Here is a 118,380-nt window from a genome sequence, read left to right as displayed (position 1 = left end):
AAAGGTAATAAAATTGAACTTATTTGGAATAATATTTCATTAAGTGTTTACTTAAGTAATGAAATTAAGTATATATTGGGGATATAGCAGTAAATATGTCAGATGAGGTCCTTATTCCTTTAGAAATGACAGTCTAAGTAGGAAAAGGCAAAAAATAAAAAAGTAAAAAAAATAATAATTTTAGATAGAGATATCTTGTAAAAAAAAAAAAATAAGGCAGTGTGATAGGATACTGCCTGGGAAGTAGGGAGGGTCATCTGAAGGGTGACTTTTTAAAAAAATTTAATATTTATTTATTTATTTATTTATTTATTTATTATTTTTTAATTTACATCCAAGTTAGCTAGCATATAGTGCCGCAATGATTTTAGGAGTAGATTCCTTAATGCCCCTTACCCATTCAGCCCATCCCCCCTCCCACAACCCCTCCAGGAACCCTCTGTTTGTTCTCCATATTTAAGAGTCTCTTATGTTTAGTCCCCCTCCCTGTTTTTATATTATTTTTGCTTCTGAAGGGTGACTTTTGAGTGGAGACCTGAATGGTAAGGCAAAGATCTGGGACAAGGGATTTCCAGGCAGCAGGACTGCAAGTGCTAGGGTCCTCTGATGGATTTGCAGTGGGCATGCTGGAGCCGTAGCAGGAGACCAGGGAGGCTGAAGAGATTCAAGGAAGAGGGTTGGGGAGGCAGGCAGGGGCCAGATCCCACAAGGCCTTTTAGGCCTTGATTAGAAGTTTGGATTTAATTCTTAGTACAATGGGAAGGCATTGGAGGATTTAAAGAAAGGTGAGTGGTAAAATCTCATTAAAACTTTTCCTAAAAATTGCAGTTTAACATGTTCAGAAAAACACCTAGGTCGGGAGTGAATTTTTATATATGTATGCACCCTTTTAACCTTATATCATCAAGATGTTGGCACATTTCCAGCACCCGGAGGGCTCCCTTGTGCCCCTTCACAGTCAATTTCCACTTCCTGGTGGTAGCCTTTCTTTTCTTCATCACTGTAGATAAGTTTGCTTTTCCTTTGCACTGTATACAAATGGGTTCATAGAGTATGTACTCCTTTTGGTCCAGCTTCTTATACTCAATATTTTGTTTGTGAGATCTTTTTATCTTGTTGTATACAGTAGTTCGGTCTCTTAAAAATTTGTCAAATAGTATTCCTTATATGAATATACCACGATTTGTTTATCTAAATGTAACCATTCTTTGGCTGATAGGCATTTGAAGTTTTTGAATCTCATGAATGAAGCTGCTATGAAAATACTTGTACCTGTCTTTTTAAAAAATGTTTATTGGGGCGCCTGGGTGGCTCAGTCGGTTAAGCCACCGACTTCGGCTCAGGTCATGATCTCGCAGTCCGTGAGTTCAAGCCCCGCGTCGGGCTCTGTGCTGACAGCTCAGAGCCTGGAGCCTGTTTCAGATTCTGTGTCTCCCTCTCTCTGACCCTCCCCCGTTCATGCTCTGTCTCTCTGTCTCAAAAATAAATAAATGTTAAAAAAAATTAAAAAAAAATGTTTATTTATTTTTGAGGGAGAGAGAGAGTGGGAGCTGGGGAGGGGCAGAGAGAGAGGTGGGGACAGAGGACCCCAATAGGGCTCTATGCTGACAGCAGTGAGCCTGATGCAGGGCTTGAACTCATGAACTGCACATTCATGACCTGAGCCAAAGTTGGACGCTCAACTGACTGAGCCACCGAGGCGCCCCTGTACCTTTTTTTTTTTTGCCTGTACCTGTCTTTTTTTTTTTTTTTTTTTTTTTTTTTTTGTGGTACATATGCACTAATTTCTCTAGGGAGAGAGTATCTGCTAAATCAGGTTTGATTTAGAGGATCCTCCTGATGACTGAGAATAATGGGCAGAGCAAGATTGGAAGTAGGGAAATCAATTAAGAGGCTATTGTGGCAAAGGACAGAGATGATGGTGGCTTAGACTAGGGGACAGTGGTAGAGAAGTGGTAGATTTAGAACATGTTTTGAAGTAGGGCTGACAAGGCTTGATAAGAGCAAGAAAGGAAACAGGGCAACTGCAAGGTTTCTGGCCTGAACACCTTGATGAAGAGTTGAGAAAGACCTCAGTCTGAAGTTTATTTCTGGGTGTTACATTAGAGATGCTGATGAGATATCCATGTGGTGATACTGAGTTGACAGGTGGAGATTTTGAGTTTGGGCTTGGTAGAAAGGTCTGCACTGGAGACATAAATGTGGGAATCGTCACCACATAGACAGTACGAAAGGCATGGGATTACCTGAGGTGACAAGGGAGAATAGAGTAGGTGGAAGGGGGAAAGGGGCCAGGACTGATCCCCTAGGAACTCTTATGTTAATGGACCCAGCAAAGGGGACAGTGAAGCAGCTGGTGAGCTGCATGGGTCTGTGGTTCCTGGAAAAAATGATGAAGTCTTTCCTCAGCATTGGAAAAACATATACAACCTTTCTCTCTAAGATTACAAGATTTCTATTTTAGCAAGTAAGGGATAAGTGGAGAATATGCAAAGTCACCTTAAAGAGAAAAACCGGCTCCCTGCCAGCAAGGCTTGGCTGTAACCTAATTGAAAATATTAACATATTTAGATAAAGAATGTATCAACCTGAAGAGGGGTCAGCAATGGAAATCTAGTGAAGGGAGAGTCGCTGAGGCTCACACAGGCATAGCCTTTCCAAGTACCATCCTGGAAAGAGTGCTTTAGCCAACAGAATGAGAGTAGTCCAGGAGGATTGGCAAGGCTGCCCATACATAGAGAGGGGAGTGGAGAACTGTAGCCAAGAAGAGTTTTCTGAACCCATTGGCACAGCTCCTTCCTGGGGATGGCCAGATGCCATTAAAGATAAAAATATTCCTGTTCGGTTATGTCATTGTGCATCTATATGTTGACATTCTGATTTGGCTTAAAGAAGAGAATGTGCTGGACGTGAGTCTGAGCAACGGAAGATTTCTCATGGTAAATGAATACGTATGTATTATGGCTTTATGTTTCAGTAAATTGTAAACTTCGTTGGCACAAACAGGTATTTCCAAGATGTAGTTTTGAAGTCTGTGAAACCCAGGCCCACATCTCTATGAGAAATGACGTAAGTATAGCCATTTTTTTTTTTTTTTAATAATTAAGTCAGAACAGCCATTTCAGAGGAAATTCCTTGCACATCTTGTTTTCTAAACGTTTGAACCTGGGCTGAATTGCCAATATTCCAAGATGTCCACGAGAATGAGAAAATCTTTGAAAAAACTGAAAAAAGTGAACTTTTGCCTGGTCACCACTTCTCCCGACCAGTCAAGGAAGTACAAATCTAGCCCAGCTCATCAACACCGATGAACCTCTTTTTAAAAAACTTACCTAATCTTCCTCTTTTTCCTCAATAAAAACCCTGAGCCCACTTCCTGTAATTGGGACACTATTTGGGTTTCAACCTAAACTATGTGCCCTGAATTGCAATTCTGTGATATGAAATAAACACTTTGCCTTTTGAACTGGTTTCTTGTTTTTAGACTGAAACAAGTCTAAAAGTTAGTGGTAAATTCAACACTGCAAACGCTACCTGTGAGCTCTCTTGGGACACGGCCCGCCAGGCCTCTTCATGTAACATATTCCAGCATTCTGAAGCCTACATTTTTATCAAAGTAGAATCACACACTATTAAATCCGAAAGGGAGCTGATACAGCCTCTAGTGCAAGCCTGGCATTTTCCAGATGAGAAAACTGAGGCTCAGAGAGGCAGCGAACTTGACCCAAAGCTTATGGAAGTGAGAACCCAGGTCAGTGCACTGTCCAGAGTACCCTAAGCCCTTACCTAGAATAGGGAGACACATTCAGTATGTATATCCCCAAACCACCCAGCTCCCCTCACCTCTGAAGCAGGGTCAATCACCTAGCAGGACGTCTTGGATCTCTAAGCCCAGGTTGTTGGCACAGGGGCAAAGCAAAGAACTGAAACTAGTTCAATCCTTCCTGCCCCAGAAGCAGGTGTGTGTGTGTGTGTAGTAAAAGGAATTGGATAGAGCATTGAGGGAGGGAGTCCCTCTTTGAGTCATTGGAGCAAATTAATAGAAGGAGAAGGTAAGGTCTGTAAATCCCGCTCAGCTTCGTCCCCCACTCACCTCTGCTGCTACCAACTGAATGGAGGATGGGAGGTCTGCACTGGCAGTAAATAACCAGGACTGTTTCTGGTTCTGGAAAAAGATGGCAGGGATCCAGGAGTCTCACCTCTTGACAGTTCAGGATTAAAAACTTTGTTATTCCGGCGTTCTCTAAAATGGCCAGGTAAACTCGGATTCTGAGCACTCTGGATCCGGAAGAGGGCTGTGGGAAAGAGGTTTGGCTGGGAGTAGAGGAGAAAGGGAAAAAGGAGGGTGCTTTGGAGGCAGAGAACCCCTCAAATTTGTGAGTCCTGCCCTACTAGGAATGGGGCGCTGAGAAAGGGTCTGCCTCGTTCCCCACCTCCCTTTCTGCCTTCCCACTTGTCTCCCTGACAGTATTCTTCCCTTAGTTCCTTTCATCTTTTATTCGGAACGGGCTGGGAAGGGCTGTGTGTGTTATCTCCAGCTGTGCCTGTGACAGTCCCCTCTGCTGCTTCATCGTTGCTCCCCGGTGCCCTGAGGCCCTCCCCATCCTCTTTTCTTCTGCCGCTCCCCACCACCCCCAACAATGGTCTCTCCCGGTGCTCGGTGGCGCTGGGGGGTTGGGGGGAGGGAGGAGGCGGGCGGAGGCGGGGCCGGAGCGTGGGGAGTGTGGGGGGGGGGGCAGGTCTGCATTGCCGCTTCCCCTGGTACCCGGAGCAGTCGACGCTGCCGCCAGCCCGGCGGCCGGGACCCCCGCCCTCACCCGGGACTGCCTTACCCGGGGGCACCCAGCCCAGGTGAGACCCCTCTCTCAAGTCTCTTACCTCCACCCCGCCCGGGGCAGAAGCATCCTTGCCTTGCCTTGCAGCCATTTTATCCTCCGATGCTTTGCTTGTGGGGAGGGTGACAGTCCCTGCTGTAGGGGTAAGGGGGCCGGTGGTGGTTTGAAAGGACATTTAATTAAGTTGCTGTGCTGATCAGAATATATATATGGAATAAGGGTGTTTTTCTCTACCTTAGCCAAGTCCCTAGTACGCTCTCAGATATTGACAGGTTTGGGGGGGAGGAGGATTTAGGTGAGGTAGGGTTCCCTCGAAGTCCAATGCCCTCCTCACCTTGCACGCCCCCCACCCCCGCCGTAAGTGACCTTGGCTAGGGCCAGAGAATGGATGCTGCCTCAGTCTGCTCCCCTGCACTTGGGCGGGGGTGGGGGGCAGTGGAGGAAGGGCAGGTGAAGGAGGGAGGGAAGGTAAAGGAAGAATGGAAATGCTGGGTAGAGAGATGGTAAACGACCAAGGTCGGGGGCACGCGTAGCGGGGCGGGGGGGGGGGCACTTGGGCAGTTGCTCCTGGGTGGGGGGAAGGGGTGTTGAGTGATGATGGGCACCTGCCCAGAGGCAGGACTAAGCGGGGGAAGACACTCCGAGAATGGATTCAGTCAATTCTAGGGGCTCCTCTGTTATGCCAGAGCAGAGGCGAGACGGGGTGGGGGATGCTGGGGGCTGTCGCGGCAAATGCTGGTAGGGGCGGTCTCTTGCCTTTGCTTGTGGAGGTCTCTCCCTGTCTCCCTGCCCCTGTGTTCCTCTGTTGTGTGCATTTTCAGCTGACACCTTTTTCCCCCTCCGAACTGTGAATGCTCCATCTTCCTAACCCTTGCGGTAGGATGTAGGGAGGGGAGGTGCAGCCTTGGGCGTCCTGGGTGGGGGGCTGAGGCTCAGTCACCCAGCTGTCACAGGGAGCGGTGCTCCAGCACACCCCGCTTCCTTGTACCCTCCCCCCTCTCCGTGGTTGTTTTGAGAAGTGACTGCTTCTTAATGACCTTGCCACCTGAGCTAGGGAGGGTTGGGGAATCCGGGTGACCCCCAAAGTCAGGGACTTTGATTGGGGGTGGGGGCTTCTGGACCCTCCTATAATCCAGGGCAGAGTGAGTCCTCCTGAAGGGAAGCATCTGCTCGGGAGCCCCTCCCCCCTTTCTGCAGGAAAATCTCCCGGGCACATTTTTCCGGTCAGGTGGAGCCGGCCAACCTTAAAGGGCCGTGTAACCCGGAGTCTTGTCTCCTATAACCTCCACCTCTCCAAGCCCCATCTCTCTCCCACAGGCTTAGCCACCCTGTGCTGCTTTGGGGGCTAAAAATAGCACCACTTCCTCACCAACTCAAAGAATTTGTCTTCTTTCCCTTCTGACCTCCTGGCTCATTGGCCCTGGGGGAGCTGGCTGTTGAGACATCCTATCCTGCTGTGGCTCTGGGAGCCTTATCTACCCTCCATGCACCTCTCAGGGGTAAACAGTGTTGATAAACACAGGATGTGTTTCCTGATGGGTCTGTCTCCTTCAGGGTTTGGGGAGCCGGTGGGGGGGGGGGGAGGGGGGGGATCCTAGATGGGAAGGAAAGGAGAGGAAAGCAAATGGCCATGCAATGGGGGGATTCCACTTTCCTCTCTTGCATGGGGGTGGGTTTGGGCCTTGAACCATAAAAGAAGGTGACACAGGGGTCACTGGTTTTGGTCATTGTGGTCCACTGCTTACATCTGGCCTGAGGGGCTAAGGCTATGCTTGCCAGTGCTTCTCTCTGAGCCATGTAGCATTACTTATCCCCTTCTACCAGGGCTACCGTGTGTGCGTGTGACATTTAATGAAGGCCCTGGATGGGTGGGAACAGGAGGCAGGATATTTTTAGGGGAATGATCTCTGATCAGAATCTAGTCCTACTTCTTCTGCTTCTCTGAATGAAGGCAGTGGTGTGGGGGGGTGTTCTCCTATGTTTCCCTCTGGAGGATGTCTTTTTTGGGGGGGAGGCCCAAGGCCCCCTTCATTCTATACTGGCCTCCTACGCAGTGCGGTATTTGTGGACTCCTTTTTCCTTGACTCCTGGAGGAGGAGCAGAAAGGATTAAGGGGGATTAGGAAGGAAGGCCCTGGAGAAAGGAGGTGTAGCTATAGACCTTAGCCCCCAATGCTGAAAAAGTATGTATTTGATCAGCCATTTCTGTTCCTGCCCCCACCAGGGAAGGGGCTCACGGATGATGTCCTGAAGGAAGGTGGCAGGAGCCAGACATCACCTCTTCTCCATGACCTCAGGTTCCAGGTTTCCCTTTTTTTTGAGTCTTCCCTTCTTTGTCTGGAGGGAGATAATGTGGGCCCATCTGCTGGAACTAATTTGAACAGAGAGGTCTTGGGACTCTGTTTTGGGAGGATACTGGACAACAGCATCCAAGTATGACCCCTACTCTTCCCTTGCTGCTTCCTGTTTCTTTCACATTTTTTTCAGTCTAATAGGAAGGAAGGAAACTAATTTATAGAATATCTACTGTGAGGTTGGATTCTCTTGTGGACTCAGAAAACTAAAGATTATTACCCCCAGTTTAAATATAAGGACACTGAGGTTGAGGGAAATTAAATAATTTGCCCAAGAGCAGTTAGCAAGTAAGTGACAGAGCTGGGATTTTAACTTAGGTCACCTAACTGTCATGTGCTTTGCACTGAACCAGCTTTCCCTTGCCAGTATCCCTTTCTGCTCCTTATCCTCATAAGCATCCAGACGTGGCTTTTGTTCTGGGGTCTTGTGAGGGAGTAGAGGGGATCACACTGTATTATTATCATCACAAAGAGCAATAACCAACATTTCTTAATCGCTTTTTATGTGCTAGGTACTATGGTAAGGAGTTATACACATTATGTCATTTAATCCTTACTTTCCCCTTCTTAAATAAGAGGAAACTGAGGCCTGGCTGTATGGGGAGATGGCCGAGGTCACTTAGCTAGTAAGTGCTGAAGCAAGAAGCCAAACCCAAGTCTGTCTGACCCTGGAAGGGAATTTTCACCCACTGAGAAAACCCTTCCTTGTGGGAACCTGAGGGGAGGACCCCAAGAGCCCCATTTGAGATGCGATCAGTGGATTGAAGTCACAGGCTGGAGGACTTGATTCTCCTTTTACACATTCTCCCCCCAGCTCTTCCCCCAGTAAGCAAGCCAGACCAGACTAAAACAGAGAATTATGGTTTCTCATATTTCCTGTTTTGTTCTTTGCAGTTTGGTGGTAAAGCAAGGGGTCTGATCTTGATGTGGGGCAGGGGATCAGAAGGAGGGCTCTAGATAGGTGACCGTGACTCTGGAGCATATCTCATAGGCCTGATCTCCAAGGTCAAAGTGGGGGAATTTATACTGAATGATCCACAGCTGGCCCAGGTAGGCATCCCTTTTTAACTGTGTGCAGGCTTGAAGCAAGGAGACCATCCGTATCACATGGTCTTGGTTGGGGCTCTGTATTGGCTTTCTTTACCATTTTAGGCCTCACCACCTCCTTTTTTCCCCCCCTCTTATATTTTCTAGATCTCAAGAGGCTTCTTGAAGAGAAGTAGGCGGCCTTTCCTGTGTTATCCTGGCTCCCCATCTTAGCTTGCACAACCTAGCTCCCCCTCCCCTTCCCATTCTGCTGTTCCCCTTTTCCCTTCCCCATGTATCCAACTGAACTGGCCAGAACTCCTCTCCCTCCTTTCCCTTCCTACACACTCACTGGCCAGGTCCTATTTGCTCCTATTCTGTGCCCAGAGATACTTGAATCCACTTCATCTGAGTAACTGGGGGAAGGAGTCTTTCTGACTTCACAAGTCCTTGAGCAGGGAGTGGAGGAGTCTAGTGAAGCATTCCCAAAGACCCATCATGGAAGAAGGCTTCAGAGACCGGGCAGCTTTCATCCGTGGGGCCAAAGACATTGCCAAGGAAGTCAAGAAGCATGCGGCCAAGAAGGTGGTAAAGGGCCTGGACAGAGTCCAGGACGAATATTCCCGCAGATCCTACTCTCGCTTTGAGGAGGAGGAGGATGATGATGACTACCCTGCCCCTGCTGATGGCTATTACCGTGGGGAAGGGGCCCAGGATGAGGAAGAAGGTGGTGCATCTAGTGATGCTACTGAAGGCCACGACGAGGATGACGAGATCTACGAGGGGGAATATCAGGGCATCCCCAGGGCAGAGTCTGGGGGAAAAGGCGAGCGGATGGCTGATGGGGCTCCCCTGGCTGGAGTAAGGGGGGGCTTGGGCGATGGGGAGGGCCCCCCTGGTGGCCGGGGGGAGGCACAGCGGCGGAAAGAACGGGAAGAACTGGCTCAGCAGTATGAAGCCATCCTACGGGAGTGTGGCCATGGCCGCTTCCAGTGGACACTCTATTTTGTGCTTGGTCTGGCACTGATGGCTGATGGTGTCGAGGTCTTTGTGGTGGGCTTTGTGCTGCCTAGCGCCGAGAAAGACATGTGCCTGTCGGACTCCAACAAAGGCATGCTAGGTAAGACACACTGGGGGGCCCTCCAGCCCTGTCCTGCCCCAAACTCTAGAAAAACCTCTGCTCCTGAGAACCCCTGTCCTTACCGCTCCCTAGGACCCCGATCCCAAGATGTCCCCAGAGAGCGTGGAGTTCCTCTGCATGCTCATCCCTCACAAACCCTCCTCTTGGGGTTGGGTCACAGTGAGGTTGTTTGTGCAAGAGAGGCTTGGGGAAGGGCAGCTGGGCTGGGGCTTGGGGCAGTGGCTGGGTGGTGGTCTGCTTAGTTAGTTCTGCAGGAGGTGGCCATGGTGGGATGGGCCCCTGTTGGGTGTTTCTTCAGAGACTTCCCTTCTGTCATCTTGCTCCTTTTCCCTGATCAGGGAAACAAGAAGTCAGTGTCCAAACTCCCTAGTTTAAATGAGGAGTCAGTTTAGTAGGGTGGGGATCGGGGAGGAAGCCCAGGTCTGCCTTCAGCCAGAGAAATTGGCCATGCTTGCTCTTGGCAAGCCTTGGGAGTGTTCAAGGGCCAGTGAGTGGTCTCTAATGGCTCTTCCTGATGTGGACCCTGGGGGAGGAAACCGCCTGGACTCACCCACAAAAGGTCTCTTGGTCTTGCACTGCTCCCAAGTTGCCATGAGATGTTGGGGAGATCCCCACTCCTTGGGGCTTGGCTGAAGCATGGGTAAAATGCAGAGTTTGGAGTAGATTGATTTTTAGAGTCATTCCAACTCTGAATGTAGGAAGGAAATAAGGAACAGGAGAGTTTTAGGAACAGAAGCATTGGAGCTGGGGGAGTAAAGCACGGGTTCTGTGGGGGGGATTTTGTAGGGGGGACTGAAGAAATGGAGGTGCTTTCCTAGGGACACAGGAGATCTCTCCTGCTGCTTTCAGGACGTCAAGGCAGGGAGGGAGAGGGGACCCTGGGAAGGTCTGGGAATTTGGGTAGATCCATTACTCCTTCTAGGCAAGCCAGAGATGGGGGTGTGTTGTGTGTGTGTGTGAGAGAGAGACAGAGACAGAGAGACAGAGACACAGTGAGAGATGAGAGCAAGCAAGAGAGAGCAGGAGGGAGAGAAAGAATTCTGGGGGTCTCCCATGTCTGCATTCCTGCCTTTGAATCTCTGGTCTACAGAGATGACATTCCGTGAGTAAAGACAGAACTCTCACTTGCTCTCATCTCTGGGTAGACTTACCTATCCTAGAAGTCTTCCAGCTCCTCAATCCATTCTGCTGCAGCTCTAGCTCATTTAATGCTCAAAAAGTGAGCGAACTGAGGCATGTCTGCTCATACCTCTGCTGTCTCTGTTTCCCTCCCTGCAGGCCTTATAGTCTACCTGGGCATGATGGTGGGAGCCTTTCTCTGGGGAGGTCTGGCTGATCGGCTGGGTCGGAGGCAATGTCTGCTCATCTCGCTCTCAGTCAACAGCGTCTTCGCCTTTTTCTCATCTTTCGTCCAGGGTTATGGCACTTTCCTCTTCTGCCGCCTCCTTTCTGGGGTTGGGTGAGTGGCCACCTCCTAAGCCCCTGGAGGCAGTCCTGAGGGAGGACTGTGCCTTTGTCGCTGTTATGTTTCTAGAACCCAGCACAGTGCCAGGCACACCAGATGCATCTCAAATATGTATGAATTGAATGAACTCCTTTCTCCTACCGTCTTTAGGCCAGCTTCCCCCTGTCCTGGACCCACCTACCGCCTGCCCAGAGCACCATTCCATGTCTCGTCCACTCCTGAGTCCTCCACCCCACCCTCCAGTTCCATTCTGAGCCTGGCTCCATGACGAGAGGCCTGGTGGGTCTCAGCTGTACCCCTGGGTGCCTGTGAACCCCGGAGTTATCCCCTTCCGAGTCTCCATCTTTCCTGCATTTGACAGCAGACCTTTCTGTTAACACCCACAGCTGCCAGAAATGTGACACGTTGACCCACCACACTCCCACACTCCCTGAGCCGTCTGTGTGCATTCTTTGCCCTGTCTGCAAGCTCTTTTCTGGCCTGCTCCCGCATCCCTGCCCTCGGACTCCTCTTTGCCTAGCTTTTTCCTGTGGGGATTTTCCCTCTTTTCTGTAATCATCTTCTGTCTCTTGCAACTCAGTAGCCATCTTCAAGGTTCAATATTTGTTCCTTCCCTTCCCCTCAGACCTCCCTGCCTGTTCCCCAGGGTCTTGAGGATGGGTGCATAACAGCTGGTGGTGAGGGAGTGTATAGGGCACTGTGTGAGAAGTCTCTTTAACAAGGTGTGGAAGATGAAAGGCACTTGGGGATCCAGAGCACTGGGGCAGGGGATCGGAAATAGGGCCCTTTTCTAATGCTGAATTCTCACAATGCTCCCCAGGATTGGAGGGTCCATCCCCATTGTCTTCTCTTATTTCTCGGAGTTTCTGGCCCAGGAGAAACGTGGGGAGCATTTGAGCTGGCTCTGCATGTTTTGGATGATTGGTGGAGTGTATGCAGCTGCTATGGCCTGGGCCATCATCCCCCACTACGGTAGGCAGTCCCCAGGGAATGCACCCCAGCCTCTCTCCCTCTTCTCCTGTGTGCCCTGTGGTGGGAGCCCCCAGCCTCTGGCCTTTCTGCTGATGCTGTGACTGTCCCTGCCAGGGTGGAGCTTTCAGATGGGGTCCGCTTACCAGTTCCACAGCTGGAGGGTTTTTGTCCTCGTCTGCGCCTTCCCTTCTGTGTTTGCCATCGGAGCTCTGACCACACAGCCTGAGAGCCCCCGCTTCTTCCTGGAGGTGAACGGGGCCAGGGCTAGGCTGGGGGAGGGGCAGCAGGGGGCTCTGTGCTCAAACACTCACGGTGGGTTTGGTTTGTGGGACCCTCACAGGGCCCATACTCCTGGGGACTTTATCTTGCTTCCTTTTTCTTACATTGTATCTCCAGAGGGGCTCTGTGGGTGGAAAAACCAGGGTACCTGCCCAACCATGGGTGGTTTAAGATGTTGCAGGTGGGCGCTCTGCCCCTGACTTTATCACTCAAGAGAAGTTCCTACCCTGTGCTTCTTCCCCCTCCAAGTAGATCTTGGTCCAGAAGCTTAGGATGCTGCCCCTCCTCTGACAACCTCCCTGCCCCTTGCCAGCAATTCCCTTGTCTTCAGTTTTCTCTTTCCATTGTTCCAGGGGATCCCTAGGACCTGTAGTTGTAGCTGTCTCCTGGACTCCCCCTAGGCTTGCTCAAGTCTTACTCCATTTTGCTGTACCCCTGCTTGGGGCTCTTTAATTGTGGGTGATGTACACACCCACAAGTCAGAGGTAGGGGTGGGAGACTTTTTGTGTCCTGTGACTACAGAAGCCACACTGGAGGAAGGGGGTCTATTACCCTGGGTCAGGGAGGAGCTAACCTGGAGGTGGGAATTATGTCTGTGGCTCCAGAACGGGAAGCATGATGAGGCCTGGATGGTGCTGAAGCAGGTTCATGACACCAACATGCGAGCCAAGGGACATCCTGAGCGAGTCTTCTCAGTAAGCCAAAGCCCCTCCCCTCAACCTCCAAGGCCCTCAAGCCCCAGCCCCACCCAGCCCCTCTCTGGATACCACCCCCTGCTTCCCTAGACATCTCCCACCACATTCTCCCTCAATGTCCTCTCTCAGAGTATCACATCCACCCCCTGCCGCCACTTTGCTACTGTTTTGAAACTGAAGCCCCTGGATGGGGTTGGGAAATAGACTATGTGACTGCTAACCGCTTCTGTTGACCCCAGGTAACTCACATTAAGACAATTCATCAGGAGGATGAGTTGATTGAAATCCAGTCAGACACAGGGACCTGGTACCAGCGCTGGGGGGTCCGGGCCCTGAGCCTGGGAGGGCAGGTAATGAAGGACGGTGTGGTGAAGAGAGGGAAGGGAGTGGGAGAGGTGGAGACAAAGGCCTGTTTGTCGGGTGAACTGAAGGGAAGGGGGACGGGAGAAAGTGGGGGACCTGGGGTGGGAGTGTTAGAAGTCAGTACAGCTGCTATCTGACTTTGTTTTGTTCCACCTAGGTTTGGGGGAATTTCCTCTCCTGTTTTGGTCCAGAATATCGACGCATCACTCTGATGATGATGGGTGTGTGGTTCACCATGTCATTCAGGTGAGGAGGTGTGTGGGGGCAGTGGGGATCTAAGTCCTGAGGGATGAACGGAGGTTAGACAGTCTGGGGTGGGGTGGTGGCAGGGAGACTGTTAGGCCAATGGAGGAGCAAATGGCTGGGAGATGAGAGTACAGTGGGTGGGCAGAAGAACCTGAAGTCCCTGAGACCAACAGCAATGAAGGGAGGAGTGCTGAGGGATGAGACTGGAGAGGCAAGCAAGGTCCTGACTCTCCACCCCCTCATTCTGGACCCTCTGGTTCTAATCGTGAGCCCATCTGATTCCATCACCCTTGACTCTTCAGCTACTATGGCCTGACTGTCTGGTTTCCCGACATGATCCGCCACCTCCAGGCGGTGGACTACGAAGCCCGCACCAAACTGTTCTCTGGGGAGCATGTAGAGCATGTGACCTTTAACTTCACTCTGGAGAATCAGATCCACAGAGGAGGACAGTACTTCAATGACAAGTACGTGGGGACGTTTACATTTCACTTCTTCCCTGTTCCTTCTACCCCTTGTCTCTTGCGTGGGTCTGGGAGTTTGGAGACAGGGTCTTTGGGAGTAAATACCTGTGGTTTCTCCTCAATTCCAAGGGAGTGAGTCTTGGAGGAGGGTATGAGGGTAAGGGGGAAGTGTTTCTCATCATCCTGGCCTTACAGGTTCATTGGGCTACGTCTGAAGTCAGTGTCCTTTGAGGATTCCCTATTTGAGGAGTGTTATTTCGAGGATGTCACTTCGAGCAACACATTTTTCCGCAACTGCACATTCATCAACACTGTGTTCTATAATACTGGTAAGATGCCTTGGCTGGTGCCTGTCGGACCAAAGGGTTGAGTGGACCTTGAAGAGGGGAGAAGAAACGTTCCTCACTCCCTAGTTCAGGGTTCACAAACTGAGCTCTCTGGGGCCCTGTAGGAAGGTGGTGTGAGGGCCTATTATCTACCACCAATAATTCCAAAAATTGAACGGACACTGAACATTTTTCTGTAATACTTTTAAGAATATCTGGCAAAAACATCAAGTTTCTTTACCTTTGAGCTGGAATTAAAGCAAATCTGCATTATTATCAGCATACTTCTGAAGTGGGCAAAACTCATTCAAACAGGGCCTTCAGGGGAAAAACAACAACAACAAAAAAAAGGAGTATTTTCTGGGTAAAAGGTTGCGAATCATTACATTAGTCCGGTTTTTTAAAACAGTGATTCTCAAACTACATGCACATGAAATGCTACTTTGCCAGCTAGACTGAGGTTCCCACCCCTAATGGAGCACTGGGTGAGTTTTTCCCAACTTGCAGGGAAAAATAATGGAAAGGGCTTTTAATGATTTTTAATATTTTGCTTGGTAATTTTTCCTAAACCCATGGCACTGCTACTGCTTATAGTCAGCTAGGGCAGACCAAAAGAATGAATAAGAAGCAAAGATTATTAATGAGAAAACTTGGAAACAGCCAGTCCCACTGTTTCATTTCATAGACTATGGTCATTTTCTGCTGTAAAGATTTCTAGTTCCTATGGTGATATTATTTGACGTTTTACAATGAAGGCCCTGAGCAGTTTTGAGAGCCCCTTCCCCCCCCCCCCCCCGCTCAAAGGCAGAGTCCTGAGCCATAAGCAGTAGCAGCTTCCCCCTCCTTCTCACATTTGCCGTGACTGCCTTCCTGTCTTGGTTTTTGCCCGCAGACCTGTTTGAGTACAAATTCGTGAACAGCCGTCTGGTGAACAGCACGTTCCTGCACAACAAGGAGGGCTGCCCACTAGACGTGACAGGGACTGGTGAAGGCGCCTACATGGTGTACTTTGTCAGTTTCCTGGGGACGCTGGCTGTACTTCCTGGGAATATCGTGTCTGCCCTGCTCATGGACAAGATTGGCAGGCTCCGAATGCTTGGTAAGGGGGTGGGTGGGTGGTGGTGTGTCAGAACTGATAAGGGGGCTGGGGAGCAGGGTGAGGCTGTCAACAGGCTTCTTACCTTATTCTGAAGGAACAGCTTAGCTAGAGAAGGTTCTCGCTCTCGTGTCTTCTGCTTAGGTCTTGGCTGCAAGATGGGGTGGGGCCAGACCTGGAAGTTTCTCTGAGGGAAAAAGGAGGTAGACAGATTAACAAGTGCACCGGCTTTGAGGTTATGGGTGTTGGATCTCAGCTCCACCACTTAACCTTGGCCAAGTTACTTTATGAGCCCAGCTGTGTCATCTGCAAAACGGGGGTGATGACAGTACCTACCCCATTGGGTTGATGTATTAGATGAATGCATATAAAGCATCAAGCTGCTTGACCCATAGCTGTCATTGAAGAGATGGTTGTTACTGATATTATCAATAAAAATATAATTATAAGGAAGGATGGGGATGGGTGAAGTGCCTTCCTTTTGAGTACTCTGGGAAAAAGATCTCATCTTGGGCTTCCCTCAAACCTAGTTTGAGGGCACAGGGTGGGTTGTGGATGAGCATCACTTGGCCAGGTTCATGCCACTCCCTCATTTCCTGGCTCTAGCTGGCTCCAGCGTGATGTCCTGTGTCTCCTGCTTCTTCCTGTCTTTTGGGAACAGCGAGTCAGCCATGATCGCTCTGCTCTGCCTTTTTGGGGGGGTCAGCATTGCATCCTGGAACGCGCTGGACGTGTTGACTGTTGAACTCTACCCCTCGGACAAGAGGTAGTTGGAGTGTCGTGGGGGCAGGGCAGCCGGTTTAGGGTCTACACGGCGGTGGCGGGAAAGTGGGGTGAGGAGGCAGCTGAATGGGAAATCATCTGTAGGGTTAACAGGATATACTTTCCCATTGAGTTTCTGCTCTAAGAGCTGGTAGCTTTTGTATTCACTCCTTGCAGCCTGAACTATTAACCTAATTTTTTGGTCTTCTTTTCCCTTTGCCTCCCAATCTGTATTCCCTGATGTACATGCCTCACCTCTCTGATCTTTCCATCCTTCATCTCCCTTTTGCACACTGCCTGCCATCTCTCCTTCACTTTCCCACCTACTCACCTGTCCCCCGCAAACCCTCCTATGCCTCTTCCTTTGTCTCCCCTTTGCACCGCACTGGGGGTCTCCTGAGCAGGACCACGGCCTTCGGCTTCCTGAATGCCCTCTGTAAGCTGGCAGCTGTGCTGGGGATCAGCATCTTCACATCCTTTGTGGGAATCACCAAGGCTGCCCCCATCCTGTTTGCCTCAGCTGCCCTTGCCCTTGGTAGTTCTCTGGCCCTGAAGCTGCCCGAGACCCGGGGGCAGGTGCTGCAGTGAGAGGGTCTCAGGGCCTTTGAGGGTGGCAGGCACACTGTGAGACCAACAGCTCCTCCTTTTCCCTCCCTGCCCTGCCATCCTGGCCCCAGAGCCCCCACTCCCCACACCCCTGTGTTCAGTGTCTTAGCCATGTGCGTGTGCGTATGCATGTGTGTGACCCCGTGGGCAGGGATACAGGGAAGGCTCCTTCATCCCAGTTTTGGGATGTAGCTCTACTCCCCACCCCTTGACGTGCACACCCTTCTCCCCCAGTGTTAGTGAGGGGCCCTAGCTCTTCCTGGCTCCAGGGGCTCCAGCACAGGCTTCCTGCCCTCCCCTTCATTCCCTCTGCCTAGGCCCTGGTGAAACCGTGGGCATGTGGTTATGCTGGGAGCTGGGGCTTGGTGTAGTCCATGGACCAAAAGAACTTCTTAAGAGTCAGAAAGGCCGCAGGTGCCCTCTCACACCTGTTTGATGCTGGGGGAGTAGCAATAAACCTCAGCCCCCTGGCCTCCACTTTCCCCTCAATTTGGGCTATAAGTAAGAAGCCTGAATTTTATCAAATTAGCTTTCTGATTCTTATTTATTTATATATTAAGTTCTGAGGCAGCTCAGCAGGACTGTGTGTGTGAACGCATGTGTAACACTTACGTACGTGTGTGTATGTGCCGTGGGGCGGGGTGTCACCATACTGTCCTAAGATACAGCCAAGAATAATCTCAGTGGACACACACACTACTCTGCCTCCCACAGTACCTCCCCTAATCTTATTTTTGTGCCAGGCCTGGGAGGGAGGTGCCCCAGGCCAGGCTAGGATAAGAGTCCCACAGTCTAGAGAGACCTGAGGGCACCTGACAAGGTCCAAATCCTCCCCTCCCTCAAGAAGCACAGTCCTCTGGAGTGAGAGGCTCCACCCACTATAGCACAGACAGGGACAGCACAGCTGCCCTCCCACCCCCAACCTGTCCCCTCACACGCAGGTTAGCAGGGGAGGGAAAGAAACCAGGCATATGGTCAAACCAGCAGATCAAAAAGCACAAGGAGCTGGGGCAGGAGGCAGGGGCCCTCCCAGGGACTCCTCTGAAGGGGGAAGAAGGTTAGACAATAAGCCAGGGACCCCTAATGTGGGACCAGAAGCCTCAGTTTCCCTGTCTCACCCTTTCTACAAGATACCCCCTGTAGGTTAAGCTGCCCTTGCCCCACCCCACTCTGTGTGGCTGCTTTCTTTGGTGCCCTCCTGCCCTCCACTGTAGCTGTGATGTGTTGTAGTTTTTAGCTGTTTGTAAAACGTTAAAAAAAAAAAAGTGAAAAGGAAAAAAAGTGAAAACAACGAAAAATCCAAATTCATCTTCCTCATGCTGCGTCTGGTGCCCCCACCCTATAGTCACTCCCCCACATTTTGTAACACTGACCCAGGTGGGGACTGTTTAACTCTTTGGTATCTGTGCTCAAAGGACTGCCTTCTCCAGTGCCCAGTGTATGAGTGTGTACCCCCTTCCCTCACCCTTCATTTGCTGGACGCAGCCTTCTCCCTTCTACCCCCTGGAGGGACCCATCCATCTCTCCTGCTCTCCTGGGACACCCTAAACCCAACTCTGTTGATGTGAAAAATGAAATGAAAAATATTGATGAAAAATAAAAAGGAAATAAATCCTTAAGATCCAAAATGGCTACATCTCCTTCTTTGCCACTCCACCTACATCCTCTGCCTGCTTGGAAGGAAAGGTGGTAAGATGGAAATGCCATTCCTCTCTCCCCAAACTGAAAGCCAGAATAATATGATGCACCATATTTATTTCCTCAATTGGCCACTTTATCCTGACCTTTTCACTTCTACAGATGGAGGGTCCTCTCAGTCTCTTGGATTTGAAAACTTGGAGTAATGTCCTGCAACTCGATAGCAAAAACAACTAATAACCTGATTTTAAAAGGGGGCTAAAGACTTGAGTAGACATTTCTCCAAAGAAGAACACAAGTAGCCAACAGGTATATGGAAAAATGCTCAACACCACTAACCATCAGGGAAACGCAAATCAAAACCACAATGAGACACTTCACACCTGTCAGGATGGCTATTACCAAAAACTATCCCCCCCCCCCCGCCAAAAAAAACCCAAACACAACAAAATACTAAAGATGTTAGTGAAGATGTGGAGAAACTGGAACACTAGTACACAGGGGGAACGCAACATGATGCAGCTGCTATGCGAAAGAATATGGAGGTTACTCAAAAAATTAAAAATAGAACTACCATATGATCCAGCAATCCCACTTCTGGGTATTTATCAAAAGAACTAAAATCAGGGGTGCCTGGGTGGCTCAGTCGGTTAAGCGTCAGACTTCGGCTCAGGTCATGATCTCACGGTTTTGAGTTTGAGCCCTGCGTCAGGCTCTGAGCAATCAGCACAGAGAATGCTTTGGATTCTATGTCTCCCTCTCTCTCTCCCCCTCCCCTGCTCGCGTTCTCTCTTTCTCCCTCTCTCTCTCAAAAATAAACATAAAAAAAAAAAAAAACCTGAAATCAGGATCTTGGCAACATTAGTACTCCCACGTTCACTGCAGCAGTATTCACAATAGCTAAGACATGGAAATAACCTAAATGTTCATCGGCAGATGAACTGATAATGAAAATGTGGTATATATACACAATGGAAAGCCATTCAGCTTTTAAAAAGGAAATTCTGCAATATGTGATAATATGAACCAATCATGAGGATATTAAGTCACATAAGCCAGTCGCAGAAAGTCAAATACCAAATAATTCTATTAGTTAGCTGAAAATAGTCAAATTCATAGAATCAAAGAGTAGAATGATGGTTGCCAGGAGCAGGGAAGAGAAGGAAATGGGGAGTTACTAATCAAAGAGCATGAAGTTTCAGTTAAGCAAGATGAATAAGCCCTATAGATGTGTATGACTGTACCTAGTCAATGATAATGAATTGTATTCTTAAAAATCTGTTGAGAGTAGACCTTATGTTAAGTGTTACCACCATAATAAAACAATTTACAAAAATAAAATTAAAAAAACCCTAAATCAAAACAAAAATTTATGAGCGTTTCTTGAGGATAGAGCCAGTTTGCCTCCAAATCTTCGTGTGTCTTTTAAAGATAGATTCCAGATTCCATTCTTGTGGAATCAGAATTCCCCCTCCCCTTTTTTTTAAAGAGAGGGGACCTAGAATCCACATTTGAAACAAGCTCCCATGGGAATTCTTATGTTAGGCTATCTGGAAATCAATGCCTGGGTGTTACCCCTGACTCTCCCTTTTTTTTTTCTTTAATGTTTATTTATTTTTGAGAGACAGACGTGAGCAGGCAAGGGGCAGAGAGAGAGGGAGACACAGAATCTGAAGCAGGCTCCAGGCTCTGAGCTGTCAGCACAGAGCCCTATGTGGGGCTCAAACTCACAAACCGCGAGATCATGACCTTAGCTGAAGTTGGACACTCAACTGACTGAGCCACCCAGGAGCCCCTCATATTTCTGTTCTAATCAAGACATTTTCTGACTTTTTATGGTAGCTCTCAAAACTTTTTCCTTTCCATTCCTACAGCTGACCTTGAAGTCAGGGTCCCATCTTCACTCTTGGTTGCTCTCTATGCCTCCAATCTCCTATGCCAACCTCCTTACACATCACTGCCAGAAGGATTTGCCCCAGAATGCTCTTTGGCATGTCCTTCCTCAAAACTCTTCAATGACTTCCTATTGTCCAACCAGATGCAGTTGAAACTTTAGCTCAAAATGGTCATGATGTATGTTAATCTTTTTCTTTAGTATCTAAATTCTCTTGCCACATTAAGGTCATCAAGGTGCTTATCTAGACATCACTTGAGCTCCCCTCAGAAATAGGACTTTAGAAGGCTTGTAAGAAAAAGGGCTATATAAAGTTTTCTCCATCTTCTATACTCATATTCCATGTTATCTTTTCACTGCCTTAATGTGTTTTCATTTGTCTTGTAAGGATTTTTCTGTTTTCTTTTTTAAAGTTTATTTATTTTGAGATAGAGCACAACCAGGTGAGGGGCAGAGAGGAGAGACAGAATCCCAAGCAGGCTCTGCACCATTAGCACGGAGGCCTACGCAGGGCTCGAACCCACAAACCGTGAGATCACGACCTGAGCCAAGATCAAGAGTCAGGTGCTTAACCAACTGAGCACCCAGGCACGCCTCATAAAGGATATTTCTGAGAAACAAATGCAAATCCTTTTGGAAATGGGTAGGCTGACAGAAAACCAAACATTCTCCCAGTAGGAAATTCAAATATACTTATAACTCCTGCCTCGTCCAATCGGTGGCTGCAGTTTCTATGCTTTTGCTTGAGCTCTTCCCCCTCCTTATAACATCCTTCCTCTCTTTTCTGGTTTAATTCTGTGCTTTCCTTTAAAGATCCAATTAGGTCACTCCCCACAATGAAGCCCTTCTTGCCTACTCTAGGCTACAGGTATCTTTTCCCAAGAACATCTGTAGCACTCATTCAACAGGCCATTATCAACACAAAGCAGTGTATCTCCTATGATAATTTATCTTTTAATGTACAGGATAATTTCCAACTCATCAGGTCTGGTGATTCCTTAGTCACAATTTAACATAAAACGACTACGCAGCTTTTCCTAAATAGTCCAGGGCAAGGGCAGTGGTGAGTGATTCTCTTTCCTTGGATAAGCTTTGATCTGAAATGAGTTGCTATCTCCAGAGGACATGTACGTGCTGGCTGAATGGGGCCCAAGGATCCTTGTCCCTTACAAACACCAGACCGTATTGAAGGGAAGAAAGCCCGTAGTTTATTCCCAAACCATTAGGATCCTAGTCTTCCCTCTCTGGGGGCTCAGGGGGTTCCGCGAGTTTTCTTGCTCCCACCCAGGCAAGGGGGGCTTGCGTCCAGTTGAGGGTTCTCCTTCCACTGGGCGGGGGTCCGTGCCTGTATGGCCAATGCGTGGACCGGCCCAGCCAGCTCCTCAGACAGCGCAGCGTGGACCAGCCGGTGCCGTTGCAAGGGGCTCAGTCCCTCAAAGCGAGAGCTCACCACCGCCACGCGGAAATGTGTCTCGCTGCCCGGTGGGACCGCATGGCCGCCGCTCTCGTTGCGCAGCTCCAGCACCTCAGGGTTCAGGGCCTGCTCTAACTTCGTGCGAATGGCTGCCTCGACGGGACCGACAGTCCCCAACCCGGCGCTGCTCCGGGACGGACAGACACGACCGGCCATCGAGAACAGGCGCCCGACCAGCTGCACACTCAGCATCCGCTAACGCAGAGACAAGGCCCAGAGCAGTGAGGGTCTGGGCCTTCCACCTGGTGAGAGCCCCGTCTCCCACCTCCAGCCGCCCACGTCCACACCCGGCTCCCGCAGGGTGCCCGCCTCTACTCCAGACACCGCCCCTTCCCTCTGGGTGACGCGGGGGGGGCAGGGTTGGCCTCCAGCCGCGGACAGCAGAGGAGCGACGGGGAGCAAGGGTTGGAAAAGGCCTCCGAGAGGCACGTTTAGCAGGAGTGGGCTGGAGGTTGCAAAGGTAGGGTATGTGCAACTCCGGGTGGTGGTTGAGCCACTGTCCCCTTTGAACCCCAGGCTGGGCCTTTTCTACCTTCCACTCAGCCTTGGCTACCGCAGTCGTCACTCAGAAACCCGACTCCTGAAGTTCTCGGCGAAATGCGGACCCCGCGTCTTGAGGCACGCTGGGAAATGGAGTTCTGACTACGCGATAGTAGCCTGGGCAGACGCCACGTGATGCCCCGAGGTCTCACGGGAATTGTAGTCTATGATTTTATTTTTTCCCCCCAACTCGTGGTTTTAGGTTTTGAAGCAGAATGATGCAAAAAACAAACAAAACAAAACAAAACAAAACAAAACAAAACAAAACAAAACAAAACAAAACAAAACAAAACACCACCTACGGGAATTCCTGCGCAGTTGGGACTGCTGTTATTTGTTGCATTTTATTGTCATCTAGCTGAATTCCTTTATTTTATATACGAGAAAATGGAAGCCCATTTCATTTACTGAATACATAATTACTGAGCGCAGACCAGTCCTGAATAAAGCAGGCCCTGTCTCAAGGAGTGTACAGAACCCTGAAGATGAGCAAGTAAGCAGGCAATTACAATACCGTGTGCTAAGTGCTATGATGGGACTGGGAGAACAGGATTCCAAGGAGTCATGTCTCCCAGATTTGGGGGTGCAGAGAAAACTTCAGAGGAGATTTTAGGGTAACAGTCTAGAAGAGAGAGCACGAAAGCCTATCTCAGCTCCTCTCAGTCAGGCTGTGGTAGTTGCACGTGCAAAGGCCAGAAGAGGGAACTTTGGGGGAGTGGTTACTTTAGGTGTAGTTAGGTGTAGTTGGAGCCCACGGGGCAGAGATGATGGCGATGGGAAGTAAGTAGGAAGGCCTGCCTGGGAGAAGGCAGGGGCTAGACCATACTGGGCCTTGTGGGCCAGTCTTTTTCCTGGGAGCGATGGGAAGCTAATGAAGATTTTAAGCAGGGCTGTAACAGGATGAGATTTTTTTTTCCCCAAGATGATATATAAGCTTTTAATTTGTATTTTATTTTGTATCTTTAATATTTTATCGATTATATCTCCATATATTCCTAAGTATTTTCCCCAACTTCTAATTCGGGAAAAATGTCAAAGCTGCAGAAAATCCAAAGCAACGTCTTCTACCTTTCACTATTTTTTACATTTATATATAATATACATATATACTTATATATTTAAGTACTTTGTATATATCTATATACTTTAAAAATATATTTATATACTTTTTTTGGTTGAACCACTTGAAAATAAGTTGCAGATAGCAGACATTTCACCATTAAGTACTCCAACATATATCTCCTAAAAACAAGAATATTCCCCTATATAACCACAATAAACTTATCACACTCAAGAAATTTAACATGCCATGTATTTTCCCTAGCCTTAAAAATTTTTTTTAAAACTTTCAGAAAAGCTGCAAGATTAGTACAATGAGCACCGTTTACCCTTCATCCAGATTCACTGACATTTTACCTGACTTGCTTTGTCTGTCTTTGAATTTGTATGTATATAATAACAATAATGAAATAATTATTATTTTTGCTGAATCATTTGGGAATTAGTTGCAAAAATGTTTACATTGCACCACTATCTACTTCAGCATGTATCTTCTGAGAACAAGGACATTTCCCTACATAATCACAATACCGTTACCACACTCAAGACATTTAACCTTCATATAATACTATTATCTATAGTTGATAGTTGATAGTCAGATTTCTCCAGTTGTCTCATTAGTGATCTTTATAGTTTTTTATTTTTGGAAAGCCAGTCAAGGATCATGCATTGCATTAAACCATCTTTAAATTTGTGTTTTTGCAAAGATCACTGGCTGCAGTGTGAATTGTCAGAGAGGTTAGAGAGCAAGCAGGGAGAGCAGCTGGGAGGTTACTTGTAGCAGTCTAGGTGAGAGATGATGATGGCTTGGATCAAGGTGGCAGCAGTAGAGGCAGAGGTGGAGAGAAACTGTGCTTACAAGATATATATTAGGAGGGAATTCACAGGATGTGGTGATAGGTTAGTTATGGGAGGGGAAGTGTCAAGGATGAGTATCAGGTTTGTGCATCTGGATGGATGGCATTAGTTCCATAAGATATGGACTACTGGGGGGGCACCTTGGTGGCTCAGTCAGCTGAGTGCCCGACTCAAGTCATGATCTCACGGTTTGCATCTGACTCAGTTTGCATCTCTCAGTTAAGCATCTGACTCTTGATTTTGGTTTGGTGATCTCACGGTTGGTGAGTTAGAGCCCTGTGTGGAGCCCCGTGCTGACAGTGCAGACCCTGCTTGGGATTCTCTCTCCCCCCCACCCTCCTCTCTGCCTAGCCTCTGCTCATGTCCCTGTGGGCACACATGTGTGTGCTCTCTCTCTCTTTCAAAATTAAACCTTAAATTTTCTTTTTTTAAAAAGAAGCTTGGAATTTTCAGTTATGCCCTCATTCTCTTGAGAAGGGAGAGGGGCTGAAAATGAAGTTAATGATCGATCATGCCTACATGATGAAGTTTCCGTCAAGTCCCAAAAGTATGGAGTTTGGAGAGCTTCTGGGTTGGTGAACATGTGGAGGTGCCGGGAGAGTGGCATGCTGGAGAGCCCCTTCCCATATACCTTGCTTTATCTCTTCTATATGGATGCTCAGCTGTATCCTTTATCATATCCTTTTATAATAAACTGGTAAATGTAAGTAAAATATTACCTTAAGTTCTGTGAGCTGCTCTAGCAAATTTATAGAGCCCAAGGAAGGGTCAGTGGAACCTCAATTTATAATCAGTTGGTCAGAAGCACAGGTGACAGACAACTTGGGCTTGTGGCTGGCATCTTAAGCGTGTGTGTGTGTGTGTGTGTGTGTGTGTGTGTTGGGGTGGGTGGGGCACAGTGTTATAGGACCGAGCCCTTTAACCTGTGGGATCTGATGCTATCTCTGGGTAGAGAGTGTCAGAACTGAATTAAATTGTAGGCCAGGGTGGGGGGGTGCCTGGGTGGCTAAGTCATTTAAGCACCCAACTTCAGCTCAGGTCGTGATCTCATGGTTTGTGAGTTCAAGCCCTGCATGGTGTGAGGTCCAGCCCGACTTTGGGGCTTCGAGCTGACAGTGCAGAGCCTGTGTGGGATTCTCTTTCTCTCTCTCTCTCTCTCCCCTTCCTCACATGCATGCTCTCTCTCTCTCTCAAAAATAAATAAAAATAAACTCATAAAAAAAATTGCAGACCACCCAGCTGGTGTTGCAGAAAATTGCTTGGTGTGGGGAAAAAGCACACATTTGGAAGTGAAGTGTTTTATGTGACTAGTGAAGGAGATTCACAGGGAAGAAACACATAGGAGATAGACTGAAGTAAGGTTTTCCCTGACACAAGTGGAAAATTAAGTTTTTCCAATATATGATCCCTCATTCTGATACACAGATTATCCAAATGTTAACATTTCATCAGGTTTGCTTTATTTCTATGTATCTATCTACACACATATAATTTTTTTGCTGAACCATTTGAGCGTAAGTTTCAGAGATAAAGCCCCATTTACCTCTAAGTACTTGGGATGGTTAATTTTATGTGTCAACTTGACTGAGCTATTGGGTGCCCAGATATGGGGTCAAACATTATTCTGGGTCTTTTTGTAAGTGTGTTTTGGGATGAGGTTAACATTTAAATTGGCAAATCAGATTGCCCTTCCTAATGTGGGTGGGCCTCGTCAGTCAGAGGCCTGAATAGAACAAAATGGCTGACCATCTTTGAGAAAGAGAGTTCTTTCCTGCCTGAGTGCCTCTGATTTGGGACATTGGCTTTTTTCCTGCCTTTGGACTCAAACTGAAACATTGACTCTTCCTGGGTCTCCAGGCTGCTGGCCTGCAGACTGGAATTGCAGCATTGGTTCTCTTTGTTCTCAGGCCTTTGGACTTGGACTGGAACTACACCGTCAGCTCTCCCGGTTTCCAGCTTGCTGACTCACCTGGCAGATCTTGGGACTTGTTAGCCTACATATTCGTGTGAGCCAATTCCTTATAATAAATCCTTCTCTATCTCTCTCTCCGTATATTTCCTATGTGTCTGTTTCTCTGGAGAACTCTGATATTTACTAATGAGTATTTAGTTAAAAAAAAACATTTTCTCACATAACCACAATGTAATTGTCACACTTGGGAAATTGACATTGATATAGTACTATTATCTAATATACAGATCTTACTCAAAATTTGTTAATTTTCCCACTAGTGTCTTTTGTATAAAATGAAAAAAAAAATGTTCTGGTTCAGGATCCAATCTGGGATCACATGTTGTATTTAGTTGTTAGATCTCTTTGGTCTCCATTAATCAGGAATAGTTCTTTAGTCTTTGTCTTTCATGACTTTGACATTGTTGGAGAGTACAGAACATTTATTTTGTAACGTCCCTCAATTTGGGTTTGTCTGCAGATTTAGGATATGCATTTTTGGCAAGAATACTGCCAAATGATATTGAGTCCTTCTCAGTGAACCATACCAGTGGGCATTAGCTTGATTTGTCTTATTGCTGATGATAATTCTGATCATTTGTTAAAGGGATATCTTTCAGTTTCTCCACTGTAAAATTCTTTTTCCATTTGTAATTGTGGGTGATATTTTGAGTCTATGTACTATCTTGTTTCTCATTAAGCTTTTGTCTACTAATTTTAGCATCTGAGAAGTGTATATGAAGCAGGAGTTATTGAAGATGGAATGAGATCATCATGGATGGGTGGGTGAGGAAGTGGGTAAGGGTGAGAGAGCATATGGTGAAAAAGAATCCAATTTTCTATTAAATCACTTTGGCTAGCATGTGAAGATGGTATTAGAGGAACAGGAAGAATAGAAAAGCTGTTCACAGTAGTATGGTGAAAGATAATCTGAGTGAAGGCAGGAGATGGGCTAGAGAGAAATAAATTGATCAGAATGCTGCTAAAAAAGATAGAATCTATAGGACTTGCTTTTGGTCAGGGCTTTGCAACTTGCTAATCCAGCAACTGATAGGGAATGTTGGGAGGCTGTGGTTGGAGAAGGCCTTGCTAGGGAGGTGATTTAATCAGAGATCTGAATGATTAGGGGGTAACTAACCATGAGGAAAGAGAGATCTGGGCAGAGGGAATGTATTCATTATGTTCTGGATGTGTTATGTTAAGCTCAGTGTTGGCATACTTGTTGTTCTTAAATGTATTGGATGGATGTGTGAACTAATGTGCAAATAGAGAGGGCTGATGTCATTGTTATTTCTGTTGCAAAAATAAATGGAAGCTTTGTAAATTGCAAACTTCACGGGGCAAGTTATAGTGTCTTTGTTTTTAATAAAAACATAGTAAGAATAATATCTCCTATTTAGTGAAGGTTTGTCTTGGCCAGATTGAAACTTTTAGAGGCTTTGAATATTAAAAGATTATGGTGGCCACCTCAGGTGTAATTAAACAAAACAAAACAAAAAACCAATAAACACTAATCTGTGACATGAGGATGGGGTGTCTAACAAATACTCATTTCCCCCCATGATGATTACTTCAATATTTGATCATGAAAAACTTAATTTGTGCTTATTGATGTATAATTTACACATAAGGAATTTACAAATCTTAAGTGTACAGTCTAATTCTATATATGAATACACGCATATCAAGATACAGAAAATTTCCAGAACCTTGGAAGGCTCCAGGGAAATCAATACCACCTCCCCACAGGTAATCATTATTCTAACTTCTATCACCATAGATTAGTGTTGCCCATTTTAAAACTTCATATAAAAAGAATCACATAGCATGAATTCATTTGTGTTTGTCTTCTTTTGTTCCACATTGTCTGTGAGATTCATCCAAGTGCATTGCATTTCTGTTTGCTGTATATCCAGGAGTGGAATTGCTAGGTCATATGATAAACCTAATGTTTATTTTTATGTATGTATGTATGTATGTATGTATGTATGTATTTAAGCTTATTTATTTATTATTGAGAGAAACAGAGAGAGCACAAGCAGGGAGAGGGGTTAGAAAGAGAGGGAGAAAGAGAACCCCAAGCAGACTCCGTGCTCAGCACAGAGCCTGGTGCGGGGCTCAGTCCCACAACCACGAGATCATGACCTCAGCCAAAATCAAGAGTCAGACACCTAGCAGACTGAGTCACTCAGGGGTCCCCCTAATGTTTATTTTTGAAATGAAAAATTGGTTCAGGGGCACCTGGGTGGCTCAGTAGGTTGAGCATCCGACTTCGGCTCAGGTCACGATCTCACGGTTTGTGAGTTCAAGCCCTGCGTCGAGCTCTGTGTGGACAGCTCAGAGCCTAGAGCCTGCCTCGGATTCTGTATCTCCTTCTCTCTCTGTCCCTCCTCCACTTGCACTCTGTCCCTCTCTCTCTCAAACATAAATAAACATAAAAAAAAATTTTTTTAAAGAATAATTGGTTCAAATAATTTTGGGGATGCCCCTGCTCTGTTGGTGCTAGGTACTTTTCTAAATGTTTTACATTTATGAACTCTCTTAATTTTTACAACAGCCCCATGAAGTACCTAATATTACTTTTTTTTTTATGTTTGTTAGTTTTGAGAGAGAGTGAGCAGGGGAGGGGCAGAGAGCGAGGGAGACAGAGGATCCAAAGAAGACTCTGCTGCTGTCAGTGCAGAGCCTGATGTGGGGCTCGAACCCATGAACTGCAAGATCCTGACCTGAGCTGAAGTATGACACTTAACTAACTGAGCCACCCAGGTGCTCCATCTACTGTTATTACTTTTGATTTACCAGTGAGGAAGCAGAGACGCTTAGAGGTTAGGTAACTTGCCCATGATCACATATCTGGTAAACAATGCAGAGTCAGGCTGTAGAATTTGGGCTCTTAAACATTAAGCTATTTGGCCTCCTAATACAGCTTTGGGACCTCTCAGGTTCCGGGCTCTGTATTAGGTTCTTTACATTTATCATCATTTATTCTAACAAGTCTGTTATGGTTGGATATATATATATATGTTTAGTTGTTTAATTGACGAGCTTCCAGTATATCTTCCATCACTCTGGCTATCACAGTCTACTATTTATAGGTGGCATTTGGAGAATGGTTCTCGAGTAAAGAGAAATATTTTTGAAAAGAAGACACTAATTCCTTAAGAGTGTTATTTCATGTATTCATGCCGAAAACATTTAATTACCTTTTTAAGAGCCAGGTAGAAGGAATTAAGGACTCAGATTCAAAGATGAAGAAGACATGGTCTCTCCCTTGAGGTGGTTACAGAAAGGAAGTGAGACCAAAGCCAAAGCAGAGTGGTAAGCACTATCACCAGGATTTGAACACAGAAGTGGGTACACTGAGGCTGTGTGCGTATGGGAGTAGGGAAGGCCTCATGAAGGAGGAGGTGATGTCTGGGCTGAAACTCAAAGGATGAGGAGGGTTTTGCCAGGTCAAGAGGAAGATGAAGCCTTCTAATCAAAGGCAAGTGTACATGCAACGTTAGGGACCTATGGAAAGGTCCTAACTGAATGGTGTGCAGCTCAGTATGGAGGAGGCTGGAGGTGGTGGTTGTGGTGACAGAGGTGGAGGGAGAGGGGAAGAGAGAGGACTATGGAATGGGGCTAGAAGGCAAAATAACGGTTTGATTAACTGGATTCCTTGGGAAGGAACTCAGTTGCCTTTGGTTAAAAATCCCGGTTGCCTTTTTGTTAAAGGAGGTAAGATCCAGTCTGTTTGTCTGTGATGGTGTACTACTTTTACGGATGGCCTGCTCTACTTCACGTTTTAATAGCTCTGGTAAGAATGCTGGGAAAAGAGCTCTGGGGAGCAATAGATAGTAATTGAGCCTGGTATAATTTGTGGGAGATTGGCCTATCTAAATTGATCTAATAAGGTTTTATAGCTGGATGGAATCTAAAATATTAAATCTAATTTTCTCTCATTCTCTTTCTCTCTTTACCAGAGGAAGAAGGGGAGGCTGTGTAAGTTAAGTGGCTCGTGAAGCCCAACATCTAGTGAGTGAAGTAGTGTAAAGAGCACAATTTTTGAGTCAGGCAGACCTGAGTTCTAATCATGTCTTAGTAAATGGCCATGTCACCTTCAGCAAGTGCCCTAACTTCTCTGAACCTTACTTTCCTTTTCTGCGAAACAGTTACATCTACTTCATAGGTAGCCCCCATCATAGGGCTTATCACATAAGGTTCCATATATTCTCTTTGCCCTTCATCTTTCCTAACAGCACAGAGTCATTGTGATAGAGGTAAAAAAGAGATAAAAAGTGGAAGAGTTGGGGAGGTCAGTGCCCCCTCAAGCAGGGTCTCTCAAGCTACCAGAGTTATAGTAGCCCCCCCTCCCCCCCCCCCATTTGGACTGTCTGGGTTCAGACCCTGTAGGTCTGAAAAGTTGACACTGTCAGAACTTCCAGCGTTGATTGGCTCATTGGGGAGAGACTCACACTAACAAAACAGACAAGAAATTTATGAATAGTCTAGGGTGCAAATTCATTAACTTCTAGTGATGTATCTTATAACTAGCTCATGCATTCTCAGTCTCATATTTTTATCTTGAAGTAGAATAATCAGAAAGTTGTCGAGCCCAGTATCTGAGCTAAGGGAGTTGGGCAGTCTTCAGAAATATTTCATCCAGGTTGTAAGAAAGGCTGATGATTTCACAACCAAGGACCCTTGGTTGTGTGTGTGTGTGTGTGTGTGTGTGTGTATTCACAGTGCTGGAGAAACAACACATTCCTATTGTAATTGCCTCATTTACACTCTGTGTGGACTACATCTTTCTATTAACACATGCATCTTCTGAAATTATATAATTGATGGAGTTAGAATTACCTTCAGGTACATTCTGCTATTGAAAAAGCACTCTCCCATCACCTTTGATTGGATCTGGGTGTTTCACATGTTTATACCAACATTCTTACCAGCTATAGATAGCTGATATTAACTTGCAGACTTGAGATTTCCTCTATTTTCTAGAAGCATCTCATGACAGCTCTTTGCACTAGTCTCACTTATCTGTATACCCATTGTGTGGTAGGTAGCATGTACTTGATAAATGTCAGTTCAATAAAGGTGAGGATAAAAGAGAGGACATCAGAAATGGGCTCGATGAATAGGATTTAAGTCCTCCAGTCCTCATGGAACACTCAGGAGAGGGTGCAAATGGTGTGAGGGATGTAGAACCACCCAGGATGGGAGGCTGAGGAGGAAGAAACAACTTTCCAGAAAGTTTCTTTAGAAGGCAGTTGGAAGATTAGGAAAACAAGTGTTACAGGGCTGTTGCTGAAATCTAAGAGAGCAGTGAGGAAGCAGACAGGAACATGGATTAAAAACTGAAGAGATGCTAAGTAAGTAGCCAGATACGCTGTTGAGATGCAGGTGAGTGGATTCTAAGTGTAATTTGCCCATAAAGAGCAAACAGAGGAGGTAGGCGGTTGTTTGGGTAAGTTTGCATCTGGATTGGACGAGTTGTTGGGACAAATGAGTTGAGGTACCCACTAAGCAGTTTGGTGTAAGGGTCTGAGCTTCTAGAACAAATCTGGGATAGTTGAAAGCATGGAAGTGGGAAGACTCTTCGGGAAGAGCGAAGAATGGAGGGGGGTTTTGTGTAGGGGGCAGAGTCCAGACAGACACGGGAATTTAGGGCCAGGTAGAGGAAAATGAGCAGGATGGGGAAAGTCGGGGGACATTTTGAAAGCCAAAGGAGCAAGTTTCAAGGCGGTAATCGGATGCCTCCTGGAGGTCCAGAGGAGGAAGACAGATCTTTTTCAGTCCTTGGTTACAGTGTATTCCGAGGAGCGGGGAAGGCTGGGGGTGGGGCTAAGCCACACCGAAGGCCACGACTAAATTGCATTGAAAGCAGACGGCCTTAGTAATTTTTCTGGGAGTTTGGCTGTGAAGAGACAGAAAAGGCGGGACTTGGAGAGTAATTTAAGGCTCAAGGGGATAACTGGCTTCAGAATCCCTACCCTTGAGTGGGAACAACTCTGCATCTGCTGGAGGCCCCTCTGCAGGCCTTTTGGGTCCTTTTTAGGATTTCCCTTCTAGCTCTAAACTGGAAAAAAAAGAACCAATTCTCTCCCCCCTCTCCCCACCCCCCACCTACCTCCGCCTCGCCTTCTCTAAACTGAAAACAAAAATTGCCACTCAGTAAAACGCAAAACCAGCGTTTTGTCCGAAAGCTTTCTTTCTTTAAAAATCCTCTCATGCAAATTAGGAGCTTTAATGTGGCTCCCAGCGATTGGTAGGTACGTACGAAATCCGTCATTTCCTTGTAGTGCAGGATGCAAACGAAGAGTCCGCTTTCTGCCTTCCGATTGGCTGTTTGATTGGTCTACTTCCCTTTACCCCTCCCGGTAGCTCTTATAAATTACACCAAATTGGTTATCCTTTCCACTTCCTTCTCCTTGAATAAGAAGCTGTAACTGCAGTTTTGGCCGTAATGTCTGGACGCGGAAAGCAGGGAGGTAAAGCTCGCGCCAAGGCCAAGTCGCGCTCGTCCCGCGCCGGCCTGCAGTTCCCGGTGGGCCGAGTGCACCGCCTGCTGCGCAAGGGCAACTACGCCGAGCGGGTGGGGGCCGGCGCGCCGGTGTACCTGGCGGCAGTGCTGGAGTACCTGACGGCGGAAATCCTGGAGCTGGCGGGGAACGCGGCCCGCGACAACAAGAAGACGCGCATCATCCCTCGCCATTTGCAGCTAGCCGTGAGAAATGACGAAGAGCTCAACAAGTTACTCGGGGGTGTCACCATTGCCCAGGGCGGCGTCTTGCCCAATATACAGGCGGTCTTGTTGCCCAAGAAAACGGAGAGTCACAAGCCTGGCAAGAACAAGTAATTAGGAAGCTTGAGACCATCCCCACTAACCCCAAAGGCTCTTTTAAGAGCCACCAAAGTGTCAAATGAGGGGCTGATCACGAAATAGCGCATTAGCTCTTTTTTTGAAAATTTGGGTGGCTCTAAAAAGAGCCTTTGGTCTTTGGCTTGTCATGGTTTATTTGCTTTTGGCTTTGTGGCTTTCGGTTTTCTTTGGTAAGAGAACGGCCTGGATGTTAGGCAGCACGCCGCCCTGGGCGATGGTGACTTTGCCCAACAGCTTGTTCAGTTCCTCGTCGTTGCGGATGGCCAGCTGCAGGTGGCGGGGGATGATGCGCGTCTTCTTGTTGTCGCGGGCCGCGTTCCCCGCCAGCTCCAGAATTTCCGCCGTCAGATACTCCAGCACCGCCGCCATGTAGACCGGCGCGCCGGCCCCCACCCGCTCGGCGTAGTTGCCCTTGCGCAGCAGGCGGTGCACTCGGCCCACCGGGAATTGCAGGCCGGCGCGGGACGAGCGCGACTTAGCCTTAGCACGGGCCTTGCCTCCCTGCTTTCCGCGACCCGACATGACTGAAGGTGAGGCTACAACACCTAAAGCTCTGAACCTCACAACAAAACAGGATTGAAAGATCAGCGATTGAAAAGCCTTTATAAGCTTTGCTAGGGGTGGGGTCAGGAACGAGTTTTTCATTGGTCCTAAATTGGCTCCAGAACTAGCCAATAAGGCCAAGAGTAGGTGCTGTTACGTAGTTATTACTGATAACGCAAGGTCCCTGCAAGGCCCAATGGAAATGAAGGACTTTTGGAGCCCTAATTTGCATACGGTGGTTATAAAAGGATCAGGCCCGCCCATTCTCGCACTTCTTTTCTTTGCTAACGCGTGTGGTGTTGTACAATGCCTGAGCCGGCAAAATCCGCTCCCGCGCCCAAGAAGGGCTCGAAAAAGGCTGTCACCAAAGCCCAGAAGAAGGATGGCAAGAAGCGCAAGCGCAGCCGCAAGGAGAGTTACTCCATCTACGTGTACAAGGTGCTCAAGCAGGTGCACCCCGACACTGGCATCTCGTCCAAGGCCATGGGCATCATGAACTCGTTCGTCAATGACATCTTTGAGCGCATCGCCGGCGAGGCCTCCCGCCTGGCGCATTACAACAAGCGCTCGACCATCACGTCCCGGGAGATCCAGACGGCTGTGCGCCTGCTGCTGCCCGGCGAGCTGGCCAAGCACGCCGTGTCCGAGGGCACCAAGGCCGTCACCAAGTACACCAGCTCCAAGTGAGTCCCTGCCGGGACATGGCGCTCGCACGGGTCGCCGGCCGCTTGACTCCAAAGGCTCTTTTCAGAGCCACCCACCTAATCACCAGAAAAGAGCTTTGTTCACTTATTTTCCCCTCACTTCTTTCTCACAAAGTAAGTTGTTTTACTTGCGAAAGGTCATGGAAGATGGCACACGTAGTATCTAAGCCTTTCTTAAACTTGAGACTCCTGGCGCGTGACTGGCTTTGCTTTTCAATCTAGAGCGCGTCTTAAAAACTTTTAACTGTCTTAGTTTTTCTAGAAATCCTTTCGAATTAAGATATTGGAGAATCTGTTCCTTCTCACCTTCCGTCCCTAGATTATTGTGTCCTGGTCGTTCTGTTGGGTGTATGTTTCATCGGTGTTCTAAAACGAAATGAGTGATTTCGGTCATCCTCACTTAAGAAAGAGTCCCAGGACAACTAAGCCCCGGGGGCCGCGGATATTGCGTCAGAGCGCTGAAGAATTCTTCCGAGCGTTTGGCATCTGCCTGGGTGCCCAGTCACCAGTTCTGCCCTGCGGTGTGGCCTCCTGTGGATCCCAGCGGTCTGGGCGTTAAGGGTGGAGCCTGTGCTGCCGGGTCCTAGCCTTTCCCTGATTGGACGACATGAATATTTAAAATCACCCGCCGGCTCCGGAATTTGTAGATTCTGGTTTCCGCTGCTTACTTTGGGTCTTTGAAATCCCTGTTATTTCTCGGTTTGTGGATCGTTTTTGCATTTAATTCTTCTCGGAACGCTCCGGCTTTAGGTCACTGCACGGCGCTGGTCATTGAGGTCTGGGCTCAAAAGCCACCTCTCGGAGGCCTTCCCAAGTCCCACTCAGGAATTTGCGCCTCTTGTTCCTGCCTGTCATCCGGTCTCATGGTTTTCTCTTCCTCCTAGCAGCCGTCAGAAATTGGTTCGTTTCTTAGGTATGGTCTTTGTTCTCAAGCCCTTAACAGAGACTTTGCTGGTCTGTTTTTCTGTATTGTCCATGCCAATCAGTGCCTGACACAAAGCGGACACTTAAATACTTACTGAATTATTAAGATCTGTCGAATTAATTTTCCCACCCCATCCTTTTCTTAATCGCTCCCGTGGATGGATGGGTGCCGTTCATTTCCATTAGATACATGTGAAGACATGAAAATGGAAATGTTTTTGGAGCTCTTTGCCCAAGTCCGTCCGTGGTCACCTCAGGGCAAGATCTCTGAGGAGGCCCGTGTTAAGATTCTTTTTGCGCCAAATAGGTGACAATGGTTGGTTCTCCCTTTACGCTCCTTAGTGTAGCGTAACCTCTTTTGGATTTTCGTTAAATTCAGAGCATTGAATCCTTTTCCAGTCTCCTTTTCTGAAACCCATCACTTCCACCCTGATCCTCTGTTCCCCATGGAGATGAGCATTTAATTTACACTCACCTTCTCATTTATCAGGAAGCCCTGAAAAGATAGACCCTGTAAGACAGGCAAGGTTAATAACCCTTTTGCAAAGGAGGTTGAGAAAAGCAATGGGATTGGTTCACTGGTCATGCAGCCAACTTTTCCACCTTTGTATCCTCAAATGCGTGGACAATTGCATTTTAGTTTTATTTTGTGTGATTACAGAATGTTCACAGTCTTTCTGTCCAAGCCTTGATTTTGCTGATGAAGACACTGATCAGTTATTCAACTCTGCTTTTGGCTAAGGGGTTCTGGGCTTGATCCTAAGAGTTTTGTGAATTCAGATGGACTCCAGACATCATGAACTGAATAAGTCTTCTGTTTCCCACATGTGTGTTTTCAAGTGTGTGTAGATGCTATTGTATTAATAAAATTACCGATTAATTTGAAAGCTTGGCTGCTTTCTTTTTATCTGCAATATATTTTCTCATTAAATGAAGTAAACAGATACAACCACTGCTGGGTCTGTGGAAAAGGATAAATATTTATAAACCATTGGCCAAAATTACTTCTACCCAAGAGGTGCACTGGGGTTGAAGTAGCTTGTTATGAGGACACTGTTAATGTTTAGTCATTTAAAAAGACATGACCACAAATAACAAGCATTATAAACAAGGTAGAAGAAATAAAGTCCTTAAGAAAGTTTAGCTAACACCTATAGAGCACTTAGTATGTGCCAGACAATGTTCTCCAGGCCCTTTATACATATTGACTCATTTAATCCTCACAAGAACCTCATGAAATAGTTATCATTCTTATCTCCCATTTTATAGTTGAGGAAACTGAGGCATAGAAAGACTTCTCAGAAACTCTCCAGAGAATAAACTGCTAGTTCAGGATTTAAGGGATTTGAGAGAGTAAGATCAATCTCTGAAAACCTGGATCCCTCCTTGGATTTTGGGAAGAAATTATCTATGCTTTACAATTAAAAGGAATATCACCTGCTTTATTCTTTTCAGGATGTGCCCCGTATATAAATCTATGGTGGTGGTGGTGGCTGAAATCCTTGGGGAGGGGACTGAGGGGGTTCTGGTTCTCCATCGCAGAGGCCATATCTCAACTTGCTTATCAGTTGGAATCCCTTCACTAATATGAGAGAGTCTTGGTTACTGGTTTCAGGCTCCTCCTGGGCATGGTGTTCACTAGCAAGGAAACTGCAGAGTGGGGAAGGGGAAGAGGTGATAGAATTTGAAATTTTAACTCCAGAGGGGAGCTAATTAGTGATAGTGAGTTTAATCTTCCTAAAGAACCTTTTTCATCACTTCTTTCTCCTGCTCAGACATCTGTTGTCTATTTGCTTATGTTGGGGTTAACAATGATTGTTATAATAATTGCCTCTACTTATTGAGCACTTAACTACTTCATGGTTCTCTGCATTGCATCATTCGATCTATAACTGGCACCACTGAAGTAGATTCCATTATCATCATCCTTATTTTCTAGATAAAGGAAACAGCCTCAGAGAAGTTAAATAACTTGTCCAGGATTGTTTAGGAAGTAAGTGGTGGAGCTATAATCCAACACACATTTTTAAAAAGCTTGATATTCAAAGCTTTCCAAAATCTGCCTCTTCCTCCTTTTATAGCTGTGTCTTCTACTGCTCTCCTCTAGGGTTAGGTGGGTTTTCTGCTCTGCTTCAAATGGTCTGTTCACCTTCCACTAAACCCATTTGCTCCTTCCCACGTCTGGATTGGATTGCTCCTTCCTTCTGGCTTGGCCAGAGTTTTCTTTCAAGCCAAAGTCATACCTTCCAGCTCAAATGACATCTCTTCCTTTATTTCTCTATCATACCCACTTGCACGCACTTGTTCTATTCAAGTGGGAGAAAGTGTTAGGGTTGCACCTCACCTCTTCTAGGCTCAAACCTCTCGGATATTCCATGTTCTCCTGCTAGAGTAATCTTCCAAGCACAGGTCTGACCTCATCACCTACCTGCTGATAAACCTCCAGTGGCCTGTATCACTGCCTCAGTTTGGCCTTCAAGAGAAAAAAAATAAAATAAAACAGAAAACGTAAAAATTTATCAGTAATTCTTACCATATTTGGTTTCACAATGTGGCCTGGGGAGGGGACCTTTCTTTAAGAGGGAGGTTAACATAGCTCATAGTACGGGTAATCAGTAATTCTGACACAGAGAGTAGTAAGCCTGAAGGGCAGCTCTGTTTGGGTTTCAGCAAGTGACCCTTAACTGCAAGACTGTCCCTGTGCCTAGGGAGACTAGGTTTCATCATTTCATATGGGCAATGGAAAATCTGTGTCTACTAATTTTGTAAATCTATTAAGTATCTATTGATATTAAGTTCTATAAGAAAGGCTCTCTAGGATCATTCCTCTTCTCTGACTCCTAAGCATTGCTAGATATGATATCATTGATTCATTTTTTCATTCAAAAATTGGTTGAGTGTGTTAGATATCAGGCAATCTGCTGGGCAGTGAGCATACAAGATTCAACAGAACAGAGTGGCTTCTGCCTCCCTGGACTTTTAGTGCCTAGGAGAGAAGTTGGATATTAAACCAGTGACTATAATAAAGTATGATGAGTGTTAAGTGGGATAAGTGCCCGCACAGATAGTGCGATGGAGGGAGGCCTAACTTGACATTGGTGGGGGCGAGGAAGGCCTCTGGGAGGAGGGGACTTTAGGATGAGGCCTGAGGTGGATGGGAAGGAAGAGTGTTCCAGGCCATGGGTGGCATGGGCAAAGGCCTGGGGGAGAGCAAAAGCCAGCTGGCTCAGAGAAGTAGGAGGACCTGCAAGAAGCAGTTTAGAGGACAAGTTTAGGTAGCGTTTGGAGGGCAAGGAGGAGAGCACAGTAAAACGAGTTTACACCGGAAGGCAGAGCCCAGACCTTGCCAGATTAGACCAGACATATGGAAACAGACTTTAGAGAACCCCATTAACTTCTAAGCTAATGTGACTATGGAGACAGGAAGGAGCCAAATAGCAGTGAAAACACAAATGGCAGTGAAAACACAGTCTCAGAGGCCACAGGGTCTGTGTCCATTAAAGCACTTTCTGGGGCAGATGGCACCCTGGCCCTCAAATGGGTATCCATTCATTGCAATGGGGTATCCCTTAACATAGAAATGGCTGCATCAGGCCATCCAGGCTGATACCAGCCACCATGGCGCTCTGAGGAACCATGAGATTTCGAGGGGTCTGTGAGATTCATAATAGGTCAAATGTAAAGGTTTGCTAATGTCCAGTGCTGGTTAAGGTTAGAGAAATGGGGTAGTCTTATACACTATTAGTGGGAGAAGAATGTGGTGCAAACTTTTTAGTGGGTAATGTAACAATATCACAATTCCCTTTTCATATACGAAACAAAACAAAAATGTCTACACAAAATCCTCCAAGATACTTATGCAGGGAGGGTAAATAGCAGCTTTTTATTTCTATTTTCTATTTTTTCCTACTTTTTTATTATTAAAAAATTGTTTTTAAAGTTTATTTTGAGAGAGCGCGCGCACGCGCACAAGCGGGGGAGGGGCAGAGAGGAGAGACCGAATTCTCCCAGGCAAGCTCTGTGCCATCAGCGCACAGCCAGATTCGGAGCTGGTACTCACCAACCAACCGCGAGATCATGACCTGAGCCGAAATGGGAGTCAGACACTTAATTGACTGAGCCACCCAGGCACCCCTCTACTTTTTAAAAAGTTTATTTATTAAAAATTTTTTTAACGTTTTATTTATTTTTGAGACAGGAAGAGACAGAGTATGAACAGGGGAGGGTCAGAGAGAGGGAGACACAGAATCTGAAACAGGCTCCAGGCTCTGAGCTGTCAGCACAGAGCCCGGCGCGGGGCTCAAACTCACTGAGGGCTAGATCATGACCTGAGCCGAAGTTGGCCGCTTAACCGACTGAGCTACTCAGGCGCCCCTATTTATTTACTTTTGAAAGAGAGAGAGAGAGTGTGTGGGTGCGGGAGCCAGGGAGGAGCAGAGACAGAGGAACAGAATTCCAAGCGCAAAGTTTGGAAGTCACAAACTGAGATCATGACCTGAACCTAAATCAAAAGACGGCCGCTTAACCGACTGAGCCACCCAGGTGTCCCAACAGCAGCTTTTTATTAAAAGCATATTTTTAATTCTTGATAATTGAGAAATTAAAACATATACACAGAGGGGAAGATACCCATTACCCAACTTCATCAATTACCAACTTAAGACTGTCTGTCCTGTATCATTTTGAAGCAGATCACAGACAGCATATTATTTCATCCATAAATATTTCCTTATGTATCTCTAAAAGATAAGGACCACAATACCAAGTCACATCTAAACAAATTAACAATAGTTCCTTAATTCATCAAATACCCAGTTGGTGTTAAACTTAATCTACATGTCACAGCTTTAAAAAAAAATGCTTGGTTTAAATCTGAATCCAAATAAGTTCTGAACATAATGGTTGGTTGACACGTCTTTCAACTCTAATATATGTTTCCCATCCATCTCTATTTTTTTCTTTTTTTAATTATTTAAAAAAAATTTTTTTAATGTTTATTCATTTTTGAGAGACAGAGAGAGCATGAGCAGGGAAGGGGCATAGAGAGAGGGAGACACAGACTCTGAAGCAGGCTCCAGGCTCTGAGCTGTCAGCACAGACCCTGATGCGGGCTTGAACTCACAAACTGCGAGATCATAACCTGAGCCAGAGTCAGACGCTCAACCGACTGAGCCACCCAGGTGCCCCCTTTTTTTCTTTTTTAAATGTTTGTTTATTTTTGAGAGTGAGAGAGAGTGCGTGAGTAGGGGAGGGGTAGAGAGAGAAGGAGACACACAATCAGAAGCAGGCTCCAGGCTCCAAGCTGTCAGCCCAGAGCCCGACACGGGGCTCGAACCCACGAACTGAGAGATGATGCCCTGAGCCGGAGTCAGACGCTTAATCGCTTAATCGCTTGACCGACTGAGCCTCCCCAGGTGCTGCCATCCCTATTTTCGTGTAATTTCTTTGTTAAAGAGACATGGTTGTTTTTCCTGTAGAGTTTTCCAGTTGGGATTTTGCCTATGGCTTCCCTGTGATGTAGTTTGTTGTGATTCTTTGTCCCTTTATGTTTCCTGTAGAAACAGAATAAATGGAGCAGAAGGTGATTAGATTTAGATTCATTTTTGTACTTTCTGGCAAGACTGCTGCACAGGTGGTGCTATTTTTTTTTTTTTTTCTCTATCAGGAGACACACAATGTGTAGTTGCTCCCCTTTTTGTGACAATAGCTGTTGATGCTTAATGCTTGGATCCTTTAATTCATTAGTGGCTGCAAAATGATATTCTAGCACTCCCCCTTAATTTTTTAGCTGGCAAGCTTCAATAAAGAGAAAGCAGTATTATTTTTAATATTAAACACTCAGAAAGTACTTAACTATCTAATAGGTGAAAAGAGAGTGACAGGATCCCTTTTGATATACATAAAAAAGTGTATGTATGTATTGGTATGTATACATGCATATATGAAGGAAATATTTTTCTGGAATTTCATATGATAAAACTCATAATAGTGGCTAGTCATAAGGAGAAGAGTGTGGGTAGCCCAGAAGGAGGATTTTACTTTTTCTTTATATCTTTCAATATTATTTGAATTTTTCATGAATGTATGCTTGAAATCATTGTCAGCAGAGGTTATTTGGACAGTGGGGTTATTGGCCTTAAGGAAAAACAAAAACAAAAACCAAAACCCGGTGCTGTGAGAATATTTTTGGTGAAAATAATGCTTCAAATAACTATCCTAATGCTTGGCATCTAGTAGACCCTCAATTCATCTTCATTAATTCTGAAAAACAGTTTAAAAAATCTTCAAGAGGGGTGCCTGGGTGGCTAGTCGGTTAAGCACCTGACTTAAGCTCAGGTCAAGATCTGTTTGTGGATTCGAGCCCTGTGTTGGGCTCTGTGCTGACAGCTCAGAGCCTGGAGCTGCTTCAGATTCTGCGTCTCCTTCTCTCTCTGCCCCTCCTCTGCTTGCGATCTGTCCTCTCTCTGTCTCAAAAATAAATAAACGTTAAAAATTTTAAATAAAAAAAATAAATAAAACATCTTCAACAATATAACCAGCACTCAAACTAGACAGCAACAATGGACTCCAAGTGTTCCTGGGACTTGTGTATGGACCTACAGGTCTAGGATTGGGATTCTGCTAGTACAATCACTTAAAAAATCGTGAACATCAACTTTAAAAGAGTTATGCTCTGAAGTGATTTTCCTAACTAGTCAATTTTGCTGCTGAGGCCTCTGTCATAGATTAGGTCCTCAGCCAGGTCAGGAGAGCCAGTCAGGCTCTTCAAGGAGGACTGACTGGGTCATGGAGGGGTGTGAAATCAGGTGATGAGAGTACAGAGGATTGGCCCTGGACAGTTGGCATGGGTTACTGAGCAAGTCAAGAGCAGTATTTGGGGAAGGTTATTCTGACCCTCTTAATCTTTACTCTGACTGAGCCATGCAGGATAAATTGGTGCTCCTAAATGTTACTCTTATTTTTCTGAAATTTGCAAATCACACATAATCTGAGGATCTTTTACTGTATTTGCTGTATATATTTAGTAGAGCCACTGCCCTTTTTTCTTATTTATTATTCCTTTGTATGTTTATTTTTTACTCCCTTGCAGACAATCATTCTAATTTTGCTTCTATGTGTTTGTGCAAAAGGTGTATTGCTTTCTATGCATTAAAAATAATTATTCTTGGGGTGCCTGGGTGGCTCAGTGGGTTAGGCATCCAACTTTAGCTCAGGTCACAATCTCGCACTCCGTGAGTTCGAGCCCCGTGTCTGGCTGTGTGCTGACAGCTCAGAGCCTGAAGCCTGCTTCAGATGTTGTATCTCCTTCTCTCTCTGCCCCTCCCCGCTAGCATGCCCTCTCTTTCTCTCTCTCTCTCTCTCTCTTTCTCTCAAAAATAAACATTAAAAAATTAAAAAAAATTATCCTTGCATACTATATATTGCATTTATATGGTATTTTTGAAATAATAAGTTACAGAGATAAATAGATTAATGGTTTCCAGGGAATGGGGGTGAGATGGGAGGTGGTTGGGAAGAAACTGGGAAATTCTTTTGAGATGACTGAATGGGACGGTATCTTGATTGTGGTGGTGGTTACACGAATTTACACATGGAATAAAATTGCATAGAATTACATGCACACACGCATATGAACTCAGGTTAAAAAAACATGTGAGAAGTCATTAAGGTCTGCATATTAGTTAACAGTAATGTACCAATGTCAATTTTCTGGTTTTTGCTATTGCATTGCAGGTATTTAACACATCACCATGGGAAGAGGCTTAGTGAGGGGCACATGGAACTCTTTGTACTGTTTTTGCAACTTCCTGTGAGTCTATTACCATTTCAAAATAAAAACTAAAAAGCTACAGAACATACTTTACTAGTAATTAAATAGATGCAAAGGTAAAATAGAATGTCATATATATTGTTTTCAATAGAAAAATTCTTCTTTGGTGCCAGACAATGTTTTAAACACTTTACACGGATTACCTCATTTAAAAAAAATTTTTTTTAACATTTATTCATTTTTTGAGAGACAGAGAGAGAGCACAAGCAGGGGAGAGGCAGAGAGAGGGGGAGACACAGAATCCGAAGCAGGCTCCAGGCTCTGCGCTGTCAGCACAGAGCCCAGTGCAGGCTTGAACCCATGAAACACAAGATCATGACCTGAGCCGAAGTCGGATGCTTAAACGACTGAGCCACCCAGGCGCCCCTGGATTACCTCATTTTATTCCCCTAATAATCTATCTAATAACCTAATAACCCTATCAGCAGGTAGCATCATTATTTCCATTGTACAGATGTGGAGACAGAACCACTGAGGGGTTAAGTCACATGTCAGTAAGTGGCCAAGCCAAGATTAAAAGTCAGAGTCTCTTTTCAGTCATTATGCTATACTACTAATGTCAAAGAAGCAAGATATTGAGGCAGCATTTACAACAGTTAACAATATTGTAAATAACCAAAAATGTAGGAATGCTGAAATAAATATAGGAAAAAAAAATCATCCTATCTCAATCAACCTGCAACCACCACTTAGCTATTTATTGATATCAAGCCATATTTACTGACTAGTTTTCAAAGAGGAAGAACATATGCCAGAGAAACAGTGAAGTGTCTCACCAAACAAGGAAAAACCAGAGTTAATAGGTTGTGGGGAAGCATGGACTGTAGAGTTTTGATGGGCTTAAAGCAAAGCAGGCCTGTGTGAAAGGATGGACATCAGAATTAGGCTTTGAAGTGTATCCAGGTTCCTGTTTCCTTGGAAACCACAAAGTTAAGATAAAGATGAATGTTGTGTTTAGAAACATCTTATTGAAGTTTTGTACTTGGGTTGAAAATCAAGGTCTGTGTCAAAGTGATTTAGGTCCTCCTGGCGGGAGGGGGATGTTTCATTCTAGTTGATGTGATTTCAAACTGAAAAGGTTCTGGTAGTCTGTGACTTTTAGAACAGATTTCTCAGTGAATAAGAAAGCAGTAGTCATTCAAAGAAGGGGATTGTGACAATATAGCTGCAGCATGTCCTTGAGACCTATGTTTCCTGCTATTTCTTTGGCTAGCTGTATCTATTATCCCAGCCTGATGAATAGCAGAACACATTTTTACTTTCTCAGTTCTAGTTAATTTCTACTCTCTGAGAATATATGTAAGTGGGATCGTGTTTTATATCTTATTCTATGTTTTGCTTTTTCCCTTCTCTAATCCTATTTTAAAAATTGGCCTTTCCTGCTCATTCATCTCCCACAGAATGCAACCTGTGTCTGTGCTATCCCTGTTGTGATGTGAACATTCAATCTGTTGATTGAACTGCTGCATTAAACTGCATGATGGGCAAAACCACATTTCATCTCCTCACTCTCAGTGACAAACATCCAGGTTTGCTCTAACTCCCCATCACAAAAAGTGCTACAATGAACATTGTTGTACATTTCCCTTATGGACCTAGGTAAGAATATCTTTTAGGTAAAAACCCAGGAACAGAACTGCTTATTGGGATCCGTATATTCTTTTTTTTTTTTTTTTTAATTTTTAATGTGTATTTTTGAGAGAGACAGAGATAGAGACAGTGTGAGCAGGGGCGGCAGAGGGGCAGGAAGAGAGGGAGACACAGAACTCCAAGCAGGCTCCAGGTTCTGCACTGTCAGCACAGAGCCAGATGCAGGGTTCGAACTTACGAACTGTGAGATCATGACCCCAGCCAAAGCCTAGCTTAACTGACTGAGCCACCAGGCAAGCCCAGAATCTGTTTATTCTTAACTGAACAAAGAGTACCAAGCTCCCCTCCAGAATGGTTGCCCCAGACTTCCAACACCATGGTATCAGTGCTCCTCTGAGCCTACTTCCAGACCAACCCTTGGGTCATCCAACTTTATGAGTTTTTCTACACTTGCTGGTATAAAGTGATATCTCATTATTCTTTTCATTTTTGTTTCTTTGATTATTAATCAGTTCAAGCATCTCTACATGAGTTCGATAGCTTTTGTGTTTGTTCTCTTGTGTATTGCCTGTTCATATCCTTTGCTCCAACATTGTTTCTAGAATAAAACCTAGCCTCTCCCTAGTTTGGCATGGAGTCCCTGGTACTAAAAGCTCACTTTTTTTTTTAAGATTTTTTTTTTTTTAAGTAATCTCTACACCTACATGGGGCTCAAACTCACAACCCTGAGATCAAGAGTTGCATGCTCTATTGACTGAGCCAGAGGCACCCCTAAAGCTCACTTCTCGTCACTGCCCTTTGCCCATGCTACATGTGGCCCCATAAAAGTTCTTCTTTGTTTTCATTGTCTGTTCTGCCTGGATTACACCACCTTCTCCTAGCCCCCAATGTAAACATGCCTCAAAACCTAAATATTCTTTAGAACCCAGCTCAAAATATCACCACCATATTTGCTCAGCTGGAATGGACCTTTTCCTCTCAGCTCCCACAGAGCTCAACCTACATTTCCTTTAGTCATCTACCACGATAAGGCTTCTACTCTAGCTACTGAGGTGGGTATTACCTCCCTACAAAGACAGGCATAGGTTTGTGCAAGCATAGAGAGATTCAGAAGGCATATTCAGAGAAATATTAAGATTTATTAAACATGAGTAAGATGATTTTTACTTTGTTCTTTGTAGTTTCCTGTAGCCAGTGGTTTTTTCCTAACTATAGATTGTAAACCATTAGTGGGTTATGAAATTGATTTACTTGATAGAGGTCATCTTTTTACTTTTCCCTTTTTTTAAGAAGAAGATAGAGTATATCACAAATAGTATCATTTTGTGAAACTTGTTGCAATTTATATATATATATATATTTTTAATGTTTATTTTATTTTTGAGAGAGAGAGAGAGAGAGACAGAGTGCGAGCAGGGGAGGGGCAGAGAGAGAGGGAGACACAGAATCTGAAGCAGGCTCCACGCTCTGAGCTGTCAGCACAGAGCCTGAAGCGGGGCTCGAACCCATGAAGCTTGAGATCATGACCTGAGCTGAAGTTGGACGCTTAACCGACTAAGCCACCCAGGTGCCCCTTCAATTTATATTCTTGTGTAAAGGCAATGTAAAATGAATTTCTTACTGTGAGTTGAGGTCAAGAGGTTTGTTCTACTGTGCGGAAGGGTCACAGAACATATTCCCCCAATATATGCTACTTTGGCATATTGATATTTTGAGCTGTAGGCTCAAACAACAATGTAAGGACAGATTTTCTCTGACCCTCCCCTCACTTACCTGCTTCAAGATACATCCTCCAGAAGGAACTCAGTTGTCATAAGTCCCTTTCCTGGGAGTTTCATCAAGCAGGGAATATTACCCCTTATCACAGGAGAACTCGACTCCACAGCCAGACAAACTTTGTCACAAACTCTCATATCTCCCGTGTATTCTTCTAAGGGCCCATTCATCTTTTAAAAAGGCATTTACTGTCTCCTAAGAGGCCTCCAGTTCCCCTCCTCTTTCACTATTAAGATGGTATTTATGTCTGAATTCTAAGCCACCTTGGGGAGTTAATTATTTTTCCCTGGGTGTCTCCCATGTATACATAAGGTATGCATGTTAATAAACTTCTGTTTACAGGTACCTGGGTGGCTCTGTTGGTTGAGTGTCCAACTTTGGCTCAGGTCACTTTCTCACTGTCTGTGAGTTTCAGCCCCGCGCCAGGCTCTGTTGCTGACAGCTCAGAGCCTGGAGCCTGCTTCGGATTCTGTGTCTCCCTCTCTCTCTGCCCCTCCCCTACTCGCATTCTGTCTTTCTCTCTCAAAAATAAAATAAACATTAAAAAATATATTAAAATAAATAAATACATAAATTTCTGTTTGATTTTCTCTTGTTAATCTGTCTTTTATTATGGGAGTCTCAGCTAGGAATGCAGAAGGACAGAGGGAAAATTATTTTCTCTTCTCTATAGTACAAATATATACATATTCAATGTTTATTTATTTTTGAGAGAGAGACAGAGTGTGAGTGGGGGAGGGTCAGAGAGAGAGGGAGACACAGAATCGGAAGCAGGCTCCAGGCTCCGAGCTGTCAGCACAGAGCCTGGTGCGGGGCTTGAACCCACGAACTGCAAGATCATGACCTCAGCCGAAGTTGGATGCTTACCGACTGAGCCACCCAGTTAACCCCCCTACAGTACAAATACTGATATTATTTGTATCTATGTGTAATCACTTTCCCTGGAAACCTTGAACCTAATACAAAAGAAAAGTAAAACACAAAGCGTAGGCTCAAATTCCATCCTGGTCACTTTTTAGCTGGGTGACCCATATCCCCAGGGGGCTCATCTTCACCAGAAATTTCCCTATCTGTAAAACAGGAATAAAAAGACCTACTTCCTTTCCAGGGTTATTGTAGAATCAAATGAGAAGACATAAGGGGAAGGCTTTTGTGAGTCACAAAACATCCAGGAACCCAAATATTCTTATTGTCTGGGTCACAGTCTAGAAGAATCTCTAGATGCTACTCCTCTAGATTATATAATGTACCCATTGTTTCCTGTGAGTCTTTCCACATCCTGATTGTGAGGTTCCCAAGGTAAAGATCTAGGACTTGTACTAGTTAGTGTTTATCAGAATGTTAATGAAATGACTAATAATTATTACTTTATTGCCATGTTGAGATTCTGCCCTAAGTACTTTGCATGGACTGTGTTTATCTCATTTCATCCCTATGGTAATCCTATGAGGTATGTACCTTTCTTGTCACTATTTTACAGATATTCAAACTGCAACATCAAGCCCCTGTTGTAGTAGCTCTGTCTTTTCTCTTCCAGTTTTTCCCAGACAAGTGAATCTGGGGAACAGTTTCCTAGTTGTCCAGTTTGGGCCTTCCCCAGGTCACCAGAGGTATCTAGCCAAGGGCCACAGACGTCTCTGTGTATTGCTCTGAAGGCTGGAGTTTTCTAAGTGGAGACAGCCTCCCCTCTGGCCCCCACACTGTCGGACACAGGGGGTGTGAGTAAAAATGCAAATCTGTTCCTCGTGGTTTATACTCAGGTGTAACTGACAGACAGAAGGGCCTTTTGGAGATGGAAAGTGCAGGGGCACCTAAAAAGAGAAAATTAGGGGAAGTCTGGTTCTGCTTTGAGAAGGCCCTCTAAGAGGCTCTGAGCTCAGAATCTGCAGTGGGTTGAATAGTGTCCTCCCAAAAGTCATGTCCACCTGGAAGCTCAAAATGTGACCCTATTTAGAAATGTCTTTGCAGATGTAATTAAGGATGTTTAGATGAAATTCTCCTGGATGTAGGATGGAATAAGAGAAAGGAGTAGGAAAAGAAGACATCCAGATGGCCAACAGACAAATGAAAAAATGAAATGAAAAATGAAAAACTGTTCAACATCCCTCATCGTCAGGGAAATACAAATTAAAACCAGATGTTGGTGAGGATGCAGAGAAGGAGGATCTCTTTTGCACTGCTGGTGGGAATGCAAACTGGTGCAGCCACTCTGGAAAACAGTATGGAGCTTCCTCAAAAAGTTAAAAATAGAATGACCCTATGACCCAGCAATTGCACTGCTCGGTATTTATCCATGGGATACAGGTGTGCTGTTTCGAAGGGACACATGCACCCCCATGTTTATAGCAGCACTATCAACAATAGCCAAAGTATGGAAAGAGCCCAAATGTCCATCGATGGATGAATGGATAAAGATGTGATATATATATATATATATATATATATATATATATATATATACACACACACAATGGAGTATTACTCTGCAATCAAAAAGAATGAAATCTTGCCTGTGCAACTACATGGATGAAACTGGAGGGTATTATGCTAAGAGAAATTAGTCAGAGAAAGACAAATATCATATGACTTCACTCATATGAGGGCTTTAAGATACAAAACAGATGAACATAAGGGAAGGGAAGCAAAAATAATATAAAAACAGGGAGGGAGACAAAACATAAGAGACTCTTAAATGCAAAGAACAAGCTGAGGGTTTCTGGAGGGGTTGTGGGTAGGGGGACCGGCTAAATGGGTAAGGGGCATTAAGGAGGACACTTGTTGGGATGAGCACTATGGGTGTTACACATAGGGGATGAATCACTGGAATCTACTCCTGAAATCATTATTGCACTCTATGCTAACTGACGTAGATGTAAATTAAAAAAATAAATAAATAAAATTAAAAATAAATAAATAAGTAAATAAAAAGAAACAGACAGACATGGGGACTCAGGAAAAAAAAGAGAGCGAGAGCGAGAGTGAGAACGAGAGCGAGAGCAAGGAGCGGGAAAGACACAGGGGAGAAGGCCATATGAAGACTCAGGCAGAGATTGGAGATTTTGCTGCCGGAAGCCAAGGAAAGCCAGGAGCCACTTGAAGTTGAAAACGGTGAGGAAGCCCCGCCCTTCTGAGGAGGTCTGAGGAGGAGGAGCAGGGGTGGTGGGGTGGGGGGCACATGAGGAGAGCATCACAGGGCTGAATTTTACAGACTAAACAGTAAGCCTGCAAAGTGGGGGACATACGTGGACGGAAGAAAGGGTTATGCCCAGTCATGGGAGTAGCTGTGAATTGCAGACATTGGGTAGGGCGAGAACAAACTTGTGTAAACAGGGGAATGGCTAATGAGCATCTAATTAAAAGCCAGGGAAGGTTTGCAATTTGGGAATTGTAAGGGTATTTACCTTCATAATTTTGTTTCAACTTTTCTAAATAGCTAATGATAGTCTTACATATTTTCCCTATTGTTTATTTTGGATCAGACTTGGGCTTGTCACTTCATGGGAATTGTTTTCTTTAAACGTCTCCAGACACCACCACTGGGCAGGTACTGTTATCTCCATTTTACAGTTGAGGAACTGAGGCCTGGTGAGATGAAGCATCTTGCCAAAGCCTCATAGGTAATAAGAGGCAGAGCCAGGACTCCAACTCGAGTCTGTGGCCTTGCACTTAGCCTCTGCTTCTCTGTACTGATCATGACACATGGGCATGTGTTTCATTGCTGAAGGTAACAGGGTGGAGGAGATGGAGAGTGTAAAGCTCAACTCTGGCACAGGGTAGACGTTTTTCTCCACTTGATAGTGGTGGTGACAGGTGGACTGTGGGTAAGCAGGTATCAAAGGGTCTGTTGAAGCAGCAAGGCCCTCAACCCTGTACATCATGAACCTCCCGTCACGTCCCCTCTCAGCTGCCAGGATGTCCTCTTCACTTGATGTTTTCTGCTTAGGAATTTGAACTTTGGAGTCCTAGCATTTCAGGCGGAATCCTGGGTCATGGCACTCACTAGCTGTGGGAGCTTAGGCAAGATACTTTAAGCTTCCTAGCCTGTGAAACGATGAGAAAACACCCACCTGCCTTGCAGGGTTGTCGTGATGATTAAAAGAGAGATGCAGTAGAAAGCATAGTTAGAAGTGACTGAGCCACGGGGCGACTGGGTGGCTCAGTCGGTTAAGCGTCTGACTTCAGCTCAGGTCATGATATCGTGGTTCCTGGGTTCGGACCCCGTGTCAGGCTCTTTGCTGACAGCTCAGAACCAGAAGCCTGTTTCATATTCTGTGTCTTCATTTCTCTCTCTCACAAGAGGGGATTCTGTGTCTCTCCTCCCCCACTCAGGCTCTCTCTCTCAAAAATAAAATAAACATAAAAAAAGTGACTGAGCTTGATGAACATGAGTGGTTATCATCATTTCTGAACGGTGTGCATAATACAGTGCTGTTGCTACCGCCTATGCCTCCTTGGGACATACGCTGTCCTGGTGGTCCTCATCTGTCTCCAGCTATCCTCTGTCTCCTGACGTTCCCTTCCTCTACCAGGCCCCTCACTGCTCCTGCTTGCCCAGGGTGCTGCCTCAGCCCTCTTCTCTTCTCCTGGACTCCTGGCTACATCTCATCCAATTCCCCGCCTTCTGTTAGCCCTTATTCCCTTATCCTTCTGCTAAGGGCTTCTCCCCAAAGTATTTCCAGGTGAGCCCCTTTACTGAATAGATTAATATTCAGAATTCCTGGTGAATGCGTCCTTCTAGATGGTTAACAGGATTCTCAACATCAATGTCAGAAGGGCCTTTAAGCATCTTCTTGGTTCCAAAAGCAGTTTGTTCTCCCTGAATTCTTCACCTTAGTGAAATCTTCTATCATCTCCTAGTTCCTTGGGTCAAGGAGAATCTCCTTTTTCTCTTGCATTCTCCAAATGCCTAAATCACCACATCTTATCAACTTTACCCCCTACAATTCCCTCAAATCCATCACTTCATCTCTGTCCACTCCTAGTTGCTGCTATAGCTGAGGCCACCATCAGCTCTGATTAAAGGATGCAAAGTCCAATGAACAATACCAGCTCCTTGGCTGACAGATTTTCCAACCAGGTTGGACATGAGAAGACTTTTGAAGAGAACATGAATTGCTTTTTGCCTGACTTTTTTTTTCTTTCTGACTGATCTGAAAGTGGGAAATTACTTAAGTACCTAAAACAATTAGATTTTGATGCTGACTTAAAAATTTTTGGTACTAGTTTTTGGTACTAATTTTCACCCTAGTTTCTCAAACCCACAAAGACATTCCAAAAGTTTCCTATTAGGCCTAGGAAGTTTGGATTTCACAGGATAATAGCAGGGATGTCAACTTTGTCCTATTGCCAAACAGGTGTCCAAGTTGTCACTAGAATGCCTGTGGCAATTTGTGAAGCCCTTGAAGGCACTGGGAAATTCCTCATAGTCCTCCCAGAATATGTTCACAGTGAGAATCAGATTCTGTTGCCCTAGCCCCTTGAGGCAAATCACCAATATGGCAGCTGATAGGTAAGGCAGCAGTGTCCTGCCAAGGCCTGACCCTCTGCTGGGTGAGAAAGACTGGGTCAATAGGCTCCAAATCCTCAGAAAGTGAGTGTGCATACACCTGCTTCCACGCCTGTGGTTTGCTGGCCCTATTTGAAGACAGGGGGCTCAGTCAGGCTGAATAGAGAACACTTCCATTGTCAAGACCCAGACCTGCTGTTGTGTAGGAGAGCTGAAAGATTTTTAAAAAAATCTTTTGTACACTCTGAGGAATACAGTTTTAATGATCTATACACAATGCATGAAAAGTGCCCTTATGAAAAAGTGCCCTTTTTCCCTGTACAAGGAGCGTCCTCCAAGTACCCTCACATTTGCCCCAGCAGACTATTTGGGGTAATCAGAAGAGACCCCACCTCCTTCTGGGTGTCTCTTCCCTTACCCTTAGGCCTAGAATTTTGTTCCCCATCCTCAACCAGGCTAGTTCCTGCTCCTGAGCTTCCCTGAGATGCTCAATAAATAAAAATTCATTTGTTTTATTCAACAAAGAAATGAATATTTATTTGCCACTCTTACAAAATCTCATTTTTGACTGGACTCAGACGAGAGGTAGAACCTCTCAGAGAAGACAGCCTCTGTCTCTTGGCAGTCCGTTCCTATGGCCTCCTTCATTCTCTTGGCCAAAAGGTTAGCATTTTCTGCAGGCTCTTCCTTATTTGTCTTCATGCACTGCTTGTTCAAAGCAGTACCCTGACATCTGTGTTGGAGGACACATGGAGTGAGAAGACGTCAATCTTGGCCGCTGAGGTACGAGGTTTCCTACTTTGTTTGTTTAGGGACTTTCTCACAACATCCTGGCGGACATCATCTTCCTTATAGAGATTGAAAACTTTGCGGATTCTGCTAGGTCTTTGGGGCCCGCAGGCGACAAGGCACAGTAGGATCAGTGAGTCCAGGAGTATCCTTCTCCCCGTTTTTTACAATGACCAAGTTGAGAACATGGAGATTGGCATCCGCAATGCAAGCCTGAACAGATCTGTGCTTTCTTTCCCCAGAGTCCTTCTGGGTCAGTGGCAGGAAGGCTCTGTATTCGGCAGCAGGTGGACACAGCCATGGGTCAAGACACCCTGCTTCGTGGGGAGGCCTTGTTTGTCATTGCCACCACTGATTTGGAACACGTAACCCTTACACTCTTCACCTAGAGCATCAGCAGCAACTTCTGTGACTGTTCGCTTCTCATAAAAGGCATGAAGTTCACGTTCGTCATCCACTTCAATGAGTTTCTGGCAGCCAGTAGCCGGGAAAGAGTTGTTCAGCTAAGGATGATAAAGGGGTGGGGTGGGGAGGGAAAAGTCTTAAGAAAACTGCAGAACCACCTACAAAGGTAATTCCATTGCAAAAAGCCTTTTATGGAACCCTCAGAAAATGAGCAGAGATCCTGAAATATTGGTTTTACTAGCTAAACGTGTGTACACAGTAACGCACAAGCACTGCACTAAAAACCAAGCTAATTTTTCCTCCAGCATTGCGGAATGACCCCAGAGCAAAGAGCCCTCCATGGCTCTATAGCCTATCAGAGCAGGAAGCCCAGTTAGGGGCCGCCAACTAGGCAGCAAGGCCATATCTCTGAAAGGCAGATTAGTGATGCAGACGAGGTCCATCCTCTGAGGGGCTCACCTTTGACAGGAAACCAGTTAAGACCACCCAGGGAAGGCCACCACTGTCCCGCACCAGTGAGGGGCCAGGTCCTAACTCCCCCGTGCTCTTCCTCCTCTGCTTTCCTATTTTCCTTCCACACCCTGCAATCGTGGATTTGGGGAGCGAGCGCTCCACTTGTTGTGGTGGGAGGAGCACACGTGGGTAGAAACGCGAGGAGAGGGGTGAAGGCAGATCATAGCCATTCCCACTAAGCCAGGAACCCCTGAACTGCCTTAGCCACGGCAGATGCCCGCAGGCTGTTCTCAAATCTCAGGGCCACGGGCAGGTCTTGGGCATCTTTGGTATTTTAGGTTGGTTGAAGCTGATGTAGTATCAGTTTGAGGCATGGGATCCTGAGGAGGAAGGGCTCCGGCATGGAAATCAGGGGTCTGCTGAGCCACTAAGGGCTCTGCCACTCTGGAACGTAATTCTCCCTTTGAAGACTTCAGGCTGCACTTTTGGGAACAAATTTCAACGGACAAGAGACGCGGGCTGCAAAGGGGTCATCCCTGCAGAGCTCCAAGTCACTGCTACTTCTGCTTGTAACTAAGTCACAGGGGATCCCATCACGTACTGTTGGTCTGAGCAGGGAATGAGGCCCCGGGCAGAGACCATGGGGCCTGTATTGATTTCCTAGGGCTGCCCTCACAAGATACCAGACTGCCTGGCTTAAACAACAGAAATTTACCCAGCTCCCAGCTCTAGAGGCTAGAAGTCCAAGATCAAGGGGCACCTGGGTGGCTCAGTTGGTTAAGTGCCAGACTTTGGCTCAGGTCATAATCTCACCGTTTGTGGGTTGGAGACCCGCGTTGGACTCTGCGCTGTATGGAGCCTGCTAGGGATTCTCTCTCTGTACCCCCGCCCCTGGTGCTCTCTCTCTCTCTCAAAATAAATAAATAAAAACTTACAAAAAAAATTTTTTTTTTTGTTAAGAAGTCCAAGATCAAGATGTCATCAGGTTTGGTTTCCTCTGAGGCCTCTCCTTAGCCTGCAGGTGGCTGCCTTCTCACTGTGTCCTCTTATGGTCGTCCCTCTGTGCTAACTGTGTCCTGATCTCTTATAAAAAAGACACTACTCATATAGGATGAGAGCACATCCTAATGACATTTTAACTTAAATGCCTCTTCAAAGGCCCTATCTCCAAATACAGTCACCTTCTGAGGTACTAGGAGTTAGAGCTTCAACACAGGAATTGCTGGGGGGGGGGGGGGGGGGGGGGGGGGGGAGGAGAGACACAATTCAGCCGGTCACAGGGCCTATTCTGAAAATCTCTGAGTCTGGGGCTGAAAACTGGGGACCCTCTGGCAGGAGCAGAAAAAGTTTTCTTCCTTCCTTCCTTCCTCTCTCTCTTTCTTTCCTCCCCACACTCCTTGCAAAGGGCAAAAGTTTTCAGAAGTTATCTCTGCCTGTTTCTGTTCCCCTCAGTGAATTTTCACCAATCTCTGTGTGAACGAAACCACCAACTCTGGTCTCTTCCGGGTGTACATAAACGACGATCAAGGATAAGAGGTGTCATCTGAGACGCACATAGCTGCTAGTGTTTGAGTTCTTGCTCGTGTAATGCCAGCTTCCCAAGGTTCTGCCCCACTCTTCTAGGTAAACAGACTCATTTCTAAGACTCCGAGAGGCGTGAAGACTTCCATTTCATCTGGTGTAATAAGAGTGGCCCCTCGGAGAGAAACTCAAGCCTCCGCCCGCACAGATGCTGGGGCAGACAGACGTGGGCAAGGAGGGGAAGGGAGCAGGGCGTGCTCTGCCTTCCCTTGGTTCCAGCCGCCCGAGAGCTTGAACTACTGAGCGCCCCCGCGCTGGATAACTCAAGTACCTGCACAAAACTCCTCAAATGTCTCTGCATGTGAGGTTGTCCTCCTGGAAGAATCGCGAGTCTCCTGCTGTGGACGTGAGCAGGGAAGGATACCGACCAGGCGTAGCTCCCGGGGAGTGGTGTCGTGTTGAGGAGGCCTTTGAATCCCGGTCCATCTTCCCACCGCCGCTGTTTTAGCGAAACCCATAGGACTGTCAGAGCTGAATGCTGGGCCACACAAGCCAGACCCTCTTTGTCCTGTGTGTTCCTGCCCGGAGCTGCCCAATCCTACCTTCTTCCTTAAGGTTCCTTGGCATTCAAAACAAAGGGCGGGGCGGGGCGGGGGGAGAAAGGCGGGGTGAGAAAGTGCAGAGCGCGAGACCTCTGAAGGGGATGAATGGCACCCGCTAAGTGTCCCGCTGCCCGGGGCAACCTGGGCGTTACCGACACCCGACGTGCAGGCGGGGTTTGGGAATCCCGACAACGACCTAGCAGAAACCTGGCGGTACCAAGGTGACGGGTGGCGGATTTGCCCCCTCCCACCAGCCGGAGCGCCGCGCCTCTGGGGGCCACTTCCGGCGGGGGTGTGGAGGCCGCGGGAGCACGGCTCCCGCTGGGGAAGAAGCCCGGCCAGCCGAGTCCGGACCGCTCCCTAGGGACTCTTCGTCGTCTCGGCCGGTCCTGGAGCCCAAGGCCCCTCGTCTCCTGTCCCGACAGCTTACAACCCGGGATCACCGTGGGGCACGTAAGGACACCCCAGGAAGAGAGCACGCATGCCCGCCCCACAGAAGCCGAAGTGGGGGTCCTGGCCGCACCCGAAAAGGGAGCCAACAAACAGGACGGGACGCCCCTGGACTCGGCGCGTGGCCCCACGAGCTACCTGCCAGGAGACCCTCAGCTTTACCCGGCTCTGGTGCCTCATCCGCGCGCGGGGTGGGGTGGGGGGGGTGTCTGCTTTGTACAGGGGAGGTGGTAGAGTATGAGAGCGTCGGCCGGGAGAGAGCGAAGACGAGTGGCACAGCTTCTTTCAGGTGCCGTCGTGGGTGGCTCTGAAAAGAGCCTTTGGATGGGATGGAACCTCGAGCCGAGCGCGCGCTTTAAGCCCGCTCCCCGCGGATGCGGCGAGCCAGCTGGATGTCCTTGGGCATGATGGTGACGCGCTTGGCGTGGATGGCGCACAGGTTCGTGTCCTCGAACAGCCCCACCAGGTAGGCCTCGCTCGCCTCCTGCAGCGCCATCACGGCCGAGCTCTGGAAGCGCAGGTCCGTCTTGAAGTCCTGCGCGATCTCGCGCACCAGCCGCTGGAACGGCAGCTTGCGGATCAGCAGCTCGGTGGACTTCTGGTAGCGCCGGATCTCCCGCAGGGCCACGGTGCCCGGCCGGTAGCGGTGCGGCTTCTTCACGCCGCCCGTGGCGGGCGCGCTCTTGCGGGCCGCCTTGGTGGCCAGCTGCTTCCGCGGGGCCTTGCCGCCGGTCGACTTGCGGGCGGTCTGCTTTGTACGGGCCATAGCGAACCAAAACACCAACTCACCAGCGCAGCGGCAGCGAGAGTAACGGGACCTCGGCCCGCCGCCTCACTCTTTATAGGCACCGTCTTCTTCCGATCGGGCGGGGCGATAATTGAAAGTCCCGCGCTGGCTGTCCATTGGCTGTGACGTCACCCGCCCTGGCATCACTCATTGGCCTGGGCAGAATCCTCCCTACCCCGCCCACCCGCCTCGCTTTCTACTTTCCAGTTCGCCAAGTCTTTCTCCTACCTTGTTTTTCCCCTTTTCGGCGGGCGGGGAGGGAGGAGGGAGGAGGGCGGGGGGCTCATTTTTGAGCTCAACTCTGTCCGAATCTTCCTCCCTGACCCTTTTACCCCTTTGCCGCGCAGTACCCTCTTCCTTCCCTCGCGGGCTCCCCAACTCCACCTCACTCTTCCGTTTGCTCCCCGCCCCCCAAAGCGCCTTGTCCCTTTCTAAGAGACCCCTCGTTGGTGTGATGGATCTTCTTTTCCCGCCTTGTCAGTACTTCTCGGATGGGAAAGTTGTCGGTCTCACCCCACCCCCTCGCCTCCCGAGCGCAAGATCCCGCCTCCGGGAACCCAAGCGGGGACCTGTCCCTCCGCTGCGAAGGCGGCCCCCTCACTTTTACTTGAGACAGCCGGATCAGCTAAGCCAAGGTCAGGGCCGCCACACTCCCGCAAGCTGCCAGCTCCCCTGCCGACTGGGGGGTGCACGTGTGTTGGGTAAAGGCCTCGCGAGCCCGGGAGTCGCGTACTTGGCACCCACTCCCGAGGGAGGAGCCCGGGGGCCACCCAACAGTACTACTTCTAGCGCAGTCGACCGTGGCTGCGCCCAACGGGCTCTGGCTCCTCTCGCTGCCTTCAAGTTCTAAGTAAGATCTACGAGAGATGGTTGAGGCGCAGGGTTTGAGAGGCCAGGAGCGGCTCGGCGACTACCGGCCAATAGTGGAACGGAGAAGAATCGCTACTGTGAACAACTCTTTATTTGAAAGGGTGGGTGGCTCTTAAAAGAGCCTTTGATTTCACAGGTACCCCTTCGCCACCAGGGCTAGCTGAGCTTCCAGGACGCCGGCCTCACTTGCCCTTTGCCTTGTGGTGGCTCTCCGTCTTCTTGGGGAGCAACACGGCCTGGATGTTGGGCAGCACGCCGCCCTGGGCGATGGTGACTTTGCCCAACAGCTTGTTCAGTTCCTCGTCGTTGCGGATGGCCAGCTGCAGGTGGCGGGGGATGATGCGCGTCTTCTTGTTGTCGCGGGCCGCGTTCCCCGCCAGCTCCAGGATTTCCGCCGTCAGATACTCCAGCACCGCCGCCATGTAGACCGGCGCGCCAGCCCCCACCCGCTCGGCGTAGTTGCCCTTACGCAGCAGGCGGTGCACTCGTCCCACCGGGAACTGCAGGCCGGCGCGGGACGAACGCGACTTAGCCTTGGCGCGGGCCTTGCCTCCTTGCTTGCCACGGCCAGACATGACGGCGACGCTCACCGCGACCACCTCCCGCTTGACGACCGAGAAAGTCGCCGCAAACGCGGCCGCTTCAGCCTTTTATAGGCAGAACCCGGATTGTCTACGGAGCACTTTGATTGGCTAAGGCAGATCTTTGTTCTGACGACCAATAGGCCGGCTCGGCCAGAATCCGCTCATTTACATAATCTCGTCCCCCTCGCAGGAGCGCGGCCGAAAACTCGCGAATCACGACGCAGCGTAACCAGGACCTTAATTTGCGTGGGGCCTCTTTAAGTACCGAGTCGCTTCCGGTAGCCTCGGCCCTACGGTGGGGTTTGCGTTCCCGGTGGTCGGCGTCCGTGCCTCGTGCTCGCCGCTATGCCCGAGCCGGCAAAGTCCGCCCCCGCGCCCAAGAAGGGCTCGAAGAAGGCGGTCACCAAAGCCCAGAAGAAGGACGGCAAGAAGCGCAAGCGCAGCCGCAAGGAGAGTTACTCCATCTACGTGTACAAGGTGCTCAAGCAGGTGCACCCCGACACCGGCATCTCGTCCAAGGCCATGGGCATCATGAACTCGTTCGTCAACGACATCTTCGAGCGCATCGCCGGCGAGGCCTCCCGCCTGGCGCACTACAACAAGCGCTCGACCATCACGTCCCGGGAGATCCAGACGGCCGTGCGCCTGCTGCTGCCCGGCGAGCTGGCCAAGCACGCCGTGTCCGAGGGCACCAAGGCCGTCACCAAGTACACCAGCTCCAAGTGAGTCCCTGCCGGGACACGGCGCTCGCACGGGTCGCCGGCCGCTTGACTCCAAAGGCTCTTTTCAGAGCCACCCACCTTCTCGGGGAAAGAAGCTGTTCGTTTTCTCTATTATGGTTCCTAGTTTGCCTTTGTGGTTTTTCTTCTAGTACACTGAATTCTTTTGTGAAGCACAAATGACCGTTCCTTTTCCTTTTTAGTTAGGTGATAGAATAGTTCCTGTGTACTTGGGTAGAAGAACATAATGGGAAGTGGTATTATGTGGTTTGTAGAGGACTGCCCTTGAAACTGGCTTTGGCTTTGCTGCGTAGAGTTGAACGTGTGCGTTGCTAAGTCGTTAACGTTGAGAAATGCTGTGTTTGTTTTCATTAACTTAATTATTCCGGATAAGGAAGTTGTCAGGTTAACAAAGGTGCAACCATCTGGTTGGTGTTCCCGATTGGTGAAACGGTGGTGGTACTTCAGTCTTTCCATCATGTGCTTTAGAGTTGTGAACTAAAAAGGATAACTTTTAGTTTTGGTTCCGACAAATTCGTTGACTCGGTATCCCTGATTCACGAGCACCTGCTCTTTTTTTTTCATTCATGAGAAGATTGAAGCGGATTTTGATACCTAGTAATTAACCGTTAATGCTGGTGCAAATCCTCAAAATCTGCGATATGGTCATGATGAGAATTATTAGAAAAGCTTGTCCAATTTGAAGGCTATTTCCACAGAATGGGTACAACATATGCGTAATTTCTGAAGCAGGAGAGTGTAAAATGCTAGCCGAGTAGAAAGCCCCAATATGGCTGGGAAAGTGAAAAGGAGTTTGATTGGCTTGAGAGTTTGTTCTGGGTGTTTTGGGAACTCTTGGGATTGTTTTAGGCAAGGATCTGCACACATGACCTCATTAGCCTTAACGATTACTCTGGGGGCATTGTAATTGCCCCCTCTCTGTAAAGAAAGGCTTCATACTATTCATACTTTCTGATCTGTAATAAACTTCTGCCTGCTGCTCCTTACCAAAAAAAAAAAAAAAAAAAAAAAAAAAAATTACTCTGGTTGCTTAGTGGATCTAGATTCTAGGTTGTCCATAGTAGAAGCAAGAAAACCAACTACTAGGCTATATAGCAGTGTTGTGAAGTAGAGCAGTGATTACTAAAGTCTGGTCTCAGATGAGCAGCGTCAGTATTACCTGAGAATCAATCAAAAATGAAAATTCCAGGCCCCACTAATCAGTGTTAACAGGTCATCTGGCTGATTCTGATGGTTGCTAAAGTGTGAGAACCACTGGTAGTCTAGACCTGTTGGATTGGAGTACAATGATAATGGTGATGGTTAAATATGTTGGAATTAGGATTAGATTTTGGAGGTAAAAGTGATAGATTTTGGTGAGGAATAAGATTTAGTTAAAAGCAAAACCCCTAAGTTTTTTATTTGAACATCTGGTGCTATTAATTAGGATGACTATTGGGAGGAGGTATGGGTTTTGGGGCACTGAAAAGTGATCTAGAGTTCTGAGTCAAATTTGAGAAGCTTTTAATATTCAGGTGGATATATGGCGTTGGCAATTTGAGAGTGCATGTAGTACTCAGGGAAAAGAACACGAACACAGAGGAATGGGGACGAAGGACTATCACCTTAAAGTATTCCTCCAGACTATTTCTCCTTGTCTCCTTAATGTATTCTTTAAAAAAAAAAAAAAAAAGTTTATTTATTTTTGAGAAAAAGAGAGAAAGAATGTGAGCAGGGGAGGGGCAGAGAGAAAGGGAGACACAGAATCTGAAGCAGGCTCCAGGCTCTGAGCTGTCAGCACAGAGCTGCATGGGGGGCTCGAAATCACCAGCTGTGAGATCATGACCTGAGCTGAAGTTGGCCGCCCAACCAACTGAGCCACGGAGGTGCCCAGCTTTAATGTGTTCTTGAAAATGTTATTTCTTCTTATGTGCTTGTCATAAAATACAACTTAGTAGTTGATAGTCCTATAATAATATTACTGTTGCATTTATTTTTCTTATTCTGTTTTTCTAATAGCGTTCTGATTTTCATTAAGGAATCCACCTAATCCCTTGTTTCTCAGATTGGACTGTCTATTGTAATCACCTGGAGAACTTTAAAAAATACTGATGCTTGGATGACATCCCCAGAAATTCCGATCTAAGTGGTTTGGGATCTAACAGTCTGCACTTGGGTGATTTTTAAAAAGCTCTCCAGGGGTCACCTGGGTGGCTCAGTTGGTTAAGCGGCCGACTTCAGCTCAGGTCATGATCTCGCGGTCCATGAGTTCAAGTCCCGCATCAGGCTCTGTGCTGACAGCTCAGAGCCTGGAGCCTGTTTAAGATTCTGTGTCTCCCTCTCTCTGACCCTCCCCCATTCATGCTCTGTCTCTCTCTGTCTCAAAAATAAATAAACGTTAAAAATAAATAAATAAATAAATAAAAAGCTCTCCAGGTGACTTTAACGGGCAGGGAAATTTGAGAACCACTGCCACATGTGTTTCCCAGAAAACAAATCTTACAGGGTTGGCCTGATTGGTTGGAGTGTAATTCCAGCCCCCTTTGCTTGTTGATTAGTTCAGAAATCTAGACCAATCTGATTAGCACAAACATTTCAGAAATTGAAGTAACTGAGTAAGGGAATGTAGATTGCTTTTATCTTTTGGGAAAGAAGTTTCTTTGAAGGGCAAAGGAGGATGGAGTGCTCTGGGGTGTGAAGGCAAAGAAGAATATTAGACAACACTAGAAGAAGGAACATCTTCAGGGGAGAATCAGTGTTCTGAGCCACTCCTGGAATTCAGCCAACCTTGGAGCCCTGCTGTACCTTCGGATATCTGGTTAAGCCTGTTTGTCTGACATATTTTTATTTCAACTACTTTGACTCTTGAAATATTTGAGAAATAATAGCACATAATTTCCCAGCATAAAAAATGATAGGCCTTTTGTCCTGAAAGGTCTCAGAGGATAAATAGGGTAGATAAGAAAAAATAGAGGGGCTCCAACTGCATGTTTGGAGTAAGTCTCCAAGTGTTAAAATCAGTATGTGACCAGGGCCAGAGGTTAATATTACCATCAAGAAGGAATGTCTGAGATTTAAACAAATCACAGATGTGATTTAAAAACTTAAACAATATAATTCTATTATTTAAAATTGTAGTATTTCTATTAGTTTTTTAGGGCTGACATAACAAAGTACCATGAACTGAGTGACGTAAAACAACAGAGATTTATTCTGCCATAGCTCTGGAGGCTAGAAACCTCAAGGTGCTGCTAGGGTCCTGTCCCTCTGAAGGCTCTCAAGGAGAATCCTTGCTTATTTTTCACCTTGGGTAGCCTCAGCTATTTTTTGACACGTGACAGCATAACTCTGACTTCTGGCTCAGTTTTCTTCCTGTGTTTCTACATCTTCATAGGGACACTAGTCACATTGGATTAGGGTCCACCCCGACGACCTCATTTTAAATTGATTACAGGCATATGTCATTTTATTGTGCTTTGTAGATACTGCATTTTTTACAAATTGAAGGCTTGCAGCAACACTATATGGAGGAAGTCTGCGCCATTTTTCCAACACCATTTATTCACTTAGTGTCTCTGTCACGTTTTGGTAATTTCACAGTATTTCAGACTTTCATTATTATATTTGTTATGGTGATTGCGATCAGTGATTACAACTTGCTGAAAGCTCATGTGATAGCATTTTTTGGAAATAAAATGTTGTAATTAAGGTGTATATATATCAGGTTTTTTTTTTTTTTGACATAATGCTATCACACACTTAATAAAATACAGTATAGTGTTAACATAACTTTTATATGCACTGGGAAACCAAAAATGTCACTGGACTCGCTTGCGGTAGTCTGGAACCAAACCCACAGGATCTCAGAGACATGCCTGTACATCTCTGCAAAGACCCTATTTCCAAATAAGGCCACTTTCTAAGGCACTGGGGAGTCAGATTTCAACATCTTTTCAGGGGACACAATTCAACCCATAACAGCAGTCAACAGCTTTGGTAAGCTGAATATGGCCCTCAAATATGTCCACATCTAAATCCCTAGAGTCTGTGAATATTACATGGCAAAGGGGATTTTACTGATATGATTTGGAAATAGGAAGATATCCTCAATTATTTGCGGGAACCCCAAATGTAATCACCAGGGTCCTTATCAGAGTAAAGGAGAAAGGCCAAGAAGAGAAAGAAGGTGATAAAAGCAGAGAGAGATTTGAAGATGATGTGATGCTGGCTTTGAAGAGGAAAGAAGGGACCAGGAACAAAAAAAGCCCCTGCTAGAAGCTTTTTGAAAATGTTTGGAAATGGATTCTCCCCCTAGAGCTTTTGGAGAGAGCAGTCTTGGTTTCCACTTGGTGAAACTGATTTTGTACTTCTGATCTCCAGAAATGTAAGAGCATACATATGTGTGTTTTAAGCTACAAAGTTTTTAATACAGTTAGGTGACCTTAAACAACACACTTTAACTGTACAGTTCCGTTTGTACACATATTTTTCGATAAATACAGCACAGGGCTCAAAATATATTTTCTCTTCCTTATGATTTTCTTAACATTTTTTTCTTTAGCCTAATTTATTATAAGACAATAGTATATAATACATATAGCATACAAAATATGTGTTAATGACTAATGTTATTGGAGAGGATTCCTTCCAGCCAACAGTAGGCTTGGAGGAAATCAAAATTCATATGCAGATTTTTGACTGCTCAGGGGTCAGTGTCCCAAGACCCTTGTTGTTCAAGGGTCAATTGCAAGTTGTTACATCTGCAAAGACTTTGTAATTAAGCCATAGGAAGTTAATACAACAACTATATTATAGGATATTTTTTGACAATTGGAGAAATTTGAATATGGATTGTGTATTATTTAATATTAAGTCATTATTAAATGTGTTGTATGTAATAATAGTATGTAATTGTATAGGAGAATGTCTTTATTTTTAAGGGAGACATGCTGACGTATTTAAGGAGAAGTGTCAAGCTGCTTACAATTTTCAAATTGTTTAGAAAACATGTGTTCATGGAAAGTGATGAAGCAGGGCACCTGGCTGGCTCAGTCCATAGAACATGCAACTCTTGATCTCAGGGTTGTAAGTTTGAGACCCATGTTAGGTGTAGAGATTAATTAAAAATAAAATCTTTTAAAAAAAGGTGATAAAGCAAATGCAGCAAATAGTAACAATTGGTGAATCTAGATGAAGAAATGGTTGAACATCCACAAACTTTTCTATAGGTTTGAATTCCCCCCTCCTTCAGAAATTTTTTAAGTTACAATTAAAGACTTTAAATACTACAGAAACAGCTTTCATAGACATCCCATTTTGTTTGTGCAGTAAATCTGTTAACTGATACAATTTCTTTAAAAAATTTTTTTTTAAATGTTTATTTACTTTTGAAAGAGAGAGAGAGGTATGAGCAGGGGAGAGGCAGAGAGAGGGAGACACATAATCCGAAGCAGGCTCCAGGCTCTGAGCTGTCTGCACAGAGCCTGGCACGGGGCTCGAACCCACAGACTGCAAGATCATGACCTGAGCTTAAGTCGGACACTTAACCGACTGAGCTACCCAGGTGCACCCTGATACAATTTCATCATGAATGTGTAAGATTTTTCACCTCATCAAAAGGCTTATGAATGTTTGACGGTGATCATATACTAACCAGAACTTTGAATGTTATCCTGTTTATCATACTTGCTATAGTCATTAGTGGTAACGGTGACTTAAGTGATAGCACCTGTCCAAGGATGCTCAAATGACATGGGCTTAGACATTGGGTTATTCTGTCTTCTAAAATCTGAGGTTGAAAGTGGAGTTGGATAGGGGAATTTAGTCACATCCTGAGACCACAGCTAAGTCACTTCCAGGGAGAAAATGTATCTTGATGTGTTATAGTGATTCTAAGTGCTTTCAAAAAGAAAGGGTAGATCATCTACAACAGAGCAAGAGCCAGATTTTATACACCTAACCCCTTTCTCTTCCCTGAACTCCAGATTCTCATATATCATATTCCTGTTTGGGAATTTAGTATTTCCTTTTCGATATTTCCACTTGGATAGCTACCGGGAGTCTCACAATTTTTGTCCAAAACAGTACTCTTGGATTTCTCCCTCCAAATCTCTCGTCTCTCATGTCAGTAAATAGCAGCTCTTTCCAAGTGCTCTCGCCAAAAACCTGCAATTAATCTTTTATTCTTCTCCTGTCATAACATTCAGCTCATCAATTTAAAAATATGTCCAAGATTATCAAATACATTTGAATATATTATCAAATATATTCAAAATGTACCAAAATATATCTTAACTACTTCTCAGATCTCCACTGGTACCACCTCTCTCTTTCCTGAACTACTACTGTAGCCTCTTTGAAATTCTCCCTGCTTCTACTCTTGTTCTCCTATAGTCTATTTTTTAACATAGCATCCTGGATGAGCTTAAAAAAAAAAACATCAAATAATGTCATTACTCTGATCAAACTCTCCAAAGGCACTCCAACTCCTTTATGACAAAATCTTTGCCATGGCCTATGAAGCCCCCATGATCTGTCAACTACCTCTGTGATCTTTTCTCCTTGCAGATATTTCCTTTGTGGACTGTGCTTCAGCCACACTATTGCTTATTGCTTATTCCTTAAACTCTCTAACCTTGTATCTGCCTCAGGGGCTTTGCACTGGATTTTAGAATACACAGTTCTTAGAATACTCTTCTCTAAGATAGCCTATGGCTATCTTACTTTCTTCAGGCCTCTGCTCAAATATTAACAGATCAGACCTATTGTCCACACTCCTTTCCATATTCTGTGGTACTTCATAACACATATATTCCCCTGAATATGTTATTATGCATTTCTTTCATTTTTTTGTTTTCAGCATCCATTAACTAAAATATAGCTTTATGTGGATAGCGACTTTTCCTTCTCTGTTTACTGCTGCACCCCCAGCATGTTTTATTTATCTGAGGGTGAAAAATGTGTTTTTTCCCCCCTCTCCCTTATTGCAGGAAATTGTGTGCAAACATACTCCTAGTGGAGCCTGCACAGGATATTTGTTTTGCTTTCACACCTGTAAGTGTAAATTTTGGTGCTAAAGGGAACTATTGATAGGTAATACAGTTATAATGAGTCACCTCCACCTTTAAGAATTTGCTGTTTTCAGGGGCGCCTGGGTGGCGCAGTCGGTTAAGCGTCCGACTTCAGCCAGGTCACGATCTCGCGGTCCGTGAGTTCGAGCCCCGCGTCAGGCTCTGGGCTGATGGCTCGGAGCCTGGAGCCTGTTTCCGATTCTGTGTCTCCCTCTCTCTCTCTGCCCCTCCCCCGTTCATGCTCTGTCTCTCTCTGTCCCAAAAATAAAATAAAAAATGTTGAAAAAAAAAAATTAAAAAAAAAAAAAAAAAAAAGAATTTGCTGTTTTCTGCTTTCCTACCCATATCTGGAGAATCTTCAGAACCAGAGGTGACCACACCCTCCCCCACATGTAATTACAGTATTTGCCCAACATCCTGTGTGCCTCTTAATATGTTTTCATTATATTCCTACCCTGTAAATGCAAACCTTCCCCTATTTTCTTTTCCCTTCCCCATCTCCATAATTTACCTGAACTTTTCAAGCTTTGGCCTTCTTTTTAATCTCTTAGTAGATCCAAGCAAGGACCAAGCAAGACATGTGCAAAAGTAGGGAAATGTTTCCTGAGACCTAAGCATTGGAAAGAAGGGATGGCTTTAGCACAATACTAGGAAATAAGTTACCGTTTTTTAATTGGGCAGGGCAGATAGGACGGTCTCCCAATAATATCGGAGATTTTATGTAGGTATATAAAAAAAGTATATAAGCAAGGGGATGAGCTAGGACACTTGCAGTGTGCTTAATTTTTTTCCAGAAAGTTTCATTTTTGTGCCTTTTAGTACTTTATTTTCTGTTCTCATTTGACCTCTTTAAAATGTGTTTCCAAACCTTAATAAAAGTAGAAAGGCAAAGTCTTAGGCTGTATTTGGTGCCCTGGATTAATGAGAGAAAAAATGAAGCTAGTTTTGTATGTAATATTATGAATAATTCTGGGAAAAGACAATTTAGGAAAAAGGAAATGTCTGGATGGTAACTGAAAACTGCAGATTGTTACCAAATAACATGGCAACTACATAGCCAGTATGTCCGTTATGAAACATGAATCACCTGGTGTGTCCCAGAGGTTCTCACCCCACCAATCACAGTGCCCCAGTGATTTGGGTTCAGTGGAAGTATGTGGGGGTTAAGGGATAAACCCACTGATTGATTCAGGCTCTAATGGCCTTTGAACTGTTTTAGGAAACACTGCTTTTAAACATCTAACTCAGAAATGGAGAAGACCTTTTTTATTCTCTAATATTTAGTGCCCCTGTTTTCAGAGAAGAAGAAAATGAACTGCTCTAAGCAAACGGTATTTTTAAATATTTATTTATTATTGAGAGACAGAGCATGAGCATGGGAGGAGCAGAGAGGGGGGGAGACACAGAATCTGAAGCAGGCTCCAGACTGAGTGGTCAGACAGAGCCCGAGGCTGAACTCGAACTCACACATCAGGAGATCATGACCTGAGTCGCAGTCAGAGGCTTAATGACTGAGCCACCCAGGTGCCCCTAAGCACACGATATTTTTAAGACTTAAGTAGTTTTAACAATGTTTCTGGACATTTTATGATTAACAGGCCCAGGTTCTGGATTCATAAACCCTCTTTCCTCCTCCCTTATCCAGGTTGGAAAACAGCAAAACTACAACTATGGAGAATGTAGGTTATCAACCTGAGCAAAAAGGGTTTATTATAAATGACTGGCTTTTGCATTATCTTATTCTGACAGTTTAACGTCTCCAATTTAAGCGGTGAGTACGTACCGATTCAGTGTACCTGAAAGAAACACCGAATTGGGGCAAAAAGTGTGTAAATTAGAAATTACTTCAATCACAGAATCAAGATATCGAGGTACCGAGAAAAATTTATTTATGGGTGCTGGGCGTGGTTTCAGAAGTACTGCTTTCCATGTTTACAAACACATTAACTTTCCAGAGTAAGAAAAATGCAATTACAATAAACAGATTCAAGCTAATTACCTTACAGCAAACACTCCTTAGCACTAATTTCTATAATCATGAATATATTTACACGTTGACTGCCATGCATTGCTGACCGCTTCACTGTTAAAGCTGAGTTACTTTTCAAAACATATACACGTACTCTAGCTCTCCACAATGTTAGAAGAATCAGGTCCAATTTTAGAGTCCTTTCTTGTCATCCAAAGGAAAAAGCTGACATTAAAAAGAATAAATAGCATGAAAAAATAATATTTTGAAATAAGGGAAAACTTTCCCGAGAAGGTGGGTGGCTCTGAAAAGAGCCTTTGGAGTCAAGCGGCCGGCGACCCGTGCGAGCGCCGTGTCCCGGCAGGGACTCACTTGGAGCTGGTGTACTTGGTGACGGCCTTGGTGCCCTCGGACACGGCGTGCTTGGCCAGCTCGCCGGGCAGCAGCAGGCGCACGGCCGTCTGGATCTCCCGGGACGTGATGGTCGAGCGCTTGTTGTAGTGCGCCAGGCGGGAGGCCTCGCCGGCGATGCGCTCGAAGATGTCGTTGACGAACGAGTTCATGATGCCCATGGCCTTGGACGAGATGCCGGTGTCGGGGTGCACCTGCTTGAGCACCTTGTACACGTAGATGGAGTAACTCTCCTTGCGGCTGCGCTTGCGCTTCTTGCCGTCCTTCTTCTGGGCTTTGGTGACCGCCTTCTTCGAGCCCTTCTTGGGCGCGGGGGCGGACTTTGCCGGCTCGGGCATAGCGGCGAGCACGAGGCACGGACGCCGACCACCGGGAACGCAAACCCCACCGTAGGGCCGAGGCTACCGGAAGCGACTCGGTACTTAAAGAGGCCCCACGCAAATTAAGGTCCTGGTTACGCTGCGTCGTGATTCGCGAGTTTTCGGCCGCGCTCCTGCGAGGGGGACGAGATTATGTAAATGAGCGGATTCTGGCCGAGCCGGCCTATTGGTCGTCAGAACAAAGATCTGCCTTAGCCAATCAAAGTGCTCCGTAGACAATCCGGGTTCTGCCTATAAAAGGCTGAAGCGGCCGCGTTTGCGGCGACTTTCTCGGTCGTCAAGCGGGAGGTGGTCGCGGTGAGCGTCGCCGTCATGTCTGGCCGTGGCAAGCAAGGAGGCAAGGCCCGCGCCAAGGCTAAGTCGCGTTCGTCCCGCGCCGGCCTGCAGTTCCCGGTGGGACGAGTGCACCGCCTGCTGCGTAAGGGCAACTACGCCGAGCGGGTGGGGGCTGGCGCGCCGGTCTACATGGCGGCGGTGCTGGAGTATCTGACGGCGGAAATCCTGGAGCTGGCGGGGAACGCGGCCCGCGACAACAAGAAGACGCGCATCATCCCCCGCCACCTGCAGCTGGCCATCCGCAACGACGAGGAACTGAACAAGCTGTTGGGCAAAGTCACCATCGCCCAGGGCGGCGTGCTGCCCAACATCCAGGCCGTGTTGCTCCCCAAGAAGACGGAGAGCCACCACAAGGCAAAGGGCAAGTGAGGCCGGCGTCCTGGAAGCTCAGCTAGCCCTGGTGGCGAAGGGGTACCTGTGAAATCAAAGGCTCTTTTAAGAGCCACCCACCCTTTCAAATAAAGAGTTGTTCACAGTAGCGATTCTTCTCCGTTCCACTATTGGCCGGTAGTCGCCGAGCCGCTCCTGGCCTCTCAAACCCTGCGCCTCAACCATCTCTCGTAGATCTTACTTAGAACTTGAAGGCAGCGAGAGGAGCCAGAGCCCGTTGGGCGCAGCCACGGTCGACTGCGCTAGAAGTAGTACTGTTGGGTGGCCCCCGGGCTCCTCCCTCGGGAGTGGGTGCCAAGTACGCGACTCCCGGGCTCGCGAGGCCTTTACCCAACACACGTGCACCCCCCAGTCGGCAGGGGAGCTGGCAGCTTGCGGGAGTGTGGCGGCCCTGACCTTGGCTTAGCTGATCCGGCTGTCTCAAGTAAAAGTGAGGGGGCCGCCTTCGCAGCGGAGGGACAGGTCCCCGCTTGGGTTCCCGGAGGCGGGATCTTGCGCTCGGGAGGCGAGGGGGTGGGGTGAGACCGACAACTTTCCCATCCGAGAAGTACTGACAAGGCGGGAAAAGAAGATCCATCACACCAACGAGGGGTCTCTTAGAAAGGGACAAGGCGCTTTGGGGGGCGGGGAGCAAACGGAAGAGTGAGGTGGAGTTGGGGAGCCCGCGAGGGAAGGAAGAGGGTACTGCGCGGCAAAGGGGTAAAAGGGTCAGGGAGGAAGATTCGGACAGAGTTGAGCTCAAAAATGAGCCCCCCGCCCTCCTCCCTCCTCCCTCCCCGCCCGCCGAAAAGGGGAAAAACAAGGTAGGAGAAAGACTTGGCGAACTGGAAAGTAGAAAGCGAGGCGGGTGGGCGGGGTAGGGAGGATTCTGCCCAGGCCAATGAGTGATGCCAGGGCGGGTGACGTCACAGCCAATGGACAGCCAGCGCGGGACTTTCAATTATCGCCCCGCCCGATCGGAAGAAGACGGTGCCTATAAAGAGTGAGGCGGCGGGCCGAGGTCCCGTTACTCTCGCTGCCGCTGCGCTGGTGAGTTGGTGTTTTGGTTCGCTATGGCCCGTACAAAGCAGACCGCCCGCAAGTCGACCGGCGGCAAGGCCCCGCGGAAGCAGCTGGCCACCAAGGCGGCCCGCAAGAGCGCGCCCGCCACGGGCGGCGTGAAGAAGCCGCACCGCTACCGGCCGGGCACCGTGGCCCTGCGGGAGATCCGGCGCTACCAGAAGTCCACCGAGCTGCTGATCCGCAAGCTGCCGTTCCAGCGGCTGGTGCGCGAGATCGCGCAGGACTTCAAGACGGACCTGCGCTTCCAGAGCTCGGCCGTGATGGCGCTGCAGGAGGCGAGCGAGGCCTACCTGGTGGGGCTGTTCGAGGACACGAACCTGTGCGCCATCCACGCCAAGCGCGTCACCATCATGCCCAAGGACATCCAGCTGGCTCGCCGCATCCGCGGGGAGCGGGCTTAAAGCGCGCGCTCGGCTCGAGGTTCCATCCCATCCAAAGGCTCTTTTCAGAGCCACCCACGACGGCACCTGAAAGAAGCTGTGCCACTCGTCTTCGCTCTCTCCCGGCCGACGCTCTCATACTCTACCACCTCCCCTGTACAAAGCAGACACCCCCCCCACCCCACCCCGCGCGCGGATGAGGCACCAGAGCCGGGTAAAGCTGAGGGTCTCCTGGCAGGTAGCTCGTGGGGCCACGCGCCGAGTCCAGGGGCGTCCCGTCCTGTTTGTTGGCTCCCTTTTCGGGTGCGGCCAGGACCCCCACTTCGGCTTCTGTGGGGCGGGCATGCGTGCTCTCTTCCTGGGGTGTCCTTACGTGCCCCACGGTGATCCCGGGTTGTAAGCTGTCGGGACAGGAGACGAGGGGCCTTGGGCTCCAGGACCGGCCGAGACGACGAAGAGTCCCTAGGGAGCGGTCCGGACTCGGCTGGCCGGGCTTCTTCCCCAGCGGGAGCCGTGCTCCCGCGGCCTCCACACCCCCGCCGGAAGTGGCCCCCAGAGGCGCGGCGCTCCGGCTGGTGGGAGGGGGCAAATCCGCCACCCGTCACCTTGGTACCGCCAGGTTTCTGCTAGGTCGTTGTCGGGATTCCCAAACCCCGCCTGCACGTCGGGTGTCGGTAACGCCCAGGTTGCCCCGGGCAGCGGGACACTTAGCGGGTGCCATTCATCCCCTTCAGAGGTCTCGCGCTCTGCACTTTCTCACCCCGCCTTTCTCCCCCCGCCCCGCCCCGCCCTTTGTTTTGAATGCCAAGGAACCTTAAGGAAGAAGGTAGGATTGGGCAGCTCCGGGCAGGAACACACAGGACAAAGAGGGTCTGGCTTGTGTGGCCCAGCATTCAGCTCTGACAGTCCTATGGGTTTCGCTAAAACAGCGGCGGTGGGAAGATGGACCGGGATTCAAAGGCCTCCTCAACACGACACCACTCCCCGGGAGCTACGCCTGGTCGGTATCCTTCCCTGCTCACGTCCACAGCAGGAGACTCGCGATTCTTCCAGGAGGACAACCTCACATGCAGAGACATTTGAGGAGTTTTGTGCAGGTACTTGAGTTATCCAGCGCGGGGGCGCTCAGTAGTTCAAGCTCTCGGGCGGCTGGAACCAAGGGAAGGCAGAGCACGCCCTGCTCCCTTCCCCTCCTTGCCCACGTCTGTCTGCCCCAGCATCTGTGCGGGCGGAGGCTTGAGTTTCTCTCCGAGGGGCCACTCTTATTACACCAGATGAAATGGAAGTCTTCACGCCTCTCGGAGTCTTAGAAATGAGTCTGTTTACCTAGAAGAGTGGGGCAGAACCTTGGGAAGCTGGCATTACACGAGCAAGAACTCAAACACTAGCAGCTATGTGCGTCTCAGATGACACCTCTTATCCTTGATCGTCGTTTATGTACACCCGGAAGAGACCAGAGTTGGTGGTTTCGTTCACACAGAGATTGGTGAAAATTCACTGAGGGGAACAGAAACAGGCAGAGATAACTTCTGAAAACTTTTGCCCTTTGCAAGGAGTGTGGGGAGGAAAGAAAGAGAGAGAGGAAGGAAGGAAGGAAGAAAACTTTTTCTGCTCCTGCCAGAGGGTCCCCAGTTTTCAGCCCCAGACTCAGAGATTTTCAGAATAGGCCCTGTGACCGGCTGAATTGTGTCTCTCCCCCCCCCCCCCCCCCCCCCCCCCCCCCCCCCCCCCCCCAGCAATTCCTGTGTTGAAGCTCTAACTCCTAGTACCTCAGAAGGTGACTGTATTTGGAGATAGGGCCTTTGAAGAGGCATTTAAGTTAAAATGTCATTAGGATGTGCTCTCATCCTATATGAGTAGTGTCTTTTTTATAAGAGATCAGGACACAGTTAGCACAGAGGGACGACCATAAGAGGACACAGTGAGAAGGCAGCCACCTGCAGGCTAAGGAGAGGCCTCAGAGGAAACCAAACCTGATGACATCTTGATCTTGGACTTCTTAACAAAAAAAAAAATTTTTTTTGTAAGTTTTTATTTATTTATTTTGAGAGAGAGAGAGAGCACCAGGGGCGGGGGTACAGAGAGAGAATCCCTAGCAGGCTCCATACAGCGCAGAGTCCAACGCGGGTCTCCAACCCACAAACGGTGAGATTATGACCTGAGCCAAAGTCTGGCACTTAACCAACTGAGCCACCCAGGTGCCCCTTGATCTTGGACTTCTAGCCTCTAGAGCTGGGAGCTGGGTAAATTTCTGTTGTTTAAGCCAGGCAGTCTGGTATCTTGTGAGGGCAGCCCTAGGAAATCAATACAGGCCCCATGGTCTCTGCCCGGGGCCTCATTCCCTGCTCAGACCAACAGTACGTGATGGGATCCCCTGTGACTTAGTTACAAGCAGAAGTAGCAGTGACTTGGAGCTCTGCAGGGATGACCCCTTTGCAGCCCGCGTCTCTTGTCCGTTGAAATTTGTTCCCAAAAGTGCAGCCTGAAGTCTTCAAAGGGAGAATTACGTTCCAGAGTGGCAGAGCCCTTAGTGGCTCAGCAGACCCCTGATTTCCATGCCGGAGCCCTTCCTCCTCAGGATCCCATGCCTCAAACTGATACTACATCAGCTTCAACCAACCTAAAATACCAAAGATGCCCAAGACCTGCCCGTGGCCCTGAGATTTGAGAACAGCCTGCGGGCATCTGCCGTGGCTAAGGCAGTTCAGGGGTTCCTGGCTTAGTGGGAATGGCTATGATCTGCCTTCACCCCTCTCCTCGCGTTTCTACCCACGTGTGCTCCTCCCACCACAACAAGTGGAGCGCTCGCTCCCCAAATCCACGATTGCAGGGTGTGGAAGGAAAATAGGAAAGCAGAGGAGGAAGAGCACGGGGGAGTTAGGACCTGGCCCCTCACTGGTGCGGGACAGTGGTGGCCTTCCCTGGGTGGTCTTAACTGGTTTCCTGTCAAAGGTGAGCCCCTCAGAGGATGGACCTCGTCTGCATCACTAATCTGCCTTTCAGCGCTTCTACACAACAGCACGTCTGGGTCTTGACAGTCAAAGAGTGCTCCACTCAGCCTGACCGACTGACAGCCTGACATAATGAAAGGGCTTTCTGGGGTACAATCTGAGGCTCTCAGGGGTGGCTTGGGCAGCATCTCGGGCCCAGGAGTGGCTGCACAGACCCTGGAACCTGTGATGTTGCTTACAGATGTCAGTCCTTTCTGTCCTGTGTTAGCCTCAATATCACACTGCTTTACTTTAGCAGCCAAAGCACCTCTAGCCTCAACAAGTCTCCCTGTCTGAACCCCAAAGGGAACTTTAGTGGCATTGTTTATACCCAGTCAGGAATAGAATAAAATCCATGTTCCTGTGACTGTAAAAGCCTACCCTCCTAGCAATCTTTCAAATCTTTCTGTTTGTTAGGAGAACAGCGCAACCTGGGGACATCAATAGAAGAGAACAATTTATTTTTATTTTTTTTTAAGTTTTTTTAAACGTTTATTTATATGAGAGAGAGAGAGATTGCAAGCGGGGCAGGGGGAGAGAGGAGAGGGGGACAGAATGTGAAGCAGGCTCCAGGCTCTGAGCTGTCAGCACAGATTTAAATCTGCCTTAGGGTAGTGGGGGACGGGTATGTGTGCATGGGTAGAGGTAAACGATGAGGTATGGCCCTGTTGACATTACCCTTTGCTTCCTTGGAAGAGGAGTTGGCCTCTGGGTTCACACCCTCTCCTGGTCCTCCTTATCCTTCTCCACGTCTGCACCTCCATCTCATGTCCTCCTCTATCTCTGCCAGGACCATCAATATTCCTGGCCTTGGCTTTGTTTTCCCCTGCAACTCAAGTGAGATCATGGATTCCCTGCCTGCCATATCTCTGCCTCCCTCAAGTGCTCCCGAGTTGGTATCTCCTGCTGAGCCCACCATCCTGAGCTCCACACCAACATTTCTAACTGCCTGGTGGCCAGGTCCTTCTGGATAGGTGCTTCTAACTCAGCATATTTCCAAAAGTGCATCATCTTGCTTCCCAAAGCTATTTTTCTCCTTCCATGTTCCCCATCTTACTGAAAGATACCTTCATCCCCCGGTCTGTTTAGGGCTAAGTTCCTTCTTCTTCCCCTCTGTCCAAATTTCATGAGTCACCAAATGTTATGACATCTACTTTCTGACTTTCAGTTCCATCACTCTTTCTGTATCCATCCATGGTCCCTTCGTTAACTGAGGCCCCACCCACCCTGATCTGGAAGATTAAGTGTCCACGCTAGACTCTCTGCCCTGCCACTAGGCTTCCTGTCTGTGTGAGAGCTGTCTCTTTTAAAGAACATTTTTTTTTGAGCCTGTCACTCTCATGCTTTAATTTTTTCCACCTCCTTCCTGTTCCCTTCAGGTTAAAATCCACCTTCTTCTGCATAGTAGTTCAGAGCAATGGAGGTTAATAACTAGTAGGGACTCTGCAGTTAGACAAACCCCAATTTGATGGGCTTGCCCCTATAACAGGTATGTGACTTTAGCAAGTAAATCTCTATAGGCCCCACATGTCCCATTTGTAAAAGGGACAATAGCACCTTGCTAATAGTGTTTTGGGAAATATTAAAAGTGATATTTCCTATAAAGGACCCAGCACCGTGTCTGGTTCAGAACAAACATTCAGTTAATTGTAGGTACGCTGTTAACCGTGATTAAATGGAAAAGATCCCAGGAAGAAGAAATAGACCTCTAGTTGGTGGTGTTTCTCAGAGCCTCCCTGGCTTTCTGGTGCTCTGCCAGCCAAACAAGTGGGTTCTAGCCCCATAGAACATCTGCAGTCCCCAAGTGTACGATGTCTTCACACATTCCATTTCTTCTGTCTAGAATTTTTCTGTCCTCCTCCTTTTTGTAGCCCCAAAGAACCCCCACTCGTTCTTTAAGACCCAGCCTTATGTAGCCTCCCCTCCCCCTTCTCTTCTTCGTCCTCACCTCTTTGGGCCCTCGTCTTTGCCTCTCCCTCTTACACCCCTTCCTTACACCCCTTCCTATACTGTACCCTCAACATGAGGCCAGCAGCATTCCTCAGGGGGAAGATCATCTGTTTTCTCTCTCTCTTTGGTCCCTGTGGCATTAGCACCCACACAGTGCCTGGCGTGCCACACGTGGTCAGGCAACGCTTGGCGAGGGGCCTGCTTCATCTGCCCTTTGACTCTTGCCTTATATGAGAGAATTGGGAACAAGAGGCTCTAGCTTTTAAGGTCCTTGCAGTCACAGATCAAGAGCAGGTCTGAACTGGATCTCCGCAAAGAACCTCCAGGGTCCTTGCGGGGGGTGTCCTGGAACAGGGGAGCAGGAAACTGCCCACGGGCAGGGTGTCTGGAAAGACTGTTCCTGTGATAGTAACTGAGAAGAGTTCACTGAGATACTCCCCTAATCTCTTCCTCAAAGCAGATGATCTGGAGCAGAATGTCTGTCTTTATTTCCCCAAGACATCAGATTCAGCCCTGCTGATAGGATTTGTTTGAGATGTGATAGGAGAATGGGGGTGATCAGTGCAGAGAGAGTAGTGTACATAGCAGAAGTGGGTAGAGGAAGAAGGATGGCAGAGAAGGGATAGAAAATGAAGTCCAAGGTCCTTGCTGCTACCAACTGGGGCAGAGGCCTGAGTCCTTTGTGGTAGGACCAGGACTCCTACCCCTAACCAGGGAAAGTCTCCAGAGAGAAAAGACTGGGATCTCCATTTCCTCATGTGTAAAGCAGGATCATAATTGTACCCACTTCAGGAATGTTACAAGGATGAAAAGAGACCGTACAGTCCATACAAAATGCTTGGGACAGAGCCTTACATGTGGTCATTAATCAGTATTAATGATATCATTAACATTGACAATGTAAATATTAGTGGCATTAATGTGAATTGATGTAAGTCCAAGTTACAACCATGTCATAAAACATGAAATTGATGAATAATTTTAAATACATGATGAGCTTCTATACTGTGTGGCCCAGGCAGTAATAATATCCAGGTTCCTAGATGGCTGATGGCTCATGTTTCACTCACCTCTCCTCTCATTCCATTTCACAATAACCCTGGGAGGCAAGAAGGGATTTTTTTTTTTTTTTAAATTCCTGTTGAATAGTTGATGAAACATAACCTGGTGAAGGAAACACACCTGGGAATATGGGTCACCCAGCCAGAAAATAGCCTTGAACCTGAGTCTTGTATTTTGCTTTTCTGTTTGTAGTAGATTCAATTCTTCAGAAGAAAAAAGCAATACGTGCGATAATTACATACAGAGAGATACAATATCACTGTATCAGTAGCTCTGATTTCTGCTGACTTCAAGCCACAGTAAGATACAATTTTACAATACTACCTATTGCATATTCACACTCATCTAAAAATCAAAACCAGTTGTACAAAAGGATTTCCCCCCATCACGGGATGCACCCTGATATTTTCAATCTTATTCTGCTTCATTAATAAAAGATACTGGCTCCCATTTTCTTTTTTAATTTTTTTTTTTAACATTTATTTATTGTTGAGAGACAGAGAGAGATGGAGTGTGAGCAGGGAAGGGGCAGAGAGAGAGGGAGACACAGAATCTGAAGCAAGTTCCAGGCTCTGGGCTGTCAGCACAGAGCCCAATGTGGGGCTCAAACTCACGAACCATGAGATCATGACTGGAGCTGAAGTCAGACACTTAACCGACTGAGCCACCCAAGTGCCCCACTGGTTCCCATTTTCTAAATTGACTTTACCACCTGCTAATGGGTTATAACCTGCAACTGAAAACCACTTGCGATAGGGAAAATTACGAAGAACAAAGTAAAATCCCCACTCAGATGAAAAATTGTTCTTTTGTTGAGCAGAAGTCCCAGCACCTCTCAGACCTGGAAGCATGTGTATGCGCTTACAGAAATGGGAATCCGTTCTTCAGACCGCATAAGAGTACATGCACTAGAATGGAAGGCATGCTCTGGTAGGTGGCAGAAAAGGTGCAGATGAGTTCTCCGGAAGTTCAGAAGGAAAGGTCACTTCTAACCGCGGGTATCAGGGAATGCTTCCTGTAGGAGAACTCGGGCTGAGGTAGGGAGTCTAACCCAGGCAGGGGAAGCAGAAATAGGGAGAACTGTGCATGGTGGCTGGTCCACGGGGTGGGGCCAAGGCCAGGAATGGGAAATGACTTTTCAGTGGTGGGGACTTTGAGGCCAGCTTAATGGGAGTCTTTTTGGGGAGTCAGCGTGCCAAAGTGGGGGGGAGGTGCAGATTTTATTCTGTAAACAGTGTAGGAGAAAGGCTTACAAAAGAGGAAGCAAAATATTTAACATATGTAGAGATGCTCAGAAATATTAGTGATAAGAGAAAAGCAAATTAAAGCAATAGAAGATGTCACTCTACTCTGGATGCTCTGGGAAATATTGGAAAGTTGGATAACGCCAAGGCTTAACAAGGATGGAGGGCCTAGATGGTCGGTGCCCTGCCGGTGGGGTACGGACAGATGAGGGCAGCCATTCTGAAAAGCAGCCTGGTGGCCAATTAAGGGCACACATGCTAGAAACCAACAATTCTGTTTCTGGATATTTATTTGAAAAGTCTCACACAGGTCTATGAGGACACATGACAAGGATGATGGGACGTTAGAAACAATATGGGCATTCGTACTGGGAGAGTGGATGGAGAAAGTGCGGTGGATTCGCTCCATGGAGGACTGCAGCAGGAGGAAACACATAGGAAGGACACATAGGAAGGACAGACCTTTGGGGCTCAGTTGGTTGAGTGTCCAACTCTTGATTTCAGCTCAGATCATGATCCCTGCGTTGTGAGACAGAGTCTTGCATCGGGCTCCACACCCAGTGTGGAGTCTGCTTTAGATTCTCTCTCTGTCCCTCTGCTCCTCTCCCCTGCTCACACACTCTCTTCTTTCTCTAATTAAAAAAGGAAAAGGGACAGATCTTAAAAACATAGTTCTAAGGGAAATAAGATAATACATGGAATTTGATTTATGGGGTGCCTGAGTGGCTCAGTCGGTTAAGCATCCGACTTTGGCTCAGGTCATTATCTCATGGTTCAATGGTTCAAGCCCTGTGTCGGGCTCTATGCTGACAGCTCGGAGCCTGGAGCCTGCTTCGGATTCTGTGTCTCCCTCTTTCTCTGCCCCTCCCCCATTCATGCTGTGTCTTTCAAAAATAAATAAAACACTAAAAAAATAATAAAAATAAATGGAATTTGACTTAAAACAATACTATTTATGTAAATTAAAAATACATTAGGGGCACCTGGGTGGCTCCATTGGTTAAGCAGCTGACTCTTGATTTCCTCTCAGGTCAGGATCTCATGATTTGTGAATTCGAGCTCTGCGTTGACAATGCAGATGCCTGCTTGGAATTCTCTCTCCCTCTTTCTCTGCCCTTCCCACCTCCCAAATTAATAAATAAACTTAAAAAAATACATTAATATATTTTGCAGTCATACATAGAAACAAAAAGAAACTTTAAACAGTAGTTTTCTCTGTGGAGTGAAGGGATGTTCAGGAAATGAGGATAAAAGAGAACAAGGGAGGGAAAGTTTTGATATTTTTGAATGTAGAAGATTGCCTGGGCCTGGATGGGGGAACGGACAGAAGGAGGTTGTTGTGACAAAAAGTAATCAAAGATATCTCGAGACCGTCCTGCCTGAGTGACTATTGGAGGATCCTGCCATCTTCATAGGAACAGGCAGCCGGGGGCAGGGGTGGGGGGGTGCTGCTGAGGGGTTCACGTCAAGCCACGCTGGGTCAGAGCTGTCACCAGGCAGTGGCAAGTGGCTGTGTCCTTCAGGCAGCTGGGAATGTAGATCTGGAGGTAGGTCTAGAGACCCAGCTGGATTCTCTCATCTGCCCTTAGGAGCTAGAGAAACACTTGGGAGTTCCTGGGAAGAGCTTCCAAAGAGATGGCCCGAAGGACAGGCCTCTTAGGAACATCTATACCAATGAGGGATCTGGTAGGAAATGGAAGCTGGCATAGAGTTTTGTCTCTAAACCAGAGGAAAAATATAATGAGAAAATTAGACCAGATGAGGTCCTTTCCATCATCCACATGGAATGGTTTCATTAAATGAATATGGCAAATGTATTCAAAGATCCTCATATTATTTGCGATTTGAAAATTTTAAACAAATATTTTAGTGAGATTCAGGAGCACCAGGATGTATCAGAGAATCTAAGTTATTCAAGCAGCTTAAACATCAGTTTCTTGCTTTGAAAAATAAAGGTATTATTGACTTTGTGGGGTTGTTCTGAAGATTTGAAATGGTACATAGTAGGTATTCAATAGATGGGAACTATTATGCATTCTTTTATTTAAAAATTCAAATCAGGGGCGCCTGGGTGGCTCAGTCGGTTAAGCATCTGACTTCATCTCAGGTCATGATCTCAAGACTCATGAGTTTGAGCCCCACGTCAGGCTCTGTGTGGACAGCTCGGAGCCTGGAGCCTGTTTCAGATTGTGTGTCTCCCACTCTCTGCTCCTCCCCCACTCACACTCTTTCTCTCCTTCAAAAATAAACATTAAAAAAATTTTTTTTTTAATTCAAATCAAAGAGAAGTATCTCAATTTAACCCAAATGCCCACTTCAAATTTAAGGGAACCAGGGGCTTCTGTGCCTCTTGTCCTCACCATCTCTTTTTCCGATCTTCCCCAGTCCTGCTGCCACCATTCTTGGCCAGTGTCTCCATAGCTTACAACAGCCTCCTAACTGGTTTCAGTTTCTCATTCTCTGCTCCCTGCAATCCAGCTTGCACCCAAGAGTTCACCCTCAACTTGCTCAGAATCAACACAGATCTGCAAGCTTTATTCCATTGGGTCTAATCTCTGTCTGGTCTCAAGGTTCTCTAAGAGTCAGCTCTTTAGGGTATGCTTAGCTGTGGTATTGTGATGTATAATAAAAAATATATATTTGGTCTTTGTCCCAATTAATCTCTCTCTTTCATTCTATATTATATATATATATATATATATATATATATGTATATATATATATATATACTTCTGTATCAATCTGCCTCATTTTTATTAAAGGATGCACAGTTTTTCATTTAATGGATGTTTCTTTAAGGGTATTTATTTTTTTTTTAGAGAGCGCACCAGCAGGGGAGAGGGGCAGAAAGAGAGCGAGAGAGAGTATCCCAAGTAGGCTCCGCACTGATGAGGGGCTCGATCCCATAAACCGTGAGATCATGACCTGAATGGAAATCAAGAGTCAGACACTTAACCGACTGAGCCACCCAGGTGCCCCCATTTAATGGATGCTTTTTAATTTATTTACTCAGACTCATGTTAATGGATATTTAGGTGTTTTCCAGATTTTTACCACTAGAAACACAACTGCAATTTATTATCCTTGTGCATATAACTTGGGGGTACATTTTTCAGTAATTTTGATGGCTATTGCTAAATTGTCTTCCAAAAGTTTTGGTACAACCGGCTTCGGACATCAGCAAACTTAAATTTGGCCAGGTTGTTATTTGGGTCTGACTCTCATAGTCCCTCTCGAACATCAGGATGAGAACAAAGTTAGATGCTTCCTGATCTTGCAAACTTTCTTTCTTAAAGTAGCAGGTCCTCTCCAGACGACCAGGGCTAAACTGTGAGCTTATGAGTAAGTTTTCCTCCGCCAGGTTTTGATTTTGGGTTTCTGTTTCTTTCGTTGAGAATCTTTTTCCTTTCTGCTCTTTCTTTGCTACTTTGTTTTTGTGTCTAATGTTTGAGACGTTATTACTATATTTGGTCTTATTGCATTGTGAAGCCGTGGAAAATGAAGGATGTCAACAGGATGTCCTCCTCGGCCCTTTCTCACCCCATTCCAGGCGGGTCCTTGGCTCTGTAGGCTCAGAAATTTCATTTTCTTGTTAGTCTGGGTAGGTGGGCTCTGAGGACCTAGATCCCACTGACAAGACTCTCAAGGGACAAATGCATAAACCCTAATAATAATTGTTATTATTAATAGGTAGTAGCATTTATTGAGTCAAAGTGCTGCTTTATAAATATGAATACATGTTATCCACATAAAATCCTCACACAGTAGGTGTTCTTTTCCTTTTAAATGCTACTGAGAAAGAAAATGAGCTTCAGAGATTAAGGGATTTCCCACGGTTTCACTGTTAGTAAATGGTGAAGTTCAGATCCTACCCTGAATTGTCTGGCTCTGGAAATCATGCTCTTAATCTCCAACAAGAAACATGATTCGTTCCTTAGCTCCCTGCAGGCAATTCTATACCAAAAGCCAAACTACGGCCAAGAAGTTGGGGAAGAGCATGGAGACAGATGAGCTCAGTGGCTGCCATTACTCAGCCAGGATACTGTCTCACTGTAAAGGCTGCCTTGTTGCAGGAACTGGATATGCTCACTAGAGTCAGGTTACCACCTGCCCTGGAGGGTACCTGGATGGTCCCAACCCCATGGTTGTGTCTCCTCCCACCCCCCTTGTTTCCAATCTGCCTCCAATCAGCCCTCTTCCGTAATATAGTTGTGGTAAGAAATTACTTTGCCATAATCATAGCTTCCTACTCTACTACCAGACAAGCAATCCCAGAGGTCACTGAACAGAAAGCCTCATAGGCCCAATGAAGACAAATATATCAAACCACACAGACAATTGAAACTAACAGATAAAACAAGAAGGAGGGGGAAAGTGATGGAGGAGGTTAACACGCTTAGAAGAGGGTGCAGTGATGGTGGAAACACCACTTGGCGTCCAACCCTGGACTTACACAATCTTCTGTCGTGCCTCTGTCTGCAGCACCAGTCTTCTGTACTGGGGCTACACTTAAAAGGTTGACAGCTGAGGACAGGCAAGGAGGCTTACCGGATGGAAGGTGCCTGAAGCTAATTTATGCTCCCAAGATCAGTGAGATAAGGGGCAAGTACGCCTGGCCATAGTTGTGATTCACCAATAACCTGTAGAATAGCTATGGATTTCTCTGTGTGTATGCATGCAGAGGACACATTGGGCCATATCAGGAATTACCAACAGATGGCTGATTTAAGGTTTGAATACTGGGTACCTCATGTACCTCATGAATATTCAACATGGTGTGTATTATTAGGTCTTTCTACTCGTTCCTATATCTATGTTTACCACACATGCTCTACTTAAGTTATGTATTTAGTGAAAGATAAAATGGGAACAAGGATCACTATTAAAATCACTGTAAAGAAGGTGCGTCATTAATAGGTAAAGGATGATATATTAGAGAAACTTAAGAAAAAAACATCCATTGGTTACAAAATTCAATATTAAAAATGCAAACCAATAATATTTAGGAAAACAAGCTGACTAGTTTTCGTTCATATATCTTCTATGTTTGCCTCAGATGCTTTGAAGAAATAAGCTGTTTTACTTTTTTCCTCCTGTAATATTTTGTACTACAGAAAATTTGCTAGGCTCATTCACCTAGTGTTTTTCTTTTCCCCTTCAAAGAAAGCAAAATGTAACATTTTGGGAAACAATTTAATTAGGGCCATATCTACTCAGATTTAAATACTTTAGTTTCATTTAAAGAAACTATGTTATGTAGACCAATGGTTCTCAAACTGGGTATCATAATCACCTGAAGGATTTGTTAAAACACAAATTGCTAGATCTTACCCCCTAGAATTTTTCACTGAATAGATCTGGGGTGGATCCAAGATTTTGCATTTCTAACAAGAAAAAGACACACCTGAATGAACTGTTTCTTGAAGACTTGCTTCCATGATGTTATAGTTTGATCAGCTTTTGTAGAAGCTGACATCTGTATTTTTGCAATGTTTTCACTGAAAGACAGTTGTCTTCCCACATCCTTGACTCAAACTGTCCCTTGAATATAGCATTGAAAAAAAAGCACACTCAGCAGATAATACGCCAAACTTGCTTTTAGAAACTGCAGTAGTGATCTCATCTGTTCTAATAACCTGGATTTCTCTTGATTTTAAATGCTCTTGCACCTTTTGAAGTGAGAATTCAGACTACAAAACATCGTCCATTGTGAAGAGGGCCCTTCAGCCATCTAGCCCACACCCTCTTGTAGAGGTAGGAAGTGAAACCCAAAATAGAGAATTGAGACTCAACACCACGGGGGGGGGGGGGGGCAAAGGCCACCTCTAGATTGCAAACCATTGGGCTGCCCCCTCTCCCACTTCTCCGAAGCAAATGTCGTGAGCTGGATAGCTAGTTCTTACCTTCCGCAGCCCAGCCCACCGATCACAATACAGCGCACCCAAAAGCAAACAGAAAACATTGCTTAGATCTGGAGTACAAGACCTTTTAAAATGAATCAAAAAATGGAGCAAGCACATGAAAGGCAGTTTTTAGTGAACGACTTGGGTTTTTTATTTTCTAACGTTTATTCATTTTTGAGACAGAGCATGAACGGGGGAGGGGCAGAGAGAGAAGGAGACACAGAATCTGAAACAGGCTCCAGGCTCCGAGCTGTCAGCACAGAGCTCGATGCGGGGCTTGAACTCACAGACCGCGAGATCACGATGTGAGCCGAAGTCGGCCGCCCAACCGACTGAGCCACCCAGGCGCCCCACGACTTGGGTTTTCAGGGCTGTTAACACTTCAGGAATGCCTACCTCTCACGAACTTCCCAAAACCTGACTCTAGCCCAACTCCCAAAAACAAAGTTACCAAAGTTCTACCCGAGCGTCCAGCTCTTCCGAAGACCAGATGGTTGGCCCTAAAAAGGGCCGTTGGCAGGATGGATGCAGAAATGAAGCGGCATCTTAGCCTCCGAAACCATACAGGGTGCGTCCCTGTCGCTTCAGGGCATACACTACGTCCATAGCCGTCACCGTCTTGCGCTTGGCGTGCTCAGTGTAGGTGACTGCATCCCGAATGACGTTTTCCAGGAAAACCTTCAGCACGCCCCGGGTCTCCTCGTAGATGAGACCGGAGATCCGCTTGACTCCTCCACGCCGGGCAAGGCGCCGAATTGCCGGCTTCGTGATCCCTTGGATGTTGTCTCTCAAAACTTTGCGGTGGCGCTTGGCACCCCCCTTGCCCAAGCCTTTGCCGCCCTTTCCTCTCCCCGACATAGCGAGAATCAAGCTGGAGACACAACCTTCGGTGAGAGTAGGGCGGCTTTACCCCCTAATATAACAGAGCACCGGACCAGATTGAGAACAGAAGACGAGAGGCGGGAAGCCCGCCCTAAATTGTCCCCGCCCGCTCCGCATTGCGTCATTTCTTCTCTGCTAATTTCCTACCCGTTCTTCCGCCCGCTGCACCGCTCCCTCTAATGGCAAGTGGACTCTTAGTTTAAAAAAAAATCTCCCGGCCATAGTCCTTGGGAGAATACAGATCCATCCAACGTGAGGCGTCCGGATGCCGCAGCCGTTTTCGCTTCTCCCTCCATTTGTGGATTCCCCCAGGGCGTAAAATTTAGGCTAAGGGGAAAGGTCTTTCTGGCGTGAGAAGACCAGAGAAAGGCCAAATGGAGTCCAGAGACGGGAAGAAGAGGGCGCCAGCGCCTGGTCTGATCCCGACTAGAGGGTCACAGGCTTGTGAGGCATGGTTACATAAAACAGCAACAAAAGCAGTTCCGATCGTTTGGCGCACCTGGAAGGTGATGTCAAGAGCAGCCGCTCCTGGGCTGTATGTGGAGGGGGGAAGAGGGAGATCGCCTTAATTTCGGAGTCTAGTCTGTTTTGTTGATATGGGGCATGGAATTTCACCTCACCCAGGTCAGATCCTAGGAGAATTGGTCTTAGAATATTTGCAAGCCTTCTCAAGGAAGTCAGTGAGTGCAACGCACTGTCATTCAAAGCTCTGGCGAAAGAAGCAATATATACAGAAAGAAGACTCCGTTTCCACAGATCCTCTGAAATCAACCCTTGCTTTCAGCCAGAAATCAGTGACCCAACTGTGTGCCCCTTGAGGAGCCAGCAAAGTTGGCTGAATTGGTTTTCTCAAGGGGAAATCTCCTTTTTGAAAGTCCTTACCAGAAACTGCCCTATGAAATTGACAGGGGTCCTTTACTGAAAGCATGTTCCTTACTTTACCAGGGCCTTCTTTTGGAGAATCTATCAGAAGATGTGGTTTCTGCATCAGAAAGAATTGTCCTTTTTTTTTTCTAAAGGATGTTTATTATCTAAGAAATGTTTGTTTGTTTGTTTATTTATTTATATATTTATTTTCAGTTTATTTTGAGAGAGGGAGTGCACAAGCGCCAGCGGTGCACGGGCAGAGAGAGGGAGAGAGAGAATCCCAGGCGGGCTTAGCATTGTCAGCGCAGAGCTGGAAGGGGTATTCCATCTCATCAATCTGGAGATCATGACCTGAGCCAAGATGACTGAGCCACCCAGGCGCCCCTATCTTAGGAAATCTTATATATATGCCCCTTTTTAGCTCTCTTCTGGCTCCAACTACCTTCTATATGCTAATGAGTCCCAGTACTGTATCTTTATCAGACTTCTAGGCCCAAGGCATATAGATCCTCCTGGTTGTTCTTTAGTCATTTTAAACTCAGAAATCTCAAAATGATTAAACTTCAAAGCTCGAAGGTGTGACTGTGATGGGGACTGAGGGAATTCATTTTCCTTCTTCCCCAGCCATACACTTTGTTCTCTGCTCATTGAATGGGTTCACCAGGCATCGCTTGTCTAAACCAACACCCTGGGATTCACAATAGATGTTGGTTACAAAAATGAAAGGAATGTTGAGAAAGAAGATACATTTTTAAAATAGCCTTTTTTCTTTATTTTTTTACAGACAGGCTGTATATTAGTTGAGTTGTGAGCATTCAATTCTAATTTTCCCCATAAATCAAGGATAGCGTCATGCTAACATCTGCAGCCTGAACATTAAAAAGAAACAAAACAGGGGCGCCTGGGTGGCTCAGTGGGTTAACCATCCGACTTCGGCTCAGGTCATGATCCCGAGCATAGTTCCTGAGTTTGAGCCCGACATCAGGCTCTGTGCTGACAGCTCAGAGCCTGGAGCCTGCTTCAGATTCTGTATCTCCCTCTCTCTGCCCCTCCCTTGCTCGTGCTCTGTCTTTCTCTCGAACATAAAATAAAACATTAAAAAAAATTTTTTTAATAAAAACAAAACAAGTCATTTCTGTTGAAAATAAATAAATATAACCTTTAAAATTCTTGCACTATGTAGCTTAAATCTCATGAGACTGGTTAATGGAATAAAAATACTTTTCATCTGTATAGCTTTAGAATACTGTGAACATTCCTTGAATCTACTGCATTCCATTGGGATGTGTTGCATTGGAAAAACCAGACATGGTATAAACTTCCTTCTCCCTCTTAGAGTCTGTGGCTGGACTAGGAATTAAGCTCATTGAAGACTGATCAAAAAGGAAAAAAAAAGCATACGGATTTTAATATTTTTATGTGTACACAGGAGTCTTCAGAAGGAAAATGAAGACCTGAAAAGGCTGTGAGGCCCAGAAGGTTATACATACTTCTAAAAACAAGGAACAATAAAATCTGGGAATATGACCAGACAGAGGGGCTTGGGCTACAGACAGTAAGTTGTGGGACAGTGACTGGGAAATATATGGCAGAAACTAATGGTATCTTCTGAACCGCTTCAAACTGAAATCTGCTGTAGAGGAGGCAAAATTTACCTCTTCCCTCTTAGAGTTTTTGGCTGGGCCTGATGATTGACAGAAGACAGATTAACAGGAGAAAAGCATACAAACATATTTACTGTAAGTTTTACTTGACATGGGAGCTCTCATGAGGAAATGAAGATCCAAAGAAGCAGTTAGAGTTGACTGCTTGTGTATTGAATTGGACAGAGAGTAGTAAATCATGCAAATGTCACAAGGTGAAAGTGCTTTGGCTATGGCAGTTCATGGAGGAAAAAGAACGAGGAAGATCAGGGTTAGTTTAACAAGGTTTGTTTGTGCAGATTTCTCTTGGCTTCAACTCCCTGTCCTTGGTGAAAACAATGTTGTTTTCCTCCTGGCCTATGGAAGACCTCGTCCATGGGGGCGGGGGGGGGGGGGGCGGGAATCTCCTGTTTTCAGGAAGGAAATGGAGGTCAGAGAACTTCTCGCACCTGCTGTTTTTCAAGTGCCTTCAGCTCAAAATAATCATTATGCCAGAGTGACATAATTTAGGGGTGGCATATTCTGTCACTGATGGGGTTCGGGACATGCTGCCCCAAAACATGGCACATTAATATTGAATATTCTAAGTCAGAGAAATTTTGAGAAAAGGACATAAGCAGGAAGGTCACTCTGACCCTTCCCCAAAGCCCTCTTCCCTAAAACAGGTCATAAAAGCCTCTTGTGTCTTCTCTATATGATTAGAGGGATAGATAAGGAAGAAAGGAGCATCTTTATCTCTAAAGACAAAGGGACATACAGAAGAATCTTAACAGGCCTTGTTGCTTCCTCTGGTGTATTAAACTTATTTCACACTCTGTAACCTACTGTATTTCTACATGAGTGCCCACAGTTCATCACACCTAGCATAAAAATATTCAGGTCTGTTTCTTTAGGTCTTCATTTCCTTATGAAGTTTCCTGTGTCACATAAAACCTACGTTAAATAAAACTGTGTGCTCTTCTCCTGTTATTCTGTATTTGTTGGTTTGACTTTCAGACTCAGCCAGGGACCCTAAGAGGACTAAGGAAAACTTTTTCCTCCCCTATGCTACCCTTCACTGTATAGTATAAGCAGTAATATTAAGGTAAAAAGGGGAAGTGATTTTTTTTCATGTTTATTATTTTTTTTAATTTTTAAAAAATGTTTATATATTTTTGAGATAGAGACAGAGTATGAGCGGGGAGGGGCAGAGAGAGAGGGAGACACAGAATCAGAAGCAGGCTCCAGGCTCCAAGCTGTCAGCATAGTGCCCAACGAGGGGCTCAACTCATGGACAATGAGATCATGACCTGAGCCAAAAAGTCAGATGCTCAACCGACTGAGCCACCCAGGCGCCCCAAAAAAGTGTGGGGGGGAGTTTTTATCCAATGAGCAAGATGTTGAAGGAATGAGTTTATCTCAGAATGGGATAAGGAAAGAAGCTCAAAATCCCGTGGCTTCTGAATTTGGTCCAGGGCTACTGACCTCTTAAGATGAAAGAAAATCATTTCACTCATATGTCGAATTTAAAAAACAAGCAAACGTACAAAGAGGGGCACCTGGGTGGCTCAGTCAGGTAAGCGCCGACTCTTGGTTTTAGCTCAGGTCATGATCTCACTGTTCATGGGTTTGAGCCTCAAACCAGGCTCCATGCTGCTGGTGTGGGGCCTGCTTGTGATTCTCCCTCTCCCTCTCTCTCTCTCTCTGCCCCTTGCCTGCTCTCATGCGCATGCGAGCACACACACACCACTCACTCTCTCTCTCTCAGAATAAACTTTAAAAAAAGAGGTACAAAGAGAAAAAAAAGAGACAAACCAAAAACAGACCCCTACCTATTTCCTGGAAATCAGAACATACTGTTGGTTTCCAGAGAGGAGGTGGGTGAGGGGTAGGTGATAGGTGAGAGGGATTGAGTACATTTGTCTTGATAAGCACTGAGTAATATATGGAATTGTTGAATCACTATATTGTGTACCTGAAGCTAATATAACATTGTATGTTAAGTACACTGGACTTAAAATTAAAAACTAAAAATCAGGGGCGCCTGGGTGGCTCAGTCAGTTGAGCGTCTAACTTCTGCTCAGGTGGCGATCTGGCGGTTTGTGGGTTTGAGCTCTCTGCTGTCAGCCTGTCAGCACAGAGCCTGCTTTGATTCCTCTGTCCCCCTCTCTCTCTGCCCCTCCCCCACTTGTGCTTGCTTTCAAATTAAATAAATAAAATAAAATAAAAAATTTTTAAAAACATGAAAGGAAATCAGGCACATGGCCTACCCAACCCACAAACCAAAGATTCAGTCTCATCTTGGGGGTATTTGAACCCGTGGGGGTACTTGTAGTCAAAGACTAAACACAAACTGGCTTCCCAGAACATGTAGTTAAAATTTTTTTTAAATGTTTCTTTATTTTTGAGAGAGAAACAGAGCTCAAGCAGGGGAGGGGCAGAGAGAGAGGGAGACACAGAATCAGAAGCAGGTTCCAGGCTCTGAGCTGTGAGCACAGAGCCCGATGCGAGTCTGGAACTCAGGAACAGCGAGATCATGACCTGAGCTGAAGCTGGACACTTAACTGACTGAGCCACCCAGATGCCCCAGGAACGTGTATTTTAATTTAGTCCATTACTTTTGTACTAAAAACAAACACATGCACACACAAAACGTTATATTTTTCTTTTACATGTTTATTTCCTGTGGCAAATTTTAGGCTTCTTATGCTATTTCCCCTCTCTCAGTACTACATAATGAAACTTCAGGGCTCAATCTGGAAACTGCAGATTCTTATTATTTCTAGTGAAAGAAACTTCAGAGGTATCAGTAGGAGAAAAAGAATCCCCATTTCCCCACAGCTACAGCAAAGCACGGGTTCTTCTGGCTCGTCAATTTACTTCTGATAGAGTAGTGTGTTGAGAACACTCACAGCAATCACCCCTTCAAGGTCCTTCTACCCAGACCTACCTTCTACTCTGACATGAGACAGATTAACAGAGAAAATAAAATTTAATTTGGTATGTACAGGGAAGTCACGCAGACCATCTATGATGGTAGCTCTCATCCTGAAGCAGGCCTTCCATCTAAATTCTCAGGGGCATCTGGGTGGCTCAGGCAGTTAAGCCTTCAGACTTCAGCTCAGGTCATGATCTCAGGGTTTGTGAGTTTGAGCCCCGCGTCAGGGAGAGCCTGCTTGGGGTTCTCTCTCTTTCTCTCTCTCTCTCTCTCTCTCTCTCTCTCTCTCTCTCTGCCCTGCCCCGCCCCCACCCTCTGCCACTTCTCCTTCTCCCTCTCAAAACTAAGCATTTTTTAAATTAAAAAAAAAATTGTTTTAAATAAATTTTCAGGTAAACAGTTTTTCCTGAATCTGCTGGGTTTTGATCACTTTTTAACTTGAAATAATCTTCATGCCAAAGTGGCCCATCTTGGAGTGGTCTGCCTTTGGCATCTGTAAATAACAGATTGTTCTATTCTGAGAAATGCCAGAGGAAGAGGTTTGGAATTTTCTGATTCTCTGTATTATAAAGAGAAAATACACCCCATGACTATTGGATTCTATATGAATATACATTGTAGGGGAGCAAAATTTTGCTACCTCCAAATATGTTTCTTTGGTATGTGGATTATTTTAGGCCGATTATTTTTAAGAAGCAGAAGACTCAAGAAGTTTTTCTTTTTGCCTCCCTCCTAACTGCGTAAGAGAATTTAGATAGAGGACCTGCTCTAGGAGGGGAGCTATCACCATAGAGAACTACTGTATAATATGAACTAGGTGTTACAGATAGGGAAGAACTTAACAAAGTCTAGTTGCTAAAATCCCTTTCTATGCTCCATTGTTTCTCTCTGGCCCAGCAAACATTTGTTTACCAAACGTTTACTCATGTTCATCTTCTTGTAATGGTCTTCCTTCCGTTTGCAGTCCCAGACCTCAACCCCCTTGTTAGCTATCGATGGCACATAAGCCTGAACTGCCTGGGGGGCCTCACATTCTTCTATGATTTTCTCCTGTTAATCTGTCTCATGTCAATTTAATTCTTAGACCAGCCAAAAAACCTTGAGGGGTAGGGCAAAGTTTTTCCTCCCTAACAACAGCTTGAGAAACTTTTTCTTATTTAAATGAACACCAGGGCCAAGAGTACATAGATTGAAAAGGAACACTGCAAAGAAATGTTGACACTTGTGTAGGCTGCTTTGGGCTGTCATCCAAGACTCCCCCCTGCCCCCCCCCCCCTTGGTAGTTTCCTCTTCTGATGGGAATAGTTTAGTGGAGAAGTTTGAGAAACATTGAGTCATTTGATTGCATGATGGGAAAATTCTTCATTGCTTTAAGATGTACCCCAAGGCTGATGAAACTGGAAATCCACTATAATTCCATTATTTTCCTTTAGAATATTATGCAGGCCTTGTTACTTGTCCAGGACAAGCCATAATTTCTCTGAGACTCAGTTTCCTTATCTGTAAAATGAGGAAAGTAACATCTACTTTACAGAGTTGGGATTAAATGAAGTAGTGTATGCAGAAGAATTTTTAAATACCAAGTAGTGCTCTCTCTGTGTTAGTCATTATCACAAACTGGCCACAGGAAGGGGTAACAGTTGTTCACATCAGTTAACACTTTTGCAAGACATCTTAGGTCTCCCTAGAGCAGATTGTGCTGCTGATGGGAACTCTTGTAGATACAAAGTTTCTAAGTTATTTAGTGTTCAGGAAATCGCCTCAAAATCACTTGCCCCTAGCAGGAAGATGGTAATTCATATTGACACCATAAAGTAAGTTTTAAACTTCTTGGGCTTGATTTTGTTCACAGGTGTGAGTTACTAAAGGTTTGGATGCAAGGCTTTTTCAATAGAATAAACATACGATTAAAATTTTTATATTAAGTATTCACCAATTTAAGCATTGGTAACCTTACATCACTTGTTTCATGACATGCAGTTTTCCAAGCAATGCTACAAAGCATATGAAACAACTGAAAAGCAGAGGATCTTCGATTTCTCTATAGAGAATAAAAAAGATGAAACTTTCAGGTGAAACTTTTAGATGAAATTACTTAATTGAAGGAAACCTGTTAGTAACTCCGTAATCAACAAGTAATTTGTTTACTTTGAAACTTTATTTTAGTTTTTAATCTGACCGACCAGCAAATTGACTATTTAGAAACTATTCACCATTATAAAGGAGAAAATAACGTTTCTCGTTTTATATTCCCTGATTTAGACGCGTTTCGTCTCTTGGACCTAATTGGCCATTGAGGGGAGGGAGGCGCGTTCCAAGGTGAAAAGGTTAAAGAAAGGGGGAAGGCTCAAGGCTCTTCTACACTGCAAGTCGGTGGTGATCAGCACAGGGCTTCGGCGTAGTTCCGAAGTTGGGTAAAGGTAAATTCAGTGTTTGGTTCTTTCAACTGCATATTGTTTTGTTGAGTCCCAGTCATACTGTAATGCAACTAACGCGCTTAGCAGAGGGTGAGGCGCAAAATGTTAGCTGTGGTATTGGAGTTACAGTAACAACTAGAAATGTATACTGAAACCTAGTTCATGGGAAGGCACGCTTTTATTTCGAAGGAACCTGAATCCCAAGCTTGCAAAAACACTTTCAAAACTGCTCTTACAAAAGTGACATCAATTTAAAGGAAAGGCCTAAAAAAAAAAAAAAATCTGTGACCGATAAAATTACAGAAAAGTACGGAAAGATGAAGTAATAAGGGAAAGAGATTAGCATTATAATCTTCTACCCGAGTAAAAAAAGGATTGAAATCTAGCCAATGAGATCACAAGTCTGGAAGTTCTTAACCGTTCTGGTCCAATCAAGAGGAGGCTACGTCTATAAATATGACTGCCTAGTACTTCTTGGATAAAGCCAGTAAGGCACCATGGCCCGCACAAAGCAGACCGCCCGCAAGTCGACCGGCGGCAAGGCCCCGCGGAAGCAGCTGGCCACCAAAGCGGCCCGCAAGAGCGCGCCCGCCACGGGCGGCGTGAAGAAGCCGCACCGCTACCGGCCGGGCACCGTGGCCCTGCGGGAGATCCGGCGCTACCAGAAGTCCACCGAGCTGCTGATCCGCAAGCTGCCGTTCCAGCGGCTGGTGCGCGAGATCGCGCAGGACTTCAAGACGGACCTGCGCTTCCAGAGCTCGGCCGTGATGGCGCTGCAGGAGGCGAGCGAGGCCTACCTGGTGGGGCTGTTCGAGGACACGAACCTGTGCGCCATCCACGCCAAGCGCGTCACCATCATGCCCAAGGACATCCAGCTGGCTCGCCGTATCCGCGGGGAGCGGGCTTAAGGCCTGTGCTTTTAAGTGGACCACCTAACGGCTCTTTTCAGAGCCACCCATGTTTTCACGAGGAGTAGCTGTATCGCCTATCTCACCTGGCGTGGGTGTACTGTTGTGCTCTGGGTAGAGGAATGAGGGGAAACTCGCACGTGGTGGGTAGGAAGATCACAATGTCTGAACTTTGGTCGGCTGACAGGCACTAGCGGGAACAGCTGAAGCTGGGCTTAGATCGCTTTTGCCTAAGCTTTTACATATGTTGAGGTACAGTCTACAGCGTCAGCCTTACTAGTTTGAAGAAAAACTTGGAAGGGGGTGGACTTTGCTCTACTAGTCGTTTGTAACGTTAACACGCTACTCGTACAAAGCGTTAGCACGAATCTGGATATAGAAACGAAGCGGGAAGGCGGTCGTGTGGGTTTGTGATAACTGCCGGGTTGGGGATTTGGGTTTTCAACTAGATTTTACAATTAAGACTAAGCTGGATGTAAGTCCTGGTTTGCAAATGGGAGCCTTTTTCCTGGTTTATGTGTCTTAAGAGTTGTATGGATCTAATATCTAATACCCTATTGCATAAGACAGCGCAAACACGAATAGGAATTTGAGAGAAATGCTGATGGGTTGGTTTTTTTTTTTTTTGAGATGTTTGTTACTGCTCCGAAACCCAAAGGCAAAACAAACTTCCACAAAGTGTAGGAAGTGATGCAAAAATAGAAATGGGCGCTTCAGATCTTTACCGTATGCAAGTACAACTGAAAAGTAATAACCATCCCCAAACACCCCAAACAGGTGAACTATAGTTTTACGTAACTTATTGGTTGGTCTGAAACGGAACATTTCAATTGGCTAAGAAGACGTTTGCTCTGATAGCCATTAAGGAAGCGCTAGCAGAAGCTATTATTTGCATAGACTCCACCCCTGTATGACGACCTTGTTGGAAATTAACCAATAAAAATGCAGTCCTATGCGAGCCTTCATTTGCATACGGGCTCTATAAGTAGCGCGTAACGAAGCCGCTTGAATGTAGTCCGGATCGTTTCGGCTGTGTGGCGTTTCTTCGAGCAAAAATGCCTGATCCAGCGAAGTCGGCTCCCGCTCCCAAGAAGGGCTCTAAGAAAGCTGTTACGAAAGTGCAGAAGAAGGACGGCAAGAAGCGCAAGCGTAGCCGTAAGGAGAGCTATTCCGTCTATGTGTATAAGGTGTTGAAACAGGTTCACCCGGACACCGGCATCTCGTCCAAGGCCATGGGCATCATGAACTCGTTCGTCAACGACATCTTCGAGCGCATCGCCGGTGAAGCCTCTCGCCTGGCGCATTACAACAAGCGCTCGACCATCACGTCCCGGGAGATCCAGACGGCGGTGCGTCTGCTGCTGCCCGGCGAGCTGGCCAAGCACGCCGTGTCCGAGGGCACCAAGGCTGTCACCAAATACACCAGCTCGAAGTAAGGGCGTGCAAAGGACGCAATAGAACAGCTACTTTTACCCCAACGGCTCTTTTCAGAGCCACTTAACTTGTCACAGGAAGCGGCTGTCCACACTTGTGAAACGCTTGGGTGGCTTTTAGGTTGGGTGGGCTTGTGGTCTCAAATATTTGGGCATGGGGTTAGGTTACGACTGATCAAGCTTGCCCTGGTTAAGACCTGGAATCTCCTATGGTGTGGTGGTGTCCCCCTAGTGGCACGACTCTTCTGGTAACAACTCGTCCTCAAAATGGTCTCTATCTACTTCTAGAGGAAACTGAGGTACAGGTAACAGTAAGCAAAGTTGATGCAGTTCTGGGTTTTTTGATTTCTGGCGGTGGGGTGCTGTTCTACTTTATTAACGCTGTATGTCAACACGAAACTTAGGCCAGCTGACGTTTGTTTTCCTTAGTATACAGATAGCTCTCTGTTCCCCACTGTTTCTTAATGTTCCAAATCTAACAAACGCTTCTAGGCGTTTGTCACAAATGGTTTCTAATAAAGTCTGCTTTAGTCTGTTGCCCTTTGTGGTTCTGATCTAGCAATCCTCCCCTCGTTTCCTTCTAGCCCCATACCTCAATCAGGTACAGATTTTTGCCCCCATCCCGTGGGATATGGGATATTTTGTAATACCTACAGACAAATCCTCTCTTGGAAGGAATGCTAACGCATTAGTGGGTAAGGGCCAGGGATGCCGGGAAACCTAACCTAATGTACAGGACTGTGCCTACAGCCAAGACTTCGCCTGGCCTGTAACCTCAGTCCTCCTGTGGTATTTGGTAGACCAAGCGCCCAGACTTCCCTTCTATCAGGATTTAATTCTCATTTGGGTCAAACCTTCCCTCAGCCCCACCACCTAGCGCATGTTCTTGCTCCTGGTGAAAGCTGAGAAGAACACAGATTTGCTGTGGTTGCTTACACTCCCACAGGAAAACTATCTTCTCCAGGGCAAGGACCTTGTCGTCTGTAACAATTTCCTAGCTATAAAAGCCACTTTGCTGCTTGCTAAGCCTTCCCAGGTGCCTCTCCTTGAATTTCCTGAGAGATTGGAGGTGGGGACTCGGGGAAGTGGTTTTTGGTGTTCTCAGGTGAATTTATTTAAAAAAAAAAAATGTGCAAATGGCCACAGTTAGCATATAAAATGGCTTTCTAAAGATCCCTTAGTTCAAAACTTGCATAACCTGGCCAATCTTGCCAGGTTGGTGAATGTTTGCCCAGTAAAACCTACCCCTAAATTAAAGGGAAAAATCTTAGTTTCAGATTCATTTGTCAAGATTTGAAATTAGGCCATTATTGATAAACTAAGGAATTGACAAGTTTGCACTTAAAATGAATTTTATAATGTAAGAGTTCAAATTTACATCCAATTAAAGTTACATAAAATGGGCTATATAGGATTTCTTTCTTTCACTGGGAAATGAAGATTTTCTGAGTCATTTTCCCTGGCGAGAGGAATGACTCACTGAAAATTATAATTTCCCAGTGAAAGAAAGGAAATCATTATGCAGCACATTTTATGGTAGGAAAAGTTAAATGAAAAGGCCAGGGTGGTGTGCCTTCTACTCAAACCATCAGAGACCCTATCCGATCTCCTCCCCTAGGATCCTGAAGTCCCAGAGGACTAGCGACCATGTTTTTCATGGTCTTTTGAAGTTGTTAAAGCATTATCAGTTGGCTCACCTGATCAGAAGCTATCATGAGTCACTCAGGACTAAAGGATTAAGCCCCAACTCCTTATCCTGAAACTAAAGGCTTTCTGCCATCTGGCCCAAACTTCCCTTCTTCAGCTGTTCATTTTCCTCAGCTTTCTAGCATAGCCCAAATGCTGTACGCACTGTCCTATAGCGCCTCTTAAGGTCCTCTTTGTGCTTTTGTTATGTGGTCCTTCTAAACTGTGTTACTCTGTTGCCCGCCCTCTCGACTACTCAAAGCCTGTCAACCTGGCAGTTCTTTAAACTTTTTAATTTTTAAAAATATTTTTGAGAGAGTGTGTGTGTGAGTTCCCGCTCATACACAGCGAGACACAGAATCGGAAGCAGGTTCCAGGCTCTGAGCTGTCAGCACAGAACCCGACGTGGGGCTCGAACCCACGGAACGCAAGATCATGGCCTGAGCTGAAGTCTAAGTTTTCCACAGTTCTTTAAAATCTTCCTCAAATCTCACTCCTTGAAGCTTTTCCATCCCATTATAGCTCACAGGAAATCTTTCTCCTTTCAGTGCTTAAGGCTTTGTTCCTTGCACAATGAATTTGCAATTAACTGTAACTTTGTGAACTGTGGAGCCCTGTTCCTTACTTTCTTTTTCGTTGTTTTTACATTTTCTTGTGTTTGTCTTCTATTAGAAGACAGGGTCTACTTTCTTTAAAAAATCCTTCTTGGGATCTCTGACAAAAGCTGTTCCAGTGCCCATTATAAAATAGCATCTTGATGAACATTTGTTGACTGATTGCTCAGACCACAGAACACCAGAAAATGGACCTGAAGGTGGTAAGTTCATGTACTCCAGTAAGGTTTTTTCTTCTACTTTTTCCTAATGTTTCTTGCTCCTATAACCTGAAACACTTTTATAATAATTACTGACCCAGTTAAAACAACAATTGGAGATTAAAAACTCCTAAGAGGGGCAGATCGAGTACTGCGCTTGATAGCTCCCCTTCATCCAATGTATCTATGTAGCCAAAAGGACAGGATTAGACTGGAGCTTTTTCAGCCTAGTTTAGATGTTGCGTTTCCAGTCTTGTAAACAAGGGTGAGGAGGGAGATGCATTCCAGAAGATGAAAAAAGTTTGTGGTCTTAAGATAAGGAGCTTTGGGGTGCCTGGGTGGCTCAGTCGGTTGAGCGTCCTACTTCGGCTCAGGTCATGATCTCACAGTTTGTGGGTTTGAGCCCCACATCAGGCTCTGTGCTGACCGCTTGCTCAGAGCCTGGAGCCTGCTTCGGATTCTGTCTCCTTCTTTCTGCCCCTCCCCCGCTCATGCGTTGTCTCACTCTGTTTCTCAAAAATGAATAAATGTAAAAAAAAAATTTTTTTTTTTAAAGATAAGGAGCTTTATATATCCGATCCAGTGAGCATTGCAAATGTAGAAATAGTCTCGGTCTGGGTCAGGTCAAATGTCATTAAGCTTGGCTTATTATGGGGCATCTGGATGGCTCAGGTTCAGTGTCTGACTTCAGCTCAGGTCATGATCTCACGGTTCATGAGTTCGAGCCCGCGTCAGGCTCTGTGCTGACAGCTCAGAGCCTGGAGCCTGCTTCAGATTCTGTGTCTCCCTCTTTCTCTGCCCCAACTCCACTCTGGCTCTCTCTCAAAAATAAATGTTAAAAAAATAATAAAAAAAAAAATTGGTTAGTCATCATTTTAAGGATTGGTGAATGGATTGTGGTATCTATATAAACTTAAAAGATGACAATTTAATCTTGCCATCATTTTTAGACAAATATTCATTTTAAAATGATGCATTTACTAAAAGTGATTTAAGAGTCAACATATTTAAATTTGGATGACTATAATTTAAGCACAGGGCAACAGATGGGAATTAAGATCTCTTTGGGGGGTATAAAGTGGGAATTATCAAAGGATGTCAATCTTTTTTTTTTTTTTTAACCTTTACACCCCACGTGGGGCTCAAACTCACGAGATCAAGAGTCTCATGCTCTTCTGAGCCAGCCAGACATCTCCAAAGAATGTCAATCTTTAGCAAGGAAGGAACAAGACTGGGGAATTACTAGATATTATTGAAGATTGTTTCCACATTTCATAACTATTGTTGAGCCACTATATGATTTGGCAAAAATAGAGAACTTGGTAAAATATCCTAGAGCCCGTACTGTCAACATCAACAAACTTCTGAAAAGTAAAAGCAGGGTCGTGTTTTCTTTTTGTGTGTGATCAAATCTCCATATCGAACATATCAGCAAAGCAGTGAGATGGGTAACAAGATGTAAATACATCTGCTAGAGGGAATTACACTAGTATACAGATAATTAAAGGCAAAATGTGTTTTTCCCAAAAGAGGGGGAAGAAGGAAATGTTCTCAATTAAGGGGAATGACAGGTTGCATCTGGCTGGAGGGCTCAGGAAAGCTCCATGAGGATCATTTCCATCACCTGTGTAGGTGATGGGGCTCTATAGGTGCCTTCCTTCCCAAGTACATGAGGTTCAGCTGGAATATTGTTTGCAACCAATATATTAAGTATCCTCTGGGATTTTTTTTTTTTTAAGTTTTAGCTTTATTCAATTTTCACTGCAACCTCTTTCAATTAATCGTCTGATTTTGGTAGATGAAATTCTCCATCATTCTATATTCTGTGACTAGAGGTCATTAATTGTGCACCCCTCATCCAGGTTGTAACATTTTCCTTTCACCTTTAATGTATCTCTTAAAAATTTTTTTTTTATTTTCACAGACTATTTTATGTCCTTATATTGAAAAGTTCTGGCTTCTCCTCCTGCTTACAAAACCTTTCAAGTCACATTGTTCTTGGCTCCTAACCCTTCAAACCTGCTGAAGCTTTGTTCACCACAGTGTGGCTTGAGAGAAATTTGACTTTCTTGTTCCCCGTGAAATTAATTTTCTCTTTCCGGGGGTGATGATAATAGGGTGAGTGAATAACAAACCTTTTCTCAATCACCCATGATTTATCAGAAAATATCGTTAACTCAAAATGTGTCAAGTCTCCAACCACACCTTGACACTTGTGCCACTGCCCTGCGCCCTAAGCCACCACCACCTCCCCAGGTGCCCAGGGTGGTTGCAACGGCCTTCTGCCTAGTCTCCTTGCTTTTGCCATCTACCCTCTCTGTTTTCCACAAAACAGCCGGAGTAAACTTCTTGAAACGTGAGTCAGATCCTGTTACTCCCACGCTCTCCTCCCCATCTGAACGCCACCCCCTACCACCCTCCCCACCACCCCCTGCACCAACCATGGCTTCGGAGTGAAGGTGGCATCCTTATGATGGCCCACCTACCATGTCTTCCTGCTCTCCCTTTTGTCTGCTCCACTGCACTCCCTGGTCTCTCTGTTCTTACTTGAATACACCCAGGCCGCCTATCTCCAGGCCCTTCACTTGCCATTTCCTCTTCTGGGAAGCCTGTCCCCCCCAGATACTTAGGCGACTGGCTTCCTCATGTCTTTTAGGTTTCTTCTCAAAGGGTCCCTTACCGTCTTACCAGTGAGGACTTCCTTGACCAGCTTATGTAAGATAAGCCCACCTCCTCCTCCGACTTCATAATACTCTTTATTCCCCTACCTTGCTTAATTTTCCTCCATGTATCATCTGAATAATGTGTTTGTTTATTACTGAATCAGAGTCTACTACTCATAAAAACTGTTCTTTGCTTTTTAAAATATTTATATTTTGGGAGAGCACAAGCAGGGGAGGGGGGTAAGAGAGAGGAGGACAGAGGATCTAAAACAGGCTCTGTGCTGACAGACTGACAGCAGTAAGCCTGACGTGTGGCTCAAACTCACAGACTGCAAGGCCATGACCTGAGCCAAAGTCAGATGCTCAACCAACTGAGCCACCCAGGTGCTCCCTTCATAAAAACTATTCTTACCTGCTTACTGTAACTCCGTGCTTTCTGAGTGCATGGCTTCTCAGTTAAAGGTTAATTTACCAGCTTCTCTTGTATCTAGGTTTGTCCATAAGACAAAGTTCTGGGCCAATGAGGGGTGAACGGGCACTCCTGTTCTATATTATTTCAAGTTTGTGCCCTAAGAAGGAATAGGTATGTGCCGCCCTTACCTTTTTTCCCTCTCCTCTGGCTTGGTTGCAAAGATGATGGCAGGCACTGTGACAACCACCTTGGACCCTGAAACAGAAATCTTGTGGTAAGGATGACTGAACTATGCTACTAGCTCTGGACTATGATGTGAGAGATGAACTTGTATCTTCTTTAAGCCACTGTTTTTGTTTTTGTTTTTGTTTTTTAAAGATTTGTTACAGTAATTTAGGCTGTGCTCTGACCCATTGTCTGACTCTCCTCTTACCTTCCTAGAGTAAGTCCTACGAAGGCAGGTCTTTTTCTTTCTTTTCCTATCCCCATCACTTAGAACTGTATCTGGAATACAGTGGGTGCTCAGTAAATATTTATGGGATGAGTGGATTGATGAGAGAGAAGGGTTGAAAGGGATGGCAGAGCTCCCAGCCTTGGATGTAACAAAAAATGACTGAGTTTGAAATCTTTTGCTCTCTGAGTCGGGAACAGCACAACACAGAGTGAAGGTCTAGGGGAGGTTGTTAACAACCATGGTCCACAAAGCAGTTTAGAAGCTTCCCAGTGTGAATTGTTGGATATTTATACTAACCTATACTAGTTCAGAAGCAGTAAGAGGGTGGAAGAAAACTTTCATTTCCTCTACTCTCAATACTTCTGGCCCCCAAATGTGTGGGTTTTCCACACCAAGCAATTCTACCTGGATTTAGCACAGATACCACAGATTATGGGCTCAGTCCCATAAGGCTGCCCCCCACTTCAGACACCAATCACAGTAGTGGGTTCCCAGGTTACTCACACTTCTGTCAGTTTTGGTTACAAATCAGGCGTTCCCACCACCCCCTCATCACATTTGATAAATTGTTGCAATGATTCTCAGAACTCAGGGAAACATATTTACCAGTTTATTGCAAGGGATCTAGGAAAGGATACAGATGATCAGCCAGATGAAGATAGGGCAAGATCTAGAAGGGTCCTGAGTGCTAGAGTGTCTGTCCCTGTGGAGTTGTGGTGTCCACTCTCTTGAAATGTGGTTTCTGAACCCTACAGTTTAGGGATTTTTACGGAGGCTTTATCAAGTAGACACGATGGGATCATCAGCTCAATCTCCACACCTTCCTCCCCTCGAGGATGGGGGGTGGGGGAGGCTAAACATTCCAAGCTTCTAATCAAACTTTAGCCTTTCTGGTGACCAGCCTCCATCCTGAAGCTACCTAGGAGCCCACCAAAAACCATCTCATGAGAACAAAAGACACTCCCCATTACCTAGGAAATTCCAAGAGATTTAGGAGCTCTGTGTCAAGAACCCGGGTCAAAGACCAAATACAAGAAAAGATGTTCTTGACACCCTTATTACCCAGAAAATTACAAGAGTTTTAGGAGCTCTGTATCAGGAATCCTGTCACAGTCCACTCTCTTGTCTCTAGCCATGGACCCCTCATGGGTCCATGCTTACAGAAAACTGATTATAATAAAGTCAAAGATACTAGCTGAAAAGGCAGCTTCCTGTAGTGATGAACATTAGCAGTGAGTCCCAGTCCCCCCCTCCCCCCAAGAACTATATGACCTTGGGAGAGTTTCTTTCCTCCTCTGAACCTCAACTTCTTCCTCTGGGAAATGAGAAAAATAATGGAACCTACCTTCTAGGCTTGTCATAAAGACTGAATGAGATTATGTATTGTATGCACTTAGTAGGGGGGCTGGAACACGGTGAATATTTGATCAGTGTTTCCCTCACTGTGAGTATGGGTAGGAAGGCACTTCCTGCATAAGTACCATTGTACCCCCAAAGCACATTTCCCTTCCTAACAAGCACCGCTTTAAGAGATTCCTAGGGATTTGAGAGTCCCTTCCCTAAGGATCTTGCATTGGAGCAATAAGAACTTCTTTTTCTTTCTTTCTTTTTTTTTTTTTTTTTAAGTTTACTTCTTTATTTTGAGAGAGAGAGGGAGAGAATCCCAAGCAGTGAGATCATGACCTTACAAAACCAAGAGTTGGATACTTAACCAACTGAGCCACCCAGGAGCCCCAAGGACTCCTTTTTCTAAGGAGTTCAAAACCATTACCCAAGAAGGCAATTCAACAATTTACTTGTTGGGCCTTTGATTCTGTAGAACCTTCAAGTGTCTGCTGTGTCCTGATAGGAAAAAAAGCATGCATTAGAAAACAAAAGACCTTATTTATAGTGTCTGTTAGTAGTGCTCTATAAAGACCTAAATTATCTGGCAAATATCTTTTTTTTTTTTTTAATCAGATGATGTTTACAATACCTCCCATCAATGCTCTCAGGAAAAATGGAATACTTTCATTAAATACTCCCTTGCTATTTCTGATTTCTGAATTGAAACCTCTGGATTTTGAGAATTTAACACAGGAGTAAGCCAAGTGAATAAAAATGATGTAGGGTACACTATTAGGTAGCACAGAGAAGGACACACCTTATAACAGAAAGGAGAATTGCAAATATTTGGGAAATTTTTTTAATGTTTTTATTTAGTTTTGAGGGGATGAGGAGCAGAGAGAGGGAGACACAGAATCTGAAGCAGGCTCCAGGCTCCAGGCTGTCAGCACAGAGACCAATGCGGGGCTTGAACTCCCGAACCACAAGATCATGACCTGAGCCGAAGCTGGGCGCTCAACCAACTGAGTCACCTAGGCGCCCCAGGAAAAGTTTAAGTTAGAAATTTTAAAATGAGCTTGAGGAACCAGGTTGATGACTTAGGAGTTGATCATTTCTGCTTGTTTAAAGTATTTCACATTTTTCCTCTCAGTATTTTCAAGATGAAACTCTTGTTTTTGCCACCTATTCAGGAACCAAAGTTTTCCCAAGAATATAAGGAAGACTTTCTTATTTTTATTTTAGAGAGAGAGCATGAGTGGGGAGGGGCAGAGGGAGAGAGAGAATCTTAAGCAGGCTCCATGCCCAGTGAGAAGCCGGCCACGGGGGTTCCTGGGATCCGATGACCCTGGGATCATGACCTGAACTGAAACCAAGAGTCAGACACTCAACCTACAGAGCTACCCAGGTGCCGCGGAAGACTGTCCTATTTAACTACAGTCCAAGAAATAGTGAACAAGGCAGATGATAGTTCTGAGATCTCAAGGTTTCTTTTCTTTGGCCAACAACACATTATGTAATAGGTGATCTATTTCAGATGATTGTACTAAAATGAGGTACAAGAATCTAGAGAGAATCTCACTATCAACCAATCCAAGGAACTTTGCTTAGATGGCCAAAGCCAGAAACAGAGAACAGAGGATGGAACTAATAGGGCTGAAGCAGTTCTCCAGTACTTGACTTTTGAGGACCAAACTTAGATGCTGGCCCACTGTCTCAAGGTAGTAAAGAGGTAGTGGCTTGGGATTGGTTGAGTATTTTGAGAGAGAGATGGAGAGAGTTGGAGATTATCTTGGGACTTGAACAGTCCCAGGCCCCCAGAAGAAGGAATCTTGTGGCAAAAAATGGAGAATGCAAATTAGTGAAATGAAGTAAAATAAGGAGCAAATTATCTCTGTTACTTCACATGATCAAGTGCAGTAATCATAAACTACCAGAAGGTGATTATGGGAGAAATCCATATCGCTTTTTTGACATCCAGGTTTTTAACATTCAGGAGAACAGAATATACCTAAAGACATCTGCTTCATTTTTGTTTTGTTGAAGGCAATGATGTTTGAGCATTGTGTAAGTCTTAGTTTCTAGCTGGTGGAATTCTAATTTTTTTAAATGTTTATTTATTTTTGAGACAGAGACAGAGTGTGAGCAGAGGAGGTGCAGAGAGACAGAGAGGGAGACACAGAATCTGAAGCAGGCTCCAGGCTCCGAGCTGTCAGCACAGAGCCCAACGTGGGGCTAGAACTCATGGGCCGCGAGATCATGACCTGAGCTGAAGTCGGACACTGAACTGACTAAGCCACTCAGGCACCCCTCCTCTGATATCTTTTTAAGTGTTTGAATTATCTTGTTCATAATTTTCTTCACATTACTATCAAGGGGCTGGGCAATAGAAATTGTTCCTAAATGAATATCTTTTTTTCAGAAACAGCAAGTATGTGTAGAGAACACAGTTGTGGGATTAGCAGGAAAGTTAACCAAGGTAACATTTGAATTTCAATTCTTGGCCTAGAGAAAAAAAGGTAAGAAAACTTTTCATTTTCTGAGGAAAATAAATGTATTTCATGGTATCATGACCGGGGGGTGTATTTAGGCGGGAAAGGGGCATAACAGATAAATCTTTGCACTAATATATGCAAATCATTTATAGTGGGAAAAAGCAGTCTCCAGAATTGGCATATCAAGTGGGCTAAAACTTGTTGAGGATATAGAGGATTTGAAGAACATGGTTAACACAATTAGTCAGAGCTATACTTACACCCACCCCATCTTGTACCCAAAGTAGAAAATGTACATTTTGAAGCCACATAAATACTAATAAAAACTGACCACATGTGAGAAGACACAACCTTAATGAGTGTTGAAAAAGTTGAAACCATAGGGGACACATACACTAATCATTTGCAAAGATATAACTAAAAATATTCTCCTTGATCTATACTTTTGGGAAAAGCACATGGGCTAAGGAGGATATAAAAATAAAAATGATATAATTTTTAGCATCCAATTATAATAACAAAGAGAGCATGCTATATTAAAACCTATAAGAAGAGGACAGAGGAAAATTCAGAGCTTTAAAATGCATTTCTAAGAAAAGGAGCACTATTAGAAATAACAAAGCAAGATTTTACCTTAAAAGCTAATAAAGGGACAACAAAACTTGAGTAGGGGAATAAGTTAGGCTCAAAGCAGAAATGAGCAGGGGCACCTGGGTGGCTCAATTGGTTGAGCATCTGACTTCAGCCTGGTGTGGTTTTGTTGTTCCTGAGTTTGAGTCCCATGTCAGGCTGTGTGATGACAGCTCAGAACCTGGAGCCTGTTTCAGATTCTGAGTCTGCCCCTCTCCCACTCATGCTCTGTTTCTCTCTCTCTCTCTCAAAAACAGAAAAAAACATTAAAAAAATTTTTAAGTAGCAGAAATGAATCGAATCAACCATACTTCCTCACTCCCCAAAATAGGATTCATCAATAAAACCAAAATCTGGTTCTTTGAAGGAAAATTAAAGGGTTAACCCTTTGATAATTTAACATTGAAATAGAAAAAGTACACCAATATGTCAGCAACATTAGATGCAGAAGATTTTCTAAGTGGCATGTGTATTTTGATACATATATTTGCAGATGCAGACAAAATATTAGATTTTTAATACAAGTGATCAAAGTTGCCCTAAGAAAGGTAGAATGACTGAATAAAAATAGCTGTAGGAGAAACGGAAAAGAGGGGCAATGATGTACTCTTAAAAACAACTCCAGGTCCAGAGAGTTTTACCAGACCCTGAGGGAAGAGACAATATTTATGCAAATTGATCAAGATAATGGAAAAAAATGAAAAGCCAGCTGCTAATATTATGAGGCAGTGACGGAAACAGATACTATTAAGATTAAGTGAAATAACCTGTACAAAGCAAATTAAAAAAAAAAGAGTATTTGGTAAATAAAGTTAACCCATAAAAGTTAGATACTATGAGGCCACAATATAGATTTCACAGTGGAATGAAACGTAATTGGGATAAGAAATTGCAGTTCAAGGAGCTAACCTTGCAGGGTTAAGATTTGAATTCTAGTTTATCAGGCCCAAAGCCTGTGAAATGTCAAGATGTGATTGAATTCAAGTTAGGAAACGATTATTTTCTAAAATAAATACGGAACCTATAAACCCATTGCCAATAAGGCCATTTCTTGCCCTTTCAGAAGAAATGGTCTTCAGTCACAGCCAGACCCCAGAGCTGTTTCACTGGAGATTATGCCACAGCTTCCTCAAAAGGATATTCTCAGAACCACATTTGGGGAGCTTATTTCTCTGGAATGTATAGACCGATTGGTCTTCCTTAGAGATTTTCTGTCTCCATTAACTCACTTAGGTTTGGGAAACTCTCCCTTTAACACATGCTCCCTGTCCACAATTTATTCTTCTTCTTTTTTTTTTTTTTTTTTTTTTTTTTTGATTTTTTTAATGTTTATTTATTTTTGACAGAGAGAGAGAGAGAGAGAGAGAGAGAGATTCTCTCTCTGGTTGGGGGAGGGTCAGAGAGAGAGGGAGACACAGAATCCGAAGCAGGCTCCAGGCTCCAAGCTGTCAGCACAGAGCCCGACTTGGGGCTTGAACTCAAGAACTGTGAGATCATGACCTGAGCCAAAACCGAGTCAGAAGCTTAACCAGCTGAGCCACCCAGGCACCCTGGTAAAGTCAGTATTGTAATGATGTCAGTATCTCTCCCTCACCCTCACTCCCCAAATCTACATATTTATTGCAATCCCACTCCAAATCCGGTAATAGTCTTAGGAGAATTTGACATAGTTTAACACTCTTTCTTTCTTAAGACACTTTCTTCTCTGTTTTCCTCTTATCTCATTAGCTATTCCTTGTCAATATCCTCTGCTGCCAAGCCTTCTACACGTTTAAGATTTGGTACATCCCAGGGTTCAGCCTTAGGCTCTTTTCTATCTGTACTTTCTGCTTACATTGTCTTTTCTAATCCCATGACTCTAAATACAACATATATATGATGATTCTCAAATTTTTAGCTCTATCCCAGGATTGTTCTCTGAGCACCATTCATATTCCATTGCTTTTTCAAGTTACACTTAAATGTCAAACAGGAATATTAATATGTCCAATACAAAACTTTTGCTTCTTGCTACTCCTCTCTCCTCTATTACACCAACTTGCTGTTTCCCAGTTAATGGAATCAGTTTATTGCTCAGGCCCAAATCTAGTTTTTCTGACTCCTCTTTTCCCCCACATTCCCCACATTTAATCAATCATAAAGCTGGGGGGGGGGGAGACACTTCCTACAAAATATATTCCAAATGTGACCACTTCTCAACACCTCCACTGCTCCCTGTAAATCCAAACTGCCATTATCTCCCACCTAAATTCCTAACTGGTTTCCTTGCTTCCACTATTGTGGAAGTCTTCCACTATTGTGGGGTCTGTGTCTAACTGGCCTGGTGGCATTCAGGACTATTGAACACCTTCCAGCCAATTGCCAGCTGTGACTCCATTCCATCTGGTTTTCGGGCAGGTCTGGCTACCTTGGACTTCTGGGATGAAGGTTGGGGAGATTTCTAAATCCAGAAGGCTCTAGGGTTTCTCCCCAGTGTGGTAGCAAGTGATGTGGAAGTGTTGGGGTTCAGAGCAAAAGGTCAAGAAAGAATTCTTGAGACATCTTCAGTGCCAAAAGATAGTTTTATTAAAGCACAGGGACAGGACTCATGTGCATAAAAAGCCGTGCTTGGGGTTGTGAGGAGTGACTGATTATACACTCTCAGGTTGGGAGAGGGCTAGGGATAGCATAAGTCTTAAGGAATTTTGGAAGCAAGGATTCCAGGACCTATGGTTAGGAAAAGGCCATTTATTACTTTCAATAAAATCTTAGTCATGAGCCCCTTCAGATGTAGATCAGGGGGCCATATGCTTTGAGGATGATTGCTAACATATATCCGGGTGGGGGGTGGGGCGGGGGTAGAGATACAGGGAGTTTCTGAAGGAATTTTTATATGTTAAGGTAGACCTGCAGGATCCTGGAGGGTGGGATAATGTTAGGCCAAGATTGCCTTTTGCCCTTAGCAAAGTATTAACATAGAGGCAGTTGAATTCCTAGAGGAAGGTCACTCTGCCTGTCTCAAGGACTTGCCAATGGACTGTAAGTTATAAGGAAATTTTCTTCTTTTGCCTCTGTTTCTCACATCAGCCAGGAAAGACCTAGAATGGGCCCAACTGTTCCCGTTTTACCTCAAACCAGTCATCCACTTTAGGGATTCCTCTCAAGTTAGGAACACTCTGAGTGTTCTGGAATGGGCCTGAACTCCTGTAGAAGCTCAAATAAGTTTAGGGCTTTCCTTATGGAACCTGGAAGATGAAAAACGACCTCCAACTGACCCACCCTCCTCACAACCAGTTAGTTGCCTGCTCTGCTCCATAACTGTCTCCTCTGGGGTGTCCTACTTAGCTCTGTAAACCCTGGGGATCATAGGATGTGCCCCAGAGCATCTTGGATGGAAGACTTGGAAGGTCCAGCAGACCCTTGGGTATTGTCCCTGCTGAGTCTGAGATCGATGAAAGAACACCCTCCCTCCCTTCCCCAACACCTGCCACCCTCCTCCCTGCCGGCTGCATCAATCCCCTCCAGTGTTCTCCGTCCTGGAAGCTCTAGTGATCCAGGACAGAACAGGCCTTTGGGTGAAGCCCCGTGGTTGCCGAATGCATTTCAGAGGAGCCCTTGAAGAACCTGGGGGCTCACTGCCCACCGCCCAGCGGGTTCTGCCAGCTCAGGCTCCCTTCCTGGCTCTGCTGGGAAAGTCATCTGTGTTTGACTGAACGGTGGTCATTCATTCGCTCCCCACCTGCTCCTTCCCGGTAGCCATCTGCTCCAGCCACCTGGATTCTTGGGTCTCCAGGCAGGTCAACGCCCGCCCCTTCCCGCGGTCTCCCAAGTCCTCCTCTCCGCGAGGTGGCGCCACGCCAAGTCCGTGAGCGGGCGGGTCGCCGCGGCCCCGGAGGAATTTTTCAATTACGCAGTTCCAGGAAGCCGCCCGCAACCCCCGCCGTCTGGTGTGCCGCCGTACTTCCTGCCGCTGCCGACCGGGCCCAGGGGGGAATCCGGTTCTTGCAGGTACCAGCCCAGAGCAAACAAGTACTTCGCCTTTGGGGGACCGCCCACGAGTTGGGTGCTCTTCTGGGTACCGGGACGAATCGGACACGCGCGACTCCGTGCTCTCCGCCACCTGTTCGCCGCCGCTGCCGACGACCCACTCGAGAGCTCATTTCTTGCCCCTGTCGGCTCTGGGGAAGCCTTGAGGTCTCTTACCAGGTCTGGCAGGTTGTGAAAGCGAACGACGAGCCAAAGTAGCAATGTGCACAGGCGGCCACAGGGTGGAGCGAGCGGCCCATACCGCAACTACTGCCTTGGTCCATTCAGGAACCGGTTCTAGCCATTAACTGAATGTAGAGCTTTAAGTAGTATATTCGTGGGGCGCCTGAGTGGCTCAGCTGGTTAAGCCTCCCACTTCGGCTCAGGTCATGATCTCACAGTTTGTGAATTCGAGCAACCCCCCCCCCCCCCCCCCCCCCCCGGTTAGGCTTTGTGCTGCCGGCTCAGAGCCTGGAGCCTGGAGCCTGCTTCAGATTCTGTGTCTTCTCTCTCTGCCCCTCCCCTGCTCATGCTCTGTGTGTCTCTCTCCTTCAAAAGTAAACACTTAAAAAAAAAAAAAGTGTATTCGGGACCTTTAAGATGCTGCTTTACAGTAGAATCTACTAACACATGCCAGTTAGGAACAGGAAATGACTGATGAGTGACAGAAGCAGGTTTGCAACCGAGTGAAAATGTGAACACAGATATACAGTGTGCAGTACTTTTTTTTTTTTTTTGTAAAAATTAACGAAAAAAAATTCTAAATTGTTCAAGAAGATGTAAAACCAACTTTCTAGGAGCTGTAATGTGATGGGTTAGAGGTAAAAGGTTTCAGCTCTTTTGAAATCAGGCAGAATATGAAACAGAAACACTAAATTGGGTGAATGAACTATTCCCCCTCTCCCTTTACTTAGAATACTGAAAATGCAGGGGGACTGCTCTTTAAAGCTGGTTGACAATTCCCGGAGTGTTTTTATGTATCTTAACTCTATGCGCTGGCGTCTGTGCTGTTTGCACAGTATTTCCAGCTTCTGTAGAATTTTACATCCTCTTTGTGGTTGAATGGAGCTGAGTAACTAGTGCTGACCAGTGAGGTGGAAGTGTCGTGAGTCACTTCTGGGCTGGAGCATTGCATTCCTGGTTTGGGATGCTCCATGCTCTCAGGTTCCACACAACTGCTGACAGTGTTCCTGCAAGCCACCCCCCCCCCCCCCCCCCCGCCTCGCCTCCCATCAGCCTCCTGGTTTGACCTTGGTGTAGCATGAATAAATGACCAAACCCTGTTGGCTTCAGGTGCTCAGATTAAGGAGTTGTCACCCGAACGTCTGCCAGCCTATTACACAGCCTGATGCATAGATGAGTAAATCAGGTATAGGGCTGCGCATGAGTTTGTTGCCTAGATGACATAAGGTGCACTATTTCTTACACTCTTTGCCTTGCTCTCAGGACTCTCTCTCCAGAGCTAAACCTTTTTTTTTTTTATATATGAAATTTATTGTCAAATTGGTTTCCATACAACACCCAGTGCTCATCCCAAAAGATGCCCTCCTCAATACCCATCACCCACCCTCCCCTCCCTCCCACCCCCCATCAACCCTCAGTTTGTTCTGTTTTTAAGAGTCCTTTATGCTTTGGCTCTCTCCCACTCTAACCTCTTTTTTTTTTTCCTTCCCCTCCCCCATGGGTTTCTGTTAAGTTTCTCAGGATCCACATAAGAGTGAAAACATATGGTATCTGTCTTTCTCTGTAAGGCTTATTTCACTTAGCATCACACTCTCCAGTTCCATCCACGTTGCTACAAAAGGCCATATTTCATTCTTTCTCATTGCCACATAGTACTCCATTGTGTATATAAACCACAATTTCTTTATCCATTCATCAGTTGATGGACATTTAGGCTCTTTCCACAATTTGGCTATTGTTGAGAGTGCTGCTATAAACATTGGGGTACAAGTGCCCCTATGCATCAGTACTCCTGTATCCCTTGGGTAAATTCCTAGTAGTGCTACTGCTGGGTCATAGGGTAGGTCTATTTTTAATTTTTTGAGGAACCTCCACACTGTTTTCCAGAGTGGCTGTACCAGTTTGCATTCCCACCAACAGTGCAACAGGGTTCCCGTTTCTCCACATCCTCTCCAGCATCTATAGTCTCCTGATTTGTTCATTTTGGCCACTCTGACTGGCGTGAGGTGATATCTGAGTGTGGTTTTAATTTATATTTCCCTGATGAGGAGTGATGTTGAGCATCTTTTCGTGTGCCTGTTGGCCATCTGGATGTCTTCTTTAGAGAAGTGTCTATTCGTGTTTTCTGCCCATTTCTTCACTGGATTATTTGTTTTTTTTGGGTGTGGAGTTTGGTGAGCTCTTTATAGATTTTGGATACTAGCCCTTTGTCCGATATGTCATTTGCAAATATCTTTTCCCATTCCATTGGTTGCCTTTTAGTTTTTGTTGATTGTTTCCTTTGCTGTGCAGAAGCTTTTTATCTTGATGAGGTCCCAATAGTTCATTTTTGCTTTTAATTCCCTTGCCTTTGGGGATGTGTCAAGTAAGAAATTGCTGTGGCTGAGGTCAGAGAGGTCTTTTCCTGCTTTGTCCTCTATGGTTTTGATGGTTTCCTGTCTCACATTCAGGTCCTTTATCCATTTCGAGTTTATTTTTGTGAATGGTGTAAGAAAGTGGTCTAGTTTCATTCTTCTGTTTGTTTGTTTGTTTAATAATAAAGAAGAGGCAAGGTCTTTGCGTGAGAAGTGTCATCAATTCTGCTTTACCTCTTACGATACACCAAGATTCAGAACATCTCAACATGGGCCAACATATTTATCTCTAATACCTAGCTTTGTTCTTAATACTCATAAGTATAAGAGAGACACAAAAACCTACCACTGGTCTATAGTGCCTCTGTCTCTGGTAAAGAGATTTTTTTTTTTAATCCCCAAGGCAATGAATCATGATTTGGGATGGGTGTGAAAGATACCTTTCTTTTGCAAACTGGGTGAGGGGTGTGTGGGAAAGAGTATGTGGAAAAGCAGAAGCAGCTTCACACACTTACAGAGGGCATGTCCTTAGGCGACACAATACAATGGAAGCCCCTGCATGGAAGTTGACAGTTGGGAGCTTGATTCCCTTAAAGCTGTCATCGCCAACGTACCTGCGAGAACACCAGCTATCCCCGTGGGTGCACACACTCCAGGAAGGCGCTGATCAGTGAGTAAAGCAATCCATATGTAGGACAGTAGGGGGTGGTGGAGACTTCAGAACAAAGTGCTGCGTGTTTCTTGTTTCATCATTATTGAGTAAAATTCTATTGACCCATTTATTATTATTTTTTTTTTTTACATTTATTTATTTTTTGAGAGACAGCCTGAGCAGGGGAGGGGCAGAGAGACAGGGAGACACAGGATCTGAAGCAGGCTCCAGGCTGTGAGCTGTCAGCACAGAGCCTGATGCGGGGCTCAAACTCAGGAGCTGTGAGATCATGACCTGAGTGGAAGTGGGACGCTCAACTGACTGAGTCACCCAGATGCCCCTCTATGGATCCATTTCTTGATTTCTGCAACTAAAATTTTTAGCAGGCTTGTGTTTTGCTTCTAATGTGAACTAGTGAAATTCCAAAGCCTGACCTTAAAATGGAAGTCTTCATTATTCATAAAAGTACATCTAGAATCACTGAAGATGTTCCCTCTCCTTTACAGGTAGAGGGAGAGAGAACATTTTGCATCATAAACAGCTCAGTTTGATACGGTGTTAAAGGACATTCGCAGGAATATCAAGCTCGTTCTCTTGTCAAAATGGAGACGTGTGCATATTTTTTACTGTTACCAACTTGTTTTGTTCTCCATTAACTATGTCCCAAGGGTGCCTGGGTAGCTTAGTTGGTTAAGTGTCCAGCTCTTGATTTGTGCTCAGGTCATGATCTCAAGGTTCATGAGTTCGAGTCCCACATTGGGCTCCACGCTGACAGCGAGAAGCCTGCTTGAGATTCTCTCTCTCCCTGTCTCTCTGCCCCTCCCCTGCTTGTACTCATAAATAAATAAGTAAATACATACATACATACATACATACATAGTCCTTAGAAGTGTTATTGGGACAAATGGGTCTTATAAGACTCCAAAGACTATAAATTTTGCAATGGCATACAAAATACTCAGACTGGACTCTGGGAACAGATACTGGACAGAGTTTGGGGTGCAAGATGTTTATTAAGGATGAGCTCCTGTGAAAGGAAGAATGAAGAGGCAGGACTGGGCAGAGGAAGAAATCAGACGGCAATGAAAGCTTGATAGAGCCTAGACCAACCCACTGAGGAGCTCTGGAATAAGTACTGCTCACAAGCCTGTCCTGCTTTGGGCTGAAATGGCCTGTTTTGTTCAGGCAGGAGATGCTGGATGTTCCAGGAAGGGTAGGACTTTGGGGGGGGTCTCAGCAGGGGACAATTTGCCTTCTGCTGGGTTTTACATTTGTTTTGCTTCTCTGCCTTTGGGCCCCTCTCCCCAGTTGGATCCAATATTTTCTGTGTGTTTCCAGCACTGGATGGAATAAAAATAAAGAGTGAGCCCTTAGATAGGGGCAAGTGCTAGGGTCAGGGCACCCAACCCCCATAGGGAAATTGGAGACCTGGGCACCCACCTGGAGAAAGTATTGGGTGGTATCAGGCCTTGACCAGACCCAGCACTATGGCTTGGGGAACAGACAGGTAGGTGTCAATTTGGAGCACCCCAAGAACTATTCCTGTCATAGCTATAGACCAGAAATAAGGATAGACTGAAGTGCAAATTGTTCAAATGTTAGACTAGGCAGTTAGGTTCTAACAGGATACCTGGAGGCCAGCAAAGAGGAAGTCATGGTCAGCGTTTGGGAAGGCCAGAGGCCTGTCCTCACAGCACTCCTTAAGAAGCCAGATTAAACCAGACAGGTCCAACAAGGCAGGTGCCAAGACAGGAAACCCCTGGCCAAATAAGGAAGAGGAGAGAAAACCTACCAATTCCACTCCAAATAATGAATAAACCACACCCTTGTTAATAGCTGTTGATAAAAATAGAAACCTGAACCCTGGGAAGTTCTCTCTCTCCCTCCCACTCTCACCTCAAGAGTCTACTTTTGTTCAGGTTCAGGAGTGAATGGTCAAAGAATCCTTGAGACATCTTTGGTGCAAAAAGGTGGTTTTATTATAGTACAGGGACAGGGCCCATGGCAGAAAGAGCTGCACTGGGGTCGTGAGGAGTTGCTTTCAAGTTGGGAGAGGGTTAGGGATAGCATAAATCTCTGAGGAATTTGGAAGCAAGGTTTCCAGGACCCTGAGGGGCTAGCTGCTGTTAGGAAAAGGTCATTTATTACTGTCTAGTAAAAACTCAGTCATGAGACCCTTCAGATGTGTATCAGGGAGCCATATGCTTGGAGGATGATTGCTAACATATGTCTTGGGGGCGGGGGGCAGAGAGAAAGGAAATTTCCAAAGGAATTTTTACAGGACCCTGGAGGTCGGACTAATGTCAGGCTAAGGTTGCCCTTTGTCTCTAGCAAAGTATTAACATCAAGGCAGCTAAGCTCCTTGAGGAAGGTCACTCTGCCTGTTTCAAGTACTTGTCAATGGGCTGTAAGTTGCAAGAAAGTTTAATTTTTTTTTCTTTTGCCTTGTTCTCTACATCACTTTTACTTTAATAAACTTTCCTGCTTGTATCGCTCATTCACTGTGATGTGTCTGTCCTTGAATTCTTTCTTGAGACAACCTTTGGTGACATCTTTGGGAGAGGCTGGGTCAAGGCCTCAGGATCCAGCGTTCTGCCCAGCTCACCCAGCAACACAAGAAATTGACTTAATCAAACCAATTATTTAAGCAGTACAGGTGATTAAAAATTGTGACAAAGACACAAGCATGGAAAAATCTGGAGAGGAAGCACAAAAGAGGAGAGTGGGGAAGGACAAGGCTCTTCATGATGCTTTACTAATGACTATCCCCATTCCAACTTCACCCCAGGCCTTAGCGTCTTTCTGCCATCTTCTTCCCCTAGGGAGCCCTTTCCCTGAAGTTCTATCCACCCTGTGAGGGCTGGCAGAGAGCTCTCTCTGTGAATGTCACTTCTACTTCACTTCCCAATTCCTCAGGCTAGAGTGTCCTGCAGGTGGTCCCAGAGGGTCTTTGGGTCTCTTTCCTATGGGATCATTTCCTGCCATCCTCGTTTCTGTTTTCTCAGTCCAAGACACCAAACGATATGTGCAAACTCCTACTGTTATATATGACCATTTCTTTTAATACAAATGTTGGGAGTTGTTGCACATCTATTGAGATGATAATTATCATACCTTGTTCTGAAAGGGAGAACCTTCTCATTGTCCACAGACTAGGGAAGCAGTGGGCTAAGGTGCTCTTCCGTCTAGTCTACTTCACATGCTGAATTGCAGAAGAGTGCTTCTGAGGTTGTGGCTGGTAAAGGTGAGCCCTGCCTTGTTGAGCCAGGACAGAGGCTAGGCAGGGGTGTGTCCTTGTCTGGCAGATAAACTACATTAAAAACAAAAACAAAAAAATCTAGGATTTGTTGCTAGGTTTGTTTATAGCCCTTTTGTTTTTTTCAAACCTTTAGTAAAGTCTTTTCACATGTTGTAGCTTTATTTCAGAGCAGCAGGAAAATATTTTGCCTCCAAACGAGAGCCCGAGTGGGAGAGTAGCATATCTTGAAGCTAGGTAGTAATCAGCCAGAAAATCAGAAGGGGAGAGTACATCTCTGGCAGAGAGAGCTGGGGCTTTCCAATGTCAGCGCCCCTCCCCACCTGCAGCCCCTCCTTGCAGTGCCTAGCTGGGAGGTCTGGGTTGAATTTATTAAGGAAAGCCTCTGTTAACAGTTCTTCTGTCTTCCTGTGGGGTGGGGACTGGGACAGGCAGGCAGGGCCCCTGTGTCTCTGGGCAGAGAGGTTATGAGAAAGCCTCATAGGAAAGGACAAAAATAATGTACCCATCTCTCCTGGGGAGGAATGGCCCTGTGGCTCTGCCAGCTGTGTGGGTGCGTCCCCTGCTAGTGTGCTGAAGAGAAAAGCCACCAAACAACCACGCTGACTCCAGGGAGGTGTGAGCGCTCCTGCCACAGTCTCTCAGGAGCCATCTGTGAGATCTATGCCCTTTTCTGAGATCTATGCCCTTCTTTGAGATCTATGCCCTCAAAGGCATATTCCCTTCTTTGAGATCTATGCCCTTTTCTCTTCCTGAGATCCATTCTCTCTTTTTCTGCCTCCTTCTCCCTCTCATTCTGTCTTTCTCTGTCTTAATCTCTTGTATACATGTACACACCTTTTCACCCTGTCCCTAGAAATATATTATTGCTCAAACCAGCTAGTAGGATAAGCAGGTTAGACTGCATTTTCAAGTTTTTCAAGATTTCTTTAGAGTAGGCTTCACCTCAAATCATCCCTGATTACCCAGATTCCAAGTTAATCTCCACCGAAGTCCATTCATTTGTTTGCTTTATTTGATTGAGTGAGTCAGATTATTATGGGACTCACAGTTCAGTGTCTAAAGTTCCGGCTGTTTGTGCCCCAGTGCTTGCCCGGAGAAGAAGAGGGAGGGGCTGTCTAGACCCGTGGGCACCCACTGGGCCGCTACTGCTGCCCTCCCTCTAGGGACTTCTGGTGTATCCTTTCTTGCAGCTGTTCTGGTTCCTGACATTTCAGCTCTAAATGTCTTCTAAGTATCTATCTTCTTGAAGGTAGGAAGTTACATTTTTCTTAGGACCAGAGCCCAAAGAGATTTCTAAATTCCACTGTTTCTGTTTTTGCAGTTCCTTATGTATAATCATACAGAGAATGGTGTCCACCAAAAATACCATTCCCACTGCCAGATAGAAAAGGACGTGAAACCAAACAGGAGTTGGTGTCTGGAGGCCTGAAAAAGAAAATGACAAAGAGAAGAAATGCTACTTAGAACCCAGAGGGATCTGGCTGAGAGTTCTGCTTGGGGGAGAAAGCTAGCTGACACCTGATATGCCTGTCCCCAGTGGAGGACTGGTCATTTCAGGGGGCAGAGAGGTGCTCTACCTGAGTTATGTGGTGTAACAGACCGTGGGCAGCCTCCTCATTACAGCTTAACTGCTAGGGCCCTGTCAGTGGACTTCCTAGTTTCTGACATAAATGCTATTTCTATGCCATTTAATGCTTGAAATAAATTTGGGTTGAAGATAAACTTTTTTCCCCAGAGTCTTTGTTTTGGAGCTCACAGTTTCTGCACCCCAGCCAGATAGAGACACTTGGGCAAGTATTATGTGCAATCCACAAAATCCCCATCTCCCCAATTTACTATGTGAGCTCCTGGAAATAAGAATTGCACCCCAGTGTCTTCATATCCCCATACCATGACAATAGATGGGAAGAACTCAGTATATTGCTGATCAGACTTTTGGGGTTGAGGGCAGGAATGAGGGGGAAGGAAGGAGAGAGGAGAGAAAATAGAAAATAAAGAAGGAAAGAAGGAAATAAATGAAGAAAGGAAAGGAAATGAAGTTTATGAGAATAGGGAAGTTATGAATCAAGAGTGAAGGGGTGCCTGGGTGGCTCAATCAGTTAAGTGTCTGACTTCGGCTCAGGGCATGATCTCACAGTCTGTGAGTTCAAGCCCCACCTCAGGCTCTGTGCTGACAGCTCAGAGCCTGGAGCCTGCTTTGGATTCTGTGTCTTCCTCTCTCTCTGCCTGTCCCCTGCTCACACTCTGTCTCTCAAAAATAAACAAACA

The 118,380-nt window shown here is 45.9% G+C and overlaps 14 protein-coding genes and 2 pseudogenes across 14 annotated transcripts in view; 9 read left to right on the top strand and 7 right to left on the bottom strand.

The window, feature by feature from the left end:
- The first annotated feature begins 4,764 nt into the window (after positions 1-4,764).
- On the top strand, positions 4,765-18,229 carry SV2A (synaptic vesicle glycoprotein 2A). Its single transcript, XM_042993992.1, has 13 exons — positions 4,765-4,851; positions 8,383-9,334; positions 10,634-10,814; positions 11,641-11,792; positions 11,907-12,040; positions 12,677-12,766; positions 13,006-13,116; positions 13,287-13,375; positions 13,678-13,842; positions 14,035-14,168; positions 15,058-15,264; positions 15,868-16,027; positions 16,428-18,229. The coding sequence occupies exons 2-13, from the start codon at positions 8,713-8,715 to the stop codon at positions 16,609-16,611; spliced, it is 2,229 nt and encodes a 742-aa protein (XP_042849926.1). The 5' UTR covers positions 4,765-4,851; positions 8,383-8,712; the 3' UTR covers positions 16,612-18,229.
- A 3,117-nt stretch (positions 18,230-21,346) lies between these two features.
- Positions 21,347-22,265, bottom strand: BOLA1 (bolA family member 1). Its single transcript, XM_007088037.3, has 2 exons — positions 22,168-22,265; positions 21,347-21,830 (listed from the first exon to the last, which is right to left on the bottom strand). Exon 2 carries the CDS (start codon positions 21,825-21,827, stop codon positions 21,414-21,416), a length of 414 nt encoding a protein of 137 aa, XP_007088099.1. The 5' UTR covers positions 21,828-21,830; positions 22,168-22,265; the 3' UTR covers positions 21,347-21,413.
- A 10,181-nt stretch (positions 22,266-32,446) lies between these two features.
- Positions 32,447-32,945, top strand: LOC102957230 (histone H2A type 2-B). Its single transcript, XM_007088035.3, has one exon. It carries the CDS (start codon positions 32,498-32,500, stop codon positions 32,888-32,890), a length of 393 nt encoding a protein of 130 aa, XP_007088097.1. The 5' UTR covers positions 32,447-32,497; the 3' UTR covers positions 32,891-32,945.
- Positions 32,945-33,636, bottom strand: LOC122240850 (histone H2A type 2-C). Its single transcript, XM_042993990.1, has one exon. It carries the CDS (start codon positions 33,557-33,559, stop codon positions 33,047-33,049), a length of 513 nt encoding a protein of 170 aa, XP_042849924.1. The 5' UTR covers positions 33,560-33,636; the 3' UTR covers positions 32,945-33,046.
- An 86-nt stretch (positions 33,637-33,722) lies between these two features.
- On the top strand, positions 33,723-34,234 carry LOC102956969 (histone H2B type 2-E). The gene has a single exon (XM_042993991.1). It carries the CDS (start codon positions 33,764-33,766, stop codon positions 34,142-34,144), a length of 381 nt encoding a protein of 126 aa, XP_042849925.1. The 5' UTR covers positions 33,723-33,763; the 3' UTR covers positions 34,145-34,234.
- Positions 34,235-52,309: 18,075 nt separating this feature from the next.
- On the bottom strand, positions 52,310-56,972 carry LOC122240848 (histone H3). The gene is made up of 2 exons (XM_042993987.1): positions 55,288-56,972; positions 52,310-53,080 (listed from the first exon to the last, which is right to left on the bottom strand). The coding sequence occupies exon 1, from the start codon at positions 56,772-56,774 to the stop codon at positions 56,364-56,366; it is 411 nt and encodes a 136-aa protein (XP_042849921.1). The 5' UTR covers positions 56,775-56,972; the 3' UTR covers positions 52,310-53,080; positions 55,288-56,363.
- Positions 56,973-57,738: 766 nt separating this feature from the next.
- Positions 57,739-58,339, bottom strand: LOC122240847 (annotated as a pseudogene).
- Positions 58,340-58,572: 233 nt separating this feature from the next.
- Positions 58,573-59,065, top strand: LOC122240849 (histone H2B type 2-E). The gene has a single exon (XM_042993989.1). The coding sequence runs from the start codon at positions 58,595-58,597 to the stop codon at positions 58,973-58,975; it is 381 nt and encodes a 126-aa protein (XP_042849923.1). The 5' UTR covers positions 58,573-58,594; the 3' UTR covers positions 58,976-59,065.
- A 9,218-nt stretch (positions 59,066-68,283) lies between these two features.
- On the bottom strand, positions 68,284-68,775 carry LOC102956687 (histone H2B type 2-E). The gene has a single exon (XM_007088033.3). It carries the CDS (start codon positions 68,754-68,756, stop codon positions 68,376-68,378), a length of 381 nt encoding a protein of 126 aa, XP_007088095.1. The 5' UTR covers positions 68,757-68,775; the 3' UTR covers positions 68,284-68,375.
- Positions 68,776-68,998: 223 nt separating this feature from the next.
- On the top strand, positions 68,999-69,612 carry LOC122240846 (annotated as a pseudogene).
- Positions 69,613-70,375: 763 nt separating this feature from the next.
- Positions 70,376-71,434, top strand: LOC102952117 (histone H3). The gene has a single exon (XM_042993986.1). It carries the CDS (start codon positions 70,577-70,579, stop codon positions 70,985-70,987), a length of 411 nt encoding a protein of 136 aa, XP_042849920.1. The 5' UTR covers positions 70,376-70,576; the 3' UTR covers positions 70,988-71,434.
- Positions 71,163-77,362, top strand: LOC122240786. The gene is made up of 3 exons (XM_042993872.1): positions 71,163-71,339; positions 71,433-72,063; positions 77,161-77,362. Exons 1-3 carry the CDS (start codon positions 71,163-71,165, stop codon positions 77,253-77,255), a joined length of 903 nt encoding a protein of 300 aa, XP_042849806.1. The 3' UTR covers positions 77,256-77,362.
- A 7,034-nt stretch (positions 77,363-84,396) lies between these two features.
- LOC102956391 (histone H4) lies at positions 84,397-85,080 on the bottom strand. The gene has a single exon (XM_007088032.3). It carries the CDS (start codon positions 84,971-84,973, stop codon positions 84,662-84,664), a length of 312 nt encoding a protein of 103 aa, XP_007088094.1. The 5' UTR covers positions 84,974-85,080; the 3' UTR covers positions 84,397-84,661.
- An 8,252-nt stretch (positions 85,081-93,332) lies between these two features.
- On the top strand, positions 93,333-94,483 carry LOC102955817 (histone H3). The gene has a single exon (XM_042993988.1). It carries the CDS (start codon positions 93,339-93,341, stop codon positions 93,747-93,749), a length of 411 nt encoding a protein of 136 aa, XP_042849922.1. The 5' UTR covers positions 93,333-93,338; the 3' UTR covers positions 93,750-94,483.
- A 320-nt stretch (positions 94,484-94,803) lies between these two features.
- On the top strand, positions 94,804-95,719 carry LOC102956107 (histone H2B type 2-F). Its single transcript, XM_007088031.3, has one exon. The coding sequence runs from the start codon at positions 94,805-94,807 to the stop codon at positions 95,183-95,185; it is 381 nt and encodes a 126-aa protein (XP_007088093.1). The 5' UTR covers position 94,804; the 3' UTR covers positions 95,186-95,719.
- A 21,383-nt stretch (positions 95,720-117,102) lies between these two features.
- FCGR1A (Fc fragment of IgG receptor Ia) overlaps positions 117,103-118,380 on the bottom strand; it is a 29,135-nt gene continuing 27,857 nt past the window's right edge. The window contains 2 exon segments of the mRNA XM_042993984.1: positions 117,103-117,332; positions 117,335-117,537. Coding sequence (XP_042849918.1) covers positions 117,255-117,332; positions 117,335-117,537 — 281 coding nt within the window. The 3' untranslated portion in view covers positions 117,103-117,254.

Source organism: Panthera tigris, chromosome C1, assembly GCF_018350195.1.
Source record: "Panthera tigris isolate Pti1 chromosome C1, P.tigris_Pti1_mat1.1, whole genome shotgun sequence".
NCBI classification, from domain to species: domain Eukaryota; kingdom Metazoa; phylum Chordata; class Mammalia; order Carnivora; family Felidae; genus Panthera; species Panthera tigris.
This window is presented reverse-complemented; position numbering and strand designations above follow the sequence as displayed.

Bases quoted from the DNA above. Each gene is read 5' to 3' on its own strand.
- SV2A (XM_042993992.1), top strand. From the start codon at position 8,713: ATGGAAGAAGGCTTCAGAGACCGGGCAGCTTTCATCCGTGGGGCCAAA. The intron at 12,767-13,005 runs GTAAGCCAAAGC...TGTTGACCCCAG, and splicing joins ATCCTGAGCGAGTCTTCTCA to GTAACTCACATTAAGACAAT. The intron at 13,376-13,677 runs GTGAGGAGGTGT...TTGACTCTTCAG, and splicing joins TGGTTCACCATGTCATTCAG to CTACTATGGCCTGACTGTCT.
- BOLA1 (XM_007088037.3), bottom strand. From the start codon at position 21,827: ATGCTGAGTGTGCAGCTGGTCGGGCGCCTGTTCTCGATGGCCGGTCGT.
- LOC102957230 (XM_007088035.3), top strand. From the start codon at position 32,498: ATGTCTGGACGCGGAAAGCAGGGAGGTAAAGCTCGCGCCAAGGCCAAG.
- LOC122240850 (XM_042993990.1), bottom strand. From the start codon at position 33,559: ATGAAAAACTCGTTCCTGACCCCACCCCTAGCAAAGCTTATAAAGGCT.
- LOC102956969 (XM_042993991.1), top strand. From the start codon at position 33,764: ATGCCTGAGCCGGCAAAATCCGCTCCCGCGCCCAAGAAGGGCTCGAAA.
- LOC122240848 (XM_042993987.1), bottom strand. From the start codon at position 56,774: ATGGCCCGTACAAAGCAGACCGCCCGCAAGTCGACCGGCGGCAAGGCC.
- LOC122240849 (XM_042993989.1), top strand. From the start codon at position 58,595: ATGCCCGAGCCGGCAAAGTCCGCCCCCGCGCCCAAGAAGGGCTCGAAG.
- LOC102956687 (XM_007088033.3), bottom strand. From the start codon at position 68,756: ATGCCCGAGCCGGCAAAGTCCGCCCCCGCGCCCAAGAAGGGCTCGAAG.
- LOC102952117 (XM_042993986.1), top strand. From the start codon at position 70,577: ATGGCCCGTACAAAGCAGACCGCCCGCAAGTCGACCGGCGGCAAGGCC.
- LOC122240786 (XM_042993872.1), top strand. From the start codon at position 71,163: ATGAGGCACCAGAGCCGGGTAAAGCTGAGGGTCTCCTGGCAGGTAGCT. The intron at 71,340-71,432 runs GTGCCCCACGGT...AAGAGTCCCTAG, and splicing joins TCTTCCTGGGGTGTCCTTAC to GGAGCGGTCCGGACTCGGCT. The intron at 72,064-77,160 runs GTACTTGAGTTA...TTCTGTTTGTAG, and splicing joins ATTTGAGGAGTTTTGTGCAG to TAGATTCAATTCTTCAGAAG.
- LOC102956391 (XM_007088032.3), bottom strand. From the start codon at position 84,973: ATGTCGGGGAGAGGAAAGGGCGGCAAAGGCTTGGGCAAGGGGGGTGCC.
- LOC102955817 (XM_042993988.1), top strand. From the start codon at position 93,339: ATGGCCCGCACAAAGCAGACCGCCCGCAAGTCGACCGGCGGCAAGGCC.
- LOC102956107 (XM_007088031.3), top strand. From the start codon at position 94,805: ATGCCTGATCCAGCGAAGTCGGCTCCCGCTCCCAAGAAGGGCTCTAAG.